The 107455-nt window shown below is 47.8% G+C and overlaps 6 protein-coding genes and 2 non-coding genes across 21 annotated transcripts; 5 read left to right on the top strand and 3 right to left on the bottom strand.

Moving 5' to 3' along the window:
- The first annotated feature begins 2904 nt into the window (after positions 1–2904).
- On the top strand, positions 2905–31296 carry CHD4 (chromodomain helicase DNA binding protein 4). Of its 8 annotated transcripts, none has more exons than XM_014793867.2 (40): positions 2905–3052; positions 3898–4075; positions 7638–7759; positions 7958–8173; positions 8383–8501; positions 8623–8864; positions 9123–9250; positions 9502–9637; positions 9786–9964; positions 10160–10399; positions 11041–11244; positions 11364–11569; positions 11948–12079; positions 12160–12256; positions 12977–13168; positions 13652–13852; positions 14043–14180; positions 14452–14573; positions 14696–14869; positions 15226–15367; positions 15461–15592; positions 15704–15821; positions 17276–17400; positions 17751–17988; positions 18392–18567; positions 21161–21341; positions 21426–21512; positions 21602–21690; positions 21792–21925; positions 22270–22414; positions 22529–22694; positions 22958–23055; positions 23165–23294; positions 23550–23621; positions 23948–24085; positions 24342–24450; positions 24562–24694; positions 29412–29610; positions 30339–30502; positions 30675–31296. In XM_014793867.2, exons 2-40 carry the CDS (start codon positions 3976–3978, stop codon positions 30690–30692), a joined length of 5742 nt encoding a protein of 1913 aa, XP_014649353.1. In that variant the 5' UTR covers positions 2905–3052; positions 3898–3975; the 3' UTR covers positions 30693–31296. The 8 variants fall into 8 exon arrangements, with proteins under 8 accessions (XP_014649353.1, XP_004438781.1, XP_087298978.1 ...); XM_004438724.3 differs by having other exon boundaries at positions 29412–29607; XM_087442852.1 differs by having other exon boundaries at positions 21164–21341.
- Positions 22734–22873, top strand: LOC147914832 (small Cajal body-specific RNA 11). Its single transcript, XR_015555035.1, has one exon.
- An 843-nt stretch (positions 31297–32139) lies between the features above and the next one.
- On the top strand, positions 32140–42308 carry NOP2 (NOP2 nucleolar protein). Its single transcript, XM_087442855.1, has 16 exons — positions 32140–32306; positions 32543–32649; positions 33975–34020; positions 34199–34287; positions 34464–34714; positions 36289–36344; positions 36465–36622; positions 36719–36918; positions 37076–37165; positions 38021–38108; positions 38185–38325; positions 39374–39513; positions 39664–39753; positions 39935–40057; positions 40174–40402; positions 41524–42308. The coding sequence occupies exons 2-16, from the start codon at positions 32547–32549 to the stop codon at positions 42186–42188; spliced, it is 2469 nt and encodes an 822-aa protein (XP_087298981.1). The 5' UTR covers positions 32140–32306; positions 32543–32546; the 3' UTR covers positions 42189–42308.
- Positions 42309–42563: 255 nt separating this feature from the next.
- Positions 42564–55660, top strand: IFFO1 (intermediate filament family orphan 1). Of its 3 annotated transcripts, none has more exons than XM_087442861.1 (9): positions 42564–43642; positions 47544–47604; positions 47738–47833; positions 48604–48744; positions 49681–49838; positions 49957–50077; positions 50346–50441; positions 53464–53594; positions 54557–55660. In XM_087442861.1, the coding sequence occupies exons 1-9, from the start codon at positions 42870–42872 to the stop codon at positions 54663–54665; spliced, it is 1686 nt and encodes a 561-aa protein (XP_087298987.1). In that variant the 5' UTR covers positions 42564–42869; the 3' UTR covers positions 54666–55660. The 3 variants fall into 3 exon arrangements, with proteins under 3 accessions (XP_087298987.1, XP_087298986.1, XP_004438785.1); XM_087442860.1 differs by having other exon boundaries at positions 42809–43642; positions 54561–55660; XM_004438728.3 differs by having other exon boundaries at positions 42809–43642; positions 50349–50441.
- A 936-nt stretch (positions 55661–56596) lies between these two features.
- Positions 56597–58843, bottom strand: GAPDH (glyceraldehyde-3-phosphate dehydrogenase). Its single transcript, XM_004438729.3, has 10 exons — positions 58680–58843; positions 58491–58597; positions 58279–58369; positions 58037–58152; positions 57862–57943; positions 57490–57641; positions 57329–57407; positions 57141–57224; positions 56961–57058; positions 56597–56860 (listed from the first exon to the last, which is right to left on the bottom strand). The coding sequence occupies exons 1-10, from the start codon at positions 58680–58682 to the stop codon at positions 56791–56793; spliced, it is 882 nt and encodes a 293-aa protein (XP_004438786.2). The 5' UTR covers positions 58683–58843; the 3' UTR covers positions 56597–56790.
- Positions 58844–63549: 4706 nt separating this feature from the next.
- NCAPD2 (non-SMC condensin I complex subunit D2) lies at positions 63550–91721 on the bottom strand. 4 transcript variants are annotated; one of them, XM_087442856.1, is made up of 32 exons: positions 91429–91721; positions 90489–90638; positions 82580–82655; positions 82244–82302; positions 81592–81773; positions 81143–81285; positions 77922–78049; positions 77726–77849; positions 77398–77545; positions 75676–75873; positions 75195–75329; positions 75010–75097; positions 74751–74931; positions 72960–73084; positions 72353–72592; positions 71869–72043; positions 71526–71610; positions 69765–69898; positions 69291–69423; positions 69111–69195; positions 68867–69034; positions 68439–68608; positions 67218–67329; positions 67022–67145; positions 66784–66939; positions 66252–66429; positions 66069–66163; positions 65566–65646; positions 65251–65434; positions 64374–64500; positions 64118–64273; positions 63550–63878 (listed from the first exon to the last, which is right to left on the bottom strand). In XM_087442856.1, the coding sequence occupies exons 2-32, from the start codon at positions 90613–90615 to the stop codon at positions 63793–63795; spliced, it is 4203 nt and encodes a 1400-aa protein (XP_087298982.1). In that variant the 5' UTR covers positions 90616–90638; positions 91429–91721; the 3' UTR covers positions 63550–63792. The 4 variants fall into 4 exon arrangements, with proteins under 4 accessions (XP_087298982.1, XP_087298985.1, XP_004438787.1 ...); XM_087442859.1 differs by having other exon boundaries at positions 74751–74925; positions 91416–91721; XM_004438730.3 differs by having other exon boundaries at positions 91416–91721.
- LOC147914834 (small nucleolar RNA U85) lies at positions 81850–82176 on the bottom strand. Its single transcript, XR_015555040.1, has one exon. It is a non-coding gene; the product is annotated as a small nucleolar RNA U85 (small nucleolar RNA).
- Positions 91722–91944: 223 nt separating the features above from the next.
- MRPL51 (mitochondrial ribosomal protein L51) lies at positions 91945–93530 on the top strand. Of its 2 annotated transcripts, none has more exons than XM_087442862.1 (3): positions 91945–92153; positions 92679–92789; positions 93213–93530. In XM_087442862.1, the coding sequence occupies exons 1-3, from the start codon at positions 92132–92134 to the stop codon at positions 93407–93409; spliced, it is 330 nt and encodes a 109-aa protein (XP_087298988.1). In that variant the 5' UTR covers positions 91945–92131; the 3' UTR covers positions 93410–93530. The 2 variants fall into 2 exon arrangements, with proteins under 2 accessions (XP_087298988.1, XP_004438788.1); XM_004438731.3 differs by lacking the exon at positions 91945–92153 and adding an exon at positions 92407–92594.
- The last annotated feature ends 13925 nt before the right edge of the window (positions 93531–107455 follow it).

The following is a 107455-nucleotide window of genomic DNA, read 5'->3' on the forward strand; positions in this document are numbered from 1 at the left end:
GTCAAGAGAATTTACTGGGGGAAGTGGCCTGCATGCCACAATGGATGTGGCAAAAGGGTGGTCTAGGGAATTAAGTCAGGTAGGAGCTGGTGGAAAGACTTATCAGCATCACTGGTGCTCTGCTTGGAAGCAAAGGGATGGTGATTTCCTGAAGCAAACTCTTGTCTTTCCTGAACTCATTTCTCCTTGCCAGTTCTCCAGTCCTTTGGTTCCCAGAGGAGGGGAGAATCATCTGGCCAGGCTCTTTCTCTAGGGAAGTGAGATTAGGAGGGCAATGTAGAGATGGTGTGAGGTTCGTCCTACTCACTTCTGGTCGGGAAGGGACCCTCCTAGGAGGAAGTTCTGGTTTCTCCTCAACCTGTCCCAACGCCATAGGTCTTGGACTTGTGTGGAAAAGGCACATGAGAGCAGAGGAAGACATTATCTCTGGCTTGGGGGCTGTGTGTGGGGGAGGATGCAGAAAGGTGGCGGTGTTGGGACATTGGTTTTCACTCAGGTCCTGTTTCTTTGGGGGTCAGGAAGAGAGAAAAATGTCAGGCTTATGGACTCAGGTTCTCTGAGGGCCAAAAGGTTTGAAGATTGGGCTCTCTGACTTTCTGAGGCTGGGTCCCCAGGGCGGCTGCAGGGTAGGCGCAGTTAGGGAAGGGGATGGTATATGTTGAGAGGCTACCTTGTGGCATAATTGAATGAAGAAGACATCCTGGAATGTTGACTTGTACATGGGGAGGGGAAGATGGTGAACATTATACAATGAAGGGTTTTTTGGGGGTTGTAGAGTGGTGCCTCAGCAAGATGAGGATGGGGGCAGTTGGAATTATCATGAGACGTCAGGAATAACAAAGTGGGAGAAAAATATAGAACATTGAGGGTAAGCAGAATTTGGTGTTTAAGAATGAGGATAACAATTCTGGCATGTTGGTGAGTCTCAAGAAGGAAGCACATGATGATACTATAGGATTTAAGTATTAGAAACGCTGGATGAACATTGCTTTCCAATCAAAATCCCTTAGTATGTAGGGAACAGATAGGGGATTATCTTGACCATCCATCTATCTTGTAAATCCTTTTGGAATACCTTCCAGCCTCTGGAAGAACCACCAAGAACCTCTACTGGGATCTGATCTCTCCTGAGACCAGTTGGGATTTGTTTTATTCTCTATAACAGAAAATTGGGAAATAGCACTCAGTTATTCTTCCTTGACACCAGACATTCTATCTCATGGTTTGTTTGGTTCTTTATGCTTCTTGAAGGGAGGTACCTATGGTGCTTGCATTCCCTATGGTGCCCAGCTCTGTGCCTTGCTAGGTACTCTGTCAACATCTGTTGAATGACCATAAGTAGCAAAGTAGAGGGAGGGCAGGTCTTGGCTCTTAGTGTGTATATAGCAAGATCCTCAGTTCCTATCATGATGGGATGTTCATCCATGGGAGTGGCCTAGGGGTACTGATGAAAGGACCACCTGACTCGGGGAGGAGGGGGTGGGTGGAAAGAGGACTGCTGGAATGTTGAGAAATAGTCTTTAGATGGGAGTTTGTAATTATTATGGGATGTTCTGGGATGAAGTAAACTTGATGTAAATGGCTCATCTGGCCAGCATGGTATTTGGTTGGTCTTACTTAAAATTTAAGAGCTGGAGGTAAGCATCTGGAGAATATCTGGACTTTGGCAGGATTGGGTGGGGCCCAAGGTTGACTCTCAGTTCCTAAGTCTCTGGAAATGATGGGATGAGGGAAGCAAGGGTCCATCCTAGACATCAAGAGGCTTTATGCCAAGATACTGCTTTGGCCCACTAAGGGATGAAGGTGTGTACAAGTTGGGGCAAGGACAGGGCAGTGTGGGTAGCCTGCTTCACACTGTCAGTTAGAATAGACTGACAGCATCTGGAGATGGGGGAGGTATGAATATGAATATTATGGGATGCCTGGCTGGAAAGGTATAAGGGTGGTGGAGTGGAGATGAAGCATTATGGGATGTAACACTGGGTTGTGCTGAGAGTATTATGGTATGTCTGGTTGATCATGGGCTCCCTGCAATTGTTATGGGATGTCAGGGTGTGGGTGGGGGAGTAAAATTACTGGATATCTTTCCAGCGTTAGAGGAAAGTTGATTAGATGTCCATCTAGGGTCACAGTAGGGCTGCCGATCATTATGGGATATCTCTTTGATAGGGGAGGAGTGGTTATCATGGGCTGTGGAGCTAGAATGACTGTGTGAAGGCTGAGGGTGGTGGTGTGAGCATCTAGACCCTAGCCTGCAGGGGCTGAGGGCAGCTCCAGGGGGTTGGTTACTATGGGATGTCAGTATAGAAAGTGGGAGACTGATTATTACGGGATGTGTGTGGGAGGAGGCCGAAGTGTCCGTCGTTGTGTGTGTGTGTGGGGGGTGAGTTTCTAACTATTATGGGATATCAAACTGGGGGTGGATGAAGAGTGGTTATTATGGGATGTCTATGGGGGATGGGGATGAGTATTATGGGATGTGAGGCTGGGAGGGGTGCTTATTATGGGATGGCCATGGGGAGGGAGAGGTGACGGATTATTATGGGATGTTAGCATTGGGGCCAAGAGTGAAGAAGTTGGCAAAGGATGGCTATTATGGGATGTCTGGGGGGGGAAGAGTTAGTTGCAAAAGGTCTACAATATTATGAGATGTCAACAGCCTTGGCATACTTGTGTATGGAGTGTGTAGGGGGGTGTCCGTGTGTATTATGGGATGGCCAGGAGGTGGGTGGTTGCCCGGGTGACACGCGCGCGCGCGCTCGAAGGGGGCGTGGCCAATGGTTGCCTGAGCGACGAGGGGGCGGGGGTTGCCCGGGAGACCTAGGGAGGAGGGTGGCGGTAGTGGAGGGGGGGGTTGGAGTTGGTTGAGGTTATTATGGGCTGTCCGTGGGGGGGCGGGGCCTGTGCGGTGGGATTTCCCGGCCGGTGTTTCGGGCCCTTTAAGAAGCGACGCCGGAGCCGGAGCCATTTTCCCCCCTTCGGCCGCGGCGAGACGGAGCCGGAGCGGGAGTGACACCGGGCCGGACCCAGCGCGACCTGCGGCGGCTCCGGGGTGAGGAGAGCGCGGGGTTCCCAAAGAGACGCCCCTCTCAGCCCGACCAGTCCCGAGGGTCATACCTCCACCTACCCCTTCCTCAGGCGTCCCTCGACCCACGGACCGCCCCCTGCCCGCAGGAGCCGACCCTTCCCTTCCCTGCAGGGCGCCCCCTTCCCCCGCCCCCGCCCTAACCCGGAGTCTGGCTCCCCGCGACTCCCACCTCGGCTCCGGCTCCCACAATGCCCGGCGCCCGCCCCCTCGCCCTTTGCTCACTTGCCCCCCGGGACACGTGGCCCGGCCCCCCGCCCGGTGGGAGCCCTCTCGCCCCCGCGTCCCTGCCTCCAGCCCCCCGGAGCGCCCGAGCCTCCACGCCCCCTCCTCCCCCCGGCTTCTCAGGAGAACCTGAGTTGTCCCAGAGGACAGCCTTTGGAGAGCTGCCCTGTCTGGGGACTGGCCCCTCCCCAGGCGAACGGAGGCGCCCCCCCACCCCCAAGTGACCTTGTGTCCCCGAGCGCCTCGCCGCCTGCCGCCTCCCCCGGCTACCCCCGCGCTGCGGGCACTCGGACCCCCTCCCCCCGTCACACCCTGCTCAGTCCAGCCTGGCTTCTCTCCTCCCCCCTGCCTGCACCAGCCTGCCCTCTGGGGTGTCGCTCTTGCTCATCTGGGGGCTCCAGCTGGGGAGCCGGCTTCCGGGCTGCCCCCGAGGAGTGTGGAACTAAGTTCAGCCTGAGTGGCCCGGGTGCCCTACTCGGAGTGGGGGGGGCCGGGGTGGTGGTGGGCGGAAAGAGCGGGGGGTATGGGGGAGGGGGACAGTGCGCGTCACTGACTGTTCTCTCTTTCTTCCCCCCTCCCCCGCGCAGTGACTCGGGCCAGTGTAGAGGGCCCCAGGCCGCAGGCAGGAGCAGCTGGGCCAATTCCCTGGCCGGGAGCGGAAGGGGATGGCGTCGGGCCTGGGCTCCCCGTCCCCCTGCTCTGCGGGCAGTGAGGAGGAGGATATGGATGCACTTTTGAACAACAGCCTGCCCCCACCCCACCCAGGTAACATCTTCCCCAGGGGCCCAGGACAGGAAGGAGGTATTTGGGCCCTCCCTAGTACTCTGGTGAGGTAGGGTTGAGTTTCTCTCTCTCTGTGCATTCTAAGGTGGAGGGCATCCGAAGGGAATGGTTGCCTTTGCGGAGCTCTTGAGGGGGTGGGGGGTGGAAGCCATGTGCCTCCTGAGCTCCGCAGATCGAGATGCAAGCTTGCTGCACTGTCTTAAGGAATCCTATGCAGTTCCCAGTTGAGGGAGCTCTCTGGGCTGGCACGCATTACCTTGTGTGGGTCCTTGGAGAAATGCAGGTATCTGGGACCCCTGGAGGCTGTGTGATGGTTGGTAGTGGTGGGGTTTGAGGAGGCCAGCCAGGCATCGGTGCTAGTAGCATCCTGTGGTTGCTGCTGTGGAAAGGAAAGAGGGAGTGCTGGTTACTCTCTATCTGATTATTTTTAGCTTCTGATCAGTTACTGGTTTTCTGTGCCGTTTCAACTGTGTGTAGTTTGAATTGCGCTCCTCAGCTGGCATCTAGAGCGCTTTTAGCCAGGCAGATTGCTGGAATGTTTTGAGTGGGAAAATGTTGGGGGCTAGGGGTAGGATGTAGTAGCCTGAAGGATAGACTAGGAGGGGCAAAAGAAGGCAGGTGACACCCTTGGCACCTCTCCTCCCCTACCAAGTGGATGTAATCCTGGCTTTCTTTCCTAGAGGCTTCTGCCTCTGTGCAGGTAGCCTGTGGTTTGGCCTGGTGGTGTGATGTGGTTGTGTAGGTGTGTTGGGGGTTTTGCTATCTGTGTTTTGGGGTGGCTCCTTAGACTGGCCAAACCCAGATGGTTATAACACCCTGCCTGATAGGAATAGCCCTTGTCTGTTCTCAAATGATGATTGATGTCATGCTTCTAAGTGGATGTCTCTCTCTGGTCTGTCTGTCCTTCCTCAGAGCCCCTGGCTAAGTCACCTACTTGTTTTCTTGACACTTTTTCCTAGCTTCATTTTTTCTACATGCCATTTCTTCATCCTCTCTGCTTATATATTTTTTTTCATTCTGGAGCCTGCTGGTCCTGCTTTTGTTTCCCATCGAACATCTTTCACTTCTGGCTCCTCTCTCCTTAGCTCCAACGGCAAGTTGAGTTGATCTAGGAGAGATGTTTCCACATTTGGCGTTTTCTGAGTCAGAAGACTTTACTTCAATCTAAGGCTACTTAGGAAAGGGGTCAGTCTTGTTACTCAGTCTTCAACTCTTTCGATAAGAAATTTAGGCTTGAGTCTCATCTCTTTGTGGGGCAAGGTGGCCAATTTCTGTGCTGTGGCCTGAGGTGGGGGTGGGGTGGTGGTGGTGGTGTGATCCTATCTTTTCTCTGGGGAGCATGAGAAGTAGTAGTGCTGTCCAGGCAATCTTGGGTCCACATCTTGGCTTCCCATTGGCCCTTGGTCTGGGGCTGCCCCTGTGTTGACTGGGAGCTGTGCAGGCTCCCAGGGTGAACTCTGCCCCAAGCTGTAGCGTGACCCAGTTTTTCCACCTGCCACACCCCATTCCTGTCCCTTTCCCAAATCTTTCTCTATACCTCAGTCAGTTTGCCACTTGCCAGGTGAGCACATTATCTGCCTGAAAAGTTTGGGGGTGTTATATGGATGGAAGGGTGTCCCCTTTGCCTCCATGGATTTGTCTTTGTCTCCACTTCCAGCTTTTATGGAGGTGATGAAGAGGAAGAACCAAGAGATGTAGCTGACTGGGGGGAGCGACATGGGGATTGCTGGGGAGAAGCCCTTAAGAAAATGATTCTTGCTGGTGAGATCCAGGCTGGTGTTCATTCCCAAGGGAATGGGAGGGGCTTTCTTGTGCCCTGCCTGATCCTAGGCTGAGTGGGGGGGAAGCTGATGGTGCTTTGTCAAGCCTCATGTCTCCTGTTCCCTAGTATCTGCCTCACTCAGGAAGGGCGGAGCCGGAGGCATTTTAGGGCTAGTTCTGGGGGTCAGGAGCTAAGAGCATGTGTAGGATTGAAGGAAGCATGTTGTCCACCACTATCTCGATGCTGCTCCTTTCTCCTTGGTATTCACATGACTCCCAAATGTTGGATAGGTGACTCCCTCTAATCTATAAGAGGTGGGTTAGGATCTGTGGCCTGGACTCTGCACGGGGGTGATGAGGAAACTGAGCTTCCGAGACTTCTTGTGGGCTCCCGTTCCTCAAGGTAAATCTTTTGGGTACCAGAAATTTGAGGAGAAGTTTGTATGCTCTGACCACATCTCTGCTGAGCCTTTGTTAAATCTTAGGTCTGATGATTTAAAAAATAATTGTGATACGGGGAGTAACCCAGTCCCTTTCATAGTATTACTGCTTGTGTTTGTCTTGGGTTTCCTTGTCTAGGACATTAGAGTGACCTCTTGAGAACTGTGTCATCCCAGAGTAGGTGTTAGGAGAGGTGGCATTTGGACCTGGGGCCAGGTAATAATTTGGGAAGTCTTCTGTGAGGGTAGTCTTTCCCCAGCTACCTCTCTCAACTCCACCCACCTCCCCTTCCACTTCCTGTCTGTCCTATGTTGGCAGCTGGGTGCCCTGGGCTGGCTTCTGCGGTCAGGAGCCATTTTCCCTCTCCTCAGTGGGTGAGGCACTCCCTCTTTCTCTCCACTCCCGTCTCCGATCCCCCCCTCCTTGGGCGGGGGTGGCTTGGGAAGAAGGAGAGAAAGGAGGGAGGAGGGAGCTGGTGTGCTGGTGTGAATGTCTGTTACAAAGGAGGCTGCCTCCTGGCCTTCTTCTCCCCCTCTGTGCCCCTTCCCACCTATCCCTGCCCAGGAGCTCTCAGTATTACCCCAGGCTTTGTGTGTGCTCCCAGCCAGGAGAGGAGGTGGAGCCAGATGGGAGGAGGATGGGGGGGTGGAGTGGAGGAGATGGTGACAGCTGGGCTGATTTGGGCCCCTGGGGAAAAGAGGCTACTGACCCAGGAGAAGCTGGGGAGGAGCAGTAGAGCTGGAGATGAGGAGAGGAAATTATGTCTGGGAGTGGACGTGATGTTGGGCTGGCAACTGAACCAGTCTCCTGGAGGTTCTGGTTGTTTTGAGCAGTGATGACCCAAAGAGGTTAGTGAAGGGTGTGGTTTTTGGGACCCTTGAACTGATATTGTTCTGGGAATGTGGTGAGGGTGTATTCTATAGTTTTGTCTTCTGGGTAGGACCTTTCATTCTCGTTCCCTGGTTTATAGAGTACTTGGTGACCAGTTATAGGAGGACTAGACCGGCTTCTCTTACTTGGTTAACTCTGAGCAGCTTGATTCAGCTGCACTGGGAACATATAGAGGACTCCTGTTAAGAATGAGGGAGAGGAGGCAGGGGTCTGGACAGCTGCCTGAGGTGGGCCTGGTTTGGCCTGGCAGGCCTATTTCGGGTATATACAGCTCTCTCTTTGTCTGTTTTTGTCCTGAGTATCAGCTTCCTTCTGTGGAGAGTATAGGAGTTCTCTTTAGTGGAATCTGGGACAAGAAGTAGGGGAATAAAGTCTAAAGCCTCTGGATTAAGCTCTAACCTTTTGCTATTGATCTTTTCCCTGCCTACCTCTCTTTACCAAATGTATGTAGAAAACGAAGAGGACCCAGAAGAGGATTTGTCAGAAACAGAGACTCCAAAACTTAAGAAGAAGAAGAAGCCTAAGAAACCTCGGGACCCTAAAATCCCTAAGAGCAAGCGCCAAAAAAAGGAGGTGAGTGGGTGACTTGATGTTATGGGGGACAAGAGGAAGAAGGGAGCAGCTCTGAGGAGGGGTGAAGGGCTGGGGGTGTTTGTTTCTTCCTCTGGAGTGGTGGGCCGGGTCCTGGGGATGAGCCTCAGGGCTGTCCTGAGGTCAGCATGTGTGTAGCATGTGTGTGTCTGTCTCCCTCTCCCCCCTTCCCTGCTCCAGCGTATGCTCTTATGCCGGCAGCTGGGGGACAGCTCTGGGGAGGGGCCGGAGTTTGTGGAGGAGGAGGAAGAGGTGGCTCTGCGCTCAGACAGTGAGGGCAGCGACTATACCCCTGGCAAGAAGAAGAAGAAGAAGCTTGGACCTAAGAAAGAAAAGAAGAGCAAATCAAAGCGGAAGGAGGAGGAGGAGGAGGATGACGATGAGGATGATTCAAAGGTGCCTGGACCTCTATCCTCTTCTCTGTACTGTTAACTTCTGTCCTTTGTTTCCCACTCTGCTGCCCCTTAGAACATTTTCTCTCTACCTATTTCTAATGATTTTCTCTCAGCTTCTTACCCTGGTCTTACAAGCCTTAGTTTCAACTCAAATTCTCTTAGCAAGTTTGGGCACTAGGCGTCAGGTGTTTGACCGTGCTCTCTCTGCAGGAGCCTAAATCATCTGCTCAGCTCCTGGAAGACTGGGGCATGGAAGACATCGACCACGTGTTCTCAGAGGAGGATTATCGCACCCTCACCAACTACAAGGCCTTCAGCCAGTTTGTCCGGTAAACAGGAGGTCTGGGGGGTAGGGGGAGGAGAGTACTTCTATAATCTCTTCTCACTGTTCTTTCCCTCTTTTATTCTTAAACTTTTTCTCTTTTCTGTTGTTGTCCATTTTTCCACCAGACCCCTCATTGCTGCCAAAAACCCCAAGATTGCTGTCTCCAAGATGATGATGGTTTTGGGTGCGAAGTGGCGGGAGTTCAGCACCAACAACCCCTTCAAAGGCAGTTCTGGGGCTTCAGTGGCAGCGGCGGCAGCGGCAGCCGTGGCTGTGGTGGAGAGCATGGTGACAGCCACTGAAGTTGCACCACCTCCTCCCCCTGTGGAGGTGCCTATCCGCAAGGCCAAGACCAAGGAGGGCAAAGGTGAGATGGGATTCGGTGTTGGGGGGGACTAGTGTAGGCTTGGGATGTCGAAGACAGAGAAAGCGTAGGAATGCTGTTCTGTTAGCCTGAAGATAGAAGATAGGAGGGAGGAATGAATCTTGTTTTTAGGAGGGAAATTTGGGAAGCTGAACATGGGGAAACCAGGTTAGGTGGAGAATATTTTATTATTTTCCCCATCTTCTGCATTGCGATGTGTATTTGGATTGTATGATCTTACTTGCCGTCTCCTGATTTTAGGTCCCAATGCTCGGAGGAAGCCCAAGGGCAGCCCTCGTGTACCTGATGCCAAGAAGCCTAAACCTAAGAAAGTAGCCCCCCTGAAAATAAAGCTGGGAGGTTTTGGTTCTAAGCGTAAGAGATCCTCGGTGAGAGCCCAGCCTATTCCTTTGGTGAGGGGGCCATGTCTGATAGAGAGGGTGTTACCTTATGTCAGGATCTAGTCTTCACAGGCGCATAAGAATGTGGGGAGTTGGCCACAGAACAAGGTGACTAGGCTCCATATATAACAGTCCTTGCTGGGAGTCTAGTACCCCTAGTAACAGAGTGATCCCTTCTCCACCACGCTTTCCTTCCCCTTGGCGTGAACCTGTATCCTTATTCCTTTTCATCCTGTCAGAGTGAGGATGACGACTTGGATGTGGAGTCTGACTTTGATGATGCCAGTATCAATAGCTATTCTGTTTCTGATGGTTCCACCAGCCGTAGTAGCCGCAGTCGCAAGAAGCTCCGAACCACTAAAAAGAAAAAGAAAGGTGTGTCTCTCTTCTGTATGTATATGATGGGATGGGGTGGAATGATTGGGGAAGAATCTCCCTAAGGAGATGGGGTGGGTTTATTTTGGAGGTGGGGGTGGGGGGAGATTTTTTTCTAATAACTGGGCTTTCCCTCTTCCTTGCCCAGGCGAGGAGGAGGTGACTGCTGTGGATGGTTATGAGACAGACCACCAGGACTATTGCGAGGTGTGCCAGCAAGGCGGTGAGATCATCCTGTGTGATACCTGTCCCCGAGCTTACCACATGGTCTGCCTGGATCCGGATATGGAGAAGGCTCCCGAGGGCAAGTGGAGCTGCCCCCACTGTGTGAGTACCAGGCCATTGTGCCCTTTGGAACCCTTGAGAGGAAGAAAAGGGTGATAAAGCTCTTTTGGGCCTGGGCAGGAGTAGAAATGGTAGTGTTGCTGGTGTAGGCTTTGGGAAGCATTCAAAGGAATAATAGGTTCAGACTTGGGTGGGTGGGGGGTGGTAATTATCTGACTCTGTGGTCCTTTACTGCAGGAGAAGGAAGGCATCCAGTGGGAGGCTAAAGAGGACAATTCCGAGGGTGAGGAGATCCTGGAAGAGGTTGGGGGAGACCCTGAAGAGGAGGATGACCACCATATGGAATTCTGTCGGGTCTGCAAGGATGGTGGGGAGCTGCTCTGCTGTGACACTTGTCCATCCTCCTACCATATCCACTGCTTGAACCCCCCGCTTCCAGAGATCCCCAACGGCGAATGGCTCTGTCCCCGTTGTACAGTGAGTGGCTGACCCCAGCTGTGGTGGGAGATGTGGGAAGTGTAGGCTAGCAGAAGGGTTTACCCCTTTTGCATGTAGGCATCATGAGGCTGAGGTCAGGAGAGGTCATTGGAGAACTATAGACCTTTAAGCCCCTAGACAGGTATTTTCCTTCCTCCTGTGATCTTGGGACATCATTGTCCTGCGAAAATGTAGGACTAACTTTGAACAGAGGAGTTGCTGCTTTGCCAGCTCTCTTAAGCGGGATGGAGCAATGTTCTAGCACGGAACGTCCGTCCCTGTCTTGACACCCAGCCTTGGGGTATTGGTAGTTTAGAATGGTTTAATAGGGCCACTTACTGCTTTTTGATTGTGTAAGAAAGGAATTCTGGGCTCTAGGTCTGTGGGTTTTCTGTGCGTCCATGTTCTGGGTTATTGTTGAAGTCTAGCTACTGGTTCTGTTAAGTATATAGGAGTGATAACGTCACACAAATCCTGCATGAAGTCTAGAACTGGAAAGGGAGTTCTATTATCTTCTCTCTAGAAGGGTCCTGGGATTAGATCTTACTTGAAATAATCCGTTGATAAGGATGAGGCTGTGAGCTGTACTGTCTTCTCCCCGTGGTAATGATTTAGTGTTGGATCATCTCTTTTTCTCTCAGTGTCCAGCTCTTAAGGGCAAAGTTCAGAAGATCCTAATCTGGAAGTGGGGTCAGCCACCATCTCCCACACCAGTGCCTCGGCCTCCAGATGCTGATCCTAATACTCCCTCCCCCAAGCCCTTGGAGGGGCGGCCAGAGCGGCAGTTCTTTGTGAAATGGCAAGGCATGTCTTATTGGCACTGCTCCTGGGTGTCTGAACTCCAGGTAAACCTGGCATAGGCTAGAGATATGGGGGCTACAGTGAAGAGGGTAGTGAGAAAACAGCCTTGCAGATGGAAGGGGTGAACGCAGCTCCTTGGTGACATTTCTCTTTCTGCTTGCAGTTGGAGCTGCACTGTCAAGTGATGTTCCGAAACTATCAGCGGAAGAATGATATGGATGAGCCACCTTCTGGGGACTTTGGTGGTGATGAAGAGAAGAGCCGAAAGCGAAAAAACAAGGACCCTAAATTTGCTGAGATGGAGGAACGTTTCTATCGCTATGGGATAAAACCTGAGTGGATGATGATCCACCGAATTCTCAACCACAGGTACCAGTGGAGCTGGGCCAGACTGGTGGTTGTCTTGGGTATGCTGGAGGTAGGCGGCATATCCATTGGGAGACTCTTGCCAAAGGGAGTGAAAAAAATGGACATCACCAGTAACTTATACTTGGAAGAGACGCACACTCGATATATCATTATTAACTGACTGAATCCTGGTATTTGAGCCATAGGAGACTACAGATTAGAGTTAATTTTTGGTCCAAAGCCTGGTATAGTAGAGGCTCTGAATACACGTGGTGTCTGTCCTTCCTAGAGGTCTGGTTTGGGACATACATTATTAGCAGTTTTTGAGAGCAAGGCTGACTTAGGAGGAGAGGAGGGTGGCCTTCTGGCTTTGAGGGTTTTTTTTCCTTGACCTTGCAGCGTGGACAAGAAGGGCCATGTCCACTACTTGATCAAGTGGCGAGATTTGCCCTATGATCAGGCATCCTGGGAGAGTGAGGATGTGGAGATACAGGACTATGACCTGTTCAAGCAGAGCTATTGGAATCACAGGTGAGTGACTTTGGTGAGGAGTGGAGTTGCTTCTTATTGAGAAGGACCCTAGGCAGCTGTGTGATGTCTGTCTTCTTTAGGGAGTTAATGAGGGGTGAGGAAGGACGACCAGGCAAGAAGCTCAAGAAGGTGAAGCTAAGGAAGTTGGAGAGGCCTCCTGAAACTCCAACAGTTGATGTGAGTTGGGGCAGAAGAGGGAGGGCACAATTTGTTGGGTAGGACTGTGTATTTTGTGTGCTCCAGTCCAACGATGGTGCTCTAAGTAATGATCTGCAAGTAATAACTTTATAGGTGAGATTGCTTCACGAGATCTGCTTCCCCACATCTGCTTCCCCACTTCTCCACATCTCTGTACACCAGAGAAGATACTAGGATTACTTTCTTTTCATCATTAGAAAAATAAAAACATAGAAGGTGGTATTTTATGTGATTCATTTAGGGCGGGGTCATACTACCAAGCTTTTATGAAACTTATATTGGAACCTGGGTCTCCTGACTCTTAATTCATGGCTCAGTTCCTCTGGGTTTTATTTGTGTAATATAATGTCAGTATGGTTAAGGTTAAAAAGATGAATTTGGGGGGGATATACAGTTATTTACCTGGTAGATCCTGACTAGCAGAATATACTGTATTGCTAGGGAGGCTATGATGTGTCTTTCCTCAGAGATCTGTAGGACCAAGATCTCTGTCTGTCTGATAGGTTAATTGCCTTGCTTCCTGGAGGATCCTAAATCAAACACAAAGTTACCATAAACATTGAGGATTTTTTTCCCCACAGTTTTTTGTAGCTCTCTGAAGGAGGATCTAGTGAGAATGTGTGAGGAGGAGGCAGCTGTTGTCTCATGGAAGGAAGGGAATTCTTTGCCAGCTCTTGACTTGTTTATTTTATCCTTCAGCCAACAGTGAAGTATGAGCGACAGCCAGAGTACCTGGATGCCACGGGTGGAACCCTGCACCCGTATCAAATGGAGGGCTTGAATTGGTTGCGCTTCTCCTGGGCTCAGGGCACTGACACCATCTTGGCTGATGAGATGGGCCTCGGGAAGACTGTCCAGACAGCAGTCTTCCTCTATTCCCTCTACAAGGAGGTAGGAAAGCTGGGGCTGTTAGTTTTTTGTGTGGATATTTTGTGTTTATGGTCTTCTCTTGCACTCTGAGGAGAGAGAACAAGGAAGAAAAAATTGGTCACTGATCTTGAAGAATACGGTTGAATGACAGTAAGAGACACACGTGCACAGAGAAAGATTTGAGGGAATGGAGCCATGGGTAGAATTAGAGCCTCAGTCCTGGGGGAACGGATATGTGTTGCGATAAGCAGAATTGTGAGTAGAATTAGTATGAAAAGACTTAATGGAAGGGGTAAGGTTTTAGGCTCTCTGTAAAGGCAGGCATGGCTTTGTGGAAAGGAGTAGACAGGACGTATTCATGTGTAGAGAAAGGTGAGAGCAGAAGCAGCAGTGCGTGTGTCAGTCCTTGGCGAGCTCTTGGGGCAGAGGATAGAGATGGGCGCTGGGGTTGTGGTGTGATGGGGCCCTCAGTCCTTAGCCTGCTTCTTCTCTTTTTCTTCAAAGGGTCATTCCAAAGGCCCCTTCCTAGTGAGTGCCCCTCTTTCTACCATCATCAACTGGGAGCGGGAGTTTGAAATGTGGGCTCCAGATATGTATGTGGTGACCTATGTGGGTGACAAAGATAGCCGTGCCATCATCCGAGAGAATGAGTTCTCCTTTGAAGACAACGCCATTCGTGGTGGCAAGAAGGCCTCTCGCATGAAGGTATCTCAGTTAGAGGGAGGCCACCCTAGAGAGGAAGTTGTTGCTATGGGCTTACTTTGCCTCCTTCTGACCTGGTCCCTGGGGTGAGGCAAAAGGATAACAGCTGGGAGTAGGGAAAAACTGCAAGTCCCTTGAGTTTGTTTATGCTGGAGGAGTTGAACATTAGTGACCAGGTTGCCTTCTTGTGCAGAAAGAGGCATCTGTGAAATTCCACGTGCTGCTGACATCCTATGAGTTGATCACCATTGACATGGCTATCTTGGGTTCTATTGATTGGGCCTGTCTCATCGTGGATGAAGCCCATCGGCTTAAGAACAATCAGTCTAAGGTGAGGGGGTAGGGAGGGAGGTTATGGTCTCCAGTTTTAGTTTTCTAGGACCACCTACTCATTAAGGGGAGATCTAGGAGGAGAGGAAAGGGAAAAATGGTCTCTGCTTCTCTTCCTCCCTTGTGGTACCCCTTGGTGGCCAGCCCTCAAAAGAGAGATGGAGGTAAGGGTGGGGGACTAAACTGTTGGGCAGTGAAACAGCTCGGAGTTTTGCAGAGATCTACTGGAGCCATCTTTTCATTGAATTTCACTTCTGCATCTTCTTCACCAGTTCTTCCGGGTCTTAAATGGTTACTCACTCCAGCACAAGCTGTTGCTGACTGGGACTCCATTACAAAACAATTTAGAAGAGTTGTTTCATCTGCTCAACTTTCTCACTCCTGAGAGGTTCCAGTAAGTGTGTGTTTATCCATAATTGGCTCATAATTCTGCTTCTCATTCTTCCTGTTGCCCATTTCCTATATCACTTTTCTTTCTTTCTTTCTCCACCAACTTTTTCCTTTCTCTTTCTGAAGCAATTTGGAAGGCTTCTTGGAAGAGTTTGCTGACATTGCCAAAGAGGACCAGATTAAAAAACTGCATGATATGCTAGGGCCTCACATGTTGCGGCGGCTCAAAGCTGACGTGTTCAAGAATATGCCATCCAAGACAGAGCTGATTGTGCGTGTGGAGCTGAGCCCTATGCAGAAGTGAGTCGGAAGGGGTAGAAGCATTGACTTCATTTTGCAAATGTAGTTAAACGTCTGCCAGTCTGCAGTGTTTCTTATTCCTCCGCACACTCTGATTCAAGGCATCTGGTGATGGAAGCAAGCAACGCCTAAAGAAACACCTGATGCTGGGTAGCTAGGGCCCTTAGTCTTATTTAGTTACATACCTTACCTTATTTAAAATTATGATGGTGGTGGTGCTGGTACTGGTGCTTCTTGTTAGGTTTCCTTAGTCTCAAAGTGAGATATGTTGGAAGGAAGATCTCAGACCTTGGGACTGCATTATAAGTCACATAAAAGCTCTTGAGTCTGACTTATCTTTCTATCTTGCCATGTAGGAAATACTACAAGTACATCCTTACTCGAAATTTTGAAGCACTCAATGCTAGAGGTGGTGGCAACCAGGTCTCTCTGCTAAATGTGGTGATGGACCTTAAGAAGTGCTGCAACCACCCGTATCTCTTCCCTGTGGCTGCAATGGTATGTTGTGCCACCTCTTGTTCCTCCCTGGGTTGGAACTGCTCCATTTGGGCTTTCTTTCAATATTTTTTTCTTATTTACTTCTTTCCTTAGGAAGCCCCTAAGATGCCTAACGGCATGTATGATGGCAGTGCCCTAATCAGAGCATCTGGGAAATTATTGCTGCTACAGAAGATGCTCAAGAACCTTAAGGAGGGTGGGCATCGTGTACTCATCTTCTCCCAGGTATTATGTGGGCTGGGCCGGGAGCTTTAGGGATCAGCAGTAGACAACCCTCAGTAATGTGAGGAAAGGGATTATTATCTGACTCATAATTAAACTGTGCTCCTTTTCCAGATGACCAAGATGCTGGACCTGTTAGAGGATTTCTTGGAACATGAAGGTTACAAATATGAACGTATTGACGGTGGAATCACTGGGAACATGCGTCAAGAGGCCATTGACCGCTTCAATGGTAAGAGGGAAGGAGTGGCTTCAATCCAGGCATCCTCATTCACTCTTGTCTCTGGACCGATCACTTGTTCTTCTTCTTTTTTTTTTTTGTGAGGAAGATCAGCCCTGAGCTAACATCCATGCTAATCCTCCTCTTTTTGCTGAGGAAGACCGGCTCTGAGCTAACATCTATTGCCAATCCTCCTCCTTTTTTTTACCCCCCAAAGACCCAGGAGATAGTTGTATGTCATAGCTGCACATCCTTCCAGTTGCTGTATGTGGGACGCGGCCTCAGCATGGCCAGAGAAGCGGTGCGTCGGTGCGCGCCCGGGATCCAAACCCGGGCCACCGGTAGCGGAGTGCGCGCACTTAACCGCTACGCCACGGGGCCGGCCCCATCACTTGTTCTTCTCATGCACTTGCTTTTCTATATGGTTCTTCTGGGTCTTTGTCAATTGATGTGGAAGAGTAAAGCTTTTGAATATCTTGACTGGAAGAATGTATTGAACTATTCCTAGGAGATTTTTTTTCCTTTGGAGTCTTTGTTCTTTCTGCTAGAAAGAAGAGCATTTTATTTAACCCTCCTCATTGTATCTTGAGGCCCAGAGAGGGAACTGGAGTTATCCAAGCTCAAATTGCAAGTTAGTGGCAGACTTGTCTCAGTAGCCACTACTACTTTTTTTTTTTCACTTTTTATTTTAAAATAATTTTGGACTTAAAAGTTGCAAAAAATAATACAGAAAGTTCATATATACCATTCACCCAGCTTCTCTTGAATAATAACAACTTATATAACCATAGTACAACTGTCAAAACCAGGAAATTAACACTGGTGTCCTACTGCTGATTAAACTACAGACCTTAATTGAATGTTACCAGTTTTCTTCCTAATGTCCTTTTTCTGTTTCAGGATCCAATCCTAGATTCACATTGCATTTAGTTTTGTCTCTTCCTATCTGTGACAGTTCTTCATTCTTTCCTTTTCTTTCATGACATTGAAACTTTTGACGATCACTGGTCAGTTATTTTGTCGAATGTCTTTGAGTTTGTCTGATGTTTTCTCATGATTAGATTTGAGGGTAGGCATTTTGGACAAGAATACCATAGAAGCGATCCTGTGTCCTTTTCAGTGCATCATACCGGAGGGGGACATGATGTTGATATTGTCCCATTACTGGTGATGTTAAAACCTTGATCACTTGGTTCAGGTGGTATCTGCTGAGTTTTTCCACTGTAAAGTTACTCTTTTTCCCATTGTGGTTGATAATATCTTGAGGGAGATATTTGAGGCTATGGTAATATCCTGTTTCTCCTTCAATTTTCACGCTGATTTCCGTATCCATCAGTGGACCTTACTTACAACAATTATTACTGTGGTGTTTGCCTAATGAGGTTTTATATTTCTGACATCCCTTTTACATTGATTAATTGGAATTTAGGAGATGCTTCTAATGGTATTTTTGGTTCCTTTTTTAGCACCAGGTGCTCAACAGTTCTGCTTCTTGCTTTCCACTCGAGCTGGGGGCCTTGGAATCAATCTGGCCACTGCTGACACAGTTATTATCTATGACTCTGACTGGAACCCCCATAATGACATCCAGGTGAGCAGAGGTAGCAGCCTTGGTGTACAGTAACTTACTGGAAGTGCACAGTGTTCTCTGTGAGAACTCCACCATCTGAAATTAGTTGTTTCATGGGGAAACAATGGATTCTTTTTAAGTCTTTTACCTTATTGTAAGCCAGAGAGTTTGGGTTAGCTACGGTCCTGTTTTGGGTAACGTGATAGAGGGTGGTGTCTGGGCCAGGGGTGCAAAAGGAAGTTTTGTATGAAGGCAAGTTGCACGTCCTGCCTTGCGCTGGATTTGTCTTATTATGTGGAAGTCAAGGCAAGAGTGAAAGCAGGAAAATATGGTTACTTCAATTTCTGGCTTCGTTTTGTGCCCAACTCCAGGCCTTTAGCAGAGCTCACCGTATTGGGCAAAATAAGAAGGTGATGATCTATCGGTTTGTGACCCGTGCGTCAGTGGAGGAGCGCATCACGCAGGTGGCAAAGAAGAAGATGATGCTGACGCATCTAGTGGTTCGGCCTGGGCTGGGCTCCAAGACTGGATCCATGTCCAAACAGGAGCTTGATGACATCCTCAAGTTTGGCACTGAGGAGCTATTCAAGGATGAAGCCACAGATGGAGGTAAGCTAGTCAGAAACATGTTTTGGGGGCTGGCCTGGTGGCGTAGTGGTTAAGTGCACGTGCTCCGCTGCTGGCGGCCCGGGGTTCGGATCCTGGGCGCGCACTGATGCACTGCTTGTCAAGCCATGCTGTGGCAGTGTCCCATATAAAGTGGAGGAAGATGGGCAGAGATGTTAGCCCAGGGCCAATCTTCCTCGGCAAAAAGAGGAGGATTGGCATGGATGTTAGCTCAGGGCTGATCTTCCTCACACAAAAAAAAGAAAGTTGTTTCGGTGTGGGGCTTGGCCTCTCTAAAGGGTATTTTTGAATCCTGAGACTTGGACCTAGGGTCCTCTGGGACTTCCTTTTTCCACTGCAGCTGCTGAAGCTGACTTTGGGGCTGTGGATCCCTGATTCTTTGTAGGAGGAGACAACAAAGAGGGAGAAGATAGCAGTGTTATCCACTATGATGATAAGGCCATTGAAAGACTGCTGGACCGTAACCAGGATGAGACTGAAGATACAGAATTGCAGGGCATGAATGAATATTTGAGCTCATTCAAAGTGGCCCAGTATGTGGTGCGGGAAGAAGAAATGGGGGTAAGTATGAGTCCAACGCAATGTTGTGCTTGGTGATTAGTCTGAAAATTGGAACTGAGACCAAGATGGTGTTTGAGACAGGAGGAACACATTTGTAGGCAAATTAGTAAGTACATTGATGAATTGATATACCTCTTCCCTTGAGAATAAAGACTGTAACGTGACCAATCACATTCTCTTCTTTGCTGTGCCTGTCAGGAAACTCACAGCCAAATTTCTCACTCAAAACAGTTATATTAGCTCTTTATTGGAATCTCATTTCATTAACCCTACAAATGAACTTTTGATTGCTATCTCGAGTCTCTTTGGAGAAAAAGCAGGAGGTAACATACATACCTAGAGAGCCCATCTCCTGTGCTTTTTAAGCGTTAGAATTGTTTCTTCCCGTTTTCTTTTCCCTTCTTTTTCTTGGTCTTTTAGTAAAAAACGAATACTAAAATAGTGGTAAATGTGTGGCTTTGCTAATAATTTTTTTCCCCCAAATGATAGGGTATAAAATGAAAAAAACAAATTGCGTTCTCTTCTAGTCCCATTTAAACCATTCAGCTTGGGGTTCTTTGAATTAGCATAAGTTTCTGGTGGTCTTTGCCATCTTTTCTCATCCTTCCAACTCAGAACCATCCCTCTTGCTGTGTTTTTCTGATACATACCTCTTATCTTCTTTTTTGAGGGTGCTGCTACTAACCTCAGTTATGTGTCACTGTGGTTGAAAAGTCTGACAGGTCTTTAGACCAGTAGCATTCAATCAAAACTGCCATCGTGTATAGTGCTCCATGTTCTGTCAGGGCAGTGACTGCATATAGAAGTGACTGACTGGGGCAGCGTATGCTAAGTGGTTGGGAAGGGAGGGGTGGTACTCTCCCTCCTGTTGATAACCTCTGCTCATTACTACACAGGTATTCAAGTGACCCTCTTATTAGTGGCTGCAGTTGCTGTTTATAATATTTATAAATTTTATTTTTTGAATGAATAGTAATTTACATGATTTAAAATTCAAAAGATGGAAAGGTATCTCTTTTCCACCCCTGTCTGGCTACCTAGTTCCCTCCCTGGGGATAACTGATATTTTCAGTTTCTTGTATCTTGCTTTTTTTTTTTTCTTTTTTTTTTTTGCTGAGGAAGATTTGTCCTAAGCTAACATCCATTGCCAATCTTCCTCTTTTTGCTTGAGGAAGATTCGCCGTGAGCTAACATTCGTGCCAGTCTTCATCTATTTTGTATGTGGGTCGCCACCACAGCGTGGCCGCCAACAAGTGGTGTAGGTCCACACCTCGGAACTGAACCCAGGCCATCAAAGTGGAACATGCCGAACTTAACCACTAGGCCACGGGGCCGGCCCCCTTGGATCTCTCTAAAAGTATTTTATATGCCTACAGATTATATATATATATCCATCCATACATACACACAGATATATATACACAAACACCTTTTTGCTTTTCCTTTTAAACACAAAAGTAGTTTCTTATATGTAATGTTCTCTACCTTGCTTTTGTCTGCTTAATAAATCTTGAAGATACAGTCTAAATCAGTATATAAAGAGCTCCCTCACCTTTTTTTTTCTGCATAATATGTCCTTGTTTAGAAGTATCACTTTATTTTTAAAAATTGAGGCATAATTTACGTACAACATATTGGGTTTCAGGTGTATAATATAATGATTCAATATTTGTATATATTGCGAAATGATCAGTACAACTACATATGCATCACCATACACAGTTACAAAATTCTTTTTTCTTGTGATGAGAACTTTTAAGTTCTACTCGCAGCAATTTTCAAATATGCAATACGTTATCATTAACTATAGTCACCATGTTGTACATCACATTCCCAGGACTTATTTATTATTTAATTGGAAGTTTGTACCTTTTGACCCCCACCCTTCACCCATTTTGCCCACCCCCACCCCCCATAATTTATTTAATTAGTTCCATCATGAGGGACATTTAGATTGTTTCTAGCACTATGCTGTTAGCAGTAATTTACTACTAATATAAGGGATTTGGAATCAGTGGCCTGAAATGTCTGAAAAAAACATGTAAGACTTTCAGAGGATCATAAATATTATTGGGATATAGGAGAATATACGTATATATACACACACACACACACATATAATTTTTTCGTTTTTGCACACAGCTGGTAAACTTTTAGGCAGTTTGGGAAGATCAGAAGGGCTTATGGCCCTTCTGCGTTATCTCTTGTGAAACTCTTGCAGTATTTCAGAAGCTTCTCCATTCTGCTTTGCTAAGGCTCTAACCTCTCTTTTCTACATTTTATGTCTCCTGACTGTATATGTATCAGTAAAAGGGGTTAGAAGAAAGCATACTGTCTCTTCCTCTTTGTCTTGTGGTAATAGCTCCATCCCATGTTTTTCTTTAGTTATGTTGACTGCTGATCTATACATAATTATGAGGAGCCATGTCTTGTCAATTAAATTTCTTTTAAGTTCTTAGGTCCAAGCAGGCACACCAAATATTTCAGAGTCCAGTCATGAAAAGGAGCTAGCAGAATGGGAACTGTGAGGACCAGGGGTAGCTGGTGGTGCTGACTTCAGCACCCCTGAGTCCTGGCCCTCCCTCTGTCCCAGGAGGAAGAAGAGGTAGAACGGGAAATCATAAAACAAGAAGAAAGTGTGGATCCTGACTACTGGGAGAAATTGCTGCGGCACCATTATGAGCAGCAGCAAGAAGATCTGGCCCGAAATCTGGGCAAAGGAAAAAGAATCCGTAAACAAGTCAACTACAATGATGGCTCCCAGGAGGACCGAGGTGTGTGTGGCCGGCCCCGCCCCCCACCCATGGGCCGTTCCACTAGAGCAGTGGGCCCCGCTCATCTGCCCTCTCTCCCTCCAGATTGGCAGGACGACCAGTCCGACAACCAGTCCGATTATTCAGTGGCCTCAGAGGAAGGTGATGAAGACTTTGATGAACGTTCAGAAGGTGAGGGCTATGCCTTTCTGCTGGTTGTTATAATACTGCTTTGTCTAGTACCCTACAAGTGTCACTCACACATCTTTTTCTTCTTGCAGCTCCCCGCAGGCCCAGTCGTAAGGGCTTGCGGAATGATAAAGATAAGCCATTGCCTCCTCTGTTGGCCCGTGTTGGTGGGAATATTGAAGTAAGTGCCATACAATTCTAAGGAGGGGTCGGGGAGAGCCAGTATTGGGTCTTTGGTGGAGTAAGACCTGCTCCCTCTCACCGAGTTCCTTCTCCTCCTAGGTACTTGGTTTTAATGCTCGTCAGCGAAAAGCCTTTCTTAATGCAATTATGCGATATGGGATGCCACCTCAGGATGCTTTTACCACCCAGTGGCTTGTGAGAGATCTGCGAGGCAAATCAGAGAAAGAGTTCAAGTAAGTTGAGAGCGGGAATGACTGACATAGAGCAAGTGCTTCTAATCTCTGATCAGTCTCAAGTACTAGTCCGGGCTGTGCAGGGAAATTCGCTGTTTCCTCTGCTGAATTTGGCAGGTGAAACTGTTAGTAATAGGGTTCTTTGTGTTCCCTAGCTTCTCTGGAAGATAGCCTGGAGCATGGTATGGGGTTTGGAGACCAGCCTGCAGTGTGATGGTGGGCTTTACCTCAAGATGGAACCATAGTTGTTGTCTGGGATAATGCCTAACTGGGGGTTGGAAAGAATCTGATCTAGGAGCTGGCATGATTGCTGTTTAACTCATTTCTCTACTTCTTTACTGTAGGGCTTACGTCTCTCTTTTTATGCGGCATTTATGTGAGCCGGGAGCAGATGGGGCTGAGACTTTTGCTGATGGTGTCCCCAGAGAAGGCCTGTCTCGCCAGCATGTTCTTACTAGGATTGGTGTCATGTCCTTGATTCGCAAGAAGGTGAGCCTTGAGCCTCTCTCTATTGTTCAAGGTTTCTAGGGGAAACTGAAGGGCCAACAGGAAAGGAGCCCAGAGCTAGAATTGGGTCTTGAACTTCTTGTCTTGTTGTTATAGGTTCAGGAGTTTGAACATGTTAATGGGCGCTGGAGCATGCCTGAACTTGCTGAAGTAGAGGAAAACAAAAAAATGTCCCAGCCCGGCTCACCTTCCCCAAAGACTCCTACACCCTCCACTCCAGGGGACACACAACCCAATACTCCTGCACCTGCTCCACCTGCTGGTAAGTCTGCCTGTACTGTCATTTTCTGTCCCTTTCTTCTTGTCCTGGCCTATGCTTTTTCTGCTCCCCTGTGCGCAGTTCTAACAGTGGAGTCTGGCAGGACACACAGCAATTTCCCTCTCAGTTTAGGAGGGCTGTCCTAAGAATAGGGCTGGCTCTTAAAGGCACGAGAGGACAATTTAAAATGAGATAAACTGAGAAGGCATGACCTTTTCTCTGATCTAGGACTTTCTTCCTAATTAATTCTCTTCTGTGGGTTGCAGAGGATGGGATAAAAATAGAGGAAAATAGCCTCAAAGAAGAAGAGAGTGCAGAAGGAGAAAAGGAGGTTAAATCTGTTGCCTCTGAGGCCACCGTTGAGGTAAGAGATGGGGGCGACTGGATGCCGTACCAAAGGCAGATGAATAAGCCCACTCTCCCTTTTGGGTGCTGGCCTATCTGCTTTAACTTTTGTTTTTTTTTCTTGAAAGTGTACACAGCCCCCTGCCCCTGCCTCAGAGGATGAAAAGGTCCTTATTGAACCTCCTGAGGGAGAAGAGAAAGTGGAAAAGGCTGAGGTGAAGGAGAGAACAGAAGAACCTATGGAGACAGAGCCCAAAGGTATCCACATTTTCAAGCACTACAGATTCCTGTGTGAACCGCAGTCACTCTTGGACTTCAGCCAAGCTGTAGAGATGTGACACGCTGAAGAATCCTGCACCCTTGGCTTTCAATTGTGGAGTTTTTCCCTCCCTTAAGATATCTTTTATGACTTTAATCATAGAGATTGAGGTTTAGGACTGTTCCAGTTGGATATAGTGTGGAACAGAGGAGACCATTCTTTAGATACACTCTCAGTGCCATTTGTTCCCCCAGGTGTTGCTGACGTGGAAAAGGTGGAGGAGAAATCAGCAATAGATCTGACCCCCATTGTGGTAGAGGACAAAGGTGAGTGTTTGGAGAAGCTGATTGTGGCTTACAAGGACTTTAAAACTAGAAGCAAGGACTTTATCTTCAGGACACCCGACCACCCCTCCAAGCCCCAGCCTCCCCATCCACACCCGTATAGTCATTTTATCCCAAGTTAAAAGACTCCTCTGTCCTCACATTTAGTTGTCCATGGGCCAGGGGCACCTTTTTCTGGGTTTGAGAAACACCTGTGTGGAGAAAGGGTGGAGGTGGATGGATATGTTGTAGCATACAGTGCTATGGGTACAGGCCAAGGTGCTGGGCTTCTGTCTAGAGCTGACATTTTTCTTCTGCATGTCCTGCAGAAGAGAAGAAAGAAGAAGAAGAGAAAAAAGAGGTGATGCTTCAGAATGGAGAGACTCCCAAGGACCTGAATGATGAGAAGCAGAAGAAAAATATTAAACAGCGTTTCATGTTCAACATTGCAGATGGTGGTTTTACTGGTAAGAAAATGAGGGCCCACTGGGGTTAGAAGGATCTGAGGTGAAATTAGGGTTTTTGTCAGAAGCCTGGGTATAGAGACTTTACCTCTACTAGATGAGGGAATGCCAGGCTGATTGCATAATCCTCTTGGTTCCGTATTAGAAAGCCAGAGGCATACTACTAAGATGGTATCTGGGGAACAGGAGTAAATAGCTTTTTGAATTCTCAACAGATGTTTGTCTTTTTCTCCCCAATCTTCCCCAAATTCCTCCTCAGAGTTGCACTCCCTTTGGCAGAATGAGGAGCGGGCAGCCACGGTCACCAAGAAGACTTATGAGATCTGGCATCGACGGCACGACTACTGGCTGCTGGCTGGCATCATAAAGTATCCTTTGCCTAAGTCTGGGCTGAGGTTCTTGGAGCAGGTTTCTGAAGGTCCCACAGTTTGAGGTTCTTACTTTCCTTGTTTTGTTTTTCCTGAGCACTTTTCCAATAGCCATGGCTATGCCCGGTGGCAGGACATCCAGAATGACCCACGCTATGCCATCCTCAATGAGCCTTTCAAGGGTGAAATGAACCGTGGCAATTTCTTAGAGATCAAGAATAAGTTTCTAGCCCGAAGGTTCAAGGTGAGCAGGATGGGGAGGAATACAGCATTGAAGTGACAGCCTCTAAAGTGCAGAAGGGACTGCAAAGGAGGGAGTCTGTTCACTTAGCTGTTCTCCTGTGTACTTTACTTTTGTATGCTGTGAAAGGCTTTCCTCCCAAGTGTCTTACATATTAGAGATCGAAACATACAGACTTGAAAATTAACCAGCTGTTCAAGGGCTGAAGATGACTGTGCCTAACGAATGACACAGACTAGTGCAGTGGCTGTGTTGGGGGAACACTGTAGGCTGGAGTGTTAGGAAAGATACAGAGGTGGGACTGAATTGGATCTCGAGGGAGGGCTGTCAGTGGGCTGGTGGTACTTTTTTGTGGGTCCGAGAGTACCTGTGTGCATAGGGGGTGGAGTGGATGCACAAAGGGGAGGCAAAGGTAGAGCTCCATTTTCAGAATCACCAGGGCTGATCAACAAGCCCAGGACTGAAAGGAATCTCACTCAGGAGTTCAGCAAATCTGTATCAAGGCCACCTTGTGTGCAAACCATCAAAATGGGATACCATGAAGATAAGACACATGGCTCTTAAGCTGAGTATAATTGGGAGAATAGGAAATGTACACTAATGAACCTTCAATCATTAGGTGCCAAGCAATGAGTGGCATAGGGACACAAAGAAAATAAGGCATGGTGCCTGTTGTCAAGGAGCTTTCAATTTAAAGTAGAGGCACGTGTGTGACCAAATGAATGCCATTCTGCGTATTGGGAGGAAGACTACTGAATCCATAGAAAGTTCTCCCGAGGGAATTTGGGGAGCAGGGAGAGAGCTAACAGATGGCTGCATGGAGAATATGGCATTGGAATTAAGTTTTAATAAAGGCAATAGAGATTGTTGGATAGAAACAGAAGGCTGTTTGAACCAAAGGGATTAGGTTGGGCAAAGAGATAGAGGCAGCAGAGCTTAGGCTGTTTGGAAACAGCAAATAGCGCAGATGGGCTGTAAAAAATACTTGTGTTATGGTGGGAGGTAGGCTGGAGAGAAGGAAGGGCTAGAGGTCAGTAGGTGGGTTTTGGTACCGGATAAGAGAGTTTGGACTTTACCCTGTAGTTAGTGGGCAGCCATTGAAGGTTCCTGAAGTGTTTTGATATGACCAAGGGAAATGGAAACAGAACATTCATGAGATTATAGAACTATTATATAGTCATGAGGTAGTAAAGACTGGGCTGTGATGCTGGTTGCAGAAAATGAAAAGGATAAGATAAAGGAAACAGAACACCAAAGAATTTACAGGATTTACTGATTGATTGTAGGGGTCAGGAAACCTTTTCTATTAAAGGGCTAGATAGTAACTCTTTCAGGCTTTGTGGGACACCCGGTCTCTGTTGCAAATAGTCAAGTCTGTCGTAGTGTGAAAGCAGCCATAGGTACAAACAAGCATGAATGTGTTGCAATAAAACTTTATTTATTGACACTAAAATTTGAACTTCATATAATTGTTATGAAGTGTCACAAACTTCTTATTTTGACTTTTTTCAACCATTTAAAAATGTAAAAAGCCATTCTTAGCTCTTGGGCCATACAAAGCAGGCAGCAGGCTGGATTTATTTGGTCCACAGGCCATAGTTTGCAGACTTCTAACTTAGTGGATTTGAGATACAAAGGATTGAGACTCCAAAAATAACTGAAATGTTGAGCCTGAGTCCCTGAGCAAGTTAAATTATCATTGGCAGATCAGGGAAATGAGGAGGGGGAGCAGTTTGTACAAAAGAATAAGTTCAATTTTAGCCAAATCATTGGGTGTTTCTCACGAGTAAATACTCTCCCACTACCCCCACCACCATAAACAAGTGGGATCAAAGAGTGATCCACCATACACGAGTGGGATCAGAACAGTCAGTGCTTGAGATGCAGGTCTGAAAAGCATCAAATCATTTGCGTAGTGGTGCTGGTTGATGCAAGGAGTGGAGAAATTTCTTGGCAGAATGCTTTGAAAGAACAGCAGCAAGCCAAGGGCTGATCCTGGAGAAAGCTTATAGTTTGGGGCAGGAGGAGGGAGTTGGTGAAGGAGACAGGGTATGTAGATTGAAAGTAGATGCGTGGTCTGTTTGGGGATAAATTAGTAGGCCCTGATGGAGCCAGGTCTTGTGGAAGAAACAGTGACAACCATTATTCTCATACTGTCCTTTTTTCCTGACCTCAATGGATTTATTCTCTTTAAGAACCAGTTGATACTTGAGCAAATTAAGTCTCATAACTTATGAATCAACATTCTGTCCCTTGGAATATATTTCAGAGAACCTTTACACAGCTCCATCAGGGGACGTGCAAGAGTGTTCGTTGCAGTGTGATTTTTGGTGGTGGGACCTGGAGGCAACCTAGATGTTTGACATTGGGAGTGTGGATAGGTAAAATGTGGATTCACATCATGGAGCATTAAGCAACAGTTAGAAGCAACACAATACATGTGCTATAACAACATAAATGGACCTTCTAAAAACATGTAGTGGGGAAAGGGAAAAAAAGCATTTTTTATGTATAGAACATCATTCTATAAATTAGAAATGTGCACATGAAATAATACTCAGTCTTCAAAAACACCCACAAAAAGACACAGCATATTAGAAGGTATGCCTATTGAGGAAGGAAAGGAATGGGAGTAAGACAGGAAAACAAAAGAAAAGAAACAAAAATAATTTTAGAGTAAAACAACTCAAATGCTACAACATGGTAGGTGTATCCATAGGATGGACTACGATGCAACCATTAAAAATAATCTTTTATAAAAAGCAGTTAATAGGAAGATTCGGGCCAGCCCCAGTGCCCTAGTGGTTAAGTTTGGGGTGCTCTGCTTCAGTGGCCCAGGTTTGGTTCCTGGGCGCGGACCTATACCACTCGTCAGTGGCCATGCTGTGGTGGCAACCCACATACAAAATAGAGAAAGACTGGGGCTGGCCCGGTGGCACAAGTGGTTAGGTGCGCGCGCTACACTGCGGTGGCCCAGGGTTCGCTGGTTCGGATCCTGGGCGTGCACCGACGCACCGCGTGTCAAGCCATGCTGTGGTGGCGTCCCATATAAAGTGGAGGAAGATGGGCATGGATGTGAGCCCAGGGCCAGTCTTCCTCAGCAAAAAGAGGAGGATTGGCAGATGTTAGCTCAGGGCTGATCCTCCTCACAAAAAAAAAAAAAAAAAATAGAGGAAGACTGGCAACAGATGTTAGCTCAGGGCAAGTCTTCCTCAGCAAAAAAATAAATAATGGAGGAGTCTTACTATTTAACTTTGAAAACATTAGATATGTATATATAGTAGTTTCCCCTAATCCGTGGGGAATATGTTCCAAGAACATCCGGTGGATGCCTGAAACCACGGATAGTACCAAACCCTATATATACCATGTTTTTTTCCTATAATACATACCTGTGATAAAGTTTAATTAATTAATTAAGGTTTTTTTTGTGTGAGGAAGATCAGCCCTGAGCTAACATCCATGCTAATCCTCTCTTTGCTGAGGAAGACCGGCTCTGAGCCAACATCTATTGCCAATCTTCCTCCTCTTTTTCTCCAAAGCCCCAGTAGATAGTTGTATGTCATAGTTGCACATCCTTCTAGTTGCTATATGTGGGACGCAGCCTCAGCATGGCTGGAGAAGCGGTGTGTCGGTGTGCGCCCGGGATCCAAACCTGGGCCGCCAGTAGCGGAGCATGCGCACTTAACTGCCAAGCCACGGGGCCGGCCCAGTTTAATTTATAAATTAGGCACAGTAAGAGATTAGCAACAATAATATTAAAGTTGGCTGTGGGGCCGTTATTAAGTAAAATAAGGGTTACTTGAACACAATCACTGTGATACTGTGACAGTCAATCTGATAACCGAGATGACTACTAAGTAACTAATAGGCAGGTAGCCTATACAGCATGGATAAGCTGGACAAAGGAATGATTCACGTCCTGGGACGGACAGAGTGGGACGGTGTAAGATTTCATCATGCTACTCAGAACAGTGTGCAATTTAAAACGTGAATTGTTTATTTCTGGAATTTTCCATTTAATATTTTTGGACCGCAGTTGACTCTGAGTAACTGAAACTTTGGAAAGCAAAACCACGGATAAGGAGGGGGACTACTGTAGAATGATCTCAATTATGTAAAATTTGTGATTTTAATTGTTTATATATTTTGTATTTTCTAAATTGAGTTTTTATCATTTTTGTATGAGTGAATCAATAAAGGGTAAAGAGTTTTATTTTTTTAACAGTTTTATTTTATTTATTTATGTTTTTGTGAGGAAGATCAGCCCTGAGCTAACATCCATGCTAAGCCTCCTCTTTTTGCTGAGGAAGACCGGCTCTCAGCTAACATCTGTTGCCAATCCTCCTCCTTTTTTTTGTTTCCCCAAAGCCCCAGTAGATAGTTGTATGCCTTAGCTGCACATCCTTCTAGTTGGTGTATGTGGGATGCCGCCTCAGCATGGCCAGAGAAGCGGTGCATCGGTGTGCGCCCGGGATCTGAACCCGGGCCGCCAGTAGCGGAGTGTGCGCACTTAACGGCTAAGCCACAGGGCCGGCCCAGGGTAAAGAGTTTTAAAAACGTAGACCTTGAAAGGAGAGTAAAGAAGGCAATGCAATGTTGAACTGCTTGGGTTTGGGGGAGCCATCTGTAAGGTTCTTTATAGGTTCTGAGAGGCCCATCAGAAATAAGCAAAGTGAGTGTCAGTTCATCTCCCATTTCCTCTTTATCCCTTGTCCAGCTCTTAGAACAAGCCCTGGTGATTGAGGAACAGCTGCGCCGGGCAGCTTACCTGAACATGTCAGAGGACCCCTCTCACCCTTCCATGGCCCTAAACACCCGCTTTGCTGAGGTGGAGTGTTTGGCGGAGAGTCATCAGCACCTGTCCAAGGAGTCAATGGCAGGAAACAAGCCAGCCAATGCAGTCCTGCACAAAGGTAGCCAGTGGCTCCCCTGCCTCCTGCTGACTCAGCCTCCTTCTTCCTCTACCCCTCCCCAACACATTGGCTTCTTGTTTCCAAACCTTTTTCAGAGCCCCTTTGGGAGCTTAGCCTTCCTCCTTGGGAAGCTAATGTCTTAGAGGCAATCGAGGACAGTAGTTCTTTGCCTCTTTCAACTCTTAATATATTCAAGTTGTTGGAGGTGGAAAGCAAAGCAGAATAATATAGTGTTATCTGGGATACTTCAGAGGTAACTTCAGGTGATTTAAGATCCTGTCAAATTCTAGACCCTTTTCAACATTTTTTTTTCTGATTAAAGTTAAAACATTGTGAGAGGGGTGGAGGGTGAAGTGAGGAAAGGAAGACTGTTATAAAGGAAGAGGGAGACACCTCGAAAAGGTGGAGAAGAAAGATAGAAAAGGAAATAATAGGAATAAGCGTGTCTCAGGAAGTAGAGAAAATAGAGACAGTTGGGAGCAAGGGACAGTGAGGGTTAGGTGACTTTAAGAAGCATAGAAGCATGGCCAGTTGGAACTAGAATGTGAGGAATAGGAATTTGAGCATGGTAGAGGCCAGGTCACGTGACACAGTGACAAAAGACAATACTTGAGCATTCCAGCACATCAGTCCCTTGGTCAATGAGAAGTGATGGGGGGCAGGGGTCCACTGGTAAGAAGGATCTTGGTCTTGACCACCACAGCTCACCACTTTTTTTTTTTCCTGTGCAGTTCTGAAACAGCTAGAAGAACTGCTGAGTGACATGAAAGCCGATGTGACTCGACTCCCAGCTACTATTGCCCGAATTCCCCCAGTTGCTGTGAGGCTACAGATGTCAGAGCGTAACATTCTTAGCCGCCTGGCAAACCGAGCACCTGAACCTACTCCACAGCAGGTAGGACCGTTTTCTTCTGGCCAGCTGTTCGAGCAGAGCCACTGTTACTTTGCTGTCTGTCCCTAGCTTTACATACTGGACAGGTGGGGCTGTCTCACCAGTGAGTTCCCGTAGGATCAGGTGGATTCCTGTGGTCTGGCATTCTGACTCCCTTGGCTCTCTTTTCCTGTAGGTAGCCCAGCAGCAGTGAAGATCAGACTGATGATACCACCTCCACCGCTGAGCAGTGACCTTCCTCACTTTCCCTTGCCCAGCTTCTCACCTGGGGGCCTGAGAGACCCTCTCCTTCCTCCTGCCCCATATTCCATGTTGTAAAGGAACAGCCCCCAGTGCACTGGGGGAGGGGAGGGAGTGAGGGGCAGTGGTGCCCTTCCTGCTGGAGAGACATGCAGCAGTAGCGCCGGCGCCATCTGCAGGGAGCTGGCGGGCTGGCCGCCTTCTGGGCCCTGGCTTCTCCCTACTGTAACGTCTGTTACACACAAACTGTTGTGGGTCCCGCCAGGCTTGAAGAAAATGATCTGAATTTCTTTCTCCTTTTGGTTTTATTTTGTTGGTTTACTTTGTGTTTCCTTTTCTCCTTTTTTGGGGTATTCAGAGTGGGCCGGGCCCCTGGGCGAGACACAGCTACCTCTGTTGGCATCTTTTTAATACCAGGAACCCAGCGGCTCCAGCCACTGAGCAGCTAGAATGAAATAAAGTGGAAAAAAAAAAAAAAAAGGAAAAGAACCAAAAGCGTAAAAAACCACAGCAAATTTCTTGATGAAAACTGAAAATAAAAGTTTCCTTGTATTTTAGTGCTCTGGTTCGGTGTGGGTGTAGGTTCAGGTGGATGAGTGTGCGTGACAGGAGCCCTGGGAAATGTGCAGCTGAGAACCAGGGGCTACTTGTGTTCTGATAGTCCACAAGAGACCGTGTCACGTCTGCACGTGCCCACTGTGCTCTGGACCAAGGATGACCAGCATGTGGGGGAATGAGCGGCTCCCACACCACCCGGGCTCGTGCCCTGTACTACCGGCCAACGGCTCTGTACCGTTGAGGAAGTGAACTCTGGGCTGTGGATTTCTCATGTATAAAATAAAGCTATCTTCCTCATAGAGTTATGAAGATAAAACCAGTAAAGTGCTTGGAACAGTTTCTAACAGCTACTAAGCACTGTTAGTATTTATTTGAAGGAAGGCTGAAGTTTTATCTAGTTGTGTGAAACTAGGATGCGAGGTGTCTTCCGACCTCCAGCTGTGCACCTAGGCAGAGAGGAACCCTACCCGACGGGCAGAGCGGTGGTCTGGGTCAAAGAGGGCTTCCCAATCGAAGGGATCGGGGTGGGAGAGCGGCGTGGGATTCCAGGACCCCGAGACTGGGCGGAGCGCGGACACTGCCAAGAGGAGGGCCCCGATCTCACGCCTTGGTTTGAGGGGAGGGGCGGCTTTCAGGTTCCAGTTACTCCGATTGAAATCTGCAGTGAGGCGAAAAGCCAACGCCTTGAGGGAGGGGCAGCGAAGCGCAAAACGGTTCCGTCCCGGTTCCTTTCGCCGCTCTCTGCGACTGTGAACGGAGCGGTCCGTCTCCAAATCTTCCCCGGCCGCGCTGCCGACAGCCCCGCGCGCGTTCCTAGGGCGAGCGAGCGTTCCGGGTTCCGCGCCGGACCAGAAGCGGCCGGAAGAGGCGGGGCCACCAATGAAGCGAGCTCTGCGCGCCTGCGCGAAGCGTTTCCGTGGAGTGCGGCGCCCGAACGCTAGCCTCGCGGTGCACGTGGAGTGCTACCCCGCGTACCCAGGAGGCGTCTGGGGCCTGGACCCGCCTTCGGGTGAGCCGAGGCTTCGGGTGGTTCTGGAGGAAGTCGGGAAAGGAAGGGTGACTGCACTGACCTGGACTGGGGCGTGGGGAGGGACGCAGGGTCCGGGGCTCCGCGTGGAGGGGGTTTGGTTAGGCCTCGAGGGCCTGGTTGACCGGATGCGCTTTCCCACCGTAATGCGCTAAGTCTGCGGTGTGCCTTTCCCTTGCCAACACGCGCGACTCTGCTCCCATTTTTCGTTTCCCCAGTACCATGGGGCGCAAGTTGGACCCTACGAAGGAGAAGCGCGGGCCGGGCCGAAAGGCCCGGAAACAGAAGGGTGCCGAGACCGAACTCGCCAGATTCTTGCCTGCAGGTAAGGGTCAGGCCTGCCTCCTCCCCATTCTCCAGCTTTTGTGCCATCTTTTCATCTGTATGATAACCTCGTCCGTTTTTTAGTTTTTGTTCACATTCTGCTCAAGTGGAATTTCGTTTGTATGAGTTATTAGGAAATAGGCGTGAATGAAACACTCACTGTCATCAGCCAGAACTTAGGGAAGATGTGACAGGGACACAAGAACCCATGCAAGGAGAGGCCCGGTTTAACATTGAGGGAGTTCAGAGGAAGGGGGATCCCATGCAGTTAGAGAATTTAAAAAGATTTTGTTATGAAGTTAGGTTTTGAAAAATGGCTGACATTTTAGCAAGTGGAAGTTGGGAAGGGGACTCCAGGCCAGTCGCTGTGAGCTGCATTGTGGAGGGGATGGAGGTGGGAAAGCACAGAGCTGGTTCCCACATGGTGAGTAGGCTACTGCTTGGAACACTGGGTAAGAGAGAAGCATGGACAGGTCGTTTGTGTTGGGCATTGGACAAAAGATGCAGTTTATTGCAGTACTAGCACGTGCTAGGCACTATACCGAACTCTTTGGACACATCATATCACTTCATTCTCTTAGTTTTCTGTGGGAGAGGCACTGTTAAGGCAACGGATGTTGAGAGGTTAAATGACCTGCATATAGTTATTAAGTGACAGGGCTGAGATTTAAACCTTTTATTTCTTGGAGAATGTTTGAAAAACAGCAATCATAAAGGTAAAATCTACTGTGGCTAGTGACTGATTAAATTGAGAGTAAAGGAAAAGGCAGAAGAAAAGATAAATTTTGAGTCTGTGTTATCAGAATGGTGATGATGCTATTTATTGCAATCAGAAGTTTGGAGGTGGGGCCGGTCAGTGGCGAAGCGGTTAAGTTCCCGTGCTTCGGCAGCCCAGGGTTCGCCGGTTTGGATCCTGGACATGGACCTAGGCACCGCTCATCAAACCATGCTGAGGCGGAGTCCCACATAGAACAACTAGAAGGATGTACAACTGTGACATACAACTACCTATTGGGGCTTTGGGGAGAAAAAAGGAAAAAAGGAAGAAGATGGGCAATAGATGTTAGCTCAGGGCCAGCCTTCCTCAAAGAAAAAAAAAAAGTAGTCTGGAAGGAGGCCCAGTTTGGATTTGGTTGGTGAACAACCAGATGGAGATCATCTCCTTTACATCTCTTATCCAGCTCCTGGTAAAACACTGTGGAGTGAGTTGCAGTCTACTCCCTTTAATTACTGTACTCATTTCTCCCCACTTTTATTTTCTCTCCTGTTGCTCTTTTTCATTTCACCTGTAACCTCCTGTTCTGCCTCTTTTTTATGTTTTAACAGCTGGTGATGAAAATTCCAAGAGGCTGTCTAGTCGTGCTCGGAAGAGGTGAGTGAGGATGTCTAGACTTATATCGAGTCAACTGGTGCTGCTCATCCTAAGCCACATGAATCCATGTGATCATGATGATGGAAAGGGCTGTTTGGGGACTGTCATGTTTCCCTGTCATGAGAAATGGCAGAGCTTGGAGATATGTTCCATTTTCTCACTCCTTATATCTTTTCAGAGCAGTCAAGAGGAAGTTGGGCTCTGCTGAAGCCCCTAAGATGAATAAGTCTCCTGGGATCAAACCATTGCCTGGAGAGCTACCAAAAGGTCAGTGAAAATAGGAGCTGGGTGCTACATGAGGAACCCTCTGGGTCCTGGGTAGAGAAGGGCCTGCTAAATATTTCTGGAATGAAAGGAACAGCCAAAGGACATTCTTGGGAGTAGAAAATACAGGCTCTATCAGTGTGTGACTGCCATCAGTCCAGAATTCTTCAAACCTTTAGGGATCTTTGCAAGAGCTCTCCAGACACCTGGTAAGAAGGGAGCCCAGTCCTTATTAAATACTGCTCAAGGCAAGAAGCGCCCAGCACCAACCCATAGCAGTGAGGAGGAAGAGGAGGAGGAAGACTCTGAAGAGGATGGTGTGGTGAACCAGGGGGACCTCTGGGGCTCCGAAGACAGCGACGCTGATATGATAGATGACTATGGAGCTGACTCCAACTCAGAGGATGACAATGAGGATGAAGGTGAAGAGGTGAGATTTATCTGTTCAGGAAGGAAGCCTTGCCTTTTAGTCTTTCCAGATCCTTGAGACTATGCCTCAGTGACAAGGATAAGCCTGAGTAGAGAAGATATCTTAGTGTTCCATCACTGCTTTCCTATCATCTTATGGCCTCTCAGTGTACACGCAAGTTTAAAAGAGCTGTAGAATAGAGCATTTTAAAGATTTTATTTATTTTATTTTTTCCCCCCAAAGCCCCAGTAGATAGTTGTATGTCATAGCTGCACATCCTTCTAGTTGCTGTATGTGGGACTCGGCCTCAGGATGGACGGAGAAGTGGTGCCTCGATGCGCACCCGGGATCTGAACCCGGGCCACCAGCATTGCAGCGCGCGCACTTAACCACCAAGCCACAGGGCCGGCCCGAATAGAGCATTTTAAAATATGAGAATGCTCAGTGCTGGTGAGGATGTGGTAAGGTGGACACTTGTCTGCCCCACTGATGGGAATAGAAATGCACACACGTGTTTTATAAAGCATTTGGCGTCTGAGGACCTTGAAAAGTTTCTTCCTTTTGACCTAGTAATTCTTTTTTTGTTTTTTTAATGAGGAAGATCAGCCCTGAGCTAACATCTATTGCCAATCCTCCTCCTTCTTTTTTTTTCCCCCCTTTTCTCCCCAAAGCCCCAGTAGATAGTTGTGTGTCATAGCTGCACATCCTTCTAGTTGCTGTATGTGGGACGCCACTTCAGCATGGCTGGAGAAGCAGTGCGTCGGTGCTCGCCCGGGATCCAAACCCGGGCTGCCGGTAGCGGAGCACGCACACTTAACCGCTAAGCCACGGGACCGGCCCCTGACCTAGTAATTCTGTTTAGGAATATGAGCCAGAATGTGGACAAAGATTTATTTACCGAGGTATAAGAAGTTACTTGTATATTACGTAATTAGTATATGAGTCTGTTATTAGAAAAATTCAAGCAATATAGAGTAGTATGGAATTAGCAAGTTCCCATTTGCAACCCTCTCCCACAACCCCCATTCTCTCTACAGTGTTACTGTTATGAGATTTGCAGGCACCGTGTGGGTCATAATGCCAAAAACTCTGGAAACTTCCAAAATACTCAATGTGCTTAAATAACTTATGTTTCATTCATATGCTAGATTAATTTTTGGGCATTATGTCTGTGAAAATGCTTGTGATCTAACTGAATGAAAAGGGAAGAAACAAACTTGAAAATGCATCATGATTTTAACTATGTGAAAAATATAGAGTAAGTCTGGAAGAAAATATGGCAAAATGGATGCCCAAGGGCAATTTTTGTACCCCTGAACATATGGGTGTGTATTAATGTTTTGAACTTTTTAATGGAAGGGGAAGTAGACACAAATGTAGAAACCAATATAATGAACCCTTTCAATCCATCACTTAGTTTCAGCAGTGGTTAATATTGTGCCAATCTTATATTCGCTTCTTTAGGGTCTATATTTCCTTGTGAGAGCAAGTGTTACGTCTGTATTTAGGAAAAAATAAAATACAGCGGTAGAAAGTACTACCAGGGATGGTGGAAGTGCAGGATTTCATTACTAGCCCCTTGTCTCTTTTTTCAGTTGCTGCCCATTGAAAGGGCTGCTCGGAAGCAGAAGGCCCAGGAAGCTGTTGCTGGGTGAGTTTTGGAAACTCTTAGCTTGGAGAATTGGCAGTGGCTGAGGGGGAGGAAACTGTGAGGAAAGAGGAGGTGTCTGTTTTGATCTATGAATCACTCTGTTCCTGGGCCTGTTTCTAGGGGCCAGTGGATGGAGGAGGAAACTGATGAAGAGGAGGAAGAGGGGGAAATGTCCCCTGAGTCAAGCCCAAAGGATGAGGAGACAGATGGGGGCCTGCAGATCAATGTGGATGAGGAGGAGCCTTTTATGCTGCCCCCTGCTGGGGAGATGGAGCAGGATATCCTTCTAGGGCAGGGTGAGGGGTGGGCGGAGGTGCTTGGGAGGGGATTTCCAGGCCCTGGGACATCATGAAATAGTTCCTTAGCTGGTTCACATGCGCAGGCTCCAGACTTGCAGCGAGTTCACAAGCGCATCCAAGATATCGTGGGAGTGCTGCGTGATTTTGGGACTCAACGGGAGGAAGGTCGATCTCGGTCTGAATATCTGCACCGGCTTCAGAAGGATCTGGCTATTTACTACTCCTATGGAGACTTCTTGCTTGGCAAACTTATGGACCTCTTCCCTATGTCTGAGGTATTGAATTGCCAGTCTAATGCTCCTTCTGCTCCTCCTTTCTCACCTTCTCTCTTCTTACCTTGTGTAAGGAAGGCACTCAGCCCCCTTGCTGTCTTCTCTTGTGGCTGAGCTCTTTGGCTGGCCTGACTTGTCCCCTGCCATCTTGCTTTCCCAGCTGGTGGAGTTCTTAGAAGCTAATGAGGTGCCCCGGCCCATCACTCTCAGGACCAATACCTTGAAAACCCGGCGCCGAGACCTTGCTCAGGTGAGGGGCGGGTTTTGAGATTTGCTTATCTCAGGGAGGTACCAACTTCTGCTAACCCCAGAGACTCCGCTGTCCCACCCTGACTGGGTTGAGGTCTCAGTACCTAAGCGTTTCTTGGTACAGGCATGGTCTCGGGAGGCAAACCTGGGCAGGCCTGGTGTCATCCTGGGTTTGTCTGACCAGCTCAGGGCTTGGGATCTCTGTGGAGTGGGAAACTCGTCCCTTCAGCTTCTGCTCCCTGTGATAGGGTTGAGACATCTGCATTAGGATAAAAGTGCTGCCTCAGAAAGAAATGGGAGGGAGTTGTCTTCCTTTTAGATCATTGAAAAGCTGGTGAAGCTGATTCCTGCCCCCAGAAAAAGACACAACACACATGCACAAACAATATTTTAGGCTCATTGTTTCCAAGGGTTCGGGGACCCCAGGTTAAAGACCCCTGTTCTAAAGTCAGTGGTGTGGCCCTGTGTGTTGTGTATCTCCTGGTGCAAAGATAACCTGATAATTGTCTTTACTGTGCTGTAACCAGTAACGTTAAATTTTAAGATGGTAAGGGGGCTGAGCCTCTTGGAAAATCAGAGTCTACTTCCAGGAAATAAAAGGATAGGAGCTGGCAGTCTGCTCCACTGGGGTGGAGGTCAGCCCTTGAGTTAGAGCCTGAGGCTAAGGAAAGGACCCCATGGGAGGAGAGGGGAGGGGAGACGCTGCATTCAGGGAATCTGTGATGACTGTGTTCTAAGAACTCTAGGAGTTGTGGAGCCACGGATCTCTTGATGTGACGAAGTTTTCATATCTCCATCTGTTCTTTGGGTATCATAGCCTATGAGGTTTTAAAATCGTTATCCTTCTTATCTTCAGGCACTAATCAATCGTGGGGTTAACCTGGATCCCCTGGGCAAGTGGTCAAAGACGGGACTAGTTGTATATGATTCTTCAGTGCCCATTGGTAAGTGTTCCCTGCCGAATAGCCCTTCTGCCCCTGCCCTTGTCCCAGCACGTCACAGACGGGTCCTCTTCCACAGGCGCTACTCCCGAGTACCTGGCTGGGCACTATATGCTGCAGGGAGCCTCCAGCATGTTGCCTGTTATGGCCTTGGCACCCCAGGAACATGAGCGGATCCTGGACATGTGTTGTGCTCCTGGAGGAAAGACAAGCTACATAGGTATGAGAAGGGCAGGCAGGGATAGGATTCATCTGACTCTCTGCTTTTAAAAGCGGATGGGGGGGCCGGCCCCGTGGCTTAGCGGTTGAGTGCGCGCGCTCCGCTGCTGGCTGCCCGGGTTCGGATCCTGGGCGCGCACAGACGCACCGCTTCTCCGGCCATGCTGGGGCCGCGTCCCACATGCGGCAGCTGGAGGGCTGTGCAACTATGACATACAACTATCTACTGGAGCTTTGGGGGGAAAATAAATAAAATCTTTAAAAAAAAAAAAAGCGGATGGGGTCAGTGACTGGCTAGTGCTCGAGGAACAGTGCACACGCAGCTAGCAGAGTGGTGAGGAGCACAGGCTCTGGACTCGGCCTGGATTCTGGCCCCGCGTGTGCCGCTTACCATCCATGTGACCTTGGGCAAGCCCCTGATCTTCTTTTGTCATCTGTAAAATGGGGTAGTGATTGTGCTTGGGTTGGCCATTGTGCTTGGTTGTGAGGGTTGAGATATGCATGTAGAAGTCCTTGGCAGAGTGTTCAGCACATAATTAGTCATAGCCATTTATTAAGAGGTTATCACTTAAAAGAGGTAACTTCAGGGGCCGGCCCTGTGGCTTAGCAGTTAAGTGCGCGCGCTCCGATGCTGGCGGCCCAGTTTCGGATCCCAGGCGCACACCGACGCACCGCTTCTCCGGCCATGCTGGGGCCGCGTCCCACATACAGCAGCTGGAAGGATGTGCAGCTATGACATACAACTATCTACTGGGGCTTTGCGGGGAAAAATAAATAAATTAAAAAAAAAACTTAAAAAAAAAAAATAAACGAGGTAACTTCATCTGTAGGACCAGAAGGGTGTTCAGTAACAATGAAAAACCACGTTGGTAGGCTCGCTCATCACCAGGGGCCAGTGCAGACTGGGCAGGCCTATACAGTAGACAGTGGGGAGCAGGGCTTATTGGGGGTGAAGTTTGCTTTGAAGTGGATTCCTATGCTGGAGCGTGGCCAGCAAGTGTGGAGGCAGAGGAGCTGGCTGCTGAGTACTGTGCTGGCCCTCCTTTCAGCCCAGCTGATGAAGAACACAGGTGTGATCCTTGCCAATGATGCCAGTGCTGAGCGGCTCAAGAGTGTTGTGGGCAACCTGCACCGGTTGGGAGTCACCAACACCATTATCAGCCACTACGATGGGCGCCAGTTCCCCAAGGTGGGACTCCCCTCTGTGCGTCTCTCCTGAGGTGTCTTCCAATTCACCTGCCCCCTTCCTGACATCAGAATGTTTAGATTTGCCCCTAGGAAATAAATGGTGCAGTACAAGTTGCCAAAAACATCTGCTTCACCTACACTTTTTCCCCAGGTGGTGGGGGGCTTTGACCGAGTACTGCTGGATGCTCCCTGCAGTGGCACTGGGATCATCTCCAAGGACCCAGCTGTGAAGACTAACAAGGTGAGCTGGGGTTGGGGGTGAGGTGGGCAGTGGGACCAGCCGAGAGGCCTTGGCTGGGCCTTGCAGAGCTGGAACGGGAGGTGGTGGAGCACTCAGCAGTCAGTAGCTCACCCCTCCTCCCGAGGCTGCCTTTTGAAATTTCGACACCCTTGGGTCCCTCCCTCTTCTCTCTCTGGGACAGGATGAGAAGGACATCCTGCGCTGTGCTCACCTTCAAAAGGAGCTGCTCCTGAGTGCTATTGACTCTGTCAATGCCACCTCCAAGACAGGGGGCTACCTCGTCTACTGCACCTGTTCCATCATGGTGAGGCCTGTCAGGGCAGAGCAAGAGAGGGCAGGGCTGGGGGACTGTTTGCTCCTTAGAGCTCCCTTTGCTCCAGCTCTGCTCTTCCTTCCATCTTTGTCTCCCCACACGTCCAGGTGGAAGAGAATGAGTGGGTGGTAGACTATGCCCTGAAAAAGAGGAATGTGCGGCTGGTGCCTACAGGTCTAGACTTTGGCCAGGAGGGTTTTACCCGCTTTCGAGAAAGGCGCTTCCACCCCACTCTGCGTTCCACCCGCCGCTTCTACCCTCACACCCACAATATGGATGGTTTCTTTATTGCCAAGTTCAAGAAATTTTCCAATTCCATTCCCCAGTCCCAATCAGGTAAGCGATCTGCTCTTTCTACCTTTCAGGAGGCTTTATAGTGTGACTGCAGGGAAGGGAAGGATTTCTGCCTCCCTTATCCCCGCCTTTGCATGCTTGGACAAGACTCTTTTTAACCCAGCTGGAATGGTTCCCGAGCCTGGCCCCCATTTGAGTAGGTTTAAGCGTTCATATGGACGGAGGCCTTTTCCTCGATTCTGCCAAGTGGTTGCAGTTGTTCGGCACTAAATGCATTCCCAGTGTGTTTTGTGGTTTCTGTTCCTTCTTGGCCGAGGGTTGCCTGGCTGGTAATAGACCTCTGCTGGTCCAGCATTGTCAGCACTGGGTTGGCACAAGACTCCTCAGAGCTATCAGCAATTCTCTGAGCCCATCACACTAATTGCAGATTGTTTTCTCAGCCATCTTGAGGAGTCTGGCCTGGATCTCAAGGGGAAGGTGGGGTTTTCTGAAACAGGCTTGAGTGCTCTGCATGCTGTGCTATAACCCTGGGTTTAGTTGGAGGACGGAGAGGCCAGCTTCTCTGAATACAAACTGCTTGAGTTATTGAGTTGATTTTTTAAAATAAATAATGCCTTTACAAAAGTCACATCTGAATGGTAACAAAACAAAAGCCTTCAGAAATAGCAAAATTTGCTGTAACTTTTTTTTTGCTGTAGTACATATTTAATGTCAGTCCTCATTTATGTCTTACTAGCTTGTTTTTAGTTGCTGTGTATTTTCTTATTTTCCTGCATCTTATCAAAATCCACATGAAAAAAAATTTTCTCTGATTAAAAAAATTTTAAAAAGCCCAGTGCTTCAGGTTTCTTCAGGATTCACCTCCTCCAGAATGTCTTGTTACCTGCTGTCCTCAAGGGGGCACAGCTTCCTCAAAAAACCTTTTGGCCCAAGGATGAGTAGTGATCTCTTCTTTAATACAAGGTTCAAATACAACTTGAGCAAAGGCCAGGTGATAATAAGTAATGCGAATCTAGGTAGTCTGCTCTTAGGCACTGCCTGAAGTGTGTGAAACACCTGGGCACTTTCCTTATTTTAATACCTCTACTTATCTTCTCCACTAATGATCAGGACCTAGTGATGAGGCCCATTTTCTCAAACCATCTGTTTAATTTTAACCCCAGGAGATTTTGCACCATCCGCCCCTACAAACCCAGACTTGCCTGACCCGAAAGCTCAGGTGACTGCCAAGCCTGAGAGCAGCAGCAAGCCAGCCAAGAAGGCCAGAGTGGCTATGAAGGCAAAGCAGCAGCTGCAAAAACGGCCACACCCCAAGAAGGCTTCCTTCCAGAAGCAGAATGGCGTCTCCAAAGGGGCAGACTCAGAGTTGTCCACTGTATCTTCTGTCCAAAAGGCCCAGGCTTCCTCCAGGCTCCAGGATAGCACTCAGCCAGCTGTCAAAGCTGAAGTGATCAGGGAACCAAAGGTGATGGGGAAATTAAAGCAACGGTCACCTAAACTGCAGTGCTCCAGGAAAGCTGCTTTTCTGAAGCAGAGTGCTCCTCCCAAGGGCACAGACAGAGCGACGCCTGCTGTTATGTCCTCCAGGACCCAGGCCCCTCTCAAGCCCGAGGACCGTGATCAGCCCCTTGGGAGTGCCAAAGGGGCTGAGAAGGTAAAGCAGCAGTTGCCAGAGCAGCCTTTCAAGAAGGCAGTCTTCCAGAAACAGAATGGCACCCCCAAGGGACCTAAGACTCCCACCTCATCTCCCCTCAGTTCCAGCGGGCTCCCACCAGCAAAGAGGAGAAAATCTCAGTCCACAGGCAGCCACCAGCCACTGCTGTCCTAGGCGGATGGCTGAAACTAGCCTAGGGTGGCTCATTGCCATTGTCACTGGTTGGAACTCTTACCTTTGGGAGGGTGTCTTCCCCGCTGTGCATGTGAAATTTAATATACATTTTATAATCTCTGGCGCTGTGTCTTTTTGAGGGGACTGGGTACTGGCTTTGCTGCTTTAAGGGTAGAGGTGGGAGGGTGGGATGGAGATCCTCTGAAGAGAGGGAGCAGTGTGGTGTACTGAGAAGTCGGGTCAGGTTCAGGCTCCAGAGATCCTTGGTCTCCCCAGGGACCCAGGGAAGGAGTCATGGAGTCAGAAGTAGGGTGTGTGGACTCTGGGGAGAGGAAGGCATTAGAGGTGTAGGGGAGGTGGGCTTCCTGCCCTCAGAACCCACGGAGCCCTGGAAGACCTGGGTTTTATGCTCCTCTGGCACTCCGGCTGGATTCCGGGCACAGGCTGGGGGCCTCTCAGCTCGGGGCTCTGCCTGAGACCCGGAAAGGTCCCGCTGCCAGCCTGCGATTGAGCCTTTCATTGGCTTCCTCTCTGCCCTCCCCCTCCCCCCTGACCTCTGCCCCTTCTGCCGGGCCGTCTGATTGGTTGCCCCGCGTCCCCCTGGCGCCTCATTGGCTCGTCTCCGTCGCCCTCCATCCCTGCTCCTGCACCGGGCTCCGTTTCCCAGCAGAAGGCGCAGCCATGAATCCGTTATTCGGCCCGAACCTCTTCCTCTTACAGCAGGAGCAGCAGGGCCTGGCCGGGCCGCTGGGGGACCCCCTGGGAGGCGACCCCTTCGCCGGGGGAGGGGACGTGGCCCCGGCGCCGCTCGCCCCGGCCGGCCCGGCCCCCTATTCGCCGCCCGGGCCGGGCCCGGCGCCCCCCGCCGCCATGGCGCTCCGCAACGACCTGGGCTCCAACATCAACGTGCTCAAGACCCTGAACCTCCGTTTCCGCTGCTTCCTGGCCAAGGTGCACGAGCTGGAGCGCCGCAACCGGCTGCTGGAGAAGCAGCTGCAGCAGGCGCTGGAAGAGGGTAAGCAGGGCCGGCGGGGCCTGGCTCGCCGCGACCAGGCCGTCCAGACCGGCTTCGTCAGCCCCGTCCGGCCCCTGGGGCTGCCGCTGGGCACCCGGCCGGCTGCCGTCTGCTCCCCGTCGGCGCGGGTGCTGGGCTCACCCGCGCGCTCGCCGGCCGGCCCCCTCGCGCCCTCCGCCGCCGGCCACTCGTCGCCCTCCACCTCCGCCTCCGCCGCCTACTCCTCGTCGGCCCGCTTCATGCCCGGCACCATCTGGTCCTTCTCTCACGCCCGCCGGCTCGGGCCGGGACTGGAACCCACTCTGGTGCAAGGGCCTGGCTTGTCGTGGGTGCACCCCGACGGGGTGGGCGTGCAGATCGACACCATCACCCCCGAGATCCGCGCGCTCTACAACGTATTGGCCAAAGTGAAGCGCGAGCGGGACGAGTACAAGCGGAGGTAGGGGCCGGGAAGGGGCCGGGGAGGTGGGCAGGGGCTCGGCGTCTCATGCCAGCGTAGGGCCGGGACTCTGTGCAGCTCCAGGGGAGGGCCTCAGCTGGGGCCCGGAATCAGGGAGGAATCAAGTAAGAGGAGAGTTCCTGCTGTGTGAGGAGGAGCTTGGAAGTAGACAGACGGAATTGGATACCGGGAGACTAAGATCCACCGAGAAGGCAGACGTCACACGCCGGACAGGAGGAAGGAGGCGAGGAGCAGAATACCGTGGGGAAGTCATCTTTTTCGTCTGGCTTTTCCTTCTCTCTCATCTAGGCTGTAGTGTTTCGATGACTATGTAAACTCTGGGGTTTTGTGAGGTGAGAAAGGAACACGGGTCTGAGAGGTCACATTTGGGGTACTGCTTATCCCCCCAGCCTCAGCCCTCAGAGCAGTTTTGTAACATAAACTCCACATACTGATCAAAAGTAAGAGGCAAAGCCAATAGCTTTAGTTCCGGGAGTCTAAGAGAAGTAGAAGGGGGTGGTGAGGGAGAGGCTGCACCTTGCAGCAATGATCCTGCCACTGCCCAGAGCTTCCCAAAGCTGTCACGGAAACTGGGTACCCGCTCTAGTTCCATATGAAAGGCTTTGGGGACCTCAGGGCATTGCTTGGAGCAGGTCAAAAAAATGGGAAAAGGAAGAGTAAAGGGAATTCCCTAGGGAAAGGGGAAGGTCTGGTGGTTGTCACAGGGCTGGTGGAAGCTGGGGGAATCTGTGGAAGCGCAAGGAGCTGAAGGCGGAGGAAATGCAAGCAGGGCCAGTGGAGGAACTGAGTAGGCAGAAGTTGGGTATATGGACACACCCTATGAGTATAAGGCAGCTAGGGGCAGGCCCAGTGCATTCTGAGATGATGATTGGGCTCTCTGCGAGGAGCCCGGCTGGGTAGCACAAGGGGCGAGGGGAAGGGGTATGATGCCGGTGTGCTGGCTCTATGCCAAGTGATTTCTTAGAGGGTTGATAAGCAGGACAGTTAGGACAGAGGCACGGGCACAGCCAGCACTTTGTAGACTCCCTGACCCATGCCGTGGTTGAGGAGGAAGACATGACAGGTCAGAAGGAGACTTTGGTTTGGGGCCTTCAGGTTTAACCTCTTAATCGGCTACTCTGACCCCTGGTGGGCAGGCCTGGGAATTACCCTTGAAGTGTAGCAGAGACTGGTATCAGGTGGGGACTGGCTGAACATTCTAGGGAATTACTGGTTGGGTCTGGATCAACCTTCAGCGATCTGTAACCTGCCAGCATCTAGTAGATCACAGATCAGCAGGCTTTCTGAGGCTGAGTCCTGTGCTCATGCTGGCTTCCTTAATTGTAGTCTGTATTATGAGTGTCTTTGGGAATCTCAATTATCCTAAAACCATCATTCAGATGCTACCCAGAGCCAGCTTGCCCGGGCCCCTGCCCTGTTCCCTGCAGGAGTTAATTAACACAGTCAGCAGTGCAACATGGACAATTCTGGAATGCACTCATAACCACAGGAACAACTGCTGTTCTCAGGGGCATTTTTTTTTTAAACTGAGAGAGTGTTTGTCCTTGGTCCAGCTGTCCAGGGCAGCAAAGAGTTATTCCTTGGGGACTGATGAGCTCATCACTCTGCAGCAGGCTGCTGCGCAGAGGGCCCCGCAGCTAGAGTCGTCTGGTACGTGACACTAGCAGTTACTCGTTCTTCCACCCCAAATTCCCTGCCCTCTCTGTTCTCTTTATAGCAACACTGCAGCTCCTGTCTGTGGCCTGGCGGGCACGGGCATAGCTTGAGCACTAAACTGCGAAGGAGTGAGGCCTCCCGGGTTCTATTTTCAGCTCCCCAGCCTTATGTGACCTTGAGTGGGTCTCTTTTTCCTGGCCTCAGTTTTTCTGACATAGAAATAGCCCCTGCTTTCTCACTTCACTCAAGGATACCGTTTATTTGGAAGAGAGGTGTTTGGTAATGTAGAATACATGGAAATTGCTCACATTCTACATATGTTAAGGAAACCTTGTAAGTGAGGCCAGATTTGAGTGGAGGTCAGAATGAGCCTGTTTGTGGGACAGTCTGGCTGGAGAGCGAATAGCATTCTAGTGAGCTTCCGGATGACTTGTTTTCAGATTTTTTTTACCCTGTAAGTTTTATTCATCTTAATCCTTACGTAGCTTTCTTACTTAAGCTTCTTTCTCTATTTGTTGAGTTCACTGTCAACTATGCTTCCTACCCTTCCTGATGCATCTTGTCCAGGATTATTGTCCCCTTGTCAGCCTTGCTTTCTCCCTCCAGGGACTCATGGACTCCAGGGGCATGAGGGTACCACATCCCATGCCTTCAGGTTGTAGATGAAGAAATCAAGGCCCAGAAAAGATAAAGATCTTATCTAAGGAACTATATAACCTGATGCTACTAGAGCCCTTCACTGGCCCTGACTGAATGAAAATGCCAGAGCAAAAAGGAGAAGGACATGGGGGCTGGCAGGAGGGGTGGGCAGGGAGCCAAGAGGCCCGGAGCTGGGCTGCTCCATGAGCCGGCAGGGTGGTGACCGGGCTGGCTGCCTCGGCCCTGCCTGACCGGGAGGGGCAGCTGCAGTGATGTGGAGGAGTTATTATTAGGAATGCTGCAGTGCGGATGTGAGCGAGGCCCAGGGCAGCAAGGGGAGATGGGACTGGAGGGAGAGCCCAGGGAAGAGGGCAGAGGGCAGGTGGGAAAAAAGATAGAGGGAAGGAGACGGAAGGATTGAATCCTCCGTCTACAGAACGTGCTCTCTTGGGTTTTCATTTTCTTGCTGTCCCCTTTGCTACTTCCTAACCACCTTTCTTATCCTGAAGTTTCTCTCTTGGTGCAGTTCCCCACCTTTCTCAGACTGGGAGAAGCCTTTCCAGAATGTGGCAAGAAGTAATAGATTACATGAATGGGGTCTGTGAAGGTCTGCTGTTCCAGCCAACCTTGTAGGGTCTTGAAATCCGAAGCAGTGATGTCGCTCCCCCCACCCCGCCACCTCTGTGATGTGGTGGAGTATGCAGTGGCTGACTGTGGACTACCCTATGTGAGAAACCTAGCCCTGGGCAATAGGCCCTGCCTGTGGCCAAGAGCGCCTTTTAGCCTACTTGTGGTCTTTGTCTCTGTTCTGGATCCAGGAGATGCTGCTTCTAGTTCTCATCCACCATAGTAATGGGCCACTTTTTCGTGCTCCGATTTCTCTTTCCCTCTGGGTTTGGGTGCTTGGTAATCCCAGGCTCCTGCTTTCTACTGCTTTAATCCTCAGGGCCAGCCGTGTCCCCTCTTGACAGCTCACTTAGAGGGGGCTCTGGGTGGGCCGTCTCTGGAGCTTGTGGGGGATGGACTTTGAGCATCTCCTCCCAGGCTCTTGACCAACTCTGTTGATGCGGTATGTGTCCTGCAGCTGCTTTTACAGGGTTAAATGGTACCACAAGAGGCAGGGCAGCGGGCTAGAGAAGCTCTGTTCTGGTGCAGGCAGGAGGCGGGAGACCGGATCTGTGCGACTGAAGGTGGGAGACTGGGCCGGGTGGGCCTGGTGGTCTGGTGTGGGCAGGAGGTGGGGATGAGCCAGCCAGACGGCTGGTTGGGCCGGGGCCTGAGCGGGAAGGGCATAGCGAGGGACCAGAACCAGCAGCAGTTGCTGTTAAATGTAGTTCCTGGTGTGTGGCCCGGAGGTTCCGGGAGGGCAGCTGCTGAGCTTGGCACTTGCCAGGCAGTGTGGAGCCACCCGACAGCTGCAGCTGGCCGCCACTGGCTGGCCAACGGTCCTGTCCACGGCTCCTCCCCAACTAGGGAACCAGACCCAGGGGCTGAGGCCTGAGCCAGGTGGGGAGCAGGGAGCTGCAGGGCCAGGGAGGGACTCTGCACCTACGTTCCCTCCCTTCTTCCCTTCCCGTGTCTGCAGGTGGGAAGAGGAGTACACCGTGCGGATACAGCTGCAGGAGCGAGTGAGCGAGCTCCAGGAGGTGAGGCCCCGCCTGCTGCCTGTGTGTCCCTCAGACCCCGCTCGCCCCTCGGCCTGGAGCCGGCTCCTCCTCATCTTTACCTTCTTCCCACATGGGCAGTGCACTAACGGCAGGGTTTTCTCCCTGGCTGTAGGAAGCCCAAGAGGCTGATGCCTGCCAAGAGGAGCTGGCGATGAAGGTGGAGCAGCTGAAAGCTGAGCTGGTGGTCTTCAAGGGGCTCATGAGCAACGTGAGTGCAGCACGGGGCGGGGCTCCTCTGTCCGTCCTTAGGCTGCCTAAAACCAGGCAGGCAGCCCTTCCAGTATGGGCCTATTCGGTTTCTGTCCACCACCCCTCCCCTTACTTCACTCTGCTTCCGTTTCTTTCCCTGCCACCCCCCAATTAAAGAGCAAAAGAAGGAACAAAAGTCCACATGTTGTGTCCCAGAGGCAGCAAAGCCTCCATCGTTACTAGAAGGTGTTAAGCAGTTAGTCAGGAACACAGATCCGGCTCTGCAGCTTGCTAGCAGTGTGGCCTTGGGCGAATTCCTTAACCGCTCTGCCTCTGAATCCCATCTGTGGATGGGATAATAAGGGCATGTGCTTTGCAGGATGATTATGGAGACATAATGTACTAGGGCGGTGCTAGCACATGTGCAGTGCTAGATACGTGTTAGCTGTTATTGTTGTTACGGCACGTTCTCCACTCTCATCTCTCCCAGTGGTCTCTCTTTCTCTCTGAGAGCGTGAGTTAACATGAGTTCCTGCATGTCCCAGTACTGGGCCACACCCTCCGGGGCCCCGTCTGGCCGGGGAGCCAGTGGCGTGAGCAGCCCAGTATATGAGCAGGTGTGGTGGGGAGGGAAAAGTGACGCATTCAGCTCGCAGGAGGTGGAGATGCCTTCGTGGAGGGGCAACAGTGATATGTGACTGCAAGGCATGAGGAGAACCTTGCCAGGGCCTTACTGGTGCGTCTGGAGTGCTAGGTGCCTCCTGACTGCTCCCTGTGTCCCCTGGACAGAACCTGTCAGAGCTGGACACGAAGATCCAGGAGAAGGCCATGAAGGTGGACATGGACATCTGCCGCCGCATCGACATCACTGCCAAGCTGTGTGACGTGGCGCAGCAGCGCAACTGCGAGGACGTGATCAAGATGTTCCAGGTGAGGGCGGCTGCCCTCGGCCCCGGCTCTCCAGCCTGCACCTCCCCAGGGCCCGAGCTCCTCAGGGGAGGGTTGGGGCAGGGGAAGAGCTGCCCATCACTAGAGCCAGGCCCTGCCCTTCTTCTTGGGGACCTTATCTTGGCAATGGGGGCCTCAGTGGGCCGAGGCTGGGGGGCAAGGATGGCCTCTGAAGAGAGGCTTTAGAAGCTGTCTCTAACGCCATCTCCCCTCCCTCTCTCTCTCCTGTGTCTGCTTCCTCTCCTCTCTCTTCCTCTCATCTTCTCTTGCTTTCTCCACAGAAGAAGCTGGTTAGTTTGGCTCTCATGCAAGCTTTGTAATGTCCTAGTCCCGGTTTCTGAACCACCCAGGCCTTTGGCCGTCAGTTCTGACCTGCTGGGCTGTTCAGCACAGATTTCTTCCCTTTCTATTTTCCTCACTCTTTCCCCTTTTTTCGATCTCTTTTTCTCTTTGCTTCCTCTCTCTCTCCCCTCTCCCTCTGGCTGTCCGATCTGGATGTGTGATTCGAGTTTTCCTTTGTGAACACTGTGTCCTCCTTGCAGCCTAAAACCTTCTTTTTAGTTTCGTCATTTCATTAGAAAGACTTTTTTTAGAAAAACAAATCCTCTTGAGCCATTATGCACATCTTAATGTGATCCCAACAAGCCATTTTCCCCCTTATCTTACTGCTCTATTTTCTGTTCTTCTTTTTCTTCCTTCTCAGTCTGCAGCCCTGTCCCCATTTGTGTCTGTCTGCCTGTCTTGGTGACTCTGGTGTTTCTGTTCCTGTCATTGTAACTGTGTCTCCTCTCTCTTGTCCCCCCCACCATCCCGCTGGTTCATGCCTCTTCCCTCCCCGCCCTGCCGGCTCCCACCCCGCCCTTTCTCCTCATGCACCCGGCCTCGTCTCTGTAGTCTCTGCACTTGTCTCCCATTAAGGTCCCATCCATGGGGGGGCGGAAGCGGGAGCGCAAGGCTGCCATCGAGGAGGACACCTCCCTGTTGGAGAGTGACGGGCCCCGCCAGCCCGATGGGGATGAGGAAGAGAGCACAGCCCTCAGCATCAACGAGGAGATGCAGCGCATGCTCAACCAGCTGTGAGTCCCGCAGGCCCATCCTCAGCAGCCCCCCAGGAGGCCGGAGCTCCCACCCACCAGTCCCCTCCGCCAGAAGGAAGGCCCCACCTTCCTTGACACACGGGTTCCCTGTCTCTAGGAGGGAGTATGATTTTGAGGACGACTGTGACAGCCTGACTTGGGAGGAGACTGAGGAGACCCTGCTGCTGTGGGAGGATTTCTCAGGCTATGCCATGGCAGCTGCAGAGGCCCAGGGAGAGGTAACCACCCCTCCCGGCCTCAGGGCCCCTCCAGTGCTGCCTCTCCAGCTTGATGGCCTGTGTCCTTCCCCCTCCCTCCACTCCTTGCTCTGTTTTCCCTCTGTGGCCATCGTCCTTTACCTGCTTCTCCCCTCTTCCTTTATCCTTTTCTTTTCTTCTCCAGTTTCCTTTAACCTGACTTTTCTCTCGCTCCCCCACCTTGGCCCTGTGGAATGCCCCCATCCCATCCCTGCCCATTGGCCTCCCGCTGCTTCCCTTTCTACTCCAGCAGCAGGAAGACAGTTTGGAGAAGGTGATTAAAGATACCGAGTCCCTGTTCAAAACCCGGGAGAAAGAATATCAGGAAACCATTGACCAGATAGAGGTAAGGACGTGAGCAGAAGCCGAGGGGCACAGGTTCCCGGTGGGTCGTAAGTGGGGCCGCAGGTGCAGTGGCCTCACCCCTGCGGGACCCAAGACACCAAGGCCTTCCCCTTCCTTGTGTGGGGGAGGAGTGTCTCCCAGCTGTAGTACCTTCAGACCTCAGGCTCTGGAGGGAGGCAGACAGATGCGAGTTCAAATCTCAGCTCTGCCGCTTACTCACTACCACGCGAACTTTTTTTTTTTTTTAATTTTATTTATTTATGTTTTCCCCCAAAGCCCCAGTAGATAGTTGTATGTCATAGTTGCACATCCTTCTAGTTGCTGTATGTGGGACGTGGCCTCAGCATGGCCGGAGAAGCAGTACGTTGGTGCGCGCCCGGGATCCGAACCCGGGCCGCCAACAGCAGAGCGCGCGCACTTAACCGCTAAGCCACCGGGCCGGCCCTACCACGCGAACTTTTAACAAGCTGCTTATTCTCTCTGAGCCTGTTCCTTTATTTGTAAAATGGGGATCTTAATAATCCTCTCTCGTAGGGTTGTTTGAAGATCAAATGGCATAATGCACAAGTAGAGCTTGGGCAGGTCTGTCTCACAGTAAGCATATCATAGGGTAGTTTGTTATTACTGTTACTACCACTGTCAGTGCTGGAGCAGACTCCACTGAGAGGGGAGTGGAACTTTGCTGCTTCTTCAGCTCATCCTTTGAGCTAATGGAGGAACTTCCCTTCTTATTCCCTCACCCTGAGGAACCTTCTAGAGATGGCAAGTGGAGCAGGCGCTTTAACTTAAACCCTCTGATGCTCAGGGCTGCAGGAAGGATTTGCGGCACCCTGGATGAAGGGGGCTGCAGGGAGGGTTGGATGGGATTCTGTGAGCCTCCTGCCCGTGTGGGAGAGAGCCCTTCCCTGGGCACTCTGACAGGTGAGGCCGGCGGCTGCTGTAACCCTCAGCCTCCCTTCCAGCCCACGTGGCAGATTTACACTCGTACTACTCTCACACTGCCTGCATTTTGAGAAAAAGTTGAGAAATTATTTTCCTACATACTCATTCTCCCAACACATATCAAATGGTCCTGCTCTTTTAAGCAAAACCTTCTTTTATTTTTTGCCCAGGCAGACAAAGCCTAGGTTTTAAGACACAGCCAGGTTTGTGCTACTAGCCGAGGAGATGGGAAGGGAGAACTGCTCTCCGCTCTCCCATTTGCACCCATCTTGCTGTCTTCTTCTCTCCCAGGAGAATGATATTAGGAGAAATGTTAGCAGAGTTGACATGGTGGCTTTGGTGGCAGTGTTGCTCTTGGTGATTCATCTGGGGCACCTGAGGTCCCTTTATCTCAGTGACCTTTGATCTCTCAGGGTCACCAAGATGGTGGCAAGGACCATTTCCCATTATTGGATGGGAAAGCCAAGGCCCAGGGTGGAGGGGAGTAGGGAGCTCTTTCTCCCTTAGCTCCTCCTCTCTCTGGCAGCTCCCAGCCCTCCCCCACCTCTGGTCACACAGCGAGTCTGGAGTTTCCAGTGTGAGGTGTTGCAGACACCTCCTCACATGCGGTCATCTCCTGACTTCCTCCCTGCTTGCAGTGTGTGAATTAAGGGGAGACATACCCCCATGTGGAGACAGCTGGTGGTAGTCATAGCCTTGTATTTTCATGGAATAGACCTGGTTCATTTCCTTCTTTCCCATCCCACTGAGGGATGGGCTCCAGAACCAGCCCCTTCCACTCCGGCTCTCCGAGGTGGAGAAATTGGGGTGTAGGTGGCAGCCAATGTGAACAAGAGCTGGTGGCATCATGTTTTCTTTCTAGATTGTCAGTGCATCCTGCTCCTCTGGCTGGCTGCTGTGGGACCCCAGCTGGAATCCCAGCTCTGGCACCAAGGCTGCCATTTGAGCTGTACTCACTAGGGCTTCTGATCCCCCCAGCCCCGTCTCATCCCAAACATCATTGTCCTGACTTCTCTTGTCTGCCCTGTGACCCGTTTACTTCTTTCTCCACGTTCCCATCCTCTCTGTCCAGTTTGGATGAATTATGGGTGGTCTCCTCTGTCCAGTTCACATACTTCATGGCTATTCTCCTGCACTTGCTCTTTGCTCTCAGGCAGTCAAGCAGATCACTTCCCAGCAAGTTCATTCTGCCTCCCCTTCTGTCCTTTGTACCCCAAAGGGAGCAATGGACTGTCTCTGGCCCAGGGCTTTTACTGCCTTTGCGTGGCCTCTCAGCTCTGCCTTGAAGCTTGGGCGCAGCGTTGGGCTCTGGGAGGGAGACTGGATTTCCTTGACTCTGAGCCCCTCATTTTTTCACATATAACATTTCTTAAATCGAGATACATCTTGCAACCAGTAGGACATTCGATGTGGCAGGGAGTCTTTCTGTTAGTCTCTGAAAATGGCTTACAAGTGAGAAAATAAAGTAATATGGAGAAAATGGATGCTAAGAGAATCGAGCCCCTTTCAGCAGTGCAGACTGCTGTTCTTTGTGCCGTGAGTCTTGTAGATGCCTCACAAAGTCAATTAATTAATTTCCCATCAAGGTGCTGGGCATGCACAGGCAGAGATGAACAACCCCCGTGGCCAGCCCTTCTAGGAGCTCCCAGTTGAGTGAGAGAGACAGACTGGGTTCAGCGTTGTACGGGGAGTGAGGGATGAGGGATGAGGCAAGCCATGTAGGAACCCCAGGGAGGGAGCAAGGCCATCCACAGATAGCAGCCCTGTGCTCTCGGGTCCTCTCCATCCTGCCCATTTACATTCCTTTCCTCATTGCTCTCATCAATGAGTCTGTTAAAAGAGCGCAGGCCTGTAGCAGATCCCTTTGCAGTCCTGTGTAGGCAAAGTTTTTTCCCCAGGAAAACTAGGAGGAGTGATAGTATATTGGGTGCCTTCTGCCTTGATCTGATTTATTTTTAAATCTGAGCCCTCAAGCACGGCTGCCTGGGCGCCCTGCCCGGAGTGCTCTGGGTGTGTTAGTTTCCTAGGGGTTGGGAGCAGGGCCCTGCTGACCCAATGGCCCTGCCCTGCCCCTGCCACAGCTGGAGCTGGCCACTGCCAAGAACGACATGAACCGGCACCTGCACGAGTACATGGAGATGTGCAGCATGAAGCGAGGTCTGGACGTGCAGATGGAGACCTGCCGCCGGCTCATCACCCAGTCCGGAGACCGGTAAGGGCCTTCCCTGGAGTGTGGGGCCCTGCCTACCTTCCTCTGTGGGTGCATGCAGGGCGGGAGTGCTGGACCAGAGCCCCTCAGTGGGCAGGCCCTGAACCCCCTTCGGCAGTGACTCAGTCCCGTCTTGATGTGGGGCTCTCGTTGGAGATCACCTGTGTGTCTGGCCCAGTCCGACAGCTTTCTTTTTCTTTCCTTTTTTTTTTTTTTTTTTTTTGCTGAGGAAGACTGGCCCTGGGCTAACATCCATGCCCATCTTCCTCCACTTTATATGGGACGCCGCTACAGCATGGCCTGACAAGCGGTGCATCCGTGCGCGCCCGGGATCCGAATCCAGGCCGCCAGCAGCAGAGCGTGTGCACTTAACCGCTACGCCATGGGGCTGGCCCCCCGACAGCTTTCTTTCCCGTGGTAGTTGAATGATATGTATGTCCATCATGGCTGGACAGCTGAAACTTCCCAATTGCACCAACTCTGGTGGTTCCCCTGGTTAGAGGCAGCTAAAAACTGACAAGGAACAGAAGGGGTGGGGGGGCAGGTTTTTATTTCAAGTCAGCGCCATGATTCATGCATTTAACCCTGTGTAAGTTATACCTCCACAAAAAAGTCAATTAAATAAAATTCACAAAAATACTTCAGATAGACATGAAGCTGGGGCCATCAAGTTAGTGCACTAGGCTCAGGCAACAGCTCTCATACTGTGACTTCAGATGTTTCTGAACTCTGAGCCTCTCAGAGTCCATGATAGAGACAGGAACCATTTCCCCCGTCAGGGTGGGGTGGGAGAGCTTTCTCCCCTCCCCTCTCCCTTACCCCGCATTCACCCTCAGCCTGTGGTCCTCCTGCCCTTGCTGAAGGTTTTATTCACCTGCCTGCCAAGAACAAGGCCAGGGGAGAGGAGTGCCAGCCTCCTCAGGATCCCTGCCTACCCCAAGGTGACAACTGGTGTTTTTTTCTAGAAAGTCTCCTGCTTTCACTGCGGTCCCGCTTAGCGACCCGCCGCCGCCACCGCCAAGCGAGACTGAGGACTCCGATCGCGATGTCTCATCTGATAGCTCCATGAGATAGGGACCTGCCTCCAGCTTGGCTTCCCTGGGACCCCACCCTGCTGGGAGCTCACCGAAGCAGAGGGTTCGGGGGTTCACAGAAGGGGAGCTACGTTTGTTTTGCTGCACCAAGCCTGGCCATGCGGACTGGGGCGCTCCTCCCTCGGGCTTCCTCCCTTGGTCCTTGGCCTCTCCGGGGTTTCAGGGTGTCTGGAGCAAGGCTTGGCCTACCATTTCCTGGGCAACTCCCACCGCAGCCTGGGCTCTGCTGCCTTCATGTGTGGGCGTCTGCTACTTTCCCATGTTTAAAATGCTGCCAGAGCGATTGTGGCCCCTTACCTTCTCCATTGAGTAGGGAATGTGATTGTCGGATATTCCTTCCATCCCTGTGGCCTAGAGCCACCTCACTGTCTGATTCTGTACTGGTGCTAACTGGCCCAGGCACTGGTATGAAGTGGATTAGGCTGGGTGTTCCGTGGCTTGTGCAACCCATGCAATGGGAGAGGACTTCCCTCTGTGTCCTGGTGGGGGAAGCCAGGCTAGGCGGGGTGCTCTGTCCTCCCTCTGTTGTCCCAGTGCTCACGGCTGCCTGCCCGTCGGTGGCAGAGTAACGTAGCTCTAACCCTGCCCTGTTAGTGCCATGCATTCAAGGGGCCCCAGTGCCCTGTCTCGGCGGCCTCTGGGTCTGACCGGGTGCAGTATGCTGGAGATGGAAGCTCTTGTTTCCCAGTCACTGCTGAGTGACAGAGAAAATGGGGAAGCTGCTTTGTGTGTGCACGTGGGTGTGTGTGTGCACGTGTGCTTGGTCTCAGTGTCTTCAGTTACCAGCTGAAGCTGTGCCTCCTCCATGTTTGTCACACTGAGACCACCAGGCTGAGATGTCCCAGACTTGGAAAAGCTTGGAAAAATTGGAGATGTGACTGAGGCTACCTCAGCATAACTGCCTTGGGGAGGATGTGCTGAGCTAATGTTCGATGGAATCTTTAATAATAATGAAACTTGAGAGTATTTATTGAACACTCTTGTGTCACTGTTTCAAGCACTTCCTGGAGGTAGCTACACAATCCTCTGAGGTACTAGTTTTCACCATTTTACAAACATGCTGGTGCAGAGTGAGGCACAGGAGGTCTAAGTAACTTGCCCAAAGTCACAGAGCCTCAGGTGGCAGCAGGGTCTCAACCCAATTCGCTAGCGCCCAGCCTGTCCCCCACCCATGGATGACAGGAATGTTGTTAGTCATCCTGCCACTTCCTGGGGACTACAGGAGGTGGGCAGCACCCTCATTTTCCTGGTTTATTTACTCTATGGTGCTTACTGTGTAACATTGGACGTGATTCTAGCCCAATCTATAACAGACCTAATATAATCCTTGTAAAGAATTTGGGAACTGGGGACTAGCATATCCTCAGTTTGCAGAGGGAGTAACTAGAGCACAGAAAGGAAAGTAACTTGCTCGAGACCTCGGAGCTGCGAGGCAGAGCTGGAGTTTGCACCCTGGCCGTTGGGCTGGGTGCACCGTGCTCTCCACTAGGGCTGCTTCAGAGAAGCTGGGTAACCAGTCAAAGCCATATGGACTTGGTAGCCCAACTCTAAAAGCCCTGACTTCCTGTGCCAGTGTCACCTTCCTGGGGCTGCAAACAGCATAGCAGTGGCCAGGTGGCTCCCAGGTTCAGCCTCCAGCGAGTAATCTGGGGCTGGAGCATGGCGAGAAAATGGCCTGGCCCCCTGAGGGGGTCGGCTGGCTTCCTGCAGCACCCAGAGGCCTTGGACAGACTTCCTCAGAGGAGCAGGGCCTGGGCATGCCCCTCCCTAAGGGAGGCTTTCAGTCACCTTGGCTCTGGTCGCTGCACGCCAGGCCCTTGGGTGCTCTGAGCAAGATCTATTTTACCTTGGCACTTGCCCAGCTTCCCTCCCCTTTATCCTAGACTCCAGAGTAAGACAAAACAAAATTGATGGGGTACAGTGTACTTTATTGATGATACATGACACGGTAGGGCTCCCCAAGCCCTCCCCTTCTTCAGGGGGTCTGAGATGGAAACTGGAAGTTGGGAGACTCTCAGTGTGTTAGGGGCTCAAGGTGGGGCAAGGACTCCCAGCAGCTGAGGTCATCTTTCTCTTGCTGGGGTGACTGGTGGTCCAGGGGGCTCTTACTCCTTGGAGGCCATGTGGGCCATAAGGTCCACCACCCTATTGCTGTAGCCAAATTCATTGTCATACCTGGAAGGAGATCAAGAGTTAAGGGGTATTTTCACAAGCCAGCCACCAGAAGGCGCCAGACTCACTCTGTTAAGCATTGTCCCAGACCCCAGCCACATACCAGGAAATGAGCTTGACAAAGTGGTCATTGAGGGCAATGCCAGCCCCAGCATCGAAGGTGGAAGAGTGGGGGTCACTGTTAAAGTCGCAGGAGACAACCTGGGGAACAGAGGGCAAGTATGGGAACCCAATCTTGCTCAATAGGGCCAGGCGGACACCAAGTTCCCTGTCCTATCAGTACCTGGTCCTCAGTGTAGCCCAGGATACCCTTGAGGGGGCCCTCCGATGCCTGCTTCACCACCTTCTTGATTTCATCGTATTTGGCCTAACGAGGTAAAAGTGAGATGATCATTCATGTTCCAATCTTGCCACTGTTCTACCAGAGACATAAACCCCCAGCCCCACAAAGCTGTTCCAATCCCTACGTACAGCTTTCTCCAGGCGGCAGGTCAGATCCACGACCGACACGTTGGGGGTGGGGACACGGAAGGCCATGCCAGTGAGCTTCCTGTAGACACAGGGAAGCAGGGTCAGCACCACTCCTTCTGGCTCCCCAGATCCCAGGGCAGAAAAGCAGCAGAGAGACTCACCCATTCAGCTCAGGGATGACCTTGCCCACAGCCTTGGCAGCGCCAGTAGAAGCAGGGATGATGTTCTGGGCAGCCCCTCGGCCATCACGCCACATCTTCCCAGAGGGGCCATCCACGGTCTTCTGGGTGGCAGTGATGGCATGGACGGTGGTCTGGAAACAGGGAGGGAGTGAAGGTCCCACATAATGCTCAGCATGTCACCCACTCTTCAACCTTCCTCCTCCCCTTAGGAAGAATTAAGGGTTAGAGTGACCCGAGCCAATCCCTTGGAACCCCCTGTGTCCCACAGCCCTAGACTATGTTCTAAGGAAACAGAAGGATCCAATTCTGGGTGAGAAATGAATGTGCTCTGGTCACTTTCTCCACTCATACCATGAGTCCCTCAACGATGCCAAAGTGGTCATGGATGACCTTGGCCAGAGGAGCCAAGCAATTGGTGGTGCAGGAAGCATTGCTGAAAAGAGAGAAAGAGCATTCCATCTTGTAACATGTAGTACTATCTGACCACTCCTTCATTCCCCTCTCAACTCCCCTCCGCCATGCTCACCTGACAATCTTGAGGGAATTGTCATACTTCTCATGGTTCACACCCATCACAAACATGGGGGCATCAGCAGAAGGGGCAGAGATGATGACCCTTTTGGCTCCACCCTTCAAGTGAGCCTGCAGTAGAGGAGGCATTACAAACCCAGGTTCTATCTTTCCAGGTTGAAGCCAGCCCCCTGCCCCCTTTCTGCTACACCAAATCTCAGGGTCAACTCCCCTCTCTTTAGCTTCCCTGCCACTCACCCCAGCCTTCTCCATTGTAGTGAAGACACCAGTGGACTCCACAACGTATTCAGCACCAGCATCACCCCATTTGATGTTGGCGGGATCTCGCCTACAAAGGACGACAAGACAAAGCTCAGGGACATGAGGTACCACGTACCCAAGGTGGTCACCCCATTCTAGTACCTCCCCAAAGGCAGATTTCTTCTTCCTGTTTCGTCTTCCATACTTACTCCTGGAAGATGGTGATGGCCTTTCCATTGATGACAAGCTTCCCGTGCTCAGCCTTGACTGTGCCATGAAACTTGCCATGGGTGGAATCATACTGGAACATGTAGACCTGGAGGAACAAATGAAGGCATCAAAGGGCTGTGCTTCAGCCAGGCTCTGCTCCCCATACCAGCTGCATGGGCGGCACTCACCATGTAGTTGAGGTCAATGAAGGGGTCATTGATGGCGACAATATCCACTTTGCCAGAGTTAAAAGCAGCCCTGGTGACCAGGCGCCCAATACGGCCAAATCTGAGGGAGACAAAAGGTGAGAAGGCATGAGGAGGAGGAAGTACAGACTTCTACCCTATCGTGTATGTAAGCAGCCCTAGGCCAACTCATCCTCTTTCAGAGGGAAGATGGCCATCCCACCACCAGAGAGCTCCAAGAGGTCTAATTTTATCTTCCTCCAGGCACAGCTTAGTCATAAAGTGAAGGCTCCTATCCTTTCCAAGAGGTGATCAGGCTCACAGACTTGCCCACCCCCTAGCCATCTGAAGTCCTTCAGGGAGAAACAGCAGTGCAGGGTGCGCTGCTGCCATCCAAAGTCAGGGCACATGCCTGGCACATGGCATTCATCACCCCAGCTATCTGCCCTGGGAAGGCTTGTTCCTGTCTGGCCCAACTTCAGGCTACACCCTCTCAGGAGCAAGACTGTGCACTCAGCATCACCAAGCTCAAAGGGCAAGAGTAAAGGTCGCAAGTTAACTGGATGGGGAAAGCCCACCCATCTTCCAAGTCCCCCCCACAAAAGGGAAGGAGACAGGGAAAACATGGTTTCTCAAGCCCCTAATCCCTGGGTTCTAATTTGCTAAACTACCCATCCTTCCTAGCTCTTTTCCAAAAATCAGGAGCAGTAGCAACAGATGTGTGTGGGAGGGAAGGAGGTGGAAGAGAGCAGACTGGCCAGGCCCCCAGCTGCAGAAAGGTCAGGCAGCTATATTTAACCTCAGATTAGGGTGGAGTGGGGATCTGGTTTCTGGAAGATGGAATGGGGAGAAGGGCAGGATTCCCAAGGCTCACAGACACCTAATCCTCCCAGTGACCTTTACGGCCTGGCCTTTGGGGTTGGGTCAGCTCTAGGCATGGATGAAAGAAAGGGGCTGCTGCTGCAGGAGCCATTTTGTGGTGGAAAATTTCTAACTCCCCATGACTCAGCTCCCCCAACATGGCACTAAGCCACCGCTGCCACAGCTCCCCCCCCAAAAACACGCAAGAGGACCCCCATAAATCCCCGTTTTTGATCCATCAGAGAATCATCTAAGAAAAGCATTATCCCTGAGGGCAAATTTAGCTGGTTGTTTAAGGGATGGTCCAGGGTTAATATGGTCCCAGTTCTGAGGTCCAGCTCTTTTGAAAGCAAGAGCGGGGAAAGCCTTGCCTCACCTACTTTACCGGATAAAGGCGACTCCACCCCATAGAGGCAGGAGTTGGAGGGTTAGTCACAGGCAAGGGAGGAGGAGGAAGACTGAAGACCTAAGGCAGGTTTCCTAACGGTGGTTCATTCATTTCCTTCCCAGTTGCAACATGGCGGCTGGGTTACCGCAAATGAACCCTCCCACGCTGTGCCTTCTGCATCCCCCTGCTGGGCCTGGGCCTGGCTAGGTGAGGGGAAGGAGGCTGGTGGGGGGAGAGGCTCCTCTCCAGCACATGACCCCGCAGGGCGCGAAAGGAAAAAAGAAGCCCCAGCTAGGAGATTAAGGGGATGGGTCCAAAGCAAGAATTGGGGACTCGTCTGTCCATGGTCGGTGGAGTGGAAGACTCCGGGCAAGCTGTCCCTACAGGAGTGGAATTACAGCAAGCGCAACAGCTGGGGGTGGGAGACACGAGGCCCTTTGAGGCGGGAGCCTCTGCCAGGTCTGAGCGCTGACCTTGAGTTCTCCTCGGTGGGGTCGCTCGACCATCCCACCCACCTTCCCCACGCGCTCGCAGAGACCCGGGTAGGGCAAACTGCTGGGGGCCGCAGAACTCAATGCCCCACACCCAGCCCATTCCCGAACTCACCCGTTTACTCCGACCTTCACCATCGTGTCCCGGGCACGCGGCTGCGGGAAGAGGAAGGCGAGCATTAGCACGCGGGGGCGGGGAGCGCTGGAGTCCGGCCGTCGCCCTCCCCGCCGCTCCCCTCCCCCATGCGTCCATTCCCAACCCGCGTTTCCGCACGTCCGGCCCCTGCAATGCGGAGGCCCGGCCGCGCACACCCCGAGCCCGCACCGCGCAGCCGAGCTCCTGGCCTGCGCAAGCCCCGCGCCCCTTTCGGAACAGTTCCTGAGCCCTTGGTGGCCCCGCTTTGCCTGTTTTTACCTAGCACTGCGCAAGAAACACGGCTATCCGTCGAAGGGGCAGGAACAGAGAGCACAGTCGCAGACTGCTGTCCCAATTTATAGAGGCGAGGGAGGGGGGGCCGGGGCGTGGCGACGCGGCCCCGCCTCCTGCCGGCCCCCAAGTGCCGGCACTGGGGCGCAGAGGCCTGAGCTACGTGCGCCCGTAAAACCGCGAGTAGCCGGGCCTGCCTTTTTTTTTTGAACCCGCCGGCTCTTCAGATGTGCCCGCACCACGCGTGTGGGCTAGGGACAGAGAAGGGGAGGGGACTGAGACTGGCCCAATGGGGGAGGTGATCGGTGATGGTGCCTAGGACGGGACTGTGGCATGCAGGAGACTGTGGACTCGAGGACAGGGGTCCTGGTGAGAACTGAGGATATCCAGGAGCCAGGGAAGTTAAAGTTGCTGCACGGATGAAACGGGAGGATTTTGGGAGCTGGTGGGATGAGGAATTGGAGCCGGAGCCCGGGTCACGTTGGCGGCTGCACACTGCCACCCCCTCCCCCTTCTTTCCAAGGCTGAGGCACTTCTCCTCGAGGCTCTTCGGTAGTGACATAGGAACAGCCGAGTAGAAGGCCGGGGAGGGGCCAATCCGCCTTCTGCGGGGCCCTTCCCAGCCCCCACTTCCTCCTCCCCATCTCCTGGCTCCAGGCCCCTCTGGGCCGGGGGCCTGGGCTGGGCACTGGGCAGTGGGGCCTGGAGAGGAAGGAGGCTCAGGAGGATGTTTGCCGGGGGGAGGGTTTCTGCGCTGAAGGTCACGCTGTCCTGCAGCTCGGGCAGCCTGGAGACCTGATAATTGGGGCAGACAAACCAGGCCCTGTGTGCACCAGATGCTCTCCCCTAGGCCAGGGCCCCAGCGGGAGGACGGATCACTCTTGGGGGCTGGGTGGTGCCTCCCACAAAGTGTCTCCTGGGAAACCCGCGTGCCGCGCCGCCCAGGCTTGGAGACAATGCCCCTTTCACCCCTCCAGCCCAAGGCAGAGAGCGGGACGTGAGGGCGGAAGTCCCTCCCCACTCTGGGACGTGCGGCCCAGTCCTGGAGCCAGGGACTCCCCTTCACTGGCTGCGCCCGCCCGGGGCTGTTGGGGGCAGGGTGAGGAGTCCAGAGTAGGGAAAAAATGGGAGGTCTTGGGTACATGGTGGGAACAGGTCCCCAGCCCCTTCCCACACGTGAGGTAGAGGAGAGGATCCATTCCCCTCCGCGAGGGGTCAGGATGCCTGGCTGTGCCAAGTTTGTGAGCTGAGGTTGGAGAAAGGACTGCTTCTGAGCACGTGAAAGGAGTGAGGGTTAAGAAGGGGGTGGGGTGGAATGGACGTTGCCTATCAGCAGGTGCTGGGGGACAGGGATCCTGGGGCCTCTTTGCTGGCCCAGCGTAACCTGAGACCAGCCCCCTTTTCTAGCTGACAGGCTAAGTTTAGCCCGCCTGGTGATAACCTTTGCTTAAGAGGCAGAGAGCACGCTGTCGCACACCCAGACTCCAGCCCCAGTCCTTTCCCTTTCTGGGATTGCCCTCCCTCCTTGGGGCCCCAGAGCCACGGCTGTGCCTGTGCCTGGCAGCCATCTGCATGATTGGTGCCCAGGCTTTTCATGAACAGCAAGAACGGGGCCAGAGGGCACCTAACGGTGAGAGGAGATGGGAAGCGCCACACTGCAGAGTCTGCTGAAGTGGACTCAGCTGCTCCTTGTGCATTCCTGCTCAGGCTCCACCAGGACCATTAACCCTTTCCTGACAAGGGCCTTAGGAGCCCCTCCATGTCCCTGCACCACCCAAAGCAAGTGTCTGAGGTACTGTCTTCCCCTTCGCCTCATGCTTGTCATTTTTTATTATTGTTCTCTGCCAAAAAGAGGGAGCTCAGTGCCCAGGAGCACTACTGACGCAGTCTGCTGTTGTCATGACAGCAAAGACACCAGTGTTGTCATGACAGCAGGCTCCCTGCCTCCTGCTCCAGGTGACTCAGCAGAGAAGACGTGGGGAGGTGGAGGGGGTGGACAGCTTCAGGTGGCAGCACAGAGCAGTGCCTGCACCTGGGGGGGCCCGACTTCCTGCAGACCCTGGAACATGGGGAGGAGTCCCTGGGAGACACAGTCTCCAGAGACATTGTCTAGAGCTGGAGGGGATCATGCCCTGACCTTCCATTAGCCTGGCCAGGTCCTCAGAGGTGGGATTAGGGAGCACAAGTGAGGCCGGGGCCGGGGGGCGCGGGGGGACGGACACACAGAGGATGCCAGCCCTTGGTCTAGAGCAGGGTTTCTCAACCTCAGCACTATTGATGGCCATTTTGGGCTGAATGATTCTTTGTTGCGGGGTCTGTCCCGTGCATTGCAGGATATTTAGCAACATCCCTGGCTTCTACCCACTAGATGCTGGTAGCATCCCTTCCCCCTAGGTTATGACAACAAAAAGTCTCTAGACATTGCCAAATGTCCCCTGGAGGGCAAAATACCCCCCAACTTGAGAGCGCTGATCTGGAGTCTAGACACTGCATAATTCTCCAGAGTGGAGCAGTCCTGTCACTTATGCAGAGGGGCGAGGTCAAGAAGGGAAGGATGAGGCACTGAGGGGCACGAAGCATATCAGATCTTGAGAGGGGCCCCAGGACTCCTTGGCTCTTCTCTTCCTGGACTGATAACCCTCTCTCTGCCACCTGCATCTGGGCTAATGTGAAAGATGAAACAAAGAAACGCTTAGGAAAAATGTCTAAAAGTATATAAAAACATTTATTCATTAGAAAACAAGCAGACTGGCAAACATATATTCCCATGAAAGCAGCTCAACTCGGTTCAGTCAGGCAAGTGTGAGAGAAACGGCTCACATTATAAAGACCACTTATGCATTAAAAAAACAAGGAGACAGGCAAACCAGTATTTTACAAGGAGAATGGAATTCAAGGTCACCCACAAGATTCCCTGCACAGCAGGGATGGGAACAGGCTAGAGGACCCCTAGGACCTGTGCCTGCGAGTCCATGCTCTGCGGATGGGGGTTGTTTTCTTGGGTGTCTCGTCTTCTGTCATCTCTGCTGAAAGCTCTATTCAAAGAATTGGAGGAATTAGAAAAAGCTGAGTCACAAAGATGGTGAAAAGAGATCTCAGAGAACAAATGGGACAGCCCCAGCCCACACTGCAGAAATAAAACCTGAACTGCGCCTGCACAGGGAGGAAAACGCCCTCAAGCGAGCGGGTGGAGACTCTACACAGCAGGACCCCACCAAACCAGCCCCCCCCAAGCTGTGTTCCTCCTGGGCTGGGCCAGGAGGGAGCACCGTACCTTCCTCGCTGGACTCATCACTCGAGAAGACAATTCTGGATTTCTTTTTTGAAACTGGCTGCCGGGTGTTTGGATGCCGACGGGTAGTACGGCGGGGCTCAGGTGTGACAAAGTCATTGTCCCAGGCTGCAGGAGCCAGATGCTGGTGCCTAGAGACTAGAAAAGGCAGACGCATAAGTCCACACAGAGAAAAAAAGGAGCCTCTCTAAGAAGTGGGCCTGGTCTGGTCTCTCTCCCGTGGGGCTGCCTCACGTACCAGCGGATTGTTTCCTGGCTGATGGGGCTCGCTGGCTACCTCCCTGGCCACTCTCAAGTTCCTCTATTGCATCCAGCCCTCTGGTGTGACAGGCCCGAAGCTTCTGCTCAAATTCATCTAGTATAGCCTAGAGAGAAAAAGAGAGTAAGAGCAGGCCTGGAAATATAGTTATTTCTATGATTAAAAAGAAACAAGGCCATGAAAAGACAAGGAGGAACCTTAAATATACATTACTAAGTGAAAGAACCCAATCCGAGAAGGGCATGTGCTGTATGATTCCAACTATACGACATTCTGGGAAAAGGCAAAACCGTTGCAACAGTAAGAAGATCAGTGGTTGCCAGGGGCTGGAGGAGGGAAGGATGAACAGGGGGAGTACAGAGGATTTTTAGGGCAGTGAAACTATTCTGTCTGATACTATATGGTGGACACAGGTCATTACACGTTTGTCTAAATCCACAGAACATACACCACCAGGGGTGAACTCCAGTGTAAACTATGGACTTTGGGTGCTAATGACGTGCCAATGTAGGCTCATCGATTGTAACAAATGTGCCACTCTGGTGGGGGAAGTTGACAATGGGGGAGGCTGTGCATGTGTGGGGGCAGGGGACATATGGGGGAGCTCTATACTTCCCACTCAATTTTGTTTTGAACCTAAAGCTGCTCTAAAAAATAAAGTCTATTAGAAAAAGAGATAAAGAAACAAAGAAGCAGGAATTGGCACAGAAAGACTGGTCTCAGGTCGCTGTGGTTACTTGGTTGCAATCAAGCTGGGAGGAGTCAGGCAGCACCCTGGGTGGCTCCCAGAGCCTCAGAACACAGCTGCCAGCCCCAGCCGTGTGAACCAGCACTGGGATGCGGCAGGTGCATTCACCTTGCCCTCAGGCTTGGCCCCACGCCGCAGCTTGCTCACAACCGACAGAAAAGCACTGAAGATGGACTCATCCGACAGTTTATCTCCAAAGCAGTCAAAACTGTCCAGCATCTTTCGGAGGCCTCGCTCTGTGAGGGGCAGCTGTGACACACAGTAGGCCAGGTCCCGGTACTGCCGTTCGGTTCTGCGGATGCAAAAGGCTTTGTGAGGAGCAGCGAGATGCAGGAAGAAAAGGCCCATCCTTCCTCATCGTCCCCCACAGCCCTTGGGGCTCCTCTCAGCACAGAGAACCCTGTAGGCAGGCGGGCGGCATACCGGGCGGTGCGGAAGCGCTGACACAACTTCTCTACCAGCGTCTCAGTCTGCTTGTCCTTGGTGATGTAGGAGAGGAGCTGCCTGCAGGAGAGGTGGATGTGCTATCTCCCAGGGCGGCTCTGTCCCCATCATTAAGACCACCCTGTACCCTCTCCTAGCACCAGCATCTGTCATCTTTTTGCCTTAGAAGAATCTTCTGCCTGCCTCACCATTCCTCCCGTACCCTCCTGAGGAATTTTCACTGTGAATGGAAATTTATAACAAAAACAGCTGCCATCTAGTGATTACTACTATGTGCCTACCACCATGTTAGAACTTTACCCTACTAAATCTTTTCAAGAATGAAGGGGCAAGTATTACTGGTCTCATTTATATAGGAGGAATAGGCACAGAGAGGTTAAGTTATTGCTGAAGGCTATACAGCTAAAAAGTAGCAGAGCTAGAATTCAAATACAGGTTTGTCCGATTCCCAAGCCTGTGCCCCAAGGCCCAGGGAATTATACTTCATGATGGTGTGGAAAGGTTCTTCCTCCACCCCTCCCTCAGGGTCTGACAGGCGGCTGATGATATCTGGAAGGAGATTATAGATGGCGTTGCCCTGTAAGAGAGAGTCATGTTAAAGAGAGGAGGTGACCTATATGGTCCCTCCCTCAGCAGCAAGCCCTGAGTTGCTCGCCGCCTCTCACCTTGTGGGAAAGCTCGTTGAAGAAGTTCTTCGCCAGGGCAGCAATATGAGGCACGGGGTCGATGAGCAGCACAGCCATCTCGCTCACCTGCCCCTTCACCTTCACCATGTCCTTTAGGATCAGGAGGCTCATCACCAGCCCTGCTGTTTTCCGCACTTGCTGAGCTGGGTCCCGGAGGCTAGGAATAAAATCTCAAGTTACTGGGCCCAAGACTGTGGGCTTCACCCGGACACTGGCAGGAAAAGCCCTCAGTAGGGATCTATTACTCCTTCTTCATGTGCCTTTCTAGCAGTTAGAAAGCCGTCTAGAGTTGAAAGCTGGGATTGAGGAAAGAGGCCAAGTTTGTAGCCAAGGCTTTAGACAGTGGCATTAAGCCCTTTGGGGCCATCCTTAGCCAGGGCCTGGACAGGTCAAGTATCAAGTAGATGTTCAAGGAATACAGCTTTAGTGATTCCCATACTGACCTAACTACAGCCTCCCAGGCAGGGAAGAGCTGGCAGGGACTGCTAAAGTGCTGTGCGGGATCACTTACCGAGCATACAGATGAGGTGTCCAGGGGTCCACCAGGTTGGGGAAGCGGATGGCCAGATCCCCAGTAGCAACCATGAGGTTAGACCGGACAATGGGGAGTGAGGACTTTTCTAGCATGGTGAACAGAAGACGAAGCTGGGAGTCACAGAAAGTGGCACTAGGGGCAAGGAGAGGATCATCAGGGAAATCCGTACCATCCCCATCCTCCTTGGGAAGGCAGTACCAAGCCCAGGGCTTACCTGATCATGCAGAACTTGCCCAGAGCAAGTGAAGCAGCTACAGAGAGCTCTGGGTTGCTGTAGAGGCCAGGGTTGTTGCAGACTTTAAGCAGAAGTGGAACGAAGGCAGCCAGTATCTGTTTGCCTGGTGGAAGAACAACTCTAGGTTTGGGACAGGTTCTCTCAGTTGGGGAGAAGGTCACTTAGCAGTTCTTACCATCTAACAGTTCCATCTCACAGATGCTACGGATTAGTTCTGCTTCTGTATCGTCAGCAGTGGCCCCGACCAGCCCCATCTCCTCCTCCATGGTGGTCTCAGAGCCTGTGTTCTAATGGGAAAGAAGCCACAGATCATGGGTGATCAGAGACAACTTTTTTTTAAATTGAAGTATAACTGACACATAATATATTAGTTTCAAGTGCAGAGACAACATTTTTGATTCCAGCCTATACTTCATTTTGCCTGAAAGGATCTGAGGAAAGGTAATTCTGCAAAACCATTCATAGAATTGTCAAATGTGTCTGTAAGAGGAAGGACTCTTGCATTAAACAGGAAAAGAACTAGGTCCCTATATTTATTTTTTGTGAAGAAGATCAGCCCTGAGCTAACATCCATGCTAATCCTCCTCTTTTTGCTGAGGAAGACCGGCCCTGAGCTAACATCTATTGCCAATCCTCCTCCTTTTTTTCCGTTTTTCTCCCCAAAGCCCCCGTAGATAGTTGTATGTCATAGTTGCACATCCTTCTAGTTGCTGTATGTAGGACGCCGCCTCAACATGGCCGGACAAGCGGTGTGTCGGTGTGCGCCCGGGATCCGAACCCGGGCCGCCAGTAGCAGAGTGCGTGCACTTAACCGCTAAGCCATGGGGCCGGCCCCCTTATATTTGTTTTTAAATTACCAAAGCATATTCCTACATCTCTTAACTCTTCCTCATAGAAGCATATAATTTCCTGTATACTGTAAACAGAGGGATCAGGCCAGACAATGGTTCAAGGTCACAGAGGTCAGACTGTATCCCACTGCTGCAAGGCTCTGTGCCTTATTTGTCTGCAAGACATCACTGCCTCTAATAGAGAGAACAGAGGTCCCCATCAGGTGGGAGGCCCGGTGACCAAGGCTGATGGGAAACGGGGTGGGTGCGTGCATGTTCTAACAACAGTCTCAGGCAGAGCCTGTATTTTATGCTGAGGTCCTAACTTGATGCTCTGTATTTACATAAAACTTTCCTTCCTCAGGTGACCATGGACAGACTGTTCCATCTTTGTTCTCACTAATCTTTCCCACAGTAGTAGCAGCAAGGAGGCAGTGTCCTCTTCATTTCATTTAATATGAGAGATGCAGAGATCCCCAGAAGGAAATGTGAATGACCAGAGGTCATGGAACAAATCAGGGAAACGTGTAGGTCATGAACCCAAACGCCCAGGCACTCCCATTCACCTTCTCCTTTGGATTTTTAGTCTTATGCTCCTGTTCCTCCCGAAGGACTCGGCGCCGACAGAGCTCTCCACTCACGGCCTGTTCCAAATGTACCAGCTGCTGCAGGGCCACATCCCCAGCCAGGGACAGCAGGTTCATCAACAGGAAAGTGGGGAGCATGGGGGTGTCCTCTGGAGGAGGGCGAGAGGGAAGGCAGGGAGAAAAGACATAAGCAAGTGTCACAGGACCCTGCATCCTGTGTTTACTGATCTTCCCCTCGCTTGCGTGCTACACAAACTAGTGAAAAAGCAGGAGACAGGGTGGGAGGATGGTGGTGTGACTGGACCAAAATGAGATAGGAAGTGTGGTGGCAGTGGCTTCTGGCCCGGCGGGGAAAGCAGCAGAAGCTGGCTGGCCCATGGGGCCCATTGCCCCTCTTGCCCACTTACTCAGGTCCTCCTGGGTGCTGCTCTTCTCCTCCAGCTTCTCCTGGGCCTGCTTTGCACAGCCCTGCAATATTTGGGCACAGATCCCCTCAGGGCCCTCTGCCAGTTGGTAAATGAGGGTCACTGCCACCTCTTTGAATGGGATCCAGAGTGGGTCTGAATGGACAAAGCCTGCATAGAAGAGGGGAGAAGTTGCCCACTGCAGACAAGGACACGATTCTGCCCAAGGCCCTTCGTGAGAGCTCACCTTTTGTGACCATATCCCGCAGTCGCTCAAACAACCTGTGTTCCTGAGGCAGCCGGAAGGGTGGGTGACGTTTGCCCAGAGAAGGCTGTGGGGAACAGGATAGATAGAATGTGAGTGTGTGTTGAGGGTGGATAAGAGGACCCCCACTCTCCTTAGTTTGAGTGTAGCCACCCCACATACCTTTCTCCTGTCAGAGATGTTGGCAATGGCATGGCACACCTGCTGGGCCAGCCTATAGTCCTGTGGAAACTTCTCCTCCAGCCCTATGCTCACCAGTGTGTCTAAATTGCTTCCCACAATTTCTGGTTTTCCTCTGGGGAAGGAAGCCAGCGAGTTAAAGCTAGTCATGGACAGACCTCTGTGTGGGGGACAATGCCACAGGGAAAGTGTCAGCACCCAATGGCAGGGTTTCGAGAACTGTGGAGCACTAGAGAGGCTCTGACACAGGGCTGGCCCCTTGGATCCCTCTTGCTGAGTCCCACTATTTCTGGTAGGCAGTGGGGCTGGTACTATCACTATTTTATTTTCCATTTAGGTAGCCAACTCAGCTGCAGAGCTCAGCTGGGCCTGACTGCTATTACTGAAGGAAAGGGACCCTTCTCAGACCCTTCCTTTCCTCTCTCATCCTCCTGCCGGTCTGGACCTGAGCCTCACCGCGCCATCATCCCAAGAAGCATGATGGAGGAACAGCGCTCCAGAGGAGAGCACGCGACCTTCTCGGCTGCCCGCTCCCACAGCAGCTGGGTCACCGCTGGTCTCAATTCATCCTTCTGCACAAACTCACAGAGCTGAAGAGAAAAGAGAAAGGGCTCAGGCCAAACAATAACAACTCCCCTGCTCCTTGGTCCACTTCTCTGAAGAGAATATTGGGAACCTGAAGTGGGTAAAAGCAAACTTAGGAATGAAAAAGGGACGAGGCGGCTCAAAACGTACAGCAGGGGCTTGGGGAGGTTCTTCCGTCTCTGCTGCTTTTCTACTCGCCTGCCTTCCAAACGACATTTACTAAGATGACATGTTCAAACTGACCTTGTGGAGTTCCATGTGCATCTGTAGTGCTGACTGCATTCTGGAGATTTCTAGTAGGTTTTCTTGCTGTTCCCGTAAACTCAACATGTCTAAACTGGAAGCCACCATCCTTCCTTGCCTTGTCATGTTGCCAACAGCACCAACACCCTCTTAGTCACATATGCTTCAAACTTCAGTCAACTAATGTTTTTGTCTCGCTTAGTCCTACCTCTTCTTCGTTTAAAATTTGTCTTCCATTAAGTGCAATTCTGTAGTTTTTCCTCCCACCCCCGAGTCCAGCCCCTTGTGATTGCACACCTACAGCAGCCTCCAGGGACCTCCCTGTTCCTAGCCTCCTCTCCACCCAGCCTACATGCAACTGCTGAATCGGTCTCCCAGACACCTATTCCATCACGCCACACCCCTGCTCATCACTTAGAAATAGTGCTCCTTTGCCTGCTGTGGGGGCTGCTGACTGGCAGCCTATGAGGTCTCAGGCCCATTGCCACCAGCAGGAGAGAAATGGGGCTCGCAGCAGCACTCCTCCCAGTGGAAGCTGGTGGTCAGCACCACCTCCACCATCGGTCCCCATATCCAAATGCTTCACAGCAGATCTGCCTCACTAAAATGCTGGGGTCCCTAACAAGGTTCAAGTCCCAGATGCTTGAAAGGCATCCAGGGACCTTCACAATCTAGTTTAACCTATATTCCCACCTTTATTATCTTTTCCAGATAACAGTTTTGAGCCAGAACACAGTCTTCCTCATTCTATAACATAGGCATTGTTCTTTCTTGGCTTTCCCTCCTTTCTTTAATTCTCTAAATCCTACTCCTCAAGAGCCAACCTAAGCCCTACCACGTTCAGGAAGCTTCCTTGACCGTTCCCACACACACCACTCTCTTTCCCACTCTGTGTTCGTCAACATAACACACAAGTTAAGAGTTATGTTTTCTGGAACTCTTACTGCCTGACTGAACCTCAGACTTCGCCACTAACTAGCTGTAACCAGCCAAGCTCCTCCAGCTCTCTGTGCCTCAGCTGCCTCACTGTAAAATGTAGGCGATCAGAACGTTACCTCACAGGGTGGCTGTGAGGGTTAGACAAGCTCATATAAGTGCTGAGAACAGTGCCTGGCATATGCTAAGTGTTATCATGGCTATATTACCATTGCTACTCTAATCATCACCTGTGCCACTGATTCTGGCATGTAATTATCTGTCTGCTGCATTGTTCTACAAATAGACAATGTTCTACAGCTACCAAGTAGACTGTTGCTTCCTTTTAAGTTGGGAACTTTAAAGCAAATGATCTTATACTTCCTTATTGGGTTGAGTAAACTGTCGAACACATAGCAGTCACTCACTAATACTTGTTGAATGACTGAAGGAAGAAGAAGTGAGGAGACTTACAATTTCCTCAAGACACTGAATGGTTCGGGCTGACGCATCCACTAGCAGCAAAGAGAGATTGTGAATCAAAGCCTGGGCCTTGGCTCTGTGGGAGAAGCAGAGATTGGGGGTCATTCAAAGATTGTTAAACTGAACCTGGTAAAGAGGTTATTAGAGCTAATCCTACCACGGTTTCAAATAACTGGGTAGGATGGGCTTCACTGGAAATTCAGCCCCACCCTCAGCCCCATTACAGACCTGCCTATGGATTTAGAACTGCTCTAGAAGGATGTCTCCCCATTCCTTCAGGAGACTAGAACATTGACCTCAGAAAAGTCAGCAAAGGCAAAAGTACATCGCATACCTGGCAGAGTCCCCTTTGGGGTTGAGGTAAAGTTGGCGGTAGGCATTAAGCACAGCTTCCCGGACACCAGGCTCCTTAGACCAGATAAGAGGCAGCATGTGGCGCACCCCAAACAGGGCCTGAGGTACTCCAAATTGGAACACCATCACAAAGAATTCAATCACCTCCTGTACCACTGAAAGGACAGACACAAATGTTACTCATCTGCTTGGGAAAACTGCCCCAATACTCAGAGATAGAACCTTTCTTAACGTAGCAACACGCAAGTGGAGGCCTGCCTCATTTTCCCTGAGAATGTCAACTCTTCCTATAATGCCCTATCATGAGATACTATATGTGTTAAAATATATAAGCTTCATGCGGCAATACAAAGCACGAAAATACAGAATCCCTGACTTTTAAAGGACAGGTATCAATAAAATATGGACAAGACTGGTTTTTCCAACCCCAAGACCCAGTCCTTACAGAAAGGGACTTGGCATACCTGTGGTGGTATTTTCATACATCATCTTGCTGATGATGCCAATGGCCTCTGTAATCTTCCGAGAGAAGCTGTAGGCATCCTGCAGATACTGCACCAGCATCTCCTGCTTCACCAGTTCATCTTTTTCCCTGGATTTCTCAGGCTCTGACACATTGGGCTTGTCTCTACAGTCAGTCTGTCCTGGTCCCATGTTCTCTGCAGACCCCTGGGGATTCTTCTCCTGTGTGGAAGCTGCTGGGCCTAGGAGTTAGAGGATTACAGGATGGGTTTTGTTCAGGGATATATGGGGAAATCCAACAGCTATAAACATCCCTGGATATTTCTTTCCACAATAGGAAGGTATAAATTTAGAACCTATTCTGAAATATCTTAATTCACTTCTCAAAGAATCCTAAAGTCCTCTAGGGTTTGGAAACACCCTTTCACATCCTGTGACTATCAATCTTAGGCCCATGGGCTGCTTCCATTCAGGAGCAGAAGCATAGGCAACTCCCCTCTGGCCTCTTTCAGCACCAGATTCTGCTTGCCAGTGTCTGGCATAAAGTAAATGGTCCAGAAGTACTAGCTGAAATGTTTTATCTGGTGACTGAAGAAGGAAAGCAATTACCTTTGAAGATAGTTCCCAAGAGATTCAGGAACCTGGTCTCCTCTGACTCCTCTGGGTCCATTTGACTGAAGGGTTCAGACTTCTGGAAGTGGCCTATGGCTTCTCGAGTGAGAATGATGGCCCGTCTGAAAGAGCATAAACTTGTCACCATTTGGCACCTATGAGAGCGTTACTGCAGCCTGCTGTAAGGGAGCCTACCTCATGATGCCACCAAAAACCCAGACCCACTGCCCCAAAGAAAAAGTTGAAAAGCACCTACACTAAGGGGTGGAGCTCAAAACACTTCTCCTGTTTCTGAAGTGACGAGGCTTTATGACAGTCTTCAAGAAACTCAAAAAAGGCTTTTTAAATTAAAAAAGTCACAAACCTACTCCAAACATTTGTTTAAAAACTTTGCTAAGTGAAAGTCTGGAAAAAATAAACTTTCAATAACTGGTTAATTTACAGTACATCTATACAATGGGATTCTACAAGCTATAAAAAAATAATGAAGCAGCTATTTATATATAAATATTAAATAATACTGAGATACACAGTTAAGTGAAAAAAGCAAGGTGGTAGATCAGTGGGTAGAGAATTCTATCACTTGCGTAAAAAGGGGGAAAACAAAGCACACGTTTGTCTGTACATCTATAGGTTATCTTTTAAAGGACACTCAATAAACTACTATCGCTGCTTCCCTGTGGGACAGGGAATTAAGTGCCTGGGAAAAAACACATTTGGAAGGGATTTTTCATGGCATGTCCTTTTTGTAATTTAAAATTTTGTACCATGTGAGTGTACTGTCTTAATTTTTTTAAATTAGATTTCTCCTTTTAAAAAAACCTGTTTTTAAAGTTAAACCATTAAAAAAGTTATTTTAACAAGTTTTGTTTTAACATATGTCTAAATTGGTAATTGGAAGCAAAAACCTCAGTTACTAAGAATTTAACCTAGCATAGATTGTTGAGGATTTCTGAAGGAGGAGTTGACATCTTTAACATGAGAAGAAGCCTTTTCCTAACTGATAGGACAAAATACTAGAATGCTTAGAGAAAGAACAGGCAGTTATAAAACTATAGTCTCTCTTCATGCTTTAGAAAAGAGACATAAGGGAGTTAGCCAATGAGCCACCTTCTCTTCAGCCTTTTTGAACAGCCTAATTAGGTAAGAAGTAAACAAATAATTTGTGGCTGAGATTTAAGAACACCTGTTGACAGCTGTAAGGGCTTTTGTTGCCAAGCTGCTCTGAAGTTCTAGAGTCACAAAGACACTGGGAGAAATCTTTTCTCTAAGATCAGGATTCATACTAGGTTGATTTAAAGATTGAAGTAGGATTAAGCAAGGTTGATATTAGCTCACAGAACTTATTTTTTATTTTACTTTTTCACAGAATTTAGAATTAGAAAGCCATTAGAGATCACATGATCCAATCAATTTCTTATTTTACAAGTAATGAAACCGAGGCCCAGAAAATTTAAGTAACTTACTTAAGCTTACACGATTAGAATTATACTTACAGGCATTCTCCTTCAAATAAAGGAGGACTTTTGTCATATTTAATTACAATCTAATATTGTTTACATTTAGTTGTTTTAGTAGTTTCTTTAAACACGTGTAGAAGTAGAAAAACATGCTTAACTGTGGACTATGCATAAATCTGGTGTTCGGACCATAACTACAACGAAAACACCCACCATCATCTGGTGGGGGCAGGCCCAAAGTGCAGTTCATTTTAAAGAAATATTGTTTCTCAAAGGTTGACTCTAAATCTAAACAGGTCATTAGAGAACACGTCACTCTTTCACATACTTGTAACTAGCTTTGGCAAGCAACCGCCGGATGCGTCCTTTCACCTCCTCAGGGGTCTCTGTATTAGCAATTTCCTCAGGAATCTCCTCTTCCTCTTGGGGAAGCTTGAGCAGCTGCTGCAGGGTGGACTCCAGCTCTGGCAGCATGGCTTCCCACTCCTCCTCTGGGTCCAGCACTGCAGCTGAATGAGAAAGTCTCACTGAGACTGACTGCAGGGAGGCGGCTGGTGGGGGAGGACTCCTATGCAGTAACTACTCACAGGTGGCTGCCGTTCGCCTCTGGGCCCTCATCTCTTGTAATTTCTGGGTTTCCTTCTGCAGTGGTCCAGCAAGGTCAGTATCACTAAGCTATCAGGTAAAATGCACATGAGGGTCACCAAGTCACATAACTTCACCCCTGTTTCCATTTAATGACTTCTCTTTTGGGTGAACCAAACCTACTTACCTTGCAGGAAAACGGATTATTGGCGAGAAAACTGGCCAGCAGCTGGATGGCATTTTTACATACTAGCACTGACTTGTCTGCCAGACGTCCCACTGCTAAGGCCACAACTGCCTGGAAACGTGTCAGGGGGAGAGCCTATGTGGGGCAGGAAGAGAAGGATCAGCTCACATCCCACCTCATCCATTCTGCTCAAGATGATCTTGAAGTAAACTCTGAATGAGCTTCCCACTCATTCTAAAGAAACTTTTCTATGGGATATAAAATAGTTGAGTACTCTTTGTAGTAGTTAAGACAGTATAGTTCTTAAATGGAGCGAGGCATCCTTGTCCTTGGTAGAGGAAAATCTTTATTACTGGTAGGAACAACCTGAGTTCTAGACTCTTCTTTGCAACAGATATTTTTCTTCGACATTGGATTCCCTTTTCTTTGGCCTGTACATAGAGGGGTACCACATGTCTTTATCATCTAGAAGGTTGTTCACCTTCTGCTGGACGATTCGGGTGAAGAGTTGCAAAACACGGCTCCGCACAAAGGAGTTGACGTCGTGGCCATGGGCTTGCAAGGTGTCCAAGAACTGATCTCTGGTGTCTCGGGCTGCTTCCTCCAGCTGATCACCTTTCAGAACCTGCAGTACCATCTCTGCCATGGCTGCTAGCACAGCATTGCGCATCATGTAATTCTAAGAGAGAGAAATCAAGTTGGTATGAGCCTCTGCACTCCAATACTCTCTCTCCTTTCCTTAAACTCTTGTGCCTGTCCAGGCACATAGAAGGGGCAAGGCCTTTAGTTAAGGTAAGCTTTCTTGTCTTAACTATGACTTTCTCTGGTCAAATGCCTAAGTATTCACCCCCAAGGTCACTGGAAAAAGCTGAATCTCAGGGGGGCCTTGTTTGCTTAGAGAATAAAGGGATAAAATAAATAAGAGCCCAAAACAATTTTTCCCCATAAACCTCACCCAGGTAACCATGGTGGGAGCTGAATGTGAAATCACATCTACCCACCAATGCACATTTGAAAAGCATTAATTATCTTTCATCTGAGGTCTCAAGGCCTTTGATCCCTACTAATAAACATCCCCTTTTCCCAATCCCCTTCCCACATTTTACTGACAGAGAATGAGACACAGAGAAACAGAAATCAGCCCTAGGGTGCCAAGCAAGTCCATGACAGAATCTGGTGGAGAATAGGGTTTGGAGTTTTTGCCAGGCCAAGAGCCAGAGAATGGGGTCTTGCACAAGAAGGTCAAGTAAATTAGACTAACGAGTAGACTGTCTTTGTTCTTGATATTCACCTAGGAGTGCTCTGCATCTGTTTGGGAAGCAGCCAGGTTAGCCTTCAGGGATGAGGGAGAATTGAGCGAGACGACATGAGTTGATTTGAGAACGCTCATTGTTTGGGGAAAGCAAGGTGAGCCAGATGGTAGGAAGAGCCTTCATCCTGAGGAACGGATGGGACTCAGAATCACAGCTGAGGCCCTCTCATCAGACTTCAGCTGTGGCACTATTGTCTCCCCCACCAGACCTGATAAAACCAATGTGATATTGAAATGGATTAATAAACGGCTCTTTTTTGTGTGTGTGTGTGAGGAGATCAGCCCTGTGCTAACATCTGCCAATCCTCCTCTTTTTTTGATGAGCAAGACTGGCCCTGGGCTAACATCCTTGCCCATCTTCCTCCCCTTTAATAATTTTATTTATTTATTTGTTTTTTCCCCCAAAGCCCCAGTAGATAGTTGTATGTCATAGCTGCACATCCTTCTAGTTGCTGTATGTGGGACGTGGCCTCAGCATGGCCAGAGAAGTGGTGCGTCGGTGAGCGCCCGGGATCCAAACCTTGGCCGCCAGCAGTGGAGCGCAAGTACTTAACCGCTAAGCCACGGGGCCGGCCCCTTCCTCCACTTTATATGGGACGCCGCACAGCATGGCTTGCCAAGCAGTGCATTGGTGCGCTCCCGGGATCTGAATCGGCGAACCCCGGGCCGCCGCAGCGGAGCGCACGCACTTAACCGCTTGCACCACTGGGCTGGCCCCTAAACGGCTCTTTATTCAATAAACTTCATCTACTTCTCTACAGGAAGGAATTGCCAGTGATAAGCTTAGCCAACTTGACTTCATGTGAAAGCTACCTTCTTGTTAAGAAACAGCCATTCAACAATAGACTTAAAACCTCCAGAAAAACCTGAGATCCCCAGGGGACCACCTACCTCTCCATCCAGGTGATCTATCAAAATGCACATGCTGGACATCAGGATGGCTGGGATGCGTTCTGCTAGTTCTGTCAGGAAGGCTGCAAAGCCCTTTGCCCCTGAAGGGTCCCGACTCAGCTCCTGGGGACACTTCTGTCCAATCTCTCTACACAGGGAAAAAAACACAGGCATAGCAAGGTAACTCAATTATTCAGTTCCCAGTAAGGGACGGTAAGACTGGTATCTAGTATCTGAAGGAATCTAGTGTTGCACAGAGAATATTTCCAATCTTTCTTTATCTTTTCCCTGAAGGAAATGAGAATTAGAAACTTAAAGGAGGAGTCACCTTACAATCTCTCCCACTATGCTCTTCATTCCATAATCAGTTGCCCATAGACTCACGGCCGCTACCAGTACAGATGCCAGGTGTTCAAAGTGCTGCAGCATCTGAATGATCTTCACAGTGGCACCTGCGGAAGTACTAAACATCAGAAATTACCAGCAAAATGAAATAGGTGGGCCAAAGCAGAGGGCTCACTTACTGAGCATATGGTTATAACGTGTCAAGGCTACCCCTAGCAGGCGTGTGATGGCTTCCCGGGTGGGGCGGTTCTTCTGGTGACTAATGGTGGGGTTCTCCAGGAGGCGGTAGCAGCAGCCAGTAACCAAACTGAGAAACGAAGAGAGTGAGATGATGGAATCAGCTATCTGGACTCAATTATACTGGGGCCCTGCCTCATTCATTCTATCTCTACTGTCCCCAAAGTTTTCTTCATTTTATCACCTTCTACACCAAGTTGCTTTGCTTTGCCAACCCCAGATAGGTACTCAGTCCTTCAAGATTATCAATGTTCAACTAGTCGTGATGCCTATACAGACACTGAATATATATATGATAAAATACTGGACAAAGTCACCACTGACTTCTCATCGTTAATAGAGTGGTCAATGCAGTCCTCATCTTTTTTTCCCCCTTTGGGTGAGGAAAATTGGCCCTGAGCCAACATCTGTGCCAATCTTCCTCTACTTTGTATGTGGGATGCCGCCACAGCATGGCTTGACAAGTGGTGTGTAGGTCGGTGCCCAGGATCTGAACCCACGAACCCTGGGCCGCCAAAGCGGAGTGTGCTGAACTCAACCACTACGCCACTGGGCTGGCCCAAGGCAGAGCTCATCTTTTTTTTTTTTTTAAATTTTTATTTATTTATTTTTCCCCCAAAGCCCCAGTAGATAGTTGTATGTCATAGCTGCACATCCTTCTAGTTGTTCTATGTGGGACGTGGCCTCAGCATGGCCGGAGAAGCAGTGCGTCGGTGCACACCCGGGATCCGAACCCGGGCCGCCAGTAGCGGAGCATGTGCACTTACCCGCTAAGCCACGGGGCCGGCCCCGCAGAGCTCATCTTAATTGACTTTTCAGCTGCATACGACATGGTCGATCACCCCTTTCTCCTTGAAACATGCTTCATTTGGCTTCCAGGATGCCAGTGTCCCTTCTTAGTTCCTTTGGCTGGTTCCTCTTCATCTCCTCACCCTCTTAATGCTGGAGTGCCCCAGGGTACAGTCCTTGAATTTCTGCTCTCTTCTAGCTACACTTACTGACTTAGTAATCTCATTCAGTCTCATGCTATAAATACCATTTATATAAATACATTCTAGTCCCAAATATGTACCTCTAGACCAGATCTCTCTCCTGTACCCCCAATTTGCACATTCACCATCTGAATCTGACAACATTGCCTGGATGTCTAATAAGCACATCAAACTCTGCATGTCCAAACAGAACTGTCCCCCGAAAACACGTCCCCACAGCCTTCCCCATATTTCAGTTATTAGCAACTCCACTCTTCCAAATGTTTAGGCCCAAACCCTGGGTGAGTCATACTTGACTGCACTTTCCCTCAAACCTCACACACACTCATCAGCTCATCCTGTAAGCTCTAGCTTAAGAAAAAAAAGTACAGAATCCAACCATTTCTCCCATCTCCACTGCCACTCTTTGCTCTAAGCTACCATCAATGTCTTGCCCAAGTTATTGCAACAGCCTCCTAACTAGTTTCCCACTTCCCTCTTTTCCCTCCATAGTCTCCACAGCCAGGATGATGCTGTAAAAGTGCAAGTCAGACCACCTCACTGTCCTGCTCAGAACCCTTCAGATGCCCCATTTCACTCTGAGAAAATGCCAAAGTCACCATAATGATCTGCACAGTATGGCTCCCCACTGCCCCCCTGACCTCACAGCCTATCCCTCCCACCCTGTCTCAGCTGCCGTCTCTCTGGCCTCATTGCTATTACTTGTACACACCGGACACACTTCCTCCTCAGGGTCTTTGCACTTGCTGTTTCCTTTCCTTGCTCTTGCTCTGCTTCCAGATATTCTCATGGCTCTCATTACCTCCTCTGGGTCTTTGCTCAAATGTCACTGTCACAAAGAGGTCTTGTGAGAACAGCTGATTTAAAATCACAACCCTCAACCCTCATACACTACTGGTGGGAACGCAAACTGCTGCAGCCACTACGGAAAACAGTATGGAGATTTTTCAAAAAATTAAAAAATGGGGGCCGGCCTGGTGGCATAGTGGTTAAGTTCATGTGCTCTACTTCAGCAGCCTGGGGTTCGCAGGTTTGGATCCTGGATATAAACCTATGCACCGCTTATCAAGCCATGCTGTGGCAGGTGTCCCACATATAAAGTAGAGGAAGATGGGCATGGATGTTAGCCCAGGGCCAAGCTTCCTCAGCACAAAGAGGAGGATTGGCAACGGATGTTAGCTCAGGGATAGTCTCCTTCACAAAAAAAATAAATAAATAAAAATAGAAATACCATATGATCCAGCTATTCCACTTCTGGGTATTTATCCAAAGAACATAACACTAATTTGAAAAGATATATGCACTCCTATGTTGATTTAAGCAATATTCACAACAGCCAAGACTTTGAAGCAACCTAAGTGCCCATCAATGGATGAATGGGTAAAGAAGATGTGATATTATATATATGCAAAGAAATACTATTCAGCCATACAAAAAGATAAAATCATGCCACTTGCAACAACATAGATGGACCTTAAGGCTATTATGCTAAGTGAAATAAAATCAGACGGAGAAAGACAATTACTGTATGACTTCACTCATATGTGGAAGATAAACAAACAGATACAGAGAACAGATTGCTGGTTACCAGAGGAGGAGGGCGAAAGAGGTAAAGAGGCACATATGTATGGTGACAGTCAGAAACTAGACTCTTGGTGGTGAACATGATGCAGTCTATACAGAAGTTGAAATATAATGATATATACCTGAAATTTATATAATGTTACAAACCAATGTGACCTCAATAAAAATAAAGAATAAAATTACAACTTCCATCAAACTTCCCATCCCCTCCTCTATTTTCTCCACAGTAATAAACCATAAAAGATACTATATATTTTACTTATTTTAAAAATTCTCTTCTGCTCTATAATGTAAACTCTAAGAGGGCAGAAACTTTGTTTCCAGTGGCTATAATGATACCAGCCACGCACCTAGGAGATTCTCAGTAAACACTATTTCATGAATGAATAAATGGGTATTAGAGATGAGAAATTCACAGCAGTTTCTAACATTTCATTATCTACTTCCTAACAACTCAATGTTATGAGTATACTTCTATGTATTACAGAGAACTGAGGCATGAAATGAAGTATTTAAAAGGCATATTCAGCAACAGAGTCCTCATTCCTCACAGTTCAGTATTATCTGCAGCCATCTTAACTACCCACCTGACAAATTCCTCTTCAATTACTGAGTGGTTCCACAGGTGACGAATCTCCAACTGGAGCAACTGTGTTAAAAGCTGAAGAATTGGTTGTCTCTCTTCTTCCCAGTCAAAGCCATGGGCTGCCTTGGCCCGAGATTTCTTACCCTAAACAAAGTTCACGTATACATTTACAAAAACAGAAGGAAACAAAGAGGGTCAAGATCTGCCAGTCTGAGTGCCCAAACTATCCAGTATCAAGACCGGGTAGAAGGTAATACAGAAGTGTTACAAGTTGCAAAATATAAAAGAGCTGCTTGTCAGGGAAGGATATGTTGGGATACTTTTGCGTGCTTCCTCATAAACCTTAAATATGGGCAGACAGGATTCTCAGACTCACTAGATTCCCTTCTTTCCCAGCAATTCCCTCATCCCTCCAGGCACTTAATAACTGAACCAGGAACTCCAAATTACCTTCCCACCAAGGCCCAGGTCCACAAGACTTGTCTGGCTGCTCATGGTCTCAAAGGATTCCAAGAGGCGGATCAGAGCATAGCAGTTCATTTTGAGGGCATTTAGGTGGGCGCTTCTATCGGATACACTCAAAGTTGTGTCATCCAGGACAGCAGGAAGTTCCTGGGAGTGGCGGGATACCACTGCAAGGGGCAGAATCTGGAGTTGGTTTTGTTCACTTTCCTCATATATCCCAACTTCAAAACACCCAGCACTCGCAGCCATCAGATTACCAAAGATCTGTGTTTCATCTCTCAGTGGCCATAATATAAGCTAAGTCCTTTGGGACCCCTAACCCCATACCCTGACACGCCCTGTCCCCACTCTCTCACTCTAGTTACCAGAAGTTCTCCCTGGCAACTGGAAAAATCACCTCTATTAAAGAGAGGTAATTCAAAAGTAGGAAGAATTTCTTGTTGGTCTGCCCTTACAGCGAACAAACATAACTCTGTATTGCCCACCAAGATTACAGACCTTAACAGGTCAAAGGTCCCCAGGCTTAGCCAAACCAACTGAATCACTACAGCCTTGATATCATCATGTGGCTGATAAAATGTAGGAGACAATAAACAAACAAACACCTTCCATCCCCTTCCCCCTGACCCATAAACACCTTTTATCAGGAATTCCAGAGTGTCTTCCTTGAGGCCAGGATCTATACTTCGAAAGTGACTATGAGGGAAAGAAAGTGTGGGGGTGAGACAAGACACTGCAGAGCCCGTTCTAACAGATCAGATCCAACCTGAAGAATCTAATGCTTAAAAATACATGTGAAATTGCTCAACTGAATAACCCAGTGGCAAATTGGGGTAATGCTCATCAGTGGAGATATCAGCACTCGGAACCAATTATCAGTGAACCTATAATCTGGAATTTCAAGACTAACATGCAAAGTTGGGGCAAATAGCCACCTGTTCTTTTTAAAGTCGCAGCCAGGTATTTCACTTACTGTAGAATGCTGTAGACAGTATCAAAGTGCTCCAGTATAGCCAGGGGCCCCTGAGCTCGGAAGGCAGCCTGAAATGCTATAAAGATGAAAGAAACTAATTAATACAGAGGGGAGATGCTTTTTTGGCAAATTCTATTCATGGCAGAAAATGGAGTTAACTGCTTTTATTGGTAGAATCTCAAGAGGAAGAATTCACATCAGTGAAACCTATTATAATAACAATATCTTACATTTTGTCCTGTTTTACAATTAAAGCCATACTTGGATTTCACCACATCTCTGAGCTAAATAAACCAGACAGTATTATGCCTATTTTATGGGAAAAGAAATTAAGTGTCAGAGTAGTTATGTGACTTGTCCAACTTATAGTAGTTAGTAGTGAACACCAACTCAGGATCTTTTTTTTTCAATTTTGAAATTACAGAAGTGGCAAGAAACAGTACAGAGTTCCTGTACTTGTCACCCAGATAATGTTAACATCTTATATAACCATAGTATAAGGATCTATTCTAAACCAAGAAATTAACATTAATTAATTTAATGCTATTAACTAATCTACAGACCTTATTTGAATTTTGCCAGCTGTTATATTTATGACCTTCTTCTGGTCCAGGATCCCATCCACGTTACCACAATGCATTTAGTTGTCATCTCCCCTTAGTCTCCTCCACTCTTTGTCTTTCATGATCTTGACACTTTTTAGCCAGTTATTCTGTAGAATGTCCTGTAATTTGGGTTTGTCTGATATTTTCTCAGGATCAGAATGAGGTTATGCACTTTTGGCAAGATTACCGTGGAAAGGAGGTGGGGTCCTTCTGAGGGATCACACCAGGAAGTACACGATGTCCATGCCTCATTACTGGTGATGTCAACTTTGATCACCTGGTAGTGTTTGCCAGGTGTCTCCACTGTAAAGTTACTCTTTTCCCCTCTGCAGTTAATAAGTATTTTGTGGGTAGATACTTTGAAACTATGCCGATATCTCATCACATTTTGCCCACTACCTTAAGCATCTATTGAGATTCTTGCCTGCCATGATTATTACTGTGGTGTTTACTGACGGGTGATTTTTCTATCTCCATCATTCCTTCTACACTTACTAAGAGGAATGCCACTGTAAGGATGAGTACTCCCTTTCCTCTCGTTTATTTATTTATATCAAAATGGACTCATGGATATTTCTTTTATTCTGTGTTTTAATCCATTCCTATTACTATTTATTTTATTGCTCAAATTGTCCCATACTTGACCACTGGGAGCTCTTCAACTTGGCCTGTGTCCTTCTGACATGCTCCCTTCACTTGTGCACTTACTTTCTTGTACCACAAGATGTTCCAGCTCACCTTGTACTTTCCCTGGCCCTGTCCTGCAATCAACATTCTCAAAGGAGTCCTGGTTCCTTTTATGGAGAACAGTATGTAGAAACCAATTCTAGGCACTAGTTAGACTCACTGCTATTGGATTATCATTGCTTTTAGGCCTTCTCAGGAGAGAAAAACATGTCTGAACACACACACACACACACGTACACACAAACATACACACCTCTGTATCTATTTTTATTTCTGTGTATATATTCAAAAACATGAGTTCATTTATGTATTTGCTTAATCCTAGTATACACATAAAAAAGCAGTTCAGCATTGCTAACCCACATCCCTGTAAAAAATAAATTTACTAACTAGCTTACAATAATTGTGTAAAGTTCTTTTGTATACAGTATATAGTCAAAATGTTGCTTCTCAAAGATGCTTAGGTTAGTTCTTTTCTTCCCCACTCCTTTACTGCGGATTATGTCAAACATTTGTAATACATTTAGGTTCATTTGTTACTACTTATATTACATTTTGAAAACCAAGCATCTTCTGATTCTCAAACTCAGTGGTCTTTTCATCCTGGCTGTACTGCTTCTAGATAAAAACTTCAGTATAGGGCCGGCCCCGTGGCTTAGTGGTTAAGTGCGCACGCTCCGCTACTGGCGGCCCGGGTTTGGATCCTGGGCATGCACCAACGCACTGCTTCTCTGGCCATGCTGAGGCCGTGTCCCACATACAGCAACTAGCAGGATGTGCAGCTATGACATACAACTATCTACTGGGGCTTTGGGGGAAAAAAAAGGAGGAGGATTGGCAATAGATGTTAGCTCAGAGCCAGTCTTCCTCAGCAAAAAGAGGAGGATTAGCACGGATGTTAGCTCAGGGCTGATATTCCTCACAAAAAAAACCCAAAAAAAACAAACAAAAAAAACTTCAGTATAAAGAGGAGTAGTCTAATTATGTCTTACAACATGCAAGAGCAGCCAGGCAGTACAGGAGTTAGATAATTTTTGAATTATCTAACTAAAGTTGTATACCTAGCTCTTTCTGTGAGGGAAAGAATTCAAGCAAATTCTTCCTTTCTGCAATACCAGGTTGGTTTGCCTGGCAAGTAAAGCTTGAACCTTGTACTCCATTATCACTGTTGGCGCTGACCTGATCTGTTATAGCGTTACGCTGTCCAACTACAACCTGGTCCTCCACGATTTTTAACAAGCTATTTTATTCCTTCAAGTCCTACTGACTCCCTAGCAGTACACTCATAGCATGTTCGTTTATTTTTTTATGCTCTTCTTACCCTTTGCCTCTTCCCCTTTAGTACATGACTGCTTTCTACTTTACCAAAAAGAATGAGACCCAAAGCATGGCTCCCTCATGTTATCCTGCCTTCCTAGCAACAAATTATTCTGCTAACATCTTCCCATTCTTTGCTTCAGTCTCAAGTGAAGAGATTTTCTCCTCTAAAGCTAACCTGCCCCACTGCCCCAAAAATGTATCTCCCCTCTCTTTCACCTTTGGTTTTATCCTCTCCAGGAACTGCTCTTGTCCTGCCAACGTGCTCAGGTCTCCCTTCTTAAAACAAACAAAAATGCTCACTGCCTTTCATTTGACCTTGCTATCATATCCCTTTTAAATTTTGTCTAATCTTTCTCTCAATTTCCTGAAATCTAGTTTCTGAGATTGTCCAACCCAACAAGTATTCTCTCAAAGATTATCAATTACCTATTTTTTATTACAATGAATGATTCTCTCGGTCCATGTTCCTCTTTAGGTCTCTGAAGCATTGCCCATTGATCTGGTCTAGAGTCATACTGCTTTAGGTTTACATTTGGTTTGAACATTTACTAGGCCAAGCTACCTAGCCTCCTAAGTCTCAGTTTCCTCTTCTGTAAATTGGGAGTAATAACAGATCATACCTCATAAGGCTTTCCAGAATTTTTTGGTAAAGATTAAGTGAGGTAATCCATGGGAAGCAGTCAGAACAATACTTAGCACAAAATGTAACTCAGTATATGTAAGCTATTTACCACTGTTACAAACCTCCTGTAATCTGGAAAATACAGAAAAACGGAAAAGAAAAAGAAATAAGCACTGTTAACATTTGGCTAATTTTTTTCAGTCTATTTTCTGTGTGATATGTGATATGAAGTCATATCACATATTCACTTCACTGTTCTGCTTTTTAAAAGCTGTATTACAATAAGGATATTATAAAAGCTTTGTAAACAATTGTTAATGGTAGCATAACATTCCATGGAGCGTACATATCTTAATTAACTTACTATTCCTCTATTGTTAGACATTATGATATTTCTAATTTTTTTTTGTGAGGAAGATCAGCCCTAAGCTAACATCCATGCCAATCCTCCTCTTTTTGCTGAGCAACACTGGCCCTGGGATAACACCTGTGCCCATCTTGCTCAACTTCCTGTGGGACACCGCCACAGCATGGCCTGACAAGCGGCGCGTGGGTGTGCGGTCGGGATCCGAACCCGGGTGCCAGCAGCGGAGAGCATGCACTTAACCACTCCGCCACAGGGCTGGCCCCTCATATATCTAATTTTTTCCACTAATTAACAACACATTTGCTCCCCTGGCAAACCTGGATTAAATCCAGTTGACTGCTTACTCCATTCACATAACCACACAAATAAAAATGGCTTGAAAAAGACACACAACCATGCTGACCATTCTCCCTTTATTTTTTTTAAAGATTTTATTTATTTATTTTTCCCCCCAAAGCCCCAGTAGATAGTTGTATGTCATAGCTGCACATCCTTCTAGTTGCTGTATGTGGGACGCGGCCTCAGCATGGCCAGAGAAGTGGTGTGTCGGTGAGCGCCCGGGATCCGAACCCGGGCCGCCTGCATCGGAGCGCGCGCACCCAACCGCAAAGCCACAGGGCCGGCCCTACCATTCTCCCTTTAAACTCATGACTACTAACCTCGAGTGGGCCCTTAGTATTTCCTGGTAAGCCTATTACAAATTCCCAGGCCTATTCACTTTCCTCTAGGCAATTATTTCACACCTTTCCTCTGCTGATAACATCAAGACCTTCTTCCCCAACTCACCCTCAGTTAAAGGCTTCACTTCTTATCTCACTGAGAAAATAGAACTAGACAGAAGAGAACTTCCAACTGCCCCAAGCTCTGTATTTTCCCACACTACCGGCATCTGTGCCCATATACTCTGCCTTCTCTTTTGCTACTATGGATAAACTGTCCATGCTCTAATAAAATACAAAAAAAAAAAAAAAAAGGAAAAGAAAGAAACAAGCACTGTTAACACTTGGCTAATTTTTTCAGTTTATTTTCTATATATAGTATTTCCACTGCTGAGGTCCTATCACCTATTCACTATTTACTAATAAAAGAATCTCCTCTCCCTGTGCACCAGATCACATACTCTTACCTACTAAAGGATATTGCTCCAACAATTGTTCCTTCTCCCTCCTGCATCATCAGCTTTTCCCTCTCTCTGACCATTCCTATTCAGCATATACACACGTAATGCTGCTCAGCTTACCAAAAAAATTTTCCCTTGACTCTACCTCCCCCTCTAGCTACCACCCCATTTCTCTGCTTCTCCTTAAAGCAAAACAACAGGTATCTAAGCTCACCATCCCCAATCTTTCTCCTCCCATTGTCTCATAAACCTATTCCAATCAGGCTTTTGTCCCCACCACGCCTCTGAAACAGTTTCTATCAAGGTTACCAGCAATCGCCACATTGCTAAGTCCAGTATTAACTTCCAGTTGATCTCTCCTTTCCTTTTTGAAATGTTCTCTTAATTTGCCTTCCATTTAGCTCTTTGGTTCACTTTTTGCCTCAATGACTGGTCCTTAGTTTCCTCTACTGGTTCTTTTTCACCTTCCCAGTCTCTAAATGTTGGACTGTCTCAGGTCTTACATCTTCAAATCGCTTCTCTTCTCCATCTACATTCACTCCAATCTCACAGCTTTAAATGCCTTCCACACACTGAATATTAAACCCCAAATTCTTATCTTCAGCTGGCACCTCTCCCCTGCACTCTACAATCATCTAACCTACAGTCTAAACCTGCTCCACTCATAGTCTACCCCATCGCAGCAAACAACAACTCCATTCTTCTAGTTGCTCAAGTCAAAAAGCCTTGTAATCCTAGATTCTTCTTTCTCCAACCCTATAAATTCAATCCATCAATAATCTTGTTGGCTCTACTTTCAAATATATTCAGAATATATTTTATGATCACCTCTGCTGCTATCACCCCAGTCAAGCTACCTGGTATTATTGTATTAGTCTCTTAATTGGTCTCCCCGCTTCTTCCCTTGCCCCTCCTAGTCTCTGCTCAACTCAGTAGACAGGGATACTTTTAAAACATCAGACCATGTCATTTGGTGCTGAAAACCCAACGGCTTTCAAATTCACTCACACTGGAGCTAAAGCGGTCACCATGACCTATCAGGCTCTAGATCAGAGCTTCTCCAACTTAAGTGTGCATCCGAATTACCTTAAAATATGGATTTTCTAATTCAGTAGTTCTGGGGTGGGTCTTCATCCTGCACTTCTTTTTTTTTTTTTTTAATTTTATTTATTTTTTCCCCCAAAGGTCCAGTAGATAGTTGTATGTCATAGCTGAACATCCTTCTAGTTGCTGTATGTGGGACGCAGCCTCAGCACGGCCAGAGAAGCAGTGTGTCGGTTCGCGCCCGGGATACGAACCAGGGCCGCCAGCAGCAGAGTGCATTCACCTAAACGCTAAACCACGGGGCTGGCCCAATCCTGCAGTTCTAATAAGCTCCTAAATCATGATTCTAAGGCTGCTGGTCTGAAGACCACACTTTGAGGAACAAGACTCTAGAATAATCTGCACCACTTCCCACCTGACCTCTTTTTTTCCTAGCCTCCTCCACTCCAACCATATTGGCACTTTCCCATCTCAGGTCTTGGCACTGCTCTTCTGTCTGCTTGGAATGCCATTCCTTGAGAATCTGCACAGTCTTCACTTTTAAGGTCTCTGCTTAAATGTCACCTATCAGCAAGCCTTCTCTGATCATCCAACATAAAATGCCAGTCCCTACCCTGGCACACTGTATCCTTTTTATCTTGATTTATTTTTCTCCTTAGCACTTAAACAACCATCTGACATGTTCCATATTTATTAATTACTTGGTGAGAGCCTTGAGAGAAAGAACTTTGTCATCTTGTCTGTTTTGTTTACTGTTGTATCTCCAGTGCCTAGAACACTGCCTGGCAAATAGCATATCATTAGTAAATACCTGTTGCACAAATTAGATTTTATCTTGTATATTTATAGTAGAATTTGTATTTAGGGTTCTAAACACCAAAAGCAAAGCAATTGTTAAAAAAAGAACCCTTAAAGAGAGTGATCATCCATTTAAAAAAATAATGCATTATAATAACTGAAGAAGAGTTTGCTATCTTGTACAGCATGTGCAATTGGTGATACACATATCCACACAACATGGAGAGAACAGTTTATCTATGGACATTGTTGGCTGGCCACCCATCAGTCAACCTCCACACTCCAGCTTGTTCCTTGCTTACCAAATGGTGATATGCCCAGGTTTGGGGAGGCTCCTAGGTAATAATCTTGATCAATTTAGCCAATCTGGGTAATTCTATTTCCCTTACCAGTAATTAGTTAGGGAAATAGGCACATGATCCAATTCTGGTTGGGAGGCTTCTGGTAAAGTTTTAAAAAGAGAAAGAAGAAAGGAAAAAGAACAAGATAGGAAATCCCCTTTTCTACCTCTGGACATGAGAGCAAAGAGCTGCCACCTGGCAATCATGATGGGAAGGCCAAGAGACAAGCTGGAGTTATATTATCAAGCTGCTGCATTAACCACCCCTTCTTGTTGTAGCAGATAACAAATGCAGTAGGTTATTATCCCTGTCTTTACAGATAAAGAAACCGAGACAAAGAGAATAAGTAACTTGTCCAAGGTCAGAGTGGTAGAGCCAGGATTCAACTTCAGGCAGCTTGGCTCCAGAGTCTTAGTCTCTACTCTATGTACCCCTCCAAAGCAAACTAACGGATACAAGACCATTTCCAATAAGTACAGTGACATTACAGGTCTTGCTGATAATGCATAAACTGTTCTGGGTCATCTATAGGTTTCAACAGGTAATTGCATTGTACATATACTGTACAGTGTTCCAGCTGTACATATACATTATGTTTTTTTGGATTATTGAACACTCTTGGAAACAAGAGATCTAGACTCCAAAAAAGTGTTACCTGAAACAGGTCAGGTCAAGTCCCAGACATTCTGAGAAAGCTATCTTCTCCTATAATTCTTAAATCCACCAGGACTTTATTTTGGCATATGGTAAGAGATAAAGATCTAAAATAATTTTTTCCCCCAAAAGTAACCATATACACCAAGACTGTTTACTGAACAACTGAGAGAAGGTAGTCAATGAGTGTACTCTTCCTGTACACAGTGCTAGGGAGAAAACAGTATGGAATAGGAAAGACGTTCCTTGCCCTCATGGAGCTTAGTGGTGTAGTGGAACAGAGAGACGATAAATTACATGTGGGAGGGTTGTTCTGAAGTGCTAGGCACAGCGGCAGCTATGGAGTCTTACCTCTAAGCTGTGAGGGAAGATTTCTGATGGACAGTACCTCTTGAACAACATACTGATTCACTCCTCCACTTTTCAACAATTCCTCCAGGGATAAGGGCAGACGGAACTCAAACAGTTGGGGAGACATCCTTCTCCCACTGGCTCACCCGGCTGGAAACCAAACAGCCAACAGGTCAGGGTCTGTATTTAAGGCCTTTTTACCTGATCCCATTATTTCACCCCCTCTTCCAACATATAATGCTTTTTCAGTCTTACATCAAGCTGATAACATTATCTTAGAGGATGTGAGATGGACCCTGGAGTAGAATCTAATTTCTAGTTGCGACTCAGCCACTTGGTCATGTCACTTAACCCCCTGGGCCTCATCTGTAAGACAGGATTACTAATCTTTGATTACTTTACAAAGTTGCTCTGAGGATCAAATGAGTCAAGGGGTATGAAAGTGTTTAAAAAACTGTAAAGTGGCATACCAATGCGTTAAGTTAGCATTATTATTTCTGTTTTTATGGGCAAAACTTAAGTATAGAATGTCTCACCTGAGGCCAGAACAGTGGCCCAGCACGGCTAGTGGGTTTCCTGGCTCCAGATGGGAGGGTATTAACACTTACTGCTTGTTTACTCTGCGCCAGATTTTGCTGGGCTATTTGAATATATCATATCTGATCTAATTCTCCAAACTCCAATCTCATGGAATGCAAAATAATACAAGCCAATTTACAGATAAGGAAATCGAGGCTAAGAAAGGTTTAAGCGATTTGCCCCAATTCCGCTGCAGATGCCAGACATCCTGTTTCTACCACATCGTTCCGCAAGGATACACCCACCAGACCGCCTGCCTCTCGCACGCTGCTACCACCGCGGCCCACTGCCCCGGACCCGATCTTCCCGGCCCTTCATCCCCTGCTCCCCACTAACATCACACCTTACCCGAGAACCTCACCCTCCGTTCCTCCGATTCGGGTTGTGGGGCTGAAACAAACGAGAAAACACGGGGTGCACAGTGCGCACCAATCAGTTAGGCAGCACTCAAGAGGGCAGAGAAACCGGCCAATCCCCGGCAGGCGGAGGCAAAAACCCGCCTCAAAGCCCCGCGCCGCGCGGGCAAAACCGCAAACAGGAGTTCAAAACTCAACGGCCGCAAGGGGGCCAATCGCGACGCTCGCTGCAGAAACAGGCCAATCACAGCCCAGGAGCCGGAAAGCCCGGCGGCGTCGCCGAGGGAGGGGCGGGGCCTAGACTCGGACTCCAGCCCCCCGTCCCCAGCCCCCGTAGTCCTGCGGCTGCCTCCCGCCCACTGGGTCCTCCTCTTCCTCGGTCGGTGGGGAGGAGACCCGGGCAGTGCCTGCCAGAAATGCCGCGTATCAAGGTGGGCAGTGGTAGTGCCCCTGGGATAGAGACCCACTCAGTCACCCCCAGGACAGGCGGCGAGTCCAGGCCGGGAGTTAGAAGGTTTAGGCTCTAATCCAGGTTCCGCCATCTCGTCTGCTGTGTGACGTCCAGCAGGTCACTTCACTCTGAGCCTCAGATTTCCTCCCCAGTAGAATAGGGCTAATAACAGCTACAGCGCAAAGCTGCTGTGAGGCACAGAGACAGGAAGCTTTGGGTCCCAGGTTCTGGACCCTCATCTCCCTCACAGTTGAGGGATGCCCAAGGAAACAGGAAAGGGTGAGTTTTCTTGAAATTCAGTTTTGAGGCGCCCTGGATAACGACGAGATGAATCCCTGAGCAAGCCTGGCGCTCCAGAGCTTCCGGCGCGGAGGCCGGAAGCGCCTAGGCGGGCGGGTTGGAGGCGTGAGGTGTAGAGGCCTCCGCGAGCCGGAACCCGGAGGGTGGGGCTTGTGGTGGGGGAGGCGGGGTCAAGGCGGGCCCTGCGCCCGGAGCTGCCTGGGTAAAGCCCAAGATGGCTGCCTCCGTGTAGTACCCGTGTGAGGCCGGCTGGGGCAGTCCCTGTGCTTTCCTTGAAGACTACGTCTGGCCCTCGCTCTTCTGCGCGTGCGGTGTGCTGTTGTAGGGCGGAGACGAGAGCCATGGCAGGGAGCCTCTCTTGGATGGCAGGCAGGGGCTTAAGGGGCTGGGTGCCCCTGGCTTGCAGAAGCTTCTCTCTGGGTAAGTGGCTGATGTGGAAAGACGGCCAGAGAACTGCTTCTCAGTAAGCGGCTCAGATTCATTCCCTTTCTTCCCCATCCCTAGGTGTTCCTGGATTGTTCCATGTAAGGGTCACCCTCCCGCCCCCCAAAATAGTTGATCGTTGGAACGAGAAGAGGGCCATGTTCGGGGTGTATGACAACGTTGGGATCCTGGGTAAGACTCGACTTCATGGTACAGGATTTCAGAATGGCAATTATGCCGTAGCGACTATCTTTTTTTCACCTGTGTAGGAATGGTACCTTTGTCAGTCGTAAGAGCAAACACTTGTGTGGCTGTTTACGTTGTGTTCTGCACTGTTCTGAGTGCCCTACATGTATTAACTCATTTAATCCTCATAATAACCTTTTCACTTTACAGGTGAGGAAACTGAGGCACAGCGAGGTTAAGTAATTTTTCAAAGCTAGTAAATGGGAGTGCAAGAATTGAACCCCAAGCAGTCTACCTCCAGAGTGTGTTCTCTTGATACTGTAGTGTAATGGGTGTTGCTCAGGAGGATGCAACTGTGTGTTGAAAGCTTAGCTGGTGGAGGGTGGGTTCTCTCATCTTGGAGCTAATATGTTCTCTCGCATTACACAGGAAACTTTGAAAAGCACCCCAAAGAACTGATCAGGGGCCCCAGATGGCTTCGAGGCTGGAAGGGGAATGAATTGCAGCGTTGTATCCGAAAGAAGAAAATGGTTGGAAATCGGATGTTCATTGATGACCTGCACAACCTTAACAAACGCATCAGCTATCTCTACAAACACTTTAACCGACATGGAAAGTATCGGTAGAAGAGAAAGCTGGGAGCTGTGGAAGAGGCACATCTATCCCCCAGCAGAAGAGGGACAGTACTTTCCCTTAAGAGGAAAGGGATTTGTATGCTCTCTGTAATAAAATGGGGCTTCTTTGGAATCTGTTATCCACACACTTTGTTTTCCTCTAGATGCTGTTTTTACCTGTTCACGTAGACTATGCAGTCTGACCCTTCCCTAAGTCTTACGTTTGGACTTCACCACTTGCCCTTTGCGGTCTAGCCATACCTATGGCCTTTAAAAAAGATTATTGTTGGCATTTTTGGACATTTGGCCCTTCATGTATAGAAAGTGGTAATTTTTTTTTCCCGCTTTTTCTCCCCAAAGGCCTAGTAGATAGTTGTATGTCATAGTTGCACATCTTTCTAGTTGCTGTATGTGGGAGGCACCCTCAGCATGGCCGGAGAAGCAGTGCATCGGTGCACGCCCGGGATCCAAACCCAGGCCGCCAGTAGCGGAGCGCGCGCACTTAACCGCCAAGCCACGGGGCGGCCCCTGAAAGTGGTAATTTTTAATTGCCCCATAATGCTGTTATGTTAAATGTGCTTTTACAAACCTTTCCATACTGGAATGAAATGTAGTAGAAAAATGGAGTTGTACTTCTGCACTATTCTCATAAAAAAATATTTATTGGGTAACTTTTCTGAGCTGAGAACTGTAGGAAAAACAAAAAAGCATAATATATCCTTCCCATTCCCTCCATATGCTTTTCCAGTTAGGGGTATCAAGTTATATTCTCACATGTACACTTCAATATGAGGCATTAAGGACCATATGAGTGGTTTGCAAGGGTGGTTCCCCAGCCTGACTGATCATCAGAATCATCTGGGTGGTTTAATAATTTCAAAGGCCTGGGCCCTGCCCCCAAAGATTTGTGACCTGTAGAGCTGAGCTGAGTCTTATGCATCTGTGTGTGTTTTTTTAATAATTACAAAAAATGTATCTATACAAACAACACAAAATTTAAAAATTACAAAAGGGTAATCAGATGAAAAGTTTTCTCACGGCCTGTTTTTTTGTGCTTCTCAGAGGCAACTACTCTTACAAGTCTTTTTAATCCTTCTGGACGTACACTGTGCATGTGAAGTTTATTAACTATCTCCTTTTAAAAAAAGATTCTGTGCACACTGTTCTGTACCTTTTTCGCTTAATATACCTTGGATACTGTTTTATATCCTCACATTATGTACCGTAATGATTTAACTAGTTCCATTTTGATAGACATTTAGATTGTTTCCAGGCTTTTGCTTTTTCAAAGTATGACTCCTTTAAATTTAGGTAATTCTAATTGTAAAAGCTGTCGGGTGAATTTAGCCATGTGTGGAAAGCACTGATGTGGACAATAAATGACCTAGATAAGAGAATATATTTGGCCTAATCGGGAGAGGCTTCATACAAGAGATTGGATTTCAGTAAGCAGAGAAAGCATTTCCACTGGGGCAGAGACGAGTGATGAGTGGTGTGTGGTGAGAGAACACAGATCTGTTGGGAGGTGGCGAGGTAGATCTAGCTAGAATGAAGTAGGACACTATCTGCTTTTCTGACTTTTAAAAACTTACTTGGCTGTGAATCAAATAAGTTTGACATTACTCGAGAGGAGAAAAATGTCGCTACAATTTCTAGAATCGTGTATTGATTAGGGTTAAATTTAGGATGTCTGCAGTGCCTAAAATAGACTCTCAATAAATATTTGCAGAATGAAATAAGGAAAGTATTTGATGTATTGCTTTTAAAGAAATCTTTTATGTGGGTTAAAAGTGCTATTTGTGTTTCTTGGAGGGTTGATAATGGCTAGTCTCTGGTATAGGCTATTGGTGAATATGGCCTTTGGAATCAGACAGGTCTGGGTTTAAACTCAAGCTCTACCACTCTGTTTATGCAATGCTAGGCAAAGTAGTTAACTTCTGTGAGCCTTAGTTTTTTTTAACCTGTCAAGTAGGAGTAATACAATACTTTCCTCATAGAGTTGTGTGAGGAATAAATGAAATTAGGCACATAAAATATTTAGTGCAGAGTTGGGCAAGTGTAAATGGTAATAACACTCTGGAGTGTGTGTGGTTGTCAAGAATTAGAAAAACCTGAAGAAATGAATGGAAATATGTTTTAAAAATTATTTTAACTTTTTATTTATAAAAGTAGTATTGCAAACTAAAGAAAATGAATTACTTATAGATACAAGTTGGGATTTGAGGGTAGAGGAATTAGGGTGATTAGGTCTCTTATTTGATCCAAATTCCTTAAAGTAAGTACCTGTTTCAATTATCTATTGTTACATAGCAATCCACCCCAAAACTTAGTGACTGAAAACAATTTATTTGTTTTTATTTTATATGTATGTATTTATTTGTTAATTCAGAATTAATTTATTAATTCATCTTCTCTGGGTTGTCTGGACTTGGCAGGGCAATTCTACTCCTTTGGGTGTGGGCTGTGGTCAGTTGTTGCATTCAGCTGGGAGCTTGGCTGGAGCTAGAATGTCCAAGATGTCTTCACTCACATGCCTGGTGCCTCAGTTGCAGTGGCTGAGATTCTTTTTCCACGTGGTCTCATCATTCAGTAGTCTAGCCCAAACTTCTTTACATGGAGGCTTGATCCCAAAGGGCAAAGTGGAAGTTGCAAGGCTTGATAGACATGGGCCAAGAAGTCACATCGTGTCACTTGTGCTGCATTCTATTGATCACGGTAGGTCACAGGCCAGCCTAGCTTCACGGCTATGAGGAAATGGCTATGAGGAAATGCCTGCCATTTTTGGATCGGAGAATCAGCATGTAATTATAGGAATGTGAGGGGGTATTGACAGCCACATTTGCAGGCAGTCTACCTCAGTAACACTTCATGTCTTTGAAGTGTCTTCATGTCTTTGTTGGGACTTTATCTTCTGGTAGACTCAATAGAAATGAAACTAGATTAATAAGTAGTTGTTAAGTGAAAAGTGGGTTTTGGAGAAATGGATCAATGGTGTGAAATAAATAAGAGAAATCTCAACTAAATTAGAGTTGGGAAGGCCTGTAGGGGGAGCTCTCATGCCCTATCATACATGTCAATTATTCCAAACAGGAAGAGACATAAGCTTGCATCTCTGACAGGAAGTAGAGCTACTTTACTGCTGAAGGAAGATGTCTCTCCCCTCCCAGCAACAGCCCAGCCAATGAGAAATGCCACAGCTCAGCCAATGAGAAGTCATTGCCACCCTGAACTGTTACTTTCCCCCAATGGACTTTCCTTTAGAACAGCCTCTCCCTACTCCGTTTTTCTTTTTTTGGTGCGAAAGATTAGCCCTGAGCTAACAGCTGTTGCCAATCCTCCTCTTTTTGCTGAGGAAGCTTGGCCCTGAGCTAACGTCTGTGCCCATCTTCCTCTATTTTATATGTGGGATGCCTGCCACAGCATGGCTTGATAAATGGTGTATAGGTCCATGCCTGGGATCCAAACCTGCAAACCCTGGACCGCTGAAGCGGAGTGTGTGAACTTAACCATTATGCTGCCATGCCAGCCCCACCCTACTCTTTTTGTCTCTATAAAAGTAAGCTCTGGGGCCGGCCTGTGGCTTAGCAGTTAAGTGCGCGTGCTCCGCTGCTGGTGGCCCAGGTTCGGATCCCGGGTGCGCACTGACACACTGCTTCTCCAGCTGTGCTGAGGCTGCGTCCCACATACAGCAACTAGAAGGATGTGCAGCTATAACATACAACTATCTACTGAGGCTTTGGGGGGGAAATAAATAAATAAATAAAATCTTTAAAAAAAAAGAGTAATCTCCCATCCTTTGTTCTCTGGATTTGCCTGTGGTTCGCCATAGCATGCACATCTTGAATTGCAATGCTTTTGGCTATTCTTGAATAAACTCATTATGAGAGTAAAATAACAGGCGAATTTGCTTTTTGAGTTGACAGTGGGTATATATGAACATATATTACGATCCTAGGTCTTATGGAACTGTATATGTGAGAATGTCAGGTCTTATGATATGGGAGTGAATTTTCAAAGGGATGGCTGGAGAGGAGCTGGCTATAAGAATGGAAAGGTTGGTGTGAAGTATGAGTGGCTCTGGGATACTTTACATGATTTGGTGGAGCTGGAGAGGAGAAAATCAAATATTTGAGACTGCTAAATGCAAGGTGCTTTGAAGAATATAGGTATGTATTTTAGTAGAATATGCTATTATTGGTAAAGAGGAAATTGATAGTTAAATTCAACAGGCATTTATAGAATACTTCCTGCTGTGAAGACACAAGACCGTCTTGTTTTCAAGGGCAAAATAATCTTGTTTTCTGTGTGAAATTATGTAACATTTTCATTCAATAAACAATAAACCATTATGTGCAAGGTTATTTGGAGAGAGATAAATCACTGTCAGGAATGGTTCCTAACTCTCAATAGCTTACATTCTACTTAAGAAGTATGTATGTCAGCAGAATGTGAATTTGAATATTATAATTGCGTAGGAAAATTAGAGAGTTCTATGAGAGTTCTTTTTTAGCTAGGGGAGGTCAGAAAATGTATTTATTGAAGAGATGACATTTGAACTAAGTCTTGGAAAATTTCGGCTGATAGAAATGGGAAATCAGTGTTAAGTATGGACAATAATACCTATGGGGAGAAGCTTTGAAGAATGGGAAATAATTCAGATGGGTGAGGGGAATGAGGAGAGAACGACAGCCTTGTCATGGGCACATAGACATGTGAGCAAAGGTGGGAATTACTAACACAGGTCCATAGGACTAAGTTAATGATTATTAACACACAGGTAGGCTTTCTCTAGTAGTAGGAAATAAGTTTGGATAGGAAATCAGAGAGTCTAGGACAGGAATAACTAGGAGTCTTGAATGCAACCAGGATGAAGAGCTTAGATTTTTTCCCCCCCTGTAGACTAGAGCTATTCAATCCTGGCTACAAGCTAAAATTCTTCTCAGAGTAACAAACAAACAAACAAAAAACTAGGGCCAATGAAATCAATCTGGGGTCCCAAGCATTCATATTTTTAAAAGTGCTCCAAGAGATTCTAAGTCAGGGTTGAGTATTACTGCTTTGGAAAATGGAAGAAGGAAAGGGAATGCCTTTTAAGGTCCCTTTTCTTTGATTTGTCTGAGGCTCTGAACTCATAATATTTTTGCTTTTTGATTTTACTTGGGTTTATGTGTCTTTGTGTCTGTCTTCCCCATTAAGTATGCCTCATCCCCACTGAGGGCAGGGACTGTCTTGCCCTTATTTGATAACTGCAGTAATCTAATATCTGGTCTCTGTGTACTGGCTCTTAATAGGCCCTTGATAAATATCTCTAGGAGTCCTTCATTCAACAGCCATTCATTGAAGGCCACCAGTAGGTGTTAGGGATACAAGGAAAAAAAAGATACTACTCCTGCATTTAAAGAATTCTACTTAGTGCAGGAGGCACACAAAGAAGAATAAGTATAAAATTCATTATATCATGGCATTTATTTTTTTTATTTTTTATTTTTTTGTGAGGGAGATCAGCCCTGAGCTAGCACCCGTGCTAATCCTCCTCTTTTTGCTGAGGAAGACGGGCTCTGAGCTAACATCTATTGCCAATCCTCCTCCTTTTTTTCTTCCCCGAAGCCCCAGTAGATAGTTGTATGTCATAGTTGCACATCGTTCTAGTTGCTGTATGTGGGACACGGCCTCAGCATGACCGGAGAAGCGGTGCGTCGGTGCGCGGTGCGAACCCGGGATTCAAACCCGGGCCGCCAGTAGCAGAGCGTGCGCACTTAACCACTAAGCCACCAGGCCGGCCCCTATCATGGCATTTAAAGCTTGTTAATACCTATATACATAAGTATAGAGAAGAGGGACACATCTCATCCTGGGGGAGCAGGAGTGGGGGTAGGAAAGGCCTTCTGGAGAAGGCCATTACTGAGTTGTCTTAAAGGAGTAGAAGCTAGCAGGTTTTCCAGGCAGATGAAACAGAAACAAAGGTCCAGAGGAGAGAAACAGCATGGCGTGTATGGGAAAGCTGTGAATGGTATTTATTGGTGGAGCTAAAGTGCATAGCAAAGATAGGGCAGGAGATGGAGGCAAGAGTTAGATCGTGAGGAAGACTCTGAAGAGCTGTTAGGACTTAGCCTGTAGTAAAACGGTGCAGCTACTTTGGAAAACTATTTGGGAGTTCCATAAAAGGTTAAATATAGAGTTACCATAAGACCCAGCTACTCCACTCCTAGATATATATCCAAGAGAATTGAAAACATGTTCACACAAAAACTTGTACACGAATGTTGACAGCAGCATTATTCATAATAGCCAAAAAGAAGAAACAACCCAAATGTTCAACTGATGAATGGATAAACAATATGTGCTATATCCATACAATGGAATACTACTCAGCCATAAAAAGGGTGAAATCTTGCCATTTGTGACAACATGGATGGACCTTGAGGGTACTACACTAAGCGAAATAAGTCAGAGGGAGAAAGTCAGATACCATATGATCTCACTCGTAAATAGAAGATAAAACAACGACAAACAAATACATAGAGACAGAGATTGGATTGATGGTTACCAGAGGGGAAGAAGAGAGGGAGGAAGGTGAAAGGGATGATTAGGCACATGTGTATTGTGATGGATGGTAATTAGTCTTTGGGTGGTGAACATGATGTAATCTATACAGAAATCGAAATATAATGATGTACACCTGAAATTTATATAATGTTAGAAACCAATGTTACCTCAATAAAAAAGAAAAAGAAAAGCAGGTAAAGAAATATAGTATGAGAAAATTTTCATTTTCACACAATAGGAACCACTTTTAGAGGAGAATACACGTATTTTTTGAAGTAAAAAACAAACAAATTCTTTGGAATATGATACTGCTATGGAGTCTGCCCAAAAGAACCACATCCCTGGCAAATTGATTGCACTTTACTGATGTTACCACATCAATAACCCCAAGAAGATACGAGAGTTAACAAATAATATCATATAATAAGTAATTTGAATTTTTCTAGTAGTTACATTAAAAAAGTAGAAATAAAGTGAAATTAATTTTAGTGTTTTAACGCCAAATATTATCATTTCAACATGTAATCATTAGTATAACTATTAATGAGATATCGCATATATTTTTTTAAGCTAAGTTTTAGAAACATGTGCTAATGACTATTGTTTTGGACAGTTCAGCTCCAGAATGTTCTGGGGGAAAAGGAAAAAATTCTTTCTTCACACACACAAAAAAAAAAAAGAAAGAAAGAATGAGGTACTGATACATACTAAAACATGGATGAACCTTGAAAACATTGTGGTAAATAAAAGAAGCCAGTCATAGAAGGATACATATTGTACGATTCCATTTTTATGAAATGCCCAGAATAGGCAAATCTACAGAGACAGAAAGTAGGTAAGTTGTTGCCAGGGGATGGGGTAAGGGGTGAGGAATACGAGATGATTGCTAACAGGTGCAGGGGTTCTTTTTGGGGTGATGAAAATGTTCTGGAATTAGTGGTAATGGTTGCACAACCTTGTAAATATAAAAAAACATTTAATTGTATACTAAATGGGTGAATTACATGGTATATGAATTATATCACAATTAAAAGATGGAGTGGAAGACTTGAAGATTTATTTCTAAATTAAGCTTTATTTTTTAAACATCAAAGTAATATGTGCATATAGTTAATCAAAAAGAAGGGAAAGTTGTATGATGAAAACAGCAGTCCCCTGTTTCCCCGCTGTCTACCCTCTAGACTAGCTTCCCAGAATGAAAAGCTTTCACTTCTTTGAACGATTCTGTTATTTATCATCATAATTTGAAATAATATTCTCTATTGCTCTGGATGATTTATCAGCTTCCTCTTATGAAAGATGAAAGTTTAGCTCTTCATGATTATCTCAGTCGATATAGAAAAGGGAATTGAAAAATTCAACTCCTATTTATGATTTAAAAGAAAACCTGTTAAACGAGGGACAGAAGCAAATTTCCTAAACTTGGTAAAGATTATGTACTGGAGGTCAACAACAAATATTTAATAAACATATATTTCCTTTAAGATCAGCAACAAGACAAGGATGCCCACTATTCCTGCTACGCCTTAATAACTTAGCACTGAAGGTCCTAGTCAATGTTGAAAGAAAGAAAAAGAAAGAAAGAGGAAGAAAGGGAGAAAGGAAGGAAAGAAGGAAGGAAGGAAGGATATGGATATGAAGATTGGAAAGAAAAAGATCAAACTGTGATGATTTACAAATTGTATGATTTTCATTGTCTAGAACAGGAATCTTTAAAATTTAGTGCTGAGTGGAAAAAAGAAACAGAATGAAATTTAAAACATGATATAATTTATGTAAATTAGAAATACACACTTTGCAAAAATACAAAATTATAAGTATCAAATAATTTATAATGTTGTCTATGGTTTGAGAGGGAAATAAGGAAAAAGGGAATAAAAACATGAAACAAGGCAGGTCCTTCTAGGGATAAGTGAAGATCATGCATCATGAATTGAAAAGTATGATTAACTCTCCCTTCTGTACCTGAAGTCCCCCAGAAAAACAGTGTTCTATTTTTGTCTTTAGGGTGATTCATACTCTAAGAAACATATATTTATTTACTCCTGTTGGTTTCTTAAACTTTCCAGCATTTATAATGAGTCAAACATTTTAGCACACTCTCAAGTCACTTTTGGTATTCCCACCACCTATCACACATGTTTGTGTAATGTACACATATAATATGTATATAATGTTTGTTGTTGGCTTTGGGGTATATACGCTAGTTCAAGATAGTTGTATTAGTTTTCTGGGGCTGCAGTAATGAAGTACCACAAGTTGGGTGGCTTAAACAACAGAAATTTATTGTTTCAGTTCTGGAGGCTAGAAGTCTGAGATCAAGGTGTTGGCAGCGTTGCTTCCTTCTGAGGGCTCTGAGAGAGGATGTGTTCCATGCCTCTCGCCTAGCTTCTGGTAGTTTGATGGTTATCTTGAATGTTCCTTGCCTTACAGACATATCAGCCCAATCCCTGCCTTGATGTTAACATGGCATTCTCCCTGTGTGTGTGTGTGCGTGTGTGTGTGTCTCCAAATTTCCCCATTTCATAAGGACATGAGTCATACAGGAGTAGGGGCCCACCCTACTCCCTTATGACCTCTTCTTAACTAATTACATTTGCAACAACACTATTCCTACATAAGGTCACATTCTGAGGTACTGAGGGTTGGGACTTCAACATAAAAATTGTTGGAGGACACAATTCAACCTATAACAATAGCCCTCACTCTCCCCAAGGCACTATCATGCTTTTGTTGTTGTTAGTTCACGAAATTCATGATTCCTTATAGCTTCTATAGATTCTCCAGGTTTGATTTTGGCAGAGGAAGCCATCTTGTCAGGAAACTGCATTTACTCTTCCCAATTCTCTCCATTCTTATAGCCTCTATCACTCACTCATCCTCATTATGGTTATATCAGCACTTTGGCTTAAATGAGTAGATAGTGTTTACATTATTAGGGCTGTGTTAATATTGTCTGCTGCTGAACCAAGTGGTATACTGTGAGACAGTATGTTTCTTATTTAAAAAACTCTTGGGGCCGGCCGGGTGGCACAAGCTGTTAAGTGTGCGTGCTCCGCTGCGGCGGCCCGGGGTTTGCTGGCTCAGATCCCCGGAGTGCACTGATGTACTGCTTGGCAAGCCATGCTGTGGTGGTGTCCTATATAAAGTGGAGGAAGATGGGCACAGATGTTAGCCCAGGGCCAGTCTTCCTCAGCAAAAAAAGAGGATTGGCAGATGTTAGCACAGGGCTGATCTCCTCACAAAAAACAAAAAACAAAAACTCTTTATGTCTTTATTGAGATACAATTCACCCAATTCAATGGCTTTTAGTATGTTCAGAGAGTTGTGAATCCATCAACACAATCAATTTTAGAACATTTACATCATTACCCCAAAATCAAACCCCACAACTCTTAGCTGCCACCCTAAATTCCCCCTCCCTCCCAGTTCTAGGCAACCACTAATACATTTTAGTCCCTCTAGATTCTTATTCTGGATATTTCCTCTAAAGGGAATCATACAATATGTGATCCTTTGTGACTGGCTTCTTTAGCTTAGCATAGTGCTTTCAAGGTTCATCCATGTTGTAGCATGTATTAGCACTTCATTCCTTTTTATTGCTGAATAATATTCCATTGTATGAAGATACCACATTATATTTGTCCATTTATCAATTGATGGACATTTGGGTTGTTTCTGCTTTTTTGGATATTCTGAATAACGCTGCTGTGAACATTGGTGTACAATGTTTTATGTGGACATTTTCATTTCTCTTGGGTATATACCTAGGAGTGGAATTGCTGAGTCACACGGTAACTCTATATTTAACTGTTTGAGGAACTGCCGGGCTCTTTTCCAAATTGGCTGCATTATTTTGCATTCCCACCAGCAGTGTATAAGGTTATAATTTCTTTATATCCTTGCCAACTCTTGGTACTATCTGTCTTTTTGATTATAGCCAGTCTAGTGGGTATAAAGTGATATCTCATTGTGGCTTTGATTTGTATTTCCCTGATGGCTAATGACGTGGAGCATCTTTCCTTGTACTTATTAGCCATTTGTAAATCTTTTTTGAGAAATGTCTATTTAGATCCTTTGCCAATTTTCAAATTGGGTCATTTGTCTTTTTATTATTGAGTTGGAAGAGTTCTTTATATACTCTAGATGCAAGTACTGTATCAGATATATGATTTGCAAATATTTTCTCCCATTCTGTGGATTAGCTTTTTACTTTCTTTTTTTTTTTAAAGATTTTATTTATTTGTTTATTTTCCCCCCAAAGCCCCAGTAGATAGTTGTATGTCATAGCTGCACATCCTTCTAGTTGCTGTATGTGGGACGCGGCCTCAGCATGGCCGGAGAAGCGGTGCATTGGTGTGCGCCCGGGATCTGAACCCAGGCCGCCAGCAGCGGAGCCCACGCACTTAACCGCTAAGCCACGGGGCCGGCCTTTACTTTCTTAATCATGTTCTTTGGAGCACAAAGCTTTAAATTTTTTGATGCCCTGTTTATTTATTCTTTTGTTGGTTGTGCCTTTGTTGTCATATTTAAGAAAACATTGCCTGATCCAAGGTCATGAAGACATATAGCTATGTTTTCTTTTAAGAGTTTTATAGTTTTAGCTCTTACATTTAGGTCTTTGATACTGTTTGAGTTAATTTTTACGTATGGTGTGAGGTAGGGATCCAATTTCGTTCTTTTGCGTGTTGATATCCAGTTGTCCCAGCACCATTTGTTTCCCCATTGAATGGTCTTGACACCCTTGTTCAAAATCAGTTGATATAAATGTGAGGTAACTTTTATTTTTTATTGACCTTTTGTTTTTTCTTAAGTTAATAATTACCTCTTTTTTTTTTTTTTGTGAGAAAGATTGGCCCCAAGCTAACATCTGCCAGTCCTCCTCTTTTTGCTGAGGAAGACTGGCCCTGGGCTAACATCTGTGCCCATCTTCCTCCACTTTATATGGGATGCCGCCACAGCATGGCCTGACAAGTGGTGCGTTGGTACACGCCCGGGATGCGAACCGGTGAACCCCGGGCCGCAGCAGCGGAGCGCGCGCACTTAACCACTTGCGCCACCGGGCCGGCCCCACCTCTTTTTCTTTTAAATAATTTTTTATGTATCTAGCTCAGATTTTTTCCATATGTCCCATCAGATCTGTAAAATACTTGTTCATATTATTTCTCAAATATTTAAACATGTCAGAGACTTTATCAGTTTTTTTCCTCTGGAGACTGTTCTGCAGTGTTTTCCATCCTCCTACTTCAGTCACGACAGGTTGTTTCTGGGTCTGTGGCATAGCTTTAATTCCAAGATTTTCTTTTACCACTTTTGTGTGTGGCTCCAGCATCCCATTGCCTAGATCTATTGCCTTTCTCTTTCCTATTTACCAGAGCACATCTGGTAGTAACCTACTTGGAAAGATAGGTAAAAATTTTGACTCCTCACATATCTGAAAGATGTCTACATTCTACCTGTATCTTTTATTGATTGTTTGGCTGGTGTAGAATTCTGGGTTAATGATCATTTTTCTTCAGAATTTTAAAGGCACTGCCATATTGTCTTCTATCTCCCAATACTGTATTGAGATGCCATTTTGATTCCTGTTCCTTTTTTTCCCTCTCTTTTTGAAAGCTTTTAGGATCTTCTATTCTTCCCTAATATTCTGAGATTTCACAAAGATGTGTCTTGATGTCATTCTTTTTCTTTCATTGTGCTGGGCACATAGCACACTATTTAATCCAGACAGACTTGTTCAATTCAGGAAATTCTTCTTGTATTTCTTTTATAATCTCTCTCCCTCTCTCATACCATGTTTTCTCTTTTTGGAACTCCTATTAATTAGACATTGGAGTATTTGGCTTGATTTTGTAATTTTCTAATTTCCTATCTCTATCTCTGTTGGCTCTTGCTCTTGGTACCTTGTGCCTTATTTGTTTGCAATTTTGACCACAATTTATATTTCTTGGAACTGTATCGGTGGAATTTCCCCAAGGCCTAGATTGAAGATGAGCTCATCTGGAAAGGATTTCCATTGCTTCTGCTGGTGCTCGGTGGCACTGTCAACCCAGAACCACTTTAAATTCTTGCCATTTTGTTTTTAGAACCAACAAGGAATTCAGGCAGAAAAGCTGTGGTTATAAATTCTCCACAAATATTTAAAAGGAAAAAAAAAAAAGATTTCCAGTAGGCACCTAGGTTCCAGAAAAGCAATTTTCTATGCCCTAGGTGTTTGAGTGTTAGCATATTTTAAATCCACTCTCACAGGAGGATATAGTCCTTTGGGGTTCCAGCTCTATGGTAAGAGCCTTCTATTAGATTTCCAACCTTGGGCAAGCCCTGGACTTTGTCTCCTATTCCACAGCGGCACTCTCTGAGGCCACCACGCCTAAATTCAACTTTTTAGCAAATGCCCTCAAGGCAAAACAGGCTTCAGTGCTCAGCTTACCTCTCTGGTACCAGATTTTACTTAGTTTTTGGTCTTTATATAGTCTTTATTTTCTTGCCAGCTCATAAATACATCTTTTTAAATGACCTTTTAGGCAAAGGACCTAGAATTGTTAACAATTTTGAAAAAGAGTAAAGTGGGAGAATTGATCCTACCCAATGTTAAGCCTTACTATATAGCTACAGTAATTAAGAAGTGTGTTATTCGTGGAAGGATAGACATATAGATCAATGGAACCGAATACAGAACCCAGAAATAGACCCGCACAAATATGCCCAACTGATTTTTGAAAAAGGTGCAAAAGCAATTCAATGGAGAAAGCACTGCTTTTTCAACAAATGGTCCGGGAGCAATCAGACATCCATAGACAATAAAATGAACCCCGACCTATACTTCACACCTTACCCAACAATTAACTCAAAATAAATCATAGATTTACATATGAAACATAAAACTATTCAACTTTTAGAAAATAAAATAGGAGAAAATCATCAGGATCTGGGGCTAGGCAAAGAGTTCTTAGACTTAACACCGAAAGTGTGATCCATAAAAGGACAAGTTGATAAGCTGCATCTTAAGAAAACTAAAAACCTTTGATCTATAAAAGATCCTATTAAGAGGATGAAAAGACAAATGATACACAGGGAGACACTACTTATTTGACAAAGAACTTTAGAATATTTAAAGAACTCTCAAAACTCAAAAGTAAAAAAATGAACAATCTTATTAGAAAATGGGCAAAAAACACGAACAGACCTTTCACCAAAGAGGATATACAGATGGCAGATAAACACACTAAAATATTTTGACATTATTAGCCATTAGGGAAATGAAAATTAAAACCACAATGATATATCACTACACACCTATCAGAATGGTTAAAATAAGATATAGTGACAACATCAAATACTGGTGAGGATGTGGAGAAACTGGATCCTTCATACGATACTGGTGGGAATCAAAAATGGTACAGCCACTCTGGAAAATAGTTTGGCAGCTTCTTATAAAACTAAGCATGCAATTACCTTACTACTCAGCAATTGAACTCCTGGGCATTTATCCCAGAGAAGCAAAAATTTATA

This window comes from Ceratotherium simum, chromosome 17 (assembly GCF_057802395.1).
Source record: "Ceratotherium simum simum isolate JZ-2026a chromosome 17, ASM5780239v1, whole genome shotgun sequence".
Taxonomy (NCBI): domain Eukaryota; kingdom Metazoa; phylum Chordata; class Mammalia; order Perissodactyla; family Rhinocerotidae; genus Ceratotherium; species Ceratotherium simum.

Bases quoted from the DNA above. Each gene is read 5' to 3' on its own strand.
- CHD4 (XM_087442851.1), top strand. From the start codon at position 3,976: ATGGCGTCGGGCCTGGGCTCCCCGTCCCCCTGCTCTGCGGGCAGTGAG. The intron at 13,853-14,042 runs GTATCTCAGTTA...CTTCTTGTGCAG, and splicing joins AGAAGGCCTCTCGCATGAAG to AAAGAGGCATCTGTGAAATT. The intron at 23,295-23,549 runs GTATCCACATTT...TTGTTCCCCCAG, and splicing joins TATGGAGACAGAGCCCAAAG to GTGTTGCTGACGTGGAAAAG.
- NOP2 (XM_087442855.1), top strand. From the start codon at position 32,547: ATGGGGCGCAAGTTGGACCCTACGAAGGAGAAGCGCGGGCCGGGCCGA. The intron at 36,919-37,075 runs GTATTGAATTGC...TTGCTTTCCCAG, and splicing joins ACCTCTTCCCTATGTCTGAG to CTGGTGGAGTTCTTAGAAGC. The intron at 40,058-40,173 runs GTGAGGCCTGTC...CCACACGTCCAG, and splicing joins ACTGCACCTGTTCCATCATG to GTGGAAGAGAATGAGTGGGT.
- IFFO1 (XM_087442861.1), top strand. From the start codon at position 42,870: ATGAATCCGTTATTCGGCCCGAACCTCTTCCTCTTACAGCAGGAGCAG. The intron at 47,605-47,737 runs GTGAGGCCCCGC...CCCTGGCTGTAG, and splicing joins GAGTGAGCGAGCTCCAGGAG to GAAGCCCAAGAGGCTGATGC. The intron at 49,839-49,956 runs GTGAGTCCCGCA...CCCTGTCTCTAG, and splicing joins CAGCGCATGCTCAACCAGCT to GAGGGAGTATGATTTTGAGG.
- GAPDH (XM_004438729.3), bottom strand. The intron at 58,153-58,278 runs GTGAGTGGCAGG...CCTCTACTGCAG, and splicing joins CTACAATGGAGAAGGCTGGG to GCTCACTTGAAGGGTGGAGC. The intron at 57,059-57,140 runs GTACTGATAGGA...TCTGTTCCCCAG, and splicing joins TGGGCTACACTGAGGACCAG to GTTGTCTCCTGCGACTTTAA.
- NCAPD2 (XM_087442856.1), bottom strand. From the start codon at position 90,615: ATGTCTCCCCAACTGTTTGAGTTCCGTCTGCCCTTATCCCTGGAGGAA. The intron at 72,593-72,959 runs GTAATTGCTTTC...TCTAACTCCTAG, and splicing joins CTTGGGAACTATCTTCAAAG to GCCCAGCAGCTTCCACACAG. The intron at 63,879-64,117 runs GTACGGTGCTCC...TTCTTTGAATAG, and splicing joins TGATGAGTCCAGCGAGGAAG to AGCTTTCAGCAGAGATGACA.
- MRPL51 (XM_004438731.3), top strand. From the start codon at position 92,516: ATGGCAGGGAGCCTCTCTTGGATGGCAGGCAGGGGCTTAAGGGGCTGG. The intron at 92,595-92,678 runs GTAAGTGGCTGA...CCCCATCCCTAG, and splicing joins TTGCAGAAGCTTCTCTCTGG to GTGTTCCTGGATTGTTCCAT. The intron at 92,790-93,212 runs GTAAGACTCGAC...CGCATTACACAG, and splicing joins TGACAACGTTGGGATCCTGG to GAAACTTTGAAAAGCACCCC.